At 42.5% G+C, this 119,701-nt stretch overlaps 1 protein-coding gene across 8 annotated transcripts; it reads right to left on the reverse strand.

Annotated features, from left to right (window-relative positions):
- Positions 1 to 4,044: 4,044 nt before the first annotated feature.
- COBLL1 (cordon-bleu WH2 repeat protein like 1) lies at positions 4,045 to 90,059 on the reverse strand. Of its 8 annotated transcripts, none has more exons than XM_081197826.1 (15): positions 89,488 to 90,059; positions 32,357 to 32,542; positions 28,496 to 28,697; positions 27,559 to 27,787; positions 23,846 to 23,884; positions 22,096 to 22,193; positions 21,075 to 21,314; positions 16,021 to 16,171; positions 15,578 to 15,652; positions 14,080 to 14,238; positions 12,631 to 12,868; positions 11,490 to 11,575; positions 9,373 to 10,940; positions 9,001 to 9,180; positions 4,045 to 5,992 (listed from the first exon to the last, which is right to left on the reverse strand). In XM_081197826.1, exons 1-15 carry the CDS (start codon positions 89,532 to 89,534, stop codon positions 5,903 to 5,905), a joined length of 3,588 nt encoding a protein of 1,195 aa, XP_081053952.1. In that variant the 5' UTR covers positions 89,535 to 90,059; the 3' UTR covers positions 4,045 to 5,902. The 8 variants fall into 8 exon arrangements, with proteins under 8 accessions (XP_081053952.1, XP_081053954.1, XP_081053951.1 ...); XM_081197828.1 differs by lacking the exon at positions 89,488 to 90,059 and adding an exon at positions 80,609 to 80,646; XM_081197825.1 differs by lacking the exon at positions 89,488 to 90,059 and adding an exon at positions 80,011 to 80,222.
- Positions 90,060 to 119,701: the final 29,642 nt, after the last annotated feature.

The following is a 119,701-nucleotide window of genomic DNA, read 5'->3' on the forward strand; positions in this document are numbered from 1 at the left end:
AAACTTCTACTACAGTGGTCCCCAAACATTTTCCCCATGGACCATTTGAAAATTGTTGAAGCAATTGTTCAACATTGTTCAACAATTGTTGAAATTGTTGTTGAAACATTGTTGAAAATTGTTGTTAAAACAATCCCCCCCGCGCGCGCATTTTGCAGCCATTGTGCTGTGTTAGATGCGGGGCGATTTTTAATTGTGTTTTAACTGCTTTTAGTTCCTGTGTTTTATTGTATTACAATTTAGAACTGCATAGAAATCAAATTATAATACAATAACGCAATGTAAGAGAGACACAATAAAACAGAATTAAAAATCCATATGTTTAATGTAATGGACATGCCATCCCCTCTGTCTTCAACCACAAATCCAGACATGCTATGGACCACTTGAATGCGCTTACCAACCACTGGTGGTCCACAGACCACAACTTTGAAACCTTGCTGCAATATATCATAACAGTAAATATAAACAGAACTGAAAATTTGACATTAAAAAAAAAAACCAGAGAGAAAATTATAGTCACTGCTATTAAAAGATGAAGGGGGAGTAGGCTCCTATGCTTTCCTCAAGGTTGGGATAATTCAAAAATAGCCAAAGACATTTGGGGCTTTTTCAGGTAAGTTGTGAACTCCTTTTGGCATCCTCCTCAGCTTTTTTTATTCTTCTTCAATTAATAATGTAGCCATGAAATATGCATAAGTTGTATGCAGTCCTTAATGTTTTATTGTGTTTTTAATATCCTGTTGGAAGCTGTCCAGAGTGGCTGGGGATGCCCCGCCACATAGGCGGGGTATAAGTAATAAATAAAATAAAACAACAACAACAACTTTTGAGAACCCTGTCAGTGGTGGCTGAGGCTACTGGACCTGATAGACTTTGCAGATCACAGGGTCATGGTAAAAAAAAAATCATAGGATTTGGCCAAGTTGCTTTGGTTTCCTCCCTTTCTTCCTCTCTTGTAAAGATACTGTGCATTGCTTTGGTTCAGAAGCGGTTCCTGCTGTCACCAGATACTCAAAGTTGTATTAATACATCTAAGTATCTTACCTTGGTTGAGAAGGGGTCCCTGTTTTCAGAATTTCTAATGTGGCTTCATGCCACCATAGCTGTGTGTGCACTGTTTTTCTTAGGCTCAGAAAGCTCTCTCTGTGTTGTAGTTAATGCTGAGAGAGGAATGATCTTGTGCTCTGCACGAGGGAGATCCATAGCTGGGATGGCTTTGAATGCAGGAAGTCCCACTTTCACTTCCAGACAACTCCAGCTAAAACGATCAGGTGACAGGAAAGACCTCTATTTACCAGAGACCCTGAAGAGCCACTCCCAGTCAGAACTGACAGTGCTGGGCTAGATGCAGTCTCAGCTGATGCAAGCCAGTTTCTTGTTCCTGAGCACCCTTGCATGATGAGTCTCTGGGTCTCAAAATGGATGTGGGTGCAGGTCAGGTTTGAAAAGGACACAAAGCTCTGGTAGTCCTTTAAAGAATTAGGGCAGACAACCTGCTTATTGAAACATTCACCCAATTTTTTTGCAGCGAGACTGCTGGCTGCTTAGCAAGCATTCATTCTGGTCTGTGGGGAGGATAGCATTGTGTCAAAGCAAGTGTTGTCCCCCAGTTTCCACTACATTTTCCCATTTCCCTTACTGCAAAAAGTCTGTTGTTTGAGGGGAGCAGGTTTGTAGTGCATGACTTCCCAATCAAATACAATTGTGCAACCTGAATTTGGCCGTATGTGATTCAACTCCACCCCGAAAGAGCGACAGTCTGGAAGCACCCTAATTTGTTAGAACAGGGTTTTTTTTAAAAAAAAAAACACACACCAAAAAAACCACATTTCCCTTGGTGACCACTTCCATTATTATAACCAGATAACCATCAGACTCACTGGCAGGTATTTATTTCCAGCTGATATTATAGAATATTGTTAGTGTTTATTTATAGCTGCTACAGTTATTCCGCACAATTACCCCCTACCGTATTTAATAGCAATTAGTCAGGTTGCCTGTGATTAGAAACTGTAAACTATTTGGACGAACTTCACACTTCAAAGTGATTCTCCATCCCTTGAATCTTTTAGCATTTCATTCAACGCGAGATTGTTCTACGAAAAGAAAATCCAAATTTAGGTTCTAGGAAACACAGGAGTTCTTCTGCCTGCTGTGCCTCTTTCCCTAATTGTGTCAAATTATAGAAGCAGAACCCTGTACTATTTTTGCATTTTAGCTGAGACAACTGAGAGAATTTTTAATGTGCTGTTCTCAGCATGTTACACATCTGCGCCTTAGCAGCAAAATTGTGTATTCAATATTTGTAAAATTCTTCTCATATTAATTGCCTCTAAGGTCTGGGAAGCAAGCATTCTCAGGGAATCCCACCTTTTCTCATATGAACCTGCCGTGGGCTAAAGGCAGACAACATGGTTTCTACCAGGAGCAAGACCCTTAAAAAAAAAAAATAATGTTCCTCTTTGGTCACTTTTCAGAGACATATAAAAATAATTTATATGTAAAGCAAGAAGATTTTGTGCACACAGGCATGAATTGATGGAATCAGCAGCTATGTTGCTAGTCAATCAGTAGGCATGCACCTGTTTAGTGTGGACCTTGGCAATTTCGCCTCCCAACATTGCCTGGGAAGAGCCATTGCTCAGTGACAGAACAAATTTGAATGCAGAAAGTCTCATTTTCAATTCCTTGCATGCATTTACAAGCCAGTTATAGAACCTAAGATAGCAAAGGATGGGAAAGGCGTTAAGGATAATGATTTAATTTCCTGAAATGGGAATGTTTACTTATGTTAAATTGCTGCGTACCTTTAACACGGGTGTTCCCCCCCCCCACCTCGGACAGTAGCTCTCATGCGATTGGCTGACTGTGAATCCCATGACAGAGGCATCCCATTTCTGTTGTGACTGTTATTCCAGTAAATGTTTTTTAACCACTTTCTGTTTCGTGTGGTGAATGAAAGAGAGAGGGGAGAATGGCTGCTGAGAGAGGCTTCTCAGGCTACTACTGAGGACAGTGTTGTGTCAGACTTGTTCCGGCACTGACGGAAAGCCCAATGGAAAATTTCACCAGTGAAGGGACTGATAAGTGCTCTTAGGTCCTCTTGCCCTGATTCTATAACCCCCTCTTCAGTGTTGGGGGATCCTTTGAAACCAGCTTCAAAAAGTCTTCTGTCAATGCGAGAGGCACCGGTATATTTAATTTCATTCTCTTTATCTTTCATCATTACCAACCTTTCCCAACAGTGATGTTTTATGTCAACATAGTATGCAGCTACAACTACACTCTTCTTTTTACTACACAAATGAGGCGTAGTCCTTTTCCACCTCTCCTCTATTCTATCTGTGATTGTTCTTGCTGCTTCATTGAACTTGTTTCGCTTTATCTTTCTCTGCTTGCAAGTGACCAAAATGGGATACTGATCTGGAAATAATGCCTTGAATAACAGTTTTTTATACTTCCATCTCTACTGGAAATGCCACACAAGACATCCAAAATGTTCATCTAATTTATAGCTCCATTGCATTAGTGACTCAGGCAGCAAACCTATGTTTGGTGCTGCTTACCAGGAGGTACAAGGGGAAATGGTGAGGTCAGAGGGTGCAACCATACAGGTTAAACCAATACAGCAGGCATAGGCAAACTCTGCCCTCCAGATGTTTTGGGACTACAACTCCCATCATCCCTAGCTAACAGGACCAGTGGTCATGGATGATGGGAATTGTAGTCCCAAAACATCTGGAGGGCAGAGTTTGTCTGGCTGCGATACAGCATTGCTGCTGGTGCATTTGCATCAAATCAACCTCGTTGCCACCTCACCTACTGCCAGTAATGAGCAGTGATGCGGCCAACCAAAAGTCAGGTATGTAACAAAGCCATTCCTTTAGTTACCAACTGTGTATTGCATGCCTTCCTTCATTCTGGAAGTCCAGGGTGGGGGGTGGGGAAGCGTAGGAGCTTACTTAATTTTTTTGGGGAGGGGGGATAACAAGAATGTTCTAAAACGATAAGTCATTCAATGTAATCATTTAAGAATGAAACTAAATACAATTACTTTTATTTAACAAAACCGTAATTATTTAGAAAATATCCCAGTATTTGCAGCATATATCTACAAATTCAGTTGCTTGATCAGAACTAGGATCACAAATAGATCTTGTCACACAAACGCAACATTAATTGGACAGGAAAAGATGAACAGAAAAAGAAGCGCTGCTGAGCATTTTGCTGTCTTGCATATAGCTGCTCAACCTAACATGTCTATTTCAGTAGCAATTTTTAAATTTCACAACTGTAGAATTTATTAGACTCGTAAAACTACTTCGTTGACATCGTGTTGTTTAAAGTGTCATTAAAGAAGCTTTTATAATGCAGAAATCACCACCACCTCTTCTCCTACTTACAAAAAGAGGAGTTTGGGCTTTATTTTGTTTTGCATCCCCTAGCTTTAATTTTTTGAACTTAAAAGAAATATTTTAAAAGTTACCCAAACGTGAAATAAGATACTGCTTTTTTCTGAGAACAAGAATAAATTAAACTTGGTAGCTCTGGGCCAATGGCCTTGAGAATGCCTCAAGCTGTACCTAAGCCACAGTCCTCTTTTCCTTACCCATAATAAATTTGTATCAACTGCCAAATAAGGTTCTGGAGCCCTCACTGCAGTTCAGAGCTGTATTACCTCTCGAGATTGCTCTGCATGTCAGCTAACAAAATTTCCCATATGCTTCATCTGCAGATCCCAAACTGTGTGTCCCTGCCCATGCCAGCACACCCCCCTCCCTATTTTTGCTCAGCCGTCACACTTGCAGCACGCTGAGAGCATGGGGTGTGCTAAAGGTAAGCACAGGACAGTAAGAAAATAAACACCGATTCCTATTCATACCTACTACCTGTTACATTTTAGATTGCACAAATCTGCCCTCAACGATTCAGCTCACAGAGCAGGGCCAGAGAACCTGTGGCCTTCCAGATGCAACGCCCACCATCCCTGACCATCAGTGATGATGGTTGGGGCTGAAGGGAGCTGGAATCGAACCACATCTGGCCTCAGTTTCCCTGCCCTGTCCTAGAGGTTGCTAAAAAGTACTCTTGACATGCTGTTCAGATTCTTCTATAGAGGCCTGGGATGCTGACCAAGTTACTGCCTTTGGAAAACAACTGTGATTTCATCAGCATTGTTACAGCAGTTAAGGCACTTTCTAGTGTGCATGAAGACACCGTATAACAGTGCTAGTATTTATAAGAAAACTCACCTAATTTATTTCTTCACTTTGGTACTGGAAAATATACAAAGACCAATAATGCTAATCCTAAAAAGACATGATCCAGCCAGAGTTAAGCACTATTAAACCCTACTGATTTGAACACAGAACTTAAGCAATCGGTGGGATTCTGAAGCAGCATGACTTTGGATGGATCTTGTCCTGCATTTTCAGCAGAAGGAAAGGAAACTTGCCCAACTGCATTTCTAGAGAGAACAGCAATAAATTTCCAAGGCAACAGGTGTCAGAACTATGCATGTAAATTCATGCATTTGTGAACATTATTATTAGGCAGTTAAGAGCTTCATACATTAGCATCATACAACATATTGCTAAACATCATTAATTAAGGTTAAAGTGGAAATCAACGTTACCAGATCACAGCAGCAAAAGAACGAAACTTTTATGCCATGTTATGCGTTCTGAAGCAGCAGTTTCAGCTTTAAAAGGGCGAAAAAAATATTGCTATAAATTATATCTATTCTAATAACTCTTTCAGGACTTCCATGAAGTTTCTGTGCTTCACTTGACAATATATACCATCGCAACCTTGCATTTACACACAGTCCTCAGCAATATGCAATTAACCGTAGTTTTATGCAGTAGTGGATAAAGTGCAAAATATTTGGTACGAAGTCCTAGTGATTGTTGTATCTTGCTTCTACGGACACTGAGGAATTGAGACTGGATCTTCCGTTAATGGCAACTGTATTTGACGGAGGCGCAACCTGAGAGAGAAAATAAGGTAGTCAGGTAGATGGAAGACCTGATGCAAAATGGAAGTCACCCACCAGTTAATTTATAATTGCAACTGTTTTGAATGCTGTCGCTGAGAGTAGAGCTGCTGAAATAAACTGGGCCTATGCATCAGTCAATTAGAGTTCCTTAGAAAGGGCGGGATAAAATGCAGCTACATGAACAGATCTACTTACACCCTCCTCTCCAGAAAGGTCTGATGCATCTTATACTAATTTAAGTGTCAAAATGCTGGGAAACTCAATTCAGCACCTGGGTACATCAATAGATGTTACTCTGCCTTAGGTCCAATTGCCATATTACTAGGGATCTTTGGGGCACATCAGAAATTTAAGAGAGGTGCATGGTTGTTCCACAAAAATGCATGGCTTGCCTTTGTTGACCTAGAGTCATAGCCACTGAAGAGCTACACCCCTGTGGCTCAGTTTCACAAAGCCTATATAATATTGGTTATGTTTGTGTGGCAAGAATTCATATGGTAACCAGCCTAGGAAAGAGACTCAGGCACTGAGCTTTCATATATACTGTACTTTTCTGTGTATAAGACTAGGTTTTCTTACTCTAAAATAATGTTTAAAATCTGGGGTCGTCTTATACATGGACGTAAGTCCCCCCATTTTCTTAAATCTAAGACTCCCAAAATAGGCGTCTTATACATGGAAAAATACAGTATATATGCCTGTCAGTTTTTTTAGCCAATGAGTAAAGCCAGAGCTATGATTGTTAAGTGAGTTGTTTGGACACCAAGCAATAGGAATTTATTACTTGTTTCTCTTTTAATTCTTGCTCCAATTTGTGGTTTCATGTTCCCCACAAAGCTGATTGCTTTAATGATGTCACCACACACTTGCCTCGCTCCTGTCTGCTAAAGCTCAACTGATTTTCAACATCACTAAGTAAAAGCTAGCTAGTTGAAACAGTCTGATCAAACATAGGGTTCAATATGCACTCAGCCGCATGAAAAATATATAAAACCCATGTTTCCAAACCACACGAGCGATTATTCATCTGGAGAACATTTATTTCTTGCCACATCACTAATTTTACTGTGCACTGTAGACTAGGGCTGGGTGGAAGGTTAATTTGGACCCGCTGACAGATCATTGGATGACTTGCAGTAGATTTGGCTCTGGCTAGTTAGAATTTACTCAGATGTCAATTTTTGTCATTGTATGTGACAGCCATCCCAGGGCATGTTTCGTGGGGTGGGGTGGGGCACAGGTAACTGGTCTCTGCCCATTGAGCCACCATTTTGCATCCGGCTTTGTTCTTCAGCAAGCCACTGTTTTCCAATTGGCTCAAATTGGTTCTGGAATCTCCAGGTTCTAGTTTTTTAAAAACATAGTTCCAAGCAAGCCTGAAGTTTGCAGATGCCTGCTGAAGACAATACAATGGGCCTATGCATTCATTTGATTATTAAACTGAAAGTAATGCCTTAAGATGTGTGAGCCCAAGGGAAACTAACAGGGAGAGTTCAGTCATATGATGGAAATATTCTGGAGAGAGAGAAATAGTTTCAAACCCCAACCTCATTTGACCCATTTGGTTAGCAATTACTGCAAGCTTTATTCAGCAGGAATAAAACTGCAGCACAAAAGACCACAGAGTTTGGCTCTGTACCCTAACGAGTTATTAAAGCAAGTGGGGGGGGGGCAAATGCTTGGCTGAATGCAGTGGCAATTTTTGCCTTGTTTCTTGAATGCTTGGCGGATGCTGAGAGCACCTGACAGACCTTTTACCCAATTTAATAGCACAAAGCATTAGCCGAACTTTGCCATTTAAATAGGAGTTAAATGTCCTTTCACTTGTTCTTCACACACAAGTGAATGCAGTAACTTTGGGTCTGCTGACTTAAGTGTTTAATTCTTTCCCCGTGCAATACGCCTTGTTTTAAAAGTTGAAGCAACGTTTTACAGACACTGTCTGACTTCATCTTCACAAGAGGCTTAAAAATAAATTTGATACCACACTTTTCTCACCCCAGCTTCACTTCTTCATACTGTAAGATAGTGAGTTAGCACAGTCATTATCATGCTACTTTGAAAGAAAGAAAAATGTTCTCTTAAACAGGATATAACTGAAAGAAACTTGAAACTCCTGAAAAAAAATGACTTATACTTGATTATGTCAATACTGTCTGCATTCTTTGGTACTTGCTCTCCTTATGATGCTTCCTGGGAAGCGATTCATAAATTCATTAATTAAACAAATGTGGGATGGCATAGGAGGTGACAAGTGAGAGAGACAAAGTGGGATTAAATTTTGCATAGCACAGGAATAACAAAAGCAGAGAAGGAAGGAGATATTTAACTATATATGCAGTTTGGGCTGCAGAGCTTTAAAAAGGCATCTCTCATGACCATATTCTAGTCATGGACAACTCATAATAGGATAATATCATTGACGGGGCACTGTCAGAATAAAAAAAAATGTTCATCTTCTTGCCACAAACCAAACAAAGCCCTCTTTTTAAAAAAAAAAAAAAAAAGACCCCAGGATATTCAATTTCCAGCTCTATATGAATGCCTTCTTTCCCCTAACTGATGAAATACCTTTCTGAAATCTGAGACAGGAAAGCAGAGCATTAGCAAGGAATTTTCAAATTCTGAAGACAGGTAGGAGAGGCAAGGTCCTTTTGACCTTGATCTTTATAGCTTCTTCCTAACAGCTGTTTCAATGGAGGATTTGGAAGAGGGAATCAGCCCATACACTTTATGCCAAATGTATGTTTAAGGGGAAAAGCTGTATACACTCTTTCCTTTACTCAAAGCCAGCAAGAACATTTTGCAACTAGTCCTTACATCTCCCCTATTGGCACTATTCAGAAATCACACTCGTGAGATTCCTTCAACAAGATTAATGCCAGCACCGATTGCTATGGTGATTTTGAAAGTAAGCACTGTAAATCCATTGTTATTTACTTTAATGATGAGAAGAAAAAGGAAAGGGGAGAGGAGGGGAAAAAACCCAACCACCTCACCCTTCTCAATTTGGCAGCAGCTTCTCCAGAGCGGATTGCAGCCAGCAAGCTCTGGTGGATCTGTTCCGGGTCAGGGCGCTGGAGAGCCGCAGCAATCCCTCTCTGACAGACGGCAGTTGTTGGGTGGCCAGATAAAGAGGGCACCTGCCTATTTTGCTCATTGGTTGCACAATTATTTTTCTGTTGGGAGAAGAAGAAAGAAAACCATTGCCCGAGTGAGCTCATGCTACCTTAGACAGCAACACGCAATGCAATGCACACTTTTAGTGAATGACAGAACAGTTCTATGTTATTTTGCAAAATGCCAAGATATATTGAATGTAAGAAAGCATTGCGTGGAAGTTGAGGACAAATGTTATTGTTGGGTTTTACCTTGTCTGCAAAATTCTGTTGCAGCTGTCCAGTTGGGCTCTGTAGAGGAGAATGGTTCTTTATCTCCGTGTTGGACACTGATGAGGAAAGGTCAAGGGACAATTGCTCTTTCAGTGGCCTGGGCGCACTGGGTGCACATGTTTTGCTGAATGACTGCGACCTCCTAACTGCCGAAGATACAGCAAGAGCAAAAGGTGACGGCCTGGAGCTGGAATATGGTTGCGGCAAAACGAAAGTCCTCAGGGTTTTCAGATTTAATGGAGGAGGCTGGGAGCAGGGGGAATTCAGAGGTTTGGGCATTGTTACAGGAGGAGTGGTGACTTTTGTCTTTTCCTCGCTGTGTCCATTTTCAGTCTTTTCCTCTGCTAATTGAGAAGGAACAGTAACTGTCCTAGGAAATGGAAAAGAAGTATGATCTGGCGAGGCCAACTTTTTTTCTGGCTCCATACTCTTAGCTTCGTTTTGCGTAGGGCTACTAATGGAATTGCTTCTTGCAATCGCAGATGTTACATAATGAGAAGAAGCCCTCTTTTGCATCTGTAAATAGAAGTTGCTTGGCTTTGCTGTAGGACTTAAGATCCTTGGTTTTTCTTGCACCGGTGGGGGCGGACTTTTCTTCTCCGTGCTTAGCACAAATGGAGGTGCAACATGTTGCGGACCAGGTCTGTAATGCTCCCCTTCCATTTTCCTGCCTTCGGCATTAGGGAGAGGAACTGTGGCATTATCAGCACTGTATGTTTTATGCAGCGAATCGTTCCCTAGCAACGTAACTTCATGTCTAAAAACAGGTCCTGTTGGGCTCAGGCTTTTGGAGTTATTAAGCATTTCTGTTTGCGTACCAAATTCCTGGGAATTCTCCTTGGGAGACATGTGCAAGTGGGCCGCTTCCCGATCCTCCGCAGTGTCGGACTCCCAATTCTTCACTATCTCCAGAGATTTTGGAGGCACTATTTTATAGGTAGTCATTCCAACTTTGGGTATGTAGTCTCTTGTAATCTCATTGGAAGGTTTAGGTTTAGGTTTAGAGTCTTGCCAGTGAGGTGGGAAACCTTTTGGAGGAGAACTAGCAGGGCTTTTGACGACTTTCTGTGGTAAAATGGGGCTATCCTTTTCAATTGTGTTATATTGGTTGTCGTTAGAATTTGCTCTGTCATGTGCCGATTGTTCCCTCTGTTGGTTGAACTCTGTCATAGTTCCTACGGTCTCATGTACCCTGCTGAGGAACCCTGAGGGTTGGTTCTCCTGAGCTGATTTGTGCAGGTGAGTTGAATCTTTGCGTGTGACCAGTTGGCAGCCTTGAGGACCCGTACTCTCCCTTACTTCAGTCTGACCCAAATTACCGTCGGGTGGGGTTGCCTGAATTGCAACATCCTGAGTCTTTACTGTCTCCACAATAGGCTGATCCCATTTTTTATCTTGTACCCCTGGACATGCTTGAGGGCTGCATTCCTGATTTATGGCTATGTCATTTTGATATGCTTGGCAGTTCAATGATTCAAGCTTGTTACGTTCTCTCACATCAATATTACTTTCTTCTGTTGGAGGAAGAAATTTTGCGTCACTGTGACCTTTATAAAAAAAAAAAAGCAAACAAAAATTTGAAATTAGCATTAGGATCAAGTTGTTTGAATCATGAATCACTCTTTTTCATTCAAATTTGTATTAAAATGGAGCTAAACTTTCCCTGAGTACAGCTTTTTGGTACATAGCTTTTGAAGTCTTAAGTATATGTCATAGTATATGTCATATGACAGACACGAGATGTTTTTAAAATATTAAAAATATACATATGCTTTATATTCAAGTTTCTCTGAGCAATTGCAAGGACCCATCAATACCACTTAGGAAAAAATTGTGGAAGACTCCTTCACATGAGCCATTCACACAATGGGCTACATCCAATGTAACACTACATGCATGTTCCTTCAGTGCAAGGATTTCTGCCTCCCCTGGCGTACCTCCGGGGGGAATTCCCATTGTGCAAGCAGAAATCTTTTGTGCTGATGGGACACTGTAGTCGGATACCACCCAGTATTGAACAGACACCAACAACATTGCCAGGATTCCGCTGAAACCTAAAATACATCCTGCACAAATTACAATATAAATTTACTCACCATTGCTTGCATTTGGCTGCAATGCTCCAAGTGGCTTAGCACTGCCAAGTGTAATATTTGCAATGAATACTTGACTATGTTGAGCTCTGCAAAACATCACACCATAACAATAGACAGACTGGCATCAGTAACGTATTGAGAAAAACACTCAAATTCTATTCAGGCATTCTTCTCCTCATGTGATTACATCCTGGCCCCATCCCATGCATTACTGCCACTGCTTCTGTACCCCCACCAGGTGTTAAGGACTCCGGACAAACCATGAGCCGAAACCAAGGTATCCCATGGTTTACGGACTGTGGGTTGGTAGGGAAAGCTAAAACCATGAGCCAGGGTTTGGATGACACAATAAGCTAAACCATGGCTTAGCTCAACAAAACAAACCATGAAGGAGCAAATTGGGTGCAATCTCTTTCCCTGGAGCCTACACATTTGCTTGCTTGGGCTAAGCCATGGTTTGCCATAGCATTAAATGTAAACAAGGGCACTGAGTTTCCAAGTCTCAGTATAAACGTTCATGGGCTTTCAGATGCATGATGTGTTATCCTAAGTTGGCAGGTACTGATGATACACATAAGTAGCAAAGAAAAAGTAGTGAGCTCAGAGGGAAATGAAATACACACACACATATTGTTATAATTTGAATTATGTAAAATAATTTTAGTGACCATTCACAAAGTACTACTGATGATAAACACAAACATTATGGCACTGGCAAAGTTAATTATCACATGTAGCAAGTTAAAAACCCCACTATTTTGATTAAGGCCATAAGTGTGATGGAAATGAACAAGTTCAAGTCTATCAGTTCAAGTTGTGCAGTGGTGTCACACTGGAGTCTTCTTTTGGAGTTATTTTGTTTGGCACTAGAACAACTTATTTAATCATAAGTAACTCAAAGAGGAAATAATGCTACGGAACTCTGCATAAACACTGGGTGCATTGCTTTGTACTTCAGAGCACCAATGCACCACTTTTCTCAACCCCTTCTCATAGATAAAAGTATTGATGTACAAAGATACCATTACAGTGGACAGGGTACCCTTTCAATCACAAACATAGGCTCAGTCATCAATTGCTCTCCTTCTAGGATATAAAGGGGGCTCACCACCATTTACAGAAAGAAGCCTGATGCACTCACTTCTCACGTGCAGTCTTATTTTCTACTTCTTCATTTGAGTCCTGCAGAGTATCGTCACGCCCAGTGCTAGGATCTGAAGTCAATGAAGCAGGCTCGTTTTTCTGAACGCCCTGTGGAATTTCAGGAGTACTGAAGGAGATGGGGGCCTCTGGCGTAGTGAGAGGAGCCCCTGCACTTTCTTCATGCATTTCTTCCTTCTCATCTATCTCCTCTAGACTATATTCAGAGCCTATGTCGGCTACACTCCCAAGGAAAGCATAAAGAGCAATAATAAGCCAAGATAAATATATCACATTACATTGTTAAAAATTAAAAAAAAAACCATCCCAAATGGAAAATCAGAGTATGCTTACTAAGGAGTTTGGGGGGGGTGAGGGGGGTGCTTGTCCCTGTGGCTCAAATAGTTTAAAATTCTGATAAACATGAGTATAGATCAGCAGGGCAGGGTGGTAGGTTTTGCTCTTATGGAGTAAAAGCTCGTATGAGCGGAGAAAGATTGGCAACCACTTGAAAACATTCCTACCTTAATGTCTCCTCATTCAGAAGATAATGAACTCATAGGAAGGCGACTTATGCACCAGGAGTCAGTTCGTTGGCTTATCTGGCCCATTGATTTTCTACACTGACTGGCCGCAACTCTTCAGGGTTCAGGCAGAACTCTTTCCCAGCCCTACCTGGCGATGCTAACGATGGTCCCTTCCGCGGGCCAAACATTACCTCTGCCACTAAACTACGGTGCCTCTCAACACGTTAACAGTCCTCTTTGTATTATTTTTTCATTTAATATTTCAGATTTATTTAGATTCCGGGGGGTGGGGGCTGCTTGCATGAATCTCTTACAGCAAAGCAACAACAAATCACGTGGCACTTTAAAGTCTAACAAAACTTATTATGGCGTAGGCTTCATAGCCTATGAAAACAGCCTGATCATAATTTTGGGGAGAAATCAGCTTCCTCTGAACCCCCTTAATAAACCAACAAGCTGAGCATAAAGGTGACCTGCTGCGTTTTAAACATGGTAGCTGGAAAGCAGGGCAATTAACATAAATCTCTGAAATCGTCAGTGAGAGAAGAGCTAAATGGAATTGTACCATGGGGGCCCATTGTTGTGGCCACCTACCCATGACACTTGAAATGAAACTGAATGGAAAACCCTGGTGGAGCTGCAGTCTCTGAGAGCGCCACCCACAGGTTCCTCATCTGCTGCTCTAGAACCGGCTCCTCCAACCAGTTGTCCTTCAGATGTTGTCATATTACAACTCCCGCCATCCCTGACCGCTGAGGTTGCTGGGGGAATTGGAATCCAAAAACATCTGGAATGCTCCAGGTTTCCTGAAGGCTGCCCCAGAAAAGATACCCAATTGCTTTCCCGACTGCATTATCACGATAACTTTTGCGCAAGTAATCTAAATAAACCACTCCTAAAGGCAAAACATGACAACCACCTACATTTAAGAGACACTTCAGATTCATCGGGATTATCAGCATTAGCCAGATTAGTTTCATCTGGGACTTGCAGTGCATTGTTTTGGTCATGATTGGTTGGCTCCAAACTGCACGAGGCATTTGTTGTTGACACTGTGGTCCCAGTTAGATCAATTACATTGCCTAAGAAGCAGGTTAGGAGACAATACAATGAATTAGCTCGCATTAATCTGATCACTAAACACAAGAAAATATGAGGAAGGGAAAGTAAATGCAGCAGAGGTGCAGCCCTAGCAAGTTAGTAACATTAAAGGAGCTTGTTACAGATAGGTAGCCATGTTGGTCTGCCATAGTCAAAATAAAAAAATTTCTTCCAGTAGCACCTTAAAGACCAACTAAGTTAGTTCTTGGTATGAGCTTTCGTGTGCATGTGTTTCGTGTTTCATGTGTATCTGAAGAAGTGTGCATGCACACAAAAGCTCATACCAAGAACTAACTTAGTTGGTCTTTAAGGTGCTACTGGAAGGAATTTTTTTATTTTGATTAAAGGAGCTTGCGTTACACCATGTTAATAGGGCTGAAGCATTTAGTCGATTAATCAAATTGAAACAAGTTGATTGATTACAGATGTAATCAAGGTGTTTTTTTAAAATAATAATAAAAACCCCACACAATTCGCTTTTAATACAAAAGAAACTAGAGGAAGTCAGCATCTTGAAAGAGGCAAAACCTTCATCCCTTTCACATGGACAGCAATGCCTTTTCCAAAATCGTGCCTGCTGCAAGAGGTGAATGAATCATCTAAACACAAAGAATACCCTTTTACTTCATTTTTTTTTTAAAAAATTCATAGATTCACATTTAATTTATTAATCAACTGTTTATTTAATTGCATGACAGCCCTACAGATATTAGAATGTATGCATGTTTGAACTTGAGTTGTGACTATATTTTGATCTTACTACTCAGAATTACCACCAGCATGGTGACTGGGAATGAGCCTTCTTCTCTACTGCAGAGTGAAATGACAGTATTAAATAGTTGTTTTTTTAAAAAACCCACTCAAACTGGATGCACTGCAGACAATAGGGACTCAGTTAAGACTGGTGAAGAAAAAGCGATGTGTATGCGTTGTATGTGCCCCATACAATATTGTGCCACCAGATGACGACGTGACGTCCCGTTTTTCTCTACCTGTTTAAATTAACATCGCTTCAAACTCAAGTTCAAACATGCATACAGTGTGTCTAGATCCAGCCCAAATGTGGCTGTAGGGGGAGCTACAAGCAAAGCTGTTCTAAGTTACTTCTGTTAATGTTTGCAAAGAAATGATCCTTCAACAGGCTGCTGAAGCAAAAACCATTATTAGCTGTTTTTCTTAACCCCCTTGGGATCTTTTAAAAACTGTATGTGTGGCAAGTGACTCTCAGCAGCAGCAATGGTGATAGGAATGGAATTTTGTGGCCATGCTAGTGGCTAGACCTATGCCTGTCTTTCACTAAATGACACATGGAAAAATTACCTGTTGGAGATGGTGCTTCTGAGTAACTTCCTTTGATGCTGCCTTCTGCATGAATTGATTCTGCAGACTCTGATCCTGAAATGTTAGTGCAGTTTAGAATACTAGAGGAAACATTTCCTATTCTAACATACTTTAAATACAAACCTATATACATAGACATGGTCTAAAATTTATAGAGTGGGGGAAATAACCTGAATAAATTTTGTCAAAGATGAACAGGCATGAAAAATTGTCAGTTTTCTATTTCTCTTGTGGGACATTCCTACTTTTCTTTCCTGAACACGTTATATGATGAGTCTCCTCTGACTCTCTCTCTCTCGTGTGTTTGTGTGTGTGTGTTTAACCTAGACGCCATTACTCCCCAACAGAGCAAAACTGCCTCAAGATTAAGCTGTGAATTCAGAAATAATATAACTTAACCTAATTTGTGTTGTAAAGATTACCTGTCTCAATGCTGTTGTCACTTTGGCCTTGCAATTTTCTGGGAGGTGGCGTTGGGGCTTTGCGCTTTGCTCGCCTCAGAGAAGAATTGACGGAAGATGAGCCACTGAGCTGAAGAGAGCCTGTCCTCACTATTCCTATTCCCGAAAGTCCCTGGGGAATTGGGGGAGGGTAGGAAAAACAAACAAACAAACAAACATCAACGATGCAGCAAAAAGATTAGTAATTTGCAGAAGCAAAAATGTGAATGTAATGAACAATTCAGCAGCCCCATAACAGACACTTAACATTTCTCATAAGTGAATCAGAAATCCAGTTCAGACATAATGCTAAAAATTGGTGGCTGAACGATGGTTTAGCACAGCCTTCCCTAGCCAGTGGTCAGGGATTATGGGAAAAGCAGTCTAATATACCACGTGGCACTCTATTGGGAAAAGCAGCCTTATCATTATGAGAGTGAGATGTGGTGAGCCTTCAGGCAAATTTTTAATGTCTGATGTTTTATTGTGTTCTTAATATCCTGTTGGAAGCCGCCCAGAGTGGCTGGGGAGGCCCGGCCAGTTGGGCAGGGTATAAGTAATAAATTATTATTATTATTATTATTATATTATTATTAAATTGCTCCTTTAAAAAAATATGTTCTTTTCATGACTTTTAACTGGAGAGCTAACTTAGGAAGCAGAAAAAGAAAATGCCACAAAACCAGTAATCTCCTGTTGCAATACCAATGAGAGTTAGCAATTTCCAGTGTGATGCAGCAAGTGTCCTTATGAACCAAACATTCAGTTATCAGAGACTTAACTTCTCGCAAACAACTTCTGCATGGACAGAATTCTCCATCACCGCCCACCATCCAAAAAATAATAAAAAAGTCCCTGCATATAGAAACTCATGTCAGTGAGAAGTGTAGTTTTTTCTTTCTCTCTGAATTCCCTCTATGTGAGATAGGTGGATGGATGAATAGATGAGCATTTAAACATGTAAACTCTCCCCCCCTTTTTTTTCCAATGTGAAGAAGAACAGTTCAGGCACGGTTCCCCCCTCATTTGCTCTTTGTGAGAGTTGTGCCCATTTGTTACTTGGAAACAAGCACCAAGGCTTGCACTAAGATTCTTTGTGGCTCCGAAATTTAGAACAAACACTCAAAATGTCAGCAAACCTGAATGTTACAAAGCAACTTTTATTTATTTTTATTTTCTGCTACTGCCCAGTCTAGTAAGTTGGAGAAACTAAGAAGGTAACCAAAGTCTTACATTTTCCATTTAAAAATAGTTAAGACTGCAATAAATGACACAGTAGAGTCAGTGTTTGTTTTTGGCTGGTTTTTTCCCCCTTGCTGTTGTCTGATATTACCGTTCTGGCATGGATAAACAGCCGCACTTTTATCAGAATTGAGCAAATTGTTCAGTTTGGACAAGGACGCTTCAGTAATCTACTATAAAGGCAATGCAGCAAGAGACGTTTTGTTCGCTTTCTCCTATCTAACAACAGATTGTTAGTGCGCTGTCAAAACTTTGTGAAAAGGCTTCATTCCAAACAAGAGGGATGTAGGCAGGGCTATGGCCAGACTTCAGGAAGCCCTCAGCAAAATCCAGTCAATGGGCTCCCCAAAAACCAATTCCCCCACCAGCCACTGGATTCCCTTGGATCCCTATAGTGCTACCATCCTCCTCTTTCCTCTTGATCACCCTTGTCCCAAAAAAGAGCCAAGGAAGAGACAGCCACTCCGGTCTAAGTTGGTAAGGAAAATGCCTCTGCCACCACAATGGTTTGTTGCAACAACTAGAAATACTTCTTTATACTAGCTTTTTTTTCTTTTTTTTAAACTACATTCAAAAGGCCTTTCTAGCTGTCACAGCAGCATGGACATTTTCCAAATCACGATTCCTAGAGTGCCTTCCTCAAAACCCACCTGAGGCAGCAGGTAGAGGAAGAAGAGGTAGCCAACTAAGGATGTGCACAACAAACCAAGAAATTACTATGGGATCCTTTCTTTCTCAGGGCAAGCCTGCTTCCCCCATCCTCTGACAGATACACTCAGAAACGATTGTGCTGTCGATTTTGCCCCCCACCCATACTTCATCATCTGTTCTTACATGTTCCAAGACGGGCAGAACACCTCAGGCCCACTGGACAAACGTGGCCTCCCCAACCTCTCTATCTGACCCTCAGGCCTCACCCCTTTCCCAGGTTACAGCCTTTCCAATCCTGCTCCTGAATTCCTCCTGTCTGCCTGGAATTTGTGTTACAACTCTTTCTTGCCTGGAGGTGTGGGTTGGCGTTTAAAAGTACCACTGTACTTCACCAACTTTGCCTCTGGCTCTGACCATTACAGGCATTTGCTGCCGCCCCCCCCCCCCCCGCCAGAAGGTGGTCCACAAAGGATTGTGGCTCATAGTCCAAAAAAAAAAAGGCTCCCCATCTGTGCCCTAAAATAACATTATTGATAGCAGATTAGAAAAAAGAAAAGAAAGGCTAGCAACAAGTTTAAAAACCACAGCACAAGAAACACAAAACAGTAATTTACTGCTGCAATGAGATTTATGGGGAAACCTTTTAAGAAGAAGCAGGAGGTTATTGGCCTGGGTCCTAACTTGCACTCATGGAGTGAGACTTTCCATGCTTCTGTTGTCTAATACAGTTGTATCTAGGAAGTCAAACGTCTTGCGAGTCGAACGTTTTGGCTCCCGAACGCTGCAAACCCGGAAGTGAGTGTTCTGGTTTGTGAACGTTCTTTGGAACTCGAATGTCCGTCACAGCTTCCAACTGGCTGCAGGAGCTTCCTGCAACTAATCGGAAGCCGTGCCTTGTTTCCGGGATGTTCTGGAAGTCAAACAGACTTCTGGAATGGATTCCATTCGACTTCTGAGGTACGACTGTAATTGTTTCAGGTATGCTATCTTCCAAGATGATGCCTCCCCAAAAACTAAAACCAAAATCGCATGTAACACTGAAGAGAAACAAACCATGCATGTTGGTTTATGTGCAACGCTAAGCCAGCCATTCTAAGGTTTGTTTCCCTGGTCTACAAAGTAGGGAGAAAAATGGAAACTGCTTTAGCATGACTAATCTCAATAGGCTTCTATGCCCTGAATTTTTACTTTTGTTGCTGCTGTGTGTTTGTGGTTTTTTTTTAACTTGGGCCCAAATTTGCCAAACTTCAGACATTTACACACTGAAAAGAAGAGGGAGAAAAGACCCCATCTTCTTATTTTATCTTTGGAGCACATTATATTTGGACCAGTAACTTTTCTCAGAATGAGGATCTTCTCACCAAGACGCAAAATTCCCAAACCTCTGTTGAACAGCACACTCTGGTGGCTACTACTTAACAGAAAATAAATTTCTGTGTTATTCTTGATTTGAGTAAAAACAATATTAACTGAAGGGCCTTGCATCCAATTCATCTCTTGGGCCTGTTCTGTTCTTCATCTTCCTAGCATGCTCATAGGCTAACGTATTAGAAACGATGGCTTTCATTCTCAATTCAAAGTCATGTCTGAAACACAAATATGCAGTGCTCCAATTTACACTGCCACATTTAGCTTTGAACTTTAATTGGAATTCACAACTGACAATCTGTGCTTTACCAAGATATTACCCACTGCATTAATTTCCCCCAAAACTGTGCTAGAATAAGTTCAGCACATATTGGGATTTATAGATAGATTTGACCTGGCAGCCTGCTTCATAACTTCATTAAAATGCATTATTACACAAGCAGGCAATTTTATTAAGATAAAAACATGAGTTTTGAACATCCATGTTCTTTCAGTAAGGAAAATTTAAATTTCCTTAAGGCTCTAACTTGTTCATCATAACACAAAGATTTGAACTGTTAAGGAAACCTTTTCTCAGTAACAGATTTAACTGCATTTTTAAAATAAAGGGCTAAGAAAGGCAATTTGGTAGTGACATAAAATGTCAAATCCTTCTCCAGTTACTGAATATGTTAATGCGAATCATAATTTCCCCATATTTAATGCAAGTTTAAAGACTATCGGTTCAGTAGAGAACGGAGGGTTCCAATTCCAATTTGTTATTAACATGTTTTAAAAGAAGCTTTTTTCCCCCAAAAAAGTTTTTTTTTTAAATAGAACTAGTGGCTGCACTTAAAAGCACTGATGCTTAAACTTGCTTCAAATTATCTCAATAGCAGGATTTAGTATTACTGAACAATGTCGGACTTCCACCAAAAGATTAATTTTAATTTCCAAACTCAACTTTTAAAAGGACCCCTTTGAAAACAACTGACTAGCCTTTTCACTTAATGTAACATGCCCCTCCCTAAGCATAGTGTAGACATACATCCCACCTATTTCAATTCAACCTATTTCAAAGCATGGCTGAGTTAGATTTAATTTACACTTTCCCAGTGCAGCAACTGCTTTCCCAAGTGATCTCTTGTCATACTGGCAAAGTGCTCAGCTGGTGGGTAAAGGTAAAAGGTAAAGGACCCCTGGACTGTTAAGTCCAATCAAAGGCAACTATGGGGTCCGACGCTTATTTAGTTTTCAGGCTGAGGGAGCTGGTGTTTGTCCACAGACAACTTTCCAGTTCATGTGGCCAGCATGACTAAACTGCTTCTGGCGCAATGGAACACCATGACGGAAGCCAGAGTGCACGGAAATGCCATCTACCCTCTCGCTACAGCAGTACCTATTTATCTACTTGCACTGGTGTGCTTTTGAACTGCTAGGTTGGCAGGAGCTGGGACAAAACAACGGGAGCTCACTCTGTCACAGGTATTCAAACCACCGACCTTCTGATCGGCAAGCCCAAGAGGCTGTGGTTTAGACCACAGCGCCACCTACATCCCCCTTTTTACATGTGATGTGGGAGGGAATGTGACCACAAAGGAAACTGGTTTCAAGGCCACGGCGATTCCAGAGACGGCCTATAAATTAGGCTCAAAATTGTGGTCTGTTACAATTTATTCAGAATGTATAAAGCAATAAATGTTCTTGCTTATCTGTTCCGTAGCTAAACAGAAGTTGCTCTGATATTATTCTCACAGCGGAAATTTAAAGGAAGGACGAGACTTTTGACAACCAACCTTATCAGTTTCATCCACACTGCTGGATTTCACCACGCATGTCATGGGTCTGCCCTGGGTTTGTGCAAGATCCTGGGGCACACTCTGGGAAGCAGGCATTGGAGGCAAGGGCGCTCGTCGCTTCTTCGGCATTTCAGAGGGAAGGGTATTTGAGTCATACTGCTTGGAGATTGTATTAGCTCTCATGCCAAAGGTTGGTCTTGGCTTATTCATTAATGGAGTTGCAGGAGCGCTGGCGGTCTTTTGAGAAGGGGAAAAGAGGTCAACAATTAAAAAATAATCTGAATAGATTTTAGCCAATGTACTTCTCTAAACCAGGGGTTCTCAACCTTCATTATAGGACTTAATTCAAATTTACCATTACCAGAACAGAAGTTATTTCTCCGAGGGAAGATCCTAGGGTTACTACAGTAATTGGAGTACAGGTACCATTTGAATGAGGGTGGGTGGCTGTGGGTGGGTGTGGGTTGTTGCCACTCAGTCATCAGCCAGCCTTGAGAGTACAGTTTTCTTTATTCAGGGAGAACTTTAAGCCTCCACAACTGTAACCTACAAGTATCTAAGGATGAAGCAGATCGAAGTGAGAATAGGGCCTTTAGGCCATGCAGGACGACATTATCTTTAGGCTGCAATCCTAAAAATACTTACTCAGTAGTAAATGCCATTTAAAACAATGGCACTTATTTCTGAGTAGGCATGTGTATGGTTGCAGTGTTCAATCATCTAAGGAAATACTTCCTGGAACAAAAAAACCCTCATGAAATATATTGAGTGAAATACGATCAATCCGCAAAAAAGAGGGCACACAGTTTCATGGCAGAAACTGAAAAAAAATGTCATGGGGCAGCTTGCTAGTTTAACAACACATTTTTATTGCCAGTCCAGATAACTTCAAGAAGGCAGAAAAGATGTTGGAGTCTGCTTTCTCCTAGCAACTGTCTGGATCAAGAGTGAACCGTAGAGGATCCAGTTGTAGGGGATTTCTACCATACATTAATATTTGTAACTTATGTTGTCTTACCTGTTCTCGTTTCTTCTTGCTTCTCTGAAAAAAGCTGAAGAATCCTTTATTTTCTTTTTCCTTCAAAATATCTGAATTTTGCGAGTTTTGGCAAGAGTCTAAAAATAAAATACATTACTTGACGCCATCATTTACAGACTGTACTGTTTCTTTCCTTTCCTGCATCTCTGTTTCTATTACAAAATATTTCTTTCAAAAAGAACATAATTTATAGAATACCATGTTCTCTCCTTTACATGCATCCCTTTCAGTGATCATAACTGTTGGAAAACATTTCATTATGCAAGGTAAAAAACATAAAAACTGCAAAGCACATTTAGTCTGATTTTAGTAGTATTTTTTTCTTTTTTAAAAGAAAAGTCATTTTATCTATACCAAAAGTAAGATGTAATCTACATATCTTTCCCAAGCAATTAAAAAGACAAAAGTAATAATGCATAACCCCACGACCCTGATTGAAAATAAATTCTTAAATTTGTTTTTTGTTTGCAATATTGTTTAGTTTGGAGTTTGCTTTTTTAAAAAAAGTTGCAAGTCACTTCAGGTGCCTGTGAGCAGCAAAGCAACCCATAAATATTTTAATAAACACGGTAATAAACAAGTAATCTAGTTGAGGAAAATTCCTTTTCCATCCAAATACAGTGGTACCTCGGGTTACATACGCTTCAGGTTACATACGCTTCAGGTTATAGACTCCGCTAACCCAGAAATAGTACCTCGGATTAAGAACTTTGCTTCAGGATGAGTACAGAAATTGGGCGGGGACGGCGCGGCAGCAGCAGGAGGCCCCATTAGCTAAAGTGGTGCTTCAGGTTAAGAACAGTTTCAGGTTAAGAATGGACCTCCGGAACAAATTAAGTACGTATCCAGAGGTACCACTGTAACTGAATAACTTCTACCTTTGAACAATATTCCAGCTACACACAAGCCAGAAGCTTTTAAACGCCAACCCACACCTCCAGGCAAGAAAGAGTTGTAACACAAATTCCAGGCAGACAGGAGGAATTGGCAGCAGCGGGAGGCCCCATTAGCTAAAGTGCTGCTTTAGGTTAAGAACAGTTTCAGGTTAAGAACAGACCTCCGAAACGAATTAAGTACGTAACCAGAGGTACCACTGTATGGTAGTGGATAAGCTTTTAAGTGTTTCCAAAAGTTTGTCACATGCATCTTTAGAGGTTTTGCAGATAAGCCCAAGTGAATGTAATATAGATAAATTCCACCTATTTGAAACAAATGGTTCAAGAAATACTATATAATGTTAACCTGCATAAGACAAGCCATGCTGTAATTCAAAGATGGCAAACCCACAGGCCAAATCCAGCCCATCTCAATCGAACTAGAATCCTTTCCTGGCCTCCAGAAAAATTTGGGTGCCTCTTCTTCCTCTGTAGCCTTTGCTAAGTGGTCTTACTGGTCAGAAAATAGGAAAGAGTGCTATTTTCTGTTTCTTGAGAATGAAGACCTTTGCAATGCTGCCATTCATGACAAAAGAAATAACCCATTTTAATTCCCGTTATTTTTTTAAAAAAATTAAACTCCTCTGGTGCTGTTCAGTGAGTATTCATGGGCTATTCTAAGTTAGGAGAACTTGCATGCCATACCAAAATCTGTGTTGTTTACTCTTCTAACAATAATTCAGACAAATCTCATTCACATTAGAAGATACTTGTTTGTCCTAATACTTGTTTAACTGGGAATGTCTGTGTTTAAGAATACTACATCATTCACTCTGAGGTAGGTACAAACTCACCCTGTAAAGATGAAAAGCTGAATTCAGCAGTCGGTGTGACTAGAGAGATGGAGAGGGGAGGAAGATGAAAACTTAATTATAGTGACAATGCTTCCCAAATAACTCCTTCATCACAGTCTCAAGCAAAGGAACCAAAGGCAAATTCTCAAAATGCAGAAGTGTGTGAAGTGATTCCTTCTATCAAATTTCACCCGGAAAGAAAGAAAACATTGTAATTTAAGCAAGGATGGCCAACTGGGCAGAGAAGGCACCTGGCTCTGCCCCCAGAGGCACCTCTACATTTGGAAGTCTCTAATTTGGAAGTATTAAAAACAAATGAAACTCACCAGATCTATCCATCTAAAAATAGCGGTATCCGTTGGCATACAACCAGACCAAATTGTCAGACCCAAATGCTTCATAGGAAATAAATTAGACGTAAACTTTTTAAGAATAAAAGCTGGAATTCTAAGTACAAAAGCAAGGAACATGCAGGTGATATTAACCACCACTTCAGATGCTGGAGTACTGTATTTGTAAATTTAATATTTGCTTTTTACTGTATAAAATGCCCCTCCTAAAAGTTTCTACCATGCACAAATCTCTTGCAGGATATAACAAAACCATGCTTTTGAGAGCTGTTTTTTGCTGTTTCCTCCTCAGCTGTAAAAGTAATTAACAATTGTTATTAGTAAAACAAACGTTCATAGTTTTAAAAAATACAGTACCATTCTGTTCTAAGTATGTCAGTATTTGGAAAATGGAATTCAGAGGCATTTTTGTCATTTGTTGTTTTTTTTATTTCAAACATGGGACTCAAAACTGAGACTTGAAAATTATTTTTAAAAACTACACTGGTATTATGAAGATAGCTACACAATATTAATATATAATGGGTTTCTAACATTTGGTTTATTAACTTGCTTTTTTAAAAAATCTATTGCATTTTAAAAATTTTGAACAGCAGTATGTGACAATGGAATGAAGAGGGCAATCTATATAACTAAGATTATAACAAACACTTTGTTTTGGAAATGGATACATCATCTCTAACTGCTAACTGCCTGAAGGTAAATTAATGTAAGCTCTTATTTCGGTGTGTATTTGGCTCCATCTAGAATTATCCAATAAACCAGTCTAGAACTCACACCATGATCAAAAGAACTTTAAAAGGACAAACTTAACAAGATAAATTAAACGTCTCCCTTGTCCAAGGGCAGTAAACAAAATGAAAATGGGTGCTTACCCCTCAAATTAATAGCTTCCATGATGAAAGGCTTCAGTAACTTCTGTTTGAATTTTATTGAATGTTCAATAAGGGACCCAAAAATCCCTGATCTAAGCAGCCCAGAATACTTAACCGAAACAAAAACACAAAAAGTGACACACCCATATATTGAGGAGGTATGTAAGACAAGAGCAGACCTACCCAGTTTCTGTACATGTGGCCTGTCCAGAATGGAGGCAGGAAACCTGTTTATCTGTCAACCTATTTATCTGAACAACCCATTTATCTTAAAGTATTTGAACAAACATAGGAACATAGGTAAAGGTAAAGGGACCCCTGACCATTAGGTCCAGTCATGGCCGACTCTGGGATTGCGGCACTCATCTCGCTTTATTGGCCGAGGGAGCCGGTGTTTGTCTGCAGACAGCTTATGGGTCATGTGGCCAGCATGACTAAGCCGCTTCTGGCGAACCAGAGCAGCGCACAGAAATGCCGTTACCTTCCCGCCGGAGTGGTACCTATTTATCTACTTGCACTTTGACGTGCTTTCGAACTGCTAGGTTGGCAGGAGCAGGGACCGAGCAACGGGAGCTCACCCTGTCACAGGGATTCGAACCGCCGACCTTCTGATCGGCAAGTCCTAGGCTTTGTGGTTTAACCCACAGCGCCACCCGCATCCCCAACATAGGATGGTGCTTTTTACAGTCAGACCATGGGCCCATCTAGCTCAGTACTGTCTAGTAGCATTGCTCAATATGGTGCCCTCCAAATATTTTGGACAATAACTTCCATAATCTCTAACCGCTGGCCAAGATGACTGATGCTGATGACAGCTGTAGTCCAAAAACAGTTGGATCCCACCAAGTTGGCAAAGGCGGACTAGTGCTTAGCTCTCCAAGGTTTCAGACAGAGAAGAAGACGAAGAAGAAGAAGAAGAAGAAGAAGAAGAAGAAGAAGAAGAAGAAGAAGAAGAAGAAGAGGAGGAGGAGGAGGAGGAGGAAGAGGAGGAGGAGGAGGAGGAGGAGGAGTTTGGATTTGATATCCTGCTTTATCACTACCCGAAGGAGTCTCAAAGCGGCTAACATTCTCCCTTCGCTTCTTCCCCCACAACAAACACTCTGTGAGGTGAGTGGGGCTGAGAGACTTCAGAGAAGTGTGACTAGCCCAAGGTCACCCAGCAGCTGCATGTGTTGGAGCGGAGACGCGAACCTGGTTCCCCAGATTACGAATCTACCGCTCTTAACCACTACACCACACTGGCTTTTTCCCAACCCTACTTGGGAGATACTAGGGGTTTAACCTGGGATCTTCTGCATGCAAAATGCATGCTCTACAGTCCTCCCCTAACACCAATCCTATATGCACTCTGATACCTGAACATTCCTTTATTTATGAAAGCTGCTATGTCAGCTTCTCGCTATAAAGGGAACAATGATAATAAAGCAACCTTTAACAATTACTATCCTGAAAATTCAGTTTTATGCATGCAAGTTCAGGAACCCATAGAGAGGGTAGGAAATACAAATGTAGGATTTAGTAGGTCAACCTTTGTGCCATTTTTTTCCCTGCACGAAGACAGATGGTGCTGGGAGGGAATGGAAAGAAGAACCTGGTGCAGTGGCTAAGAAGCATCAAACTGGGAATTCGCCAGTGCGAATACTATGGCAGCTCTGAACTGAAAGGGGTTCGTGGCCACTTTTTCTATGCCTCAGACTTACATCAGCAATTCAGAAATAATAATACTGGCTCACATTACAGTGTCTTTGTAATGGTTACAGAAGGAATTTATGTAAGATAATTTGCACACCCCAAAATATTATATCAATGGTTGTCATCAAGACCCTGTGAGTGCTGAAACTGTTGGAGAGAGAACAGAAAATTTGCTATTAGTCTTGATGAGGTATGGGGAGACAGGAACAATATTGGTGCACTCTGCTCCCCACTGCAGGTCAAGTAGCAGTGGAGGCTTGTCCATTGGGATGAATGGGGCATTGTCCCAATTACTTCAACCCACCCATAGCCAGCCACTACATCCCTGCCTTTTTACAACCAATTTAGGATGTAACATTGGCTGTCAGTTTCCTTCTCCTTAGTTTCAGCACAGCCCCTGTAGAAGTCAGTGAGTCTGGGGACAAAAGTAGAATTAGTTGGCTCTGCCTGTCGCTGGCTCCGGTTCTGCTTAATGTCTCCCCGGCCTTCACACTATGAGCAGCAGTAGCAACTTTGGGTGGGCAATTCTGAGTGAGAAAACAGTGCAAGGAGAAAAAAGAGAGTTGACAATCTCTTCCTCGGCCAGGTTGTTCCGACTGAGCCAATTCATCCTTGAGGCTGACATATTTTTAAATGAATAAAACAAGATACCAAGTCATCGGTTTCTCACATCGATGCAGACTGAACGAATGCAGAACAAGTTAGTGAGTGCATGTAGGTTGTACTGCTTCTGAAGATATTTGCAGCATTAACTTTCAGGAATAGCTTTGGTAAAAGACCAGTTTATAAATCTTACCTCTGCTGACATCCATAGCATATAATTCTCTGAGCCCAAGCTCATTTAGGGATTTGGTCAAGTCAAGAGTTTCCTGAGATTGGTAAGTCTTCAGTAACAGAGTGTGTAAAGGGTCAAAGTCACATTTGCTGCAGATGATTTGCATGATATCTTGCAGTGGTGCATGAGGATTAACTCTGACAATAGTCTTCTGTGTCTTCTTGTAGTTTACAACAACTCTCACAGTTTGCTGAAACAAGGGGAATTTTAAAAACCGATTATAGTCTTTTGCTTTCTGAAAGACACTCAATCCATCAAGTGCATTGAGTTCATTGCTATTAATAACTTTAGCAAAACATTTCAGTCGGCGGAGGGGATGCTATAGAATTCTAATTTATACCCCATATTCTTTCAGCTCTTCTCAGTGTGAAATGAAGATTTGGCTTAGGCCACCCCCATTAAGATTCAAGACTTGGAAGAGGAGATGAACAAGGCCTCCCCAAATTCAAATATCCCAAGGATTTGAACTCATGAACTGAATGTGACTCATGTGGTAGTGATGTCTTGCCCCTGGTTGTCAACACTTTCTCTGCTCTTCATAGAACTCACAGGGAATGAGAGACAGAGAACTGAGAATAAGAGAAAGGACTTTTCGCACTTGCTTAAAGCAAAACCCATGCACACCCCTCCTTAAAGCAGATTACAGCAGGTAGGAGCCCATAGAATGAAAACCTATCTCCCTCCTTAGGCAACCAAGAACTAACCACTCAGCAATTCATCTCTGAACCCAGAGCAGTCACAAGGCATGCACTACCAAAGACAAATATAGATTAATTTTCAATGACTTTCATATACAATTTTAGAAACAAATTCTGAATGATGCTACTGCCTCCAAAAACTTTGGAATTTAAATGAAAAGTATTTAGGAGGTGGAAAAAGTTTCTGTAAAATATCTCACCTCTGGGATGACAGGAGTAGGCTTCTTTTTATCCATCTGTTTTGGCTTTAAAATCACTTTGTCGACTTCAAGCATCCCAATGGGTGTATTTGGTTTGAATTTGATCTGCTTTTTCTCGACTGTCATCAGGTCTATGGTATGGCTGGCAGGATTCAAACGGTATTGTGCACAAAGGTATACCAGTAAGTCCATCATTGGTTTGCTGGAATAAAATGTTAATATGACTATAAATGGTTATTATATAATTTCCCCAAAGGTCATTAAGAAAGACTTGGTTGTGGTGGAGGTCTGGCTCTTGAAGACGCTCTTGCCTTGCTTGAACCAAAGACAATTATGTACAGGCATGGGGGATGCGATCCAGGTCATTGCGGGTGTCAGCCCGCCCCCTTGCAGGCCAAAAGCAGTGCACGTGTCAGTGGTTGCACATGCCTATGTTGTTTGCAAAATTATCATTCCCTGTACAGGACATTTCAGAAGATGTAGGCACTCTCAAGACTACCGTATTTTTTGCTCCATAAGACGCATCTATCCATGAGATGCACCTAGTTTTTAGAGGGAGAAAGCAAGAAAAAAAATATTCTGTGCAGAGCATGTAAGTGACTCTCGTTTTTCTTGCTTCAAAGCAAGCAAAGTGAGAGCCGCTTACATGGCTTCTCTCCCGCTTTGCGCAGCTCTCACTTTGCTTGCCCATCCCTCCTCCCACCTCGCTGTAAAGAGTGGCGACACTGGAGCAAGAAGAAGAGGAGGAGACACCGGGACAGGTGCTTTGCTTGCTTTACAGCAAGGAAGGAGGAGGGATAGGCAAGCAAAGTGAGAGCTGTGCAAAAAGGGACAGAAGCCATGTAAGCAGCTCTCGCTTTGCTTGCTCTCAGCAGTCCCTCCTCCCAATTCGCTGTGAAGCCAGCAGAGTCAGAGGCGCTGTGCATCTCTCGCTGAAGCCAGCAGAGCAAGAGCAATAGCTGCGCAGCGGCTCTGGCTCTGCTGGCTTCACAGCGAAGCGGGAGGAGGGATGGAAGAGAGCCCTTACATGGAGCCCCTTCCGTCCCTCATCCCGCTTTCCTGTGAAGGCAGCAGAGCCAGAGGCACTGTGCAGCTCTCGCTGAAGCCAGCGGAGAAAGAGTGATAGCCGCGCAGTGGCTCTTGCTCTGCTGGCTTCACAGTGAGCAGCGGACAGGAGCCATGGCTCTGGCTGCAGAGGCATCTCTCAGCTCGCGACTGCAGCAGTAGCTGAGGGATCCCTCTGCCACCCAGTGCATTCACTCCATTTCCCCTTACTTTTTAGGTGGAAAAAAGAGCGTCTTATGGAGCGAAAAATACGGTAGTTTATTTCATTGGGATTCAGCAGCGTCTGTAAGGCAAAAGCCACTTTCAACACTGTCAAGAAATACTGTGGCACAGAGATATCGAACACTTTCATAAGATTAAAACCCTGCAGAATGTCTCAGCGACTGTAAAAAACAAGCAACATTCCTACTCAAGTTTAATCTACTGCACAGTAACATTCAGCATAGAAGCTTTAAAGTTGCTCTTGGGTCAACCCTGATAATGAATAACAGAGATTATGATGAAATAATTTTTCCACCTCCTAATTGGAACAGCTTACACAACGCCTCCCTGAATTATAAAAAAGGGCCTTGTTGAACGCAAGGCTCAACAAAACATTTCACCAAAAGACTACCAAACAGCCTAAGAGCCAAGAGTAACTTTAAAAAAGAAGAAAAAATATGCCTTCCACACGGCTTCCTCCCCTGTGACTGGTTGCTGTAGTGGGAATAGCAGGTCTCTTGACTACATTTCTGAAGGTTTATGGAGTTTGTGGCCCACCTGGCCTTGCACAGCAAGGCAGTTCCACACTAACCAATTGCAATAAACAGAACCGGTCTTCCTGAAATATTTTACCCAATCGCTTACCGTAAACCTTATTTTTGTACAAGAGTATACAAAAGAGCAAATCGTATTATAAAATGAAACAAATCCTTCCTAAAACAGCTTCAGGAAGGGTAGGGGATGCAGAGACACAGCCCATTAAATAGTTAAGCACTGACTGGTAGTTACTTATTTAAAATCCTAGGACACATACCTAATTCCTGCTGGCTCATGAACAAGGACCACCCAGATATAACTAAAGACTAGCAAATACACACACAGCTTTTCTTTGCTGTTTTACAGTCTAGTGAAAACAAACTAGTACTTTTACTACCGCAAACCCTGTATCAATTCTTGTAAGTCTTACCATGCTGAACTTAAATGACCTGTACAAAAGCTCCACTTAGAAGGGCTCCCAAATCACAATTCTTTTAAAAAGCTAAATTTGCCAAAATACCCAAACAAAATATTTTTTTCCCCGCCCAAAAAGCTATGATTCAGATTATATTTTTATTTCAACTGCCTGAGCGGAATTTCATTGCAAGTAAACATTCAATTCAATTAAGTAATTGTTTCATCAGTCTAAAATTCAAGCGTGAAAACATCAGTCACCAAATCCTGTATTTTGCACCAAACCTTTTTTTTCTATTTCAGCATCTATTCTGCAGTAAATACAAATTTTAAACTGTTAACTGAAAGCAATGTTCCACCTGAACTGTAGCAACCTGCCAATCATGTTTGCACATATTTTCAAGGGGGTTCCAGTATTTCAAATTAGGCCACGTTTTGGAAAATTACTTACTGGGTCCTATTCCTAAGTAAAATTCTGAGGAGGAAACACAGATCGCCAAACCTAACTACAGCAGTGACATCTGCAAATCCACTGGCCAGGGATATGTGATAAATAGAATACCTGGCACCACACAGATAATTACTGGAAGATCTAATTTCCACTAAAGTTTTGGAGCGGGTAAGAAACAGCAAGGATGACTCGCACAATGCCTTCCTTTCTCCACACACTACACAAATGAGAGAATACCCAGCCCACCTTCCCAAAACTTTATTCAAGATGCTTTTCTTACGTAGCAGATGGCTTAAATAGCCATCATGTTATACACCAATCTTCACAGGTTTTGCTGCAGATTTTAGCATCTAAAGAGTAATTTAGAGGTCCTTGAAGGGCCACGCTCTAAAAAGGAAATTATCTGGGCAGATTTATAGGCAAGAAAATGTTTCTTTCACTTTTTTCGCTCATTGTTAATTATTACTGAGAACTGCCTCCACTTTTTTTCTGTTCTTTCAATTTTATCATTTTGGCCAATTTCCACAAACTAGAAAGAAGTGTGCATAAGCCCCCAAATGCCTTTTTTTTTTTTAAGGCTCCAGGGACCTGTGCAAACTTTGCCCTAGCTCACAGGAACACACAGCTCATGGAAGCTCTTGACCAAGACTTGGGAGCAACAGAGCTGTGTATCAATCTGAGCTAAAGCTTAGGGCAAAGTTGCCTTACTCTCTGTAAGCCTTCTCTTTGGGCCATGTGACTGTGCCTCAACCCCACTCTCAGTCTTTCCTAGTCACGTGGAAGGAAGGTATTACATTTTCACTCAATCCAGCCAGAGAGAGTTTCCTAGAGTTTTGCCAGACAAGATTAGCTCCCGTTTGCCTTGGCATTTCCCTGAGCTGTGCCCCACTGGATAGCTGAAGGGCTTCACTATTCCCCGAAGTCTTAAAAATCTGTCTTTGGGGACCTCTGGTTGAACTGCAATTAAGTTATCTAGGACAAAAAACGAGAGGAACAAGGTTCATTTAAACTAAAAAACAAAACAAATGTACATTGGTGCAAGATAACAAATTCATGTGGGCACAAATAGCTTGCTGGGTTTTTGGATCACAACATAGACATTATTGGATTTCCAGGTTCAACACCCAGGTTGAAATTAGTACGTGCTAAAGCACTTCTGCTGCAGAACAGCATGAATTCTTTCTTAAACGTACCTGCCATTAACAGTAGTAGACTTGATCACATCACCTGGGAGAACCACAGACAGCTCAATGTCTCTGTCGATTATGTTTTCTTTTTGCTCCATGGTGAAGTTAGTTAGTTCTGAATCATCAAAAGAAGAACAGTCAGTGATCCTTGTCTCAGATGGAGGACGAGGAGCTTTTGGCTTGGCTTTCCGTCTGAAATAGAACATAAATTTAACGCAATTAGGAAAAAGCGTATCAGCAGAACACTACAAGGAAGTGGGTAAAGGCTTCAGTGCTGGAGTCCTGGATGCAAGTGAGCTGTGCAGTTCCTGAGTTGTCTGCTAAATCCGAGGGAAACTCCCTGAATTACCAGTACAGTGATCAAGCAATTCAAGGATTGTTTTGCAAGGCACCCCAAGGTTTCCTGAACAACTAAGCTGGAATTGTCTCTCTCTCTTTCTCCCCCCCCCCCCGCCATTAAGCTCTTTCCCCCTCCTGGTTCACACAATTGCCTTTTCTTTGCAAAGCTGCACTTTAAGAAGTCAAGTTTATCTAAGAGTCCAGATCCTGACTTATTGTATTTGGGAATTCTCATTTGAATGCACAGGACTGTGATAAGATGGAACAGATATTGGTTCTTCAGGGTTTTGCCAATCTGATTTTGGACATCCCTTTGCAAACTTCCCACTTTTTGGAAGCAAGGACAACTGTGATTGTGATGGTTGAGATATATATGAGACAGCTATATTTAACCTTCTCCAAAGTGCATAATCAAACAATGCAGTATTTTTAAATTTCTCTCTACCCCTTTAATATTTGCTTTTCACAACATGTTACATGAAGATGGTAAGCTGAACATTACAGAAATATACTACAATCATATTAAAATCAGCTCTGCGTCACATATTTTAAAATGTACAGCACTGGACACAGACATTATAACATTTACTTAACACACTGCCAAGTATCTTTAAAGTATGTTGCACTATAAAATCTGGTAAAGGAACACGAGCAATACACAACTTAGTTTTGCTCAGGCTATAACCCTTCCATCTTGCAGTAAGCCGTGGGGGTGGGAACAGCTCTGCAACGGCAATGATTTTGGGGGCAGGAGCGGGGGGAGGGACATGATGGTGGTAAGACACAACTTAGGGATAGTTAACACATATATGTGCTCCATTCAGTATGCAGTACAGTAATTTGATAACTTTCAGCTGAACATGTGTATTACCAGCCCCAAAACACACATACACACACAGTATTAAACACTGGATCTGAGGCAATGCAAGAATATATTTGTGTCTGATCTGTGAAGTCTGCTTCATTTTCATGCAACTTCACTTAGCAGAATGTTAGAGCAAACAAAAGTTAAGTAAACACCTGTGGGGGAGGGAGGGGGAAATTGTTCTCAGAAAACACAACTATTAAGCAATTTAGCCTTGAAATTGAACAGCATGATGCACGTAGCAGGAATGACCAGGTAAATACATGAATACAGCAGGAAATCATGTGTCATCTGTTTTGAAAAGTAAGACTGGGTTAAGGCTGCATTTCTGAGGCAGCTTGGAGTGGGGGGTTCAGAAGATAAATTATCTCATCCAGTGCCCCTGCAGACTCATGTTGAGGGTAGAGAGCACTCCTGTCTTCATCTATTCCTTTTTTAAAAAAATTACCCTTCCCCTCTCATTATTCCCAACCCCATATTGTAACCCAAAATAACTCAATCGGAGAAATGATGATTGTTTCAGCCCACATCTACATAGTATGTAAAAGGTAAAGGTAAAGGACCCCTAGATGGTTAAGTCCAGTCAAAAGTGACTATGGGTTTGCAGCGCTTATCTCGCTTTTTAGGCCGAGGGAGCCAATGTTTGTCCACAGACAGCTTTCTGGGTCATGTGGCCAGCATGGCTAAACCGCTACTGGTGCATGGAGAACCGTGACGAGTTCCACAGTGCACAGAAATGCCATTTACCTTCCTGCTGCAGCAATACCTATTTGTCTACTTGCACTGGTGCTCTTTTGAACTGCTAGGTTGGCAGAAGCTGGGACAGAGCAACGAGAGCTCACCCCGTCATGCAGACCCGAATTGCCAACCTTCCGATCAGCAAGCCTGAGAGGCTCGGTGGTTTAGACCACAGCACCACCCGCTTAGTATGGACCCCTGTGTGCACAGAGCATTCTGGTACCCTTATGGCAGCCTTACTACTTAATGCACTGGCCTCCGCAGTGACAGATTCACCAAAATTGGAGTGAAAGGATGTCCTACTGGACGTCGTCCCCATCAGTAAGTACTTCCAGTAACGTGGCACAGCAAAGAACTAAACTAGGTTCCAGAAGAGACTAAGGTGATTTGTATATATAAAGCCCAGGCTTCCACTCTCACTCCTCCCTCCCTCAAACCGACTACTAGAATTTTCAAATTCATAGAAAAACGGTGACGGAACCAGCAAGAAAACAAGTATGCTGCTGCACATATTTTATAACAGAGGTGGGGATCCAGTGGACCCCCCCCCCAGATGTTGATGGGATTTCAAGGACAGTATCCAACTGACACATCTTAACGCAAGGATTTCTAATTGAGCAACAGAATGTCCCTCTTTGCCCCCATCACCTCAAATCTGTTCCCGAAAGTTGGTGGAACCCCTAGAACAGATTTAGGGGACACATGGGAGGGAGTGCAGGGGGAGAAGTTCCACTGAACAAATGACACAAGTTACTCCAAGCTACTTCAGATACAATCCCAAGAACCTTCAGTCCCAGCCAGCATGGCCAATGCTCAAGGATCACCGACAGAATCTAGCAGCTATCCAGAGAGCCACGGGTTAGCCTACTCTGCTTTACAGAATGAAGATGTCAATAATATTTATCTCCCTTCTGGAACTGGGTGCGAAAAAGAGTGTGAGTGGACAACTGAAAGGAAACAAGTGAGAACAAGACTGCATGGATGTGTGGTGTTTCTTCAGTCTGTGTTGTCCACCGCCAACCTAGAGGCTAATCTGACAGTCAAGAGTTGTGCCTCGCACAGACTGCATAATTGACATGCAACACAAAGCTCATCTTGATTCAGAAAGCTCTGAAAAGAAAACTTTCAAACCACAAACAGAATACAGTACTGAGTTATGTGAAACTTCAGTGTTTATATTTAGAAACGTAATTCTAAAAGGAGTGTGGGAAAACAAATGAATGGTGCATGGGAGAAAAAGAAAAAAACCAACCAACTGGGCAATTCATAGCATTCTGAAGACGGTTTTTCCAAATTCAGTCCTTAGTTTATTTCTTAAATTTAAAAAATGCCAATTTATGAAAATAATGAATCATTATCACACAACTGTCAACATGGTATGTGCTCTGATCATCATCCACCTACATCTTGGCTGTGAGTCCAGGAAGACCTACTCCTTGACTTGCATGCTTTTTCCTACCTGGCCTGGGAGGGCAGGCCCTGACTGACTCCAGATACAAAAGCTGAGGCTGCTGAACAGACTCTTGGGTTGGGGTATTGCTAGGGGTTTTGGTTGGGAGCGTGGTTGTTCCTGTTTTTGATATTGATTTTTTTGTATCTTTATTTTAGATCTTATTATGATTTATATGGAAACTGTTTAATTTGGTTGTGTACTTTTTAATGCTTTATAATTTTTTGTTTATGGCTACTTTTGCTGTGTTTGTAATCGCAAGCCACCTTGAGCGTGGTTTTAACTACGGAAAGGCGGCGTACAAAAGTAAAATTATGTACGTATGCTGTCACAAAAGACAATGAGTTTTTTGTGATCTTAACACTATACCATGAGCTCCATTAGGAAAAGGCGCAGAAGAGGCCCACTGGATCAGACCAAAGGTTCATCTAGTTCATTATCTTCTTTCTCACAATGGTTAGTCATTGACTATTTTGAAAGCATTTACTGAATATTTGGAAGGAGGGATGCCATTTCTTTGTTCTTTCTCCAGAGACTATTTTTAGAAAGGCAAAAATTATAAATATTTATGTAAAGCTCCCAGAGCCTTGAGGACAGAGAAGGGCATAAAGCTAAAAAAAATATAATGCATAATATTAAAGATGCACAACCACAGCCTGGAGTGCCTCATGGGAATTTCTCTCTTTAGAACTTCAATGTAAACAAAGTAAACAGGAGAACTATAGACTTATATGTGTATGTATGTATGAACGGAGAATTTAGGAAGAATTGGGGGAGTTCTAATCCCTGAGATTAGACCTTTGCTTTAAAAGAAGAGGAGGGGTTTTTTTGCCTTAAAAGTAAGTTGCAACTTCCCCCAACCTTGTAGAATGGGTGGATTGGGGTAAAGCCACAACACACTGGATGAGGGACTGGGAAGTCAGCTATTTCCCACCTCTACTGTTTCTCCCTGTTATGTACTGAAGTTCTCACCCTGGACCAGCAGGGGGATACTGTAGATAGTTCAGGTCCACATATGCAAATAAGGGATCGAATGTGACATTCAGTGATTGGATAGTTACAGAAAGTTGTTATAGTTACGTTGTACTGGAGCTCTATATAAGCAGGCTGGCTGAACCCTTCAGTTCAGTTCTGTTCTGGCCTGTGAATAAACAAGAGCTGTTTGAAGAATCGCTGTGTCGTCTGATATGTTCACCCACAACCTAACACTCCCCCTCCTCTCACATTCAGCCAAGCACTGCCCTCCCCTCTCTGATACAGTATGAGGTGTTTCTGGTCACCCAATGAATTTCTGTGTGGGCAGGATCTGGCAAATGCTGCACGACAAATGGATACCTGTGGTCTTGGGATAGGAAAGCAATCTCCTGCCCTTACTGATTACCGACATACAAACCCTGCAATTTCCTTCCCCCCTGCTTGCTTTCTGCTAATTCCGACCTATTCCATGCGATAAATTAAAACCTAAACTGAATAATTAAGGATTTCTAAAATAAATTTTAAAAACAGGTGTGCAGGCGCAAACGCGCACACATATCACTTTCTATGAAATTCGAATCTTTTGTATCGGAAGCACATTTCATAGTTCAACCATGCATTGTGTAAAGAAGTACTTCGTTTTTTCCGTCCCAAATCTTCCAATGTTCAGCTTCATTGGAGTGCTCCAGGTTCTAGTATTATGAGTAAGCAATAAAGTAAACCACAGTAAAGGACTGTGTTATTCCTCTCTTGTAAATGACTAACAAGTTCCATTGATTATGGGGTAGTGTGCGCCCTTTTTAATTTTTTACTTCCAGCCAAAGAAAACATTTTCCTCTGATCCTGGACTCTCCAGGAAGGTCTGTAAAAGATTCCTCGTCTGAAACACTGGGAAGCCCCTGCAAATCAGTGCAGACAACAGAGAGCTATATGGACCACTGGTCTAACACTGTATAAAGGAGTTTCCTATGCAGCTATGCATCAAGTATTTCCCTTAAATAGCTTTTATACATTTGAAGGGAAGAGTGATTGGCCCCGTAAAGCACGATAATTAAGCTAATAATTTAACAGAATGCTGGAAAACCCTTTTTTGTACCACACTGAAACCAGAAGCCAGCTCCGCCAGTTGCTCTCTGCTTCTTTCTAAGCAATTGGCACTGACCTCTCCGCAGATCTGATAATATGACCTTTGGACAGCAGCAGTCCTGGAAACAGAAACGCTTTTCAGCTGGCTCCAAGTCCAAATGACATTTTCTTACTTCAAAAGGCCAAAAAAGCATACTTTGAGCAGCAGGTTAAAGCCAAATCTGTCACAGATATTCATGCTTTCAGCCAGGGTCGTTATGGCACCTAAGGAAAGTGTGTCAGACCCTGCAATAACTTGAAAAAAAATCCACTGTGTAAGCCTTTGTTGCCCGATTCCATAGCTGAAGTGAGCCACTAACAGTGAGGCTCCGACTGTTAGCATCTCGGCCATTTAATTAAAAGGCTCCTGCAGTTTTTAAAACACACTTGAACTTCTGCAGTGTTGCATGACTGCAGATCAATCAACATTCATACTAACAGCAAACGCGTTCTCCAACTAGCTATCATTACGCAGCTAAAACAGCACCATCCACGCACAAGAGGGAGGTTATCAGCAGGTTTCTTGGAACCAAAGCATTTGCAGAAATAGAAAAACTTTAGCGGGGTGGGGGTGGGAGCTTAAGGGGGAGGACCCCTGAAAGATAACCCAATGGGGATCCAGCAGACTTAAAAGGGAGGAATAATAGAATCACTATAGCTAATTGTTGAGCTGGAAAGGACCTTGAGGGTCATCTAGTCCAACTCCCTGCAATGCAGGAATCTCAACTAAAGCATCCATGGATGGAATGGAATATCCTCAGAAAGGTCATAGCTAGCTAGCTAGCTGGCAGGCAGGCACTCTGAACAGGAGCATTTTCATGCTGCAACATTTTCTTGCATGCCCCACGTGTAGCCCAGCAAAGAAAAAAAGCTGCAGTCAATCCCAGGAGAGAACTAAGAAAACACTGGGTTAAATAAATCCTGCCTGTGGCAGTCCCAATCTGGACTGACACCACAGCCCAGCAGTAACCAGGGGTGTTATATAGCTATGAGAATGGGGGTCCCAATCATAGCATTCAAAATTAGATCTACTGGCATCAATTCTAGTTTGACCCTAAATGTACCTTTCACTAAGGAAAACAAGGAATGAAATTAGACTGCCACCAGAAAAGCAAGGAAAGGAAAAGAAACAAGCTAACAGGCAGTAGGAATTTCTTTTCTATACAAAATACTTTTAATCTTTTAAATCAGTTTGTTAGATCTTGCTTTGTTGAATCAGCAGCATTATCCAAATAAATTAGTACAGGCGGATTTATTTGGTATAAACAGGAGTTCAGAATTACAAGCTTCTTTTTCTTGCACTTTCAAGATAAAGCAGAAATAAACATGGCAACAATAAAAAAGTCATGGTTCCATGCATAGATTTCTGTTTTATTAATATTACGGGATAATAGTGAAAAATAATGAGTGTCGTTTGAAGGGAATTGCATGCCAGCAATATGGGAAGCTTTGCAATTTAAACGACTGCCTGGCCCCTTTGCACTCAGCTGATTAAGCTGGAAAGATTAGGGAACCAGCTGAGGTGTAAGGCTGAAGACACAAGTTGGGGGGGGGGGATCAGAGACAGACGAATGTACACCCTCACAAGCAATGCATCCAGGTAGCGATACATTTGGGAATGTCTGTACTATTTTAGCTCTTCTGCTTCCTGCACGGCAGACATGCTGGCTGCTTCAGGAAACACCCCTTCGAGGCAAACAGGAAGTGAGTGGCACCAGCACCAGTGTGAGAAGAACAAGTCATCTGCCTGTCATCTGCAATATTTTACTTACTCTGAGTGAGACAGCACTTAGCAGAGAATGCAGGAAACTTGCCTTACAAAAGTTTATAAACGAAGACAACTGGCATGCACACACAATTTCAGCTGCAGGAGGGTTCGAGAGAAGAAAACCAGCAATGTTTATATTTGATGGCGTTTAAAGATTTGATACCCGGTTTATTTAGCAAGATCCCTTGAAATACACCAGCAGTGTTCTACTGAAATTTACCGTATTTTTCGCCCCATAAGACGCACCGGCCCATAAGACGCACCTAGATTTTAGGGGGGGAAATGAAGGAAAAATTTTTTATTTCCCCCCCAGGTGCGCTGCGCTACACCAGGAGCTTGGGGCGTGCGGAGCTCAGCGCGCCCCAAGCTTCTGCGTGCCGGCAAGGTCTCCGCTAGCGTGGGAGAGCCGGCGCCTCTCCCAGGGCTAGCGGACCCCTGCGCTAATCCAGAAGCTTGGGGCGTGCTGAGGTCAGCGCGCCCCAAGCTTCTGCATGCCGGCAAGCAGTCCGCTGCCGCCCCAAGCCTTGCGCACCCGGCGGGACCTCCTGCCGGGTGCGGGAGGCTTGGGGCGGCAGCGGACTGCTTGCCGGCATGCAGAAGCTTGGGGCGCGCTGACCTCAGCACGCCCCAAGCTTCTAGGTGCGCGCAAGCAGTCCGCTGCCGCCCCAAGCCTTGCGCACCCTGCCTTCAGGGCGCCCGACGCTCCGAGAAGCAGGCTGCTATCCGCAGCCTAGGCAACCCTGTGGGACCTCCCACAGGGCTGCCTGGGCGGCGGAATTGTTCCCGAAGCGTCGGGCGCTCTGCCTTCAGGGCGCCCGACGCTCCGAGAAGCAGGCTGCTATCCGCAGCCTAGGCAACCCTGTGGGACCTCCCACAGGGCTGCCTGGGCGGCGGAATTGTTCCCAAAGCGTCGGGCGCTCTGCCTTCAGGGCGCTCGACGCTGCGAGAAGCAGGCTGCTATCCGCAGCCTAGGCAGCCCTGTGGGACCTCCCACAGGGCTGCCTGGGCGGCGGAATGGTTCCCGAAGCGTCGGGCGCTCTGCCTTCAGGGCGCTCGACGCTCCGAGAAGCAGGCTGCTATCCGCAGCCTAGGCAACCCTGTGGGACCTCCCACAGGGCTGCCTGGGCGGCGGAATTGTTCCCGAAGCGTCGGGCGCTCTGCCTTCAGGGCGCCCGACGCTCCGAGAAGCAGGCTGCTATCCGCAGCCTAGGCAACCCTGTGGGACCTCCCACAGGGCTGCCTGGGCGGCGGATATCTTCCTGAAGCCTGGAGAGCGAGAGGGGTCGGTGCGCACCGACCCCTCTCGCTCTTCAAGCTTCAGCGAAAGCCTGCATTCGCCCCATAAGACGCACCCAGATTTTCCCTTCATTTTTGGAGGGGAAAAAGTGCGTCTTATGGGGCGAAAAATACGGTAATGTGTGGTGCACAGTAGTTCTGTGCTTGCACAGAAGCTTGCAGTAGATTTAAGCTGTGCTGTGGCCTTAAAGAGACAAAAGGAACATATTCTGGGGAGGTGGGGAGATGATAAATTATTTATACAATCTGAAATGCCAGGGGCACGGATTTAGGAAAAGTTATGCACTTTTAAACCCCATTTATTTCAGCACATGTGTGGGTTTTTCCTGTTAAAATCAATAGTAATCCAAGGTACTCAACTTTTACTAGATTGTGCCCAAGACTTGAAATTTTTAGTGCATACATTTTATTTCAAGGATTTACATCCTACACTTCAATAAATTCCCAGTACAATGTAAAATACAATGAAAATGAGAATATTAAAATTACACAGTTTAGAGGAGCAGCACAACAGCGGGTCAAATATATATTTAAAAGCCCAGATCAGATTAAAATGTCTGGAATTTGTTTTAAAAGGTTCTTGCCTGACAATGAAATATTAAAATAGGCACCAGGTCAAATTTCCTAAAGCGAGTATTCTACAGTCTAGTACCACGAGAAAGAAGTTCCTTCCCCAAGTAGTCAGACACCAAACCAACAGCTGCTAGGGTACCAATAGAAAAGGCTTCCGCTGTAAATCTTAAACTTCTGAAGGCAAGTAGAACTACCACTTCCTCCCCAATGCTGATAAGTCTAACTATGGGCATCATAATCTATGGCACGGTATCCCCTGTCATTCATTTAAACCAAAACTTCCGAATACAAAACAATTTTGCAGATACCTTCAGATAACATTGCTTTAAAAGACACTATCTCACTAAGCACTGCTGCAGGAAATAGTCGATTTTACACATGTCTAAAAGAAGTTACTTTATCAAAGATTTCAATCTATTTTAGAAACCAAGCAACCGACCACTCAATTTGTACAATATAGAATGATGGTACAGCTGCTAACGTCAATTTCTAACTCAAGTCATGGAGGTGGGGTCCATTTTACAAACTACAGTGGTACCTCGGGTTAAGTACTTAATTTGTTCCGGAGGTCCGTTCTTAACCTGAAACTGTTCTTAACCTGAAGCACCACTTTAGCTAATGGGGCCTCCCGCTGCGGCCGCACCGCCAAAGCACGATTTCTGTTCTCATCCTGAAGCAAAGTTCTTAACCCGAGGTAATATTTCTGGGTTAGCGGAGTCTAACCTGAAGCGCATGTAACCCGAGGTACCACTGTGTGTGCCACAAAATCTGACCAACCATTAAATGAACCGGAAGAGAACCCTTTGCATGCCTATGTGGGGGGTAAAACTTTATTCTGATTGTACATGTATAGGATCGGGCTGTGTGTTTCTACGTCCTTGGAAATTAAAAGGATAAGGCACAGAGACAGACAGGAAGGTAGCAAATATACTGGGTAGCAGGTGAAGAAAGAAATGCTATCCATGTAGGGTTGCCAGCCATTCCTAGAAAAACGTGATTGTCCTCCCCCCCCCTTTTTTTGGGGGGGGGAGAACAGTGTCCCCCTGTCCTGTATGAACTTCAAATGGGATGCCTTTTTCACGTATTCAAGCTCCTCTACTTCAAAACTGCACACGAGCCAGTGGGTTCAGTGGGAGGAGAGCCGAGAGTGAGAGCAAGAGTTATCGTGGGACATGGGCAGAGGTTGGGGTGGGGCCAACTGCAGTTGCAAAGTGTCAAGAGAAAGGTTTTTTTGTTTTTACAAGTTCTATGCCAATCATGTTGAAAAAGCCTCCTCTAGGTGGCTTTTGTAATTTTGCCGAGTAGCAAAAATTGCACAAGTATAAACTATGCACCTGTTTTCATCACAAACCAAGGAGTGCGCATAATACAAATCAAACGGAGCACTTGTCTCTGCAGATGTGGGAAATGAGTTCCCTTTCCTCAAGCTCCCTAAGCAGTAAAAGTTATTACATCCCACAAGCTGCCACTGTGTTAACTACTACCTAGCAACTCAAGCACTCTTTGATCTTATCCAACACATCCCTGACAAACAGCAAACAATGCTCTGATCTTGTAACAAATTACTAGAGCAGCATTACCTACCTTAGCAATAAAATAAAATAATCCATACTATACGTGCAATGTTACAATCTTTAAAAGTCTGATTCTTGAGGTGAAGATTTCAAACTGTGTTCCAAAGAAACTTACCAGGGGTTCCCAAGTTACTAATACCTGTTTATTAGGTAAAGATAAAGGGACCCCTGACCATTAGGTCCAGTCGTGGCCGACTCTGGGGTTGTGGCGCTCATCTCGCTTTATTGGCCGAGGGAGCCGGCGTCAGCTTCCGGGTCATGTGGCCAGCATGACTAAGTCGCTTCTGGCGAACCAGAGCAGTGCACAGAAACACCGTTTACCTTCCCGCCGGAGTGGTACCTATTTATCTACTTGCACTTTGACGTGCTTTCGAACTGCTAGGTTGGCAAGAGCAGGGACCGAGGAACGGGAGCTCACCGCGTTGTGGGGATTTGAACCACCGACCTTCTGATCGGCAAGTCCTAGGCTCTGTGGTTTAACCCACAGCACCACCCGCGTCCCTACCCATTTATTAGATGACTAATAATGGCCAAAAAATGCCCTTCAAAGGAGAACTCACTCACCAATGCTAGTTTTTGTAAGCAACGGACTGTAGGGTACAGTATAATTTAGCCGAGGCTGATGGTAAGACCCTCATAGGCTTTGATGCATTTACAGCAAATAATAATAATAATAATAATAATAATAATAATAATAATAATAATAATAATAATAATTTATTATTTATACCCCGCCCATCTGGCTGGGTTTCCCCAGCCACAAGTGGTTCATACATACTAGAATTTAAATAAATAAGCCTCCTGGATTTCAAACCTGTGCTTCTCTTTATGTAGCAATTGCACTGTTCTCTTTGTTTTTGTGGCAAGGTTAGTGTGTGTTTGGGGTTATTATTGTTGTATTAATTACATCATATCTACACCTAGCCGGACAGACATGCCTCTTATATGATGATGATAAATGATGCGTTTTGTTATGATCAGAAAAAGCAGGAGAGCAGTAACGGTCTCAGTGGCAAAATCAGAAGAGTAACCAAATGTTGAGAAGACATCTCTGCTAGTAATGAATAAGGGATTGCGTGCACACATTGTTGTATTTTGTTGTTGTTTTTTGGCAGTCCAAGCCAAAATCATGTGACTAATCACTGATTAACATATTGCCCAGCCGAAGGAATGTATAGCACAGCCAATGAAAGTACTGTGGCGTGATTTTTACAGACACAGGCTTTCTCTTGGATTTACATCCATGTCTTTTCAGCTATGTGGCCATTTAGAGATGTGATTCATTGTGTTCCTTCTCACCTGAGGAAGATAACAAAGGTGAACTAGGAATCTGTGTTGCAATTTGATGGCCACAGATTTCAACCAGAACTTGAATACCTTCTTCATCTCTACCTCTCCTACCTGTTCTAACACAATAAATGGAAATCCAAGCAAGGGAAATGGGGCAGTGTGTTGGACAGAGGTAGCAGAAAAATTGGTTTCAGGATTACCACTGGTTCCACATGTAAACGTAAAAGAACCCTGGACAGTTAAGTCCACTATGGGGTGCGGCACTCATCTCGCTTTTCAGGCTGAGGGAGCCGGCGTTTGTCCACAGACAGCTTTTCAGGTCCTGTGGTCAGCATGACTAAATCGCTACTGGCACACGGAAGACCGTGACAAGTTCCAGAGTGCATGGAAGCGCCATTTACCTTCCCACCGCAGAGGTACCTATTAATCTACTTGCACTGGTATGCTTTCAAACTGCTAGGTTGGCAGAAGCTGGGACAGAGCAATGCGAGCTCATCCCGTTACATGGATTCGAACTGCCAACCTTCCGATTGGCAAGCCCAAGAGGCTCAGTGGTTTAGACCAGGCTTCCTCAAACTCTGCCCTCCAGATGTTTTGAGACTACAATTCCCATCATCCCTCACCAGTGGTCCTGCTAGCTAGGGATCATGGGAGTTGTAGGCCAAAAACATCTGGAGGGCCAAGTTTCAGAAAGCCTGGTTTAGACCACAGCGCCACCTGCAACCCATTTGGTTCTGCATGTACCCATAAATGCCAATGCATCTGTGGTGGCTTTGCTGCTCAGTTTATACATTACAGCAATGACAGAGTAAACACTTTTTGTGGCTTTATCCCATGGTACTGATGTAATGTTTAAGGGCCAAGGAAACAGAATCATCTGGAGGGAAAATAATAGTACAGGAAGCCCCATAATGATTTGCCTGGCCTGCATAGGGCTGTGCCTTTAAAACTTTCCGGCAGGACAGTAAAGCCACGGAAAACCAGTTTCCAGACCACTGCTGTAACATATAACCGTCACATTTACAAAACTGACAGAAGACTGGCAGAGAGAACTACTTTGCTTACAGCAGTTGGTTCTCTCTCTATATATATATTTGTGTGCCTGAAGTTGCTCCCCAATGTTTGCAAACATGCCGTTTGGATTTATGTGCATGAGCAGAACCTGAAATTACGCACACCACAGCAAATACCTTTTAATGTGTTCTGAGTGACTGTGTGCAAAATGAGACTTTTAAATTTTTGGCTTTTAAATTTTTCTGGTGGAGGGTGGGGAGATGAACAAAACGTGTCCATTTACGAAGATACATCGCTTTGGTGAAAAGAAGCAGAACGCAATTCCTAAAATACAAGAACCAAGCCCCGTTTTGCAGCCATTTTATACCTCCTATATCTTCACAAAAGTCTTGTGAGATAGGTTCTGCTGATACCTGATGACTGGTCCAAGTTGAGAAGTGAAAAACCATAAATTACGTAAGTGAGTTTAAAATGTGAGGCTGTACATGTTGAGGAGATGCTGAACTTAGTGCAGACACCTGATCAGCAGAGCTCTCAGCAGCCCTGAACTCCTGAGCTCAAGCGATCTGCCAGCCTCAGCTTCTAAGAGGAGCTGGATTACAGGCATAAACCATGGAGATATCCAAACCAAGACTCACAGCCGCAGCTTTCTTTCTTTTTTAACTTCTCCACCCATTGCCCCTTGTCATTTGGCTAAGAGGGACAGCGTTTTGGACTTTTGTTCCAGTAACCGGGAGGGAGTGGGGAGAGAAAGAGACAGAGAGAGAACTCTATATGATGGCGAACTAGTGCTTGCGATAAACAAACAAAAAAAGGAGTTAAATGTAGGAATCAAGGCATGGCGTGTTGGGAGGGGTGTTTGCTTTCCTGGCTTTGTGTGTGTGTTTAATTTCACATGTCTCGCATCCACCTGCTGCTGCAATTCATCATAATTATTATATTGCTTTAAGAGTTATTCGGGATTATCTTTGGTTTGCAGATACCACTAGGAATGCAACGCAATACAGTGCCCATCTCTGTGTTGAAATTATTGCTCAACATGTTAGAAAGAATGCTAGCAACACTGCCTTTGCTCCAACAGCCCTGTCACTAGCAGGCCAGCAACTTGCAAGAAAGAGCTGGTTTGCCCAAGATGCGCACAACTTACTACGTGGCTACAAACCAGACAATGGAGAAAGGGGAATGCTGAGCTTCTCCACCTGAAGTGATCAACTCTCCTAAACAAGACATCTACCAGTCTCCTGGCATCTTTGCCAGCCTGACACGCAGAAGACAGGTTCCTTGCAGGATGGTGATTCTCTGACAGGCAACACATTCCAAAGTACAAGGCTGTCTCATGTGACTCTTGGTGACTAAAGGAGGCCAGCATCCCAGGCAACTTTGGCAAATATGTGTGTTCAGGGGTGTATGTGTGTAATGCCTCCACTAAGAATGGAGGAAAGGACACCCCTTTTGGAGAAAATCTGATACGCTCTCTTACTTTCTGCTTCTAGAAAGCAGAATCATAGAATTGGAAGGAGTCATGAAGGTTGTCTAGTCCAACCCCCAGTAGTGCAGGAATCTTTTGCCCAACATGGGGCTGGAACCCACAACCCTGAAATTAAAGAGCCCCGTGCTCTACCAACCAAGCTATCTTGCTCTCACTGAAGTGGTAACGCTGTATCTGGACAGCACCATTTTAGTCATGGTCTCACATGAGTAAATGCTCCTTCATATGAAAAGAAAAAGAAAGCCCTTATTGCCTATAACTCTCAACAAGGCTATTAATGCAAAAATAAGTAAATATGTTGTAAAGTGCAAGTATCCTCATCCAGTACAGCCCCACCAACAGTTCTGCTACATCTTTTCCAGAAATACTTTGTGAATTGCTGGCTTATAAATGAAATATTATTGGGTGCCAAGAGGTCTAACAATCAGAGTCGGGGGTCAAATCGTGCCTTGGGAAGCCAGCTATTAACAAGGTGCCTCTGAGAACATGCTCAGTAGGAATATTCAGCACTCATACATACTAAGGTCCTTTCGTTTCATTCTCACCCATCCCAGAAAAAAAAGCCTTTAGTCTTCTCAGCAACCTCGATTATTTTGTATGTAACAATAAGGGAAGGGGAACATTTTGTTGTTGCTAAAACAGCTGAGAGTCAAAAATCCCTACCCAAACTACTAAATTCCACTAGAAGATTCCAATCAACCTTCAGCTTGCCCTCATAATAATGCATGTTGCCTAATATTCATTTTTGAAATGTAGCAGAAAGTTATTTTTACTCCACATTTGTTCTATGGACTCTTTAATACTATAATGTTACTAATAAGGAAGGCAGAGAGAGAAAGAGAGAGAGAGAGAGAGAGAGAGAGAGAGAGAGAGAGAGAGAGAGAGAGAGTGTTACACACACCGTTTTCTTGGCCATACCTTATTGATACTATAAATTGGGTCAGATAATAGTTCTTAGCCAATATTAGCTATTAATTGTTCTGTATTGATTTCAACAGGCTCAATAATAAAGGAAGAACCACTGTAATATCTCTGAAAATAAGCAAATATTAAAATCCTAAGACTGACTTAAGAAATTCCAGTATGCTCCCTGAAAGCTTTTGCTAATGGATTTTTATTCATACATAAACAAACAAACAAACAAACAAACAAACAAACAAACATATGTTAATCTAGCAAAGGTCACAAGCAAAATCGGTATTCAGGTTGAAGAAGCTCAAAAGAATGCACTTACAGCCTATTCCTATGCATTTTTCATTCAAAATCTAAGTCTCACTATACTCCGTGGGAGTTACTTCTAGGGACGTATGTGCAGGGCTGCAATCTTAATGCCACAAAACTATGCAAAATTTGTGCAGTATTTTTCTGCTCTGTTACAGGTCTCAAAGGCAGAAAGCGCCAATCTATCTTCCAAACCCTTACATATTTACTCTTCTACTTGTAAGAATTTTAAAGTTTGGAAATATAGAAACTGCATTAAGCAGTCAATGGTAAAAAGCACCCCCCCCCATACACACTCCCGCCCTCAGACCCCTCTATACTCTTAATGTCTCTAGCTGCATGCCGCAGGTAAGCAACATAACTAGACTTACCTCAGGTATTTTTCCAGCAGTAGGTGCCTCACTAGAAGCTGTTCTGGTGTATGGCTCTAAAGTCAGCTCCAAGCATGGAATACAAAGAGCACTTTTACTCTCCTCTTAGTACATGGAAGGGGCGGGAGGGAAAACACGGTTCAAAGTCCTATTTAAACAGAACATTACAAGCCGCTTCCTAAGTTGCCGGTAGCTCTTATCCCAGTTCTTCTCCCCATGTTTACAGCTACGCCTGTGGAACAACCCATGGAAATGCCTCCAAAAGGGACACAATCTCCTCCCAAATTCTGTTTTCTTTTCCTTTCTGGAGAAGAGAAAGAATGCTTCCCCAATAACAGAAAGTGTGCGTGGAAGTTGCCAGTATTTATTCCCTGCCTCTAAGGAGGCACGAATAAACCACGCCCACTTGCTTCTAAAATTCCTGTAGAAAAAGAGGAAGGCAAAAAGAGGGGGAAAGTTCCTTCAATTCGACAAGCCAGCACCTCTGAAGCAGCTGAAAGCTATGCAAGGTGTTGGAAAGCCTATCCCCATCAGAGCAGAGACTCACCTGTTTCTAAACTTAGTCTCCAGGCAAGGAAGGTGATAGATTAAATAGTGTGTGCTGCATCTGAAGACATTTAATGGCAAGCTGCTATCAAAAGGGTTGGTTTATTATCCTGCGTCTCGTTCATTTTCAATCAAAAGGGAAATATCTTAGGTGATTGTGGAATTGTGCCCTATTCTGTTTGGGGTTTTCTTTTTAGTTCTGGAGGTAGTGTTGCATTTCAGTGTGTTAATTTGTCGGTTTAAAGTTGTGTATATTGTTCTGTGAATAGTTTATTCACACTTTAGTACACCGATATGAGAACTTTTGAAGTTAAGCATAAATAAAACAAACAACGTTTTAATAAGCCATCTAAAACACAAGGGGGGGGGGAGAACATATCCTCCAACGATGCAGAACATTTCACAGAAGAGGAATATGAAGTGAAGCGATTGTTTATTCCTATCAATTACTAATTGCTAAGTCAACTAGCATTCAAGGTGATATGCAGAAGATACACCAAAAATATAACATTATCAGTTAAAACCCACAATAAAATACATACAAAATGTAAGTCTAAGACAGATTTGATGTTCAAAATTACAATGATAGGAAGTGGGAATCCCCAATATTACCGGATCCCAACCCCAAACCAAAATATTTCTGCTCAGGACTCTGTCTACCAGGAAATTAAAGTTTTAAAATGCTATTTAGGGCTTGTGGAATAAGGGAAGTTTCAGCAGAGAAAAGGGACACCATCTCCTTTTCTGGTCCCCTAAAATGTTCCTGCATTGTACTATACTTGGGTTAAGAACTTCATTTGTTCTGGAGGTCCGTTCTTAACCTGAAACTGTACTTAACCTGAGGTACCACTTTAGCTAATGGGGGCCCCCACTGCCACCACCAGAGCATGGTTTCTGTTCTCATCCTGAAGCAAAGTTCTTAACCTGAGGTACTATTTCTGGGTTAGCAGAGTCTGTAACCTGAAGTGTCTGTAACTCGAGGTACCACTGTACTATAGATCATGACTAAACAACCTGTTCCCCTCTAAATGTTGGGCTGCAACTCTCATCATCTCTGACCACTGGCCATGCTGGCTGGGGCTGATGCTTGTTGAGAGTCCAGCACCTTAAGAAGAGCATGTTGGACACCCGAGTAACAGATCCAGCCATGGGCATGAGTTGAAAGGAGATTCCGTATTGCACCTCCCATGATATCACATACACAAAACATCTCTGATGATGTAGAGCAGGATGCACAGATCATAGCGCACCCTGCGTTTCAGGCATAGACCGTTAACCCTGAGATTGAGTCACAAAGTCCCCCGTCTCCTATCACCGATCATCTGCACATCAAGGATAAGGAGAGTTCCAAAAACACTATTGGACTTTCAGCTCTCTAACTTGGTGCAACTCAATAGACAGAAAAGGCAGGCACAAAACTGCACAAGCCCTCCGATGACTAATGCTTCAGTCAAACATCAAGGAGTGTCGTGTGTCTCGAGGCATCACCGGGTTTAGGTGTGGAATGACAGGTGGAGTTGGATGGGGAGGGGGAATGGAGGGTGGGGCTGTATCCAAGGAACAAGGAACAGAGGCAGGAGGAGACAGGTACTTCCTTCTCCCAGGATATGGTTGCTCTGGACGGGGAAGCAGAACTCCCATCTCCACTCTTCTCTCCCAGGGAGAGAGGTGAATCAATGGAATCCAGGGAGAGCATCAACCAACTGCTGGGGGCAAAGGGATGGAGTCAGAGCTGGCCACCCAGCATTTGGTGCTGCTGTCATTGGGGAAAGATCTACCCTCTGCGTGACACGGTCTGCATCTGCATGCTCAACTTTCTCACAAAGCACAGGAGTCTAGTGAGTAAGCTTGTCTTGCCTATCAAAGCTTGGTATGCCAACCCATTGGGACAACTCCAATTCTTTTACTGCCTTGCCCCAGACTCAAACTTAGGCCACTGCTTCTAGCCTGGCTACTTAGCCTGGCTGGTCTTTCCTTTCCTGTCAACCAGCCCAAGTCTGCTGTGACTCACGCCAGCTGCTGAGACGGCACCTTTACTGCACCTCAATCATCCTTGTTCTTAAGTAACAAACTCAGTTCATCATCGTGGTATGAGCAACAGCCAATATAAGCAGTAAAGGAAGAAGCAACCGGCTTGTCATCTTTTTAACATGTCTTCTTGAAACAAACACAAATAATTCAACAGAAAGTTATATTCAAAGTTTCAGCAATGTAATATGTAAATTAATTGAGGAAAAAAGGAATATTGAAGTTTGGGGATGTAGTACAAAATTAGCAGCTTCAATTTCTCATATTTTGTCTCCCCGCTCCCACCCCTTTTCATCAAAAGAAGGGAGAGGCTTGAAACATACAGACTTAGTAAGACCTACCCATGGGGAATGTATTGACTCTGAAACAAAGACACATGCCTGATACAAAAGTAGTCTAATTGTACAGAACTCTACACCCAAGTTATTTTAAGAATCGGTCTTTGTTAAAAAATTGTTGCAACTTGGGTGTTTCTCTGGCAAAGTCATTTTCAGATATGTTGAGATTCTTGATAAATTATGACATCAGTGTGCTTTAAAAATTATAGCATTTGAAGACTGAACATCTATATTTAGACAGGGGGGGAAACACTCAGTAAAGTTTAGCCCAGCATTCATTTATATTATTTGCTTAAATTTTTTTTTAGAATACAGTGATACCTTGGTTTTTGAACGTCTCCACTGACGAACATTTCGGTTTCCAAATGCCGTAAACCCGGAAGTAAATGCTTTGGTTTCTGAATGCGCCTCAGAAGTCAAACATGAAACGCAGATTCCATATTGAATTTTGAGACTTCCGTATTGAGTTTTCCATTTTTGAGCGTTTTGGAACTTGAACGGTCTTCCAGAACGGATTACTTTTGAAAAGTGAGGTACCACTGTATAATGAATTAATTAAAATTAAAGTAATTTAACCACCAGCCGCATTCACTATTTATTCATTATGACTTGAATGAATATAGAACTAAAACTCCTGGACTGAAGTTGCTTCTAAATGGGGGGCTCCTAGTGCTACCCAAAACACGTTCATCCTCTGCAAGCAGAATCACAACTGACTTTTCACGCAATCAGGATTACTGTGCTTTTTATTACAGGAATATGATAGCATAATAAGAAAAAAATGTATTATACTGCTATCGTGTTAGCTGCATTTTTAAATGAAAACAAGGTATACCATACCATAATGCTAACTGCATGATCATACAATATTGTTAATTTTTGAAAATGAATTTAGAAACTTTATGGTCACTGCTCAAACGGGAGCAACCAGAATTGATTTTTTAAATATTTTAATAATAATAATAATATCATAGCATTATGGTGGCATAGCACTGCAGTTCTTTCATTAAAATAGCCAGCAAAGTGATCTAGTAACCCAAAAACGGGGTCATAAAACAACTCACCTGCAAAAGGTTATAATGAATGTGTGCAAAGTCATTGTATGTTCACTTTTCTAATGTGTCACTGACCATGTCAAAACCCCATCCTTTTAAAATGCCAAAAGATTAGCACTAAAGGCACCTAAACCTGTAGAGATGCACTATTCTCCTGTTCTGGAAAGTGATGTGGGTTTCTGTAGCCTAAGAAAAGACAAAATAACCACAGGGAAAATTCAAGACAACAATGAAGCTGGTGTTGTCTAGGTACTCCATGAAGAGAGAGTGAACAAAGAATCGCAGTTCTGAACACCTAATGTGGAAGCACTTTAAATAAGTCTGCAATCCTACACACAGACAGATGCCTAAGAGCAAGTACCACTGATTTAAAAGTAACTTATTTTTAAGTAAGCACACATGCAGTTATGCTGCCAGTTTTCTTATGCTGTTCTTAATGTTCCTTTCAAAGTGTAAAAGATACATAAAGCTCAATATTTGTATAATTGAAAAACTAAGAAACATCACACAGAAGCAGCCAGTAGCATTTTTAAAAGCAATCTCAGCAAGTTAAATTAATCCAAATATAAAACGAGCAAATCAGACTTCAGCATTGGGGAATATTAGAATAAATTTATTTGTAGTTCACAGCTATAATCCAGGCAGGCAGTTATGAACCTCTAAATCCCACGGATGAATCATGGACTGCAGCCCATGGCTGAGATGTCTGCAATATGATATTTAAAATATCCACAACCAATAAAGAATGACTAAGATTTTGTGTTTTTAAAGCAGAGCTTTAAAGGTTGCAAAATAAATAATACAAAAACCAGCCAACACTTTGAATATCAAGTTTCTTTTGTCATGTAAACATAAACTCACCTCAAGTATGGTTACAAGATAGCATTAAGCCATTACAAAGAATAGATTAAACAGAGACACTGGCAACTATCGATACTGACTATATAAACTTTATAACCTGTGATACCAGACCTCTCCAGCTACTAGGATATACAGTATACCAGTATACTCACATAAATCAGTCTGCATTATCAACACTAGCTTTAAAACACTGGAATTTTAGTGTACCCAATCTTCTTAATGCAGAGTGCCTCTTTTTTCCTTTGTTTTTTTACAAGTTAAATATATTTATCACAATGCACTGAATGTTCAGCTTACCCCAAACTCGACACATGTTGATTCTTCAACACCACTTCAATATAAACCCCTAAAGCATACATATAGAAGAACTGACCATCTCGCCTCATCCATTGCTCTTCAGCTAATTACATCATTAAGCCTTCCTATTTATAATCTCACTGCTGGACCAAAACAACCTAGATAACACATTTACAGATTTGGATCGTCAGTAATCCTGACATGTCTGCTTCAGCTAATTCCAGAAACTGCATTAAGCAGCCTAAATATTTTCTGGTAGCTCATACAGAATAAAACAAATCAGAGCAACCTGATGGGTTGCAATTGAAAGTTTAAAACATTGGGAACTGCTAGTAATGGAAAGATCTACTTCCTGCTACAGAAACCTCTACTTGGATGAGATTAAGGCATCTAAATACCTTGACAATAGCATCGAAGTAGCCCATGTATCCCTGTGCTGAAGGAATCTGAGTGTTCAATCAACTGCTTCTACTATTGGAGATTTTTCTTGGAACCAACAGGCGGTGGGTACAAAAAGAAGCACCGTGAACAAAGGTGTATTGAGCAGGCAGGAGGCACAAAATACCAAAGAGATAGCAACCCAGGAAAGGCTTTGGGAAACAAATGCATTCAATCATCCCTTTACTCAGGCGAGTAAACTGGGACAGAACTTATGCATGTGGATGCAGATGTTCCCAATTTCAATTCTGGGTACCGCTATTAAAAGAACAAACAGGAGGGGGTAGGCATTAGAAAGGTGAAAGGGAATAAAGGCCTGGAATCATAAAGCAATTTCAAATATTTGCAGCATTGTTAAAAGACACCACCTTCTGTTTCAAACTTAACTCGGAACCATCTCAGATATTTCTACCTCGGGGAGCTGTTTATTAAAAAGTTCTCCCATGAAAAAAATCTCACTCGTTAGGAGGGGGAAAATTTGCCACCCCGGAAGAGGGGTATGATTTGCAAACAGGAATACCGCCCCTAAAAGCGTTCAGCATCTCAACCAGGGTTAACGCTTGAACCAGTCCTCTACATAGCTGGAAGCCTGTGCAGTGAGTTGGCTTGATGGACATGGAGATGGATGCTGTTCCAAGCTCACAGAACAAAATACTGGAAATCAAGAGTGAGAGTAGAGGACCAAGGCGACTGCAAGCATATGAGCCTGTGCAGAGAGCACACGGCAGGAAATGGGGGGAAGAAAAAGTCAAGGGTGGATGAAAGCCCTTAAATGTTGGCTTTAAAGTAGACATAAAGCAGCAAACAGGCAAGGATAGCGAGAGACATGCTTAGCAGGAGGAAGACACCTTTACAGCAAAAATATATTCTTGGCACAGGAATTTTTATTTGAGTAGGGAAAGAAGGTAGAAAGCCAGTCCAACCAGAGTAATTAAGATGGCGGAGCACAACAGACTTAGCATAGAAAGGAGAGAGCAGAGCATGCTCAGCAAGGTCAACCAAAAGGCCACCAACAGGCAACAAATCTGGAGAAAGATCACCTGCCATCTGGTGCCCCATTGGAACCGGTGGGGCAGAAGGCAGGGAAGCTAACAGCAGATGGTGCCAGAGTCACTGACAAAGCAGAACTGACTACCGGTAGTTCTTGTTCTGTCCCCATCCTTCTCTACTAAGGGCAACAGTGAGACTAAGAAGGAGGAAGCTCACAGCCAGTACCCGCCCTGGGACTGGATGTAAACAAGAAGGCAGACATGTAAGGGCTGGCTGGCTGACTGACGGCAAACCAAGGTTGAGGTGGCAGTGCCCTATTTGTCCTAATCAACCAGCCTCCATTGCCTGCTGCCTTACTCTCAAAGAGAACAGAAGATCAAAACCAGAATAATGGGCAACATTCATTTTGAAACACGCACCCGCACCAAGGTGTAGAATGCATTCACAAAGGAAGGGGGTGAGCCAATGCCAGTGGCTGCAGTTAGTGAACGACTGCTATAAAAAGTTTTCATAATAAGACACTTGTTATCCACAAATTCTGTTATCCAAACAAAGAATTATGACCAAACCTCACTACACAGCTGAATCCGATATCCTAACAGCCAGAGATTGCCTACTTCCTTTGTTTTGTGGTTTGCTGGTCAACAGCAGTCACTTTCAGGAAGAAACCATTGGAGAGAGATTAGACAAATCAGTTTGTTTGTTTTTCAATTTCTCTTTTGCTGGTTGGCTGCAGCCATTTTAGGATGAAACCATGGTGTGACCGGAGATCAGAAATATTCCTGTAGGAAATAATGGAAATCTGCAGATTGTTATATGAATGCTCGCCTAACAAACAATTTCCTGGTAAAAGCAGGACCTGTGTGTATACTAATCCACGTTTGTTACTTCTCTAAAATTCAGCAGGAAGCTTGGAGTTTATTGAATTGGGTGTCACTTGGACAATTTGGAATTGAAGGAAATCTTTAATTTATTTGAGCTCTGATTGTGTAAGGAAATTTCACTCATGCAAGTTTCCAGATCTCAGCTCAGTATACATTGTAAGGAAGGACACAGAAGATATCATCACTAACTCTTGGTAACCAAAAGACACCTTACCAGGAATACTCCAGGAGAGTTACTCAGCTCCCACTAGTGTACAGTACAGTACAGTACACATGACTGTATTAGTGACACAAAACAGAGCCAACAGCACATGCTCAAAAGGCACTCAGCCAGAGGTGCTAGAATTTTTATGGAGGGGAAAAATAACATCCTTAACTATCACATGGTACACTGTGCATTTCCTATGTGGGAGAGGGGTTCTCTGTGTGATCTGACATAGTCCTTTGAAAAGGTACCAGAGAGTAGCAGAAAGAGTTGGCTCCAAGAAGGATATTGTGAAATGCAGAAGGGCAAGTGTAAAATAAACTTTTCAAAGGAAAAAAAAATGGGAATGCACTGCAAAAGATTTGTTTCTGGACCCCCAGCATCACAGCACAGATGACCAGAAGGAAATGAAAGAGTTTAAACACAGAAAGGACATGTGGCAAGTTGGTATACAGACTCCCAAAAATCTTCCTAATTCTTCTCTTGACTTGGCAGCTTGCCTGCCCAGCATCCATCTCCTTCAGCTGAAAAACAAAGCACCCCACAGATAGGTGCCTGGGATAGAAGGCAAGCAACCTCAGGCATCCAGCTGTGGTGTTTTGTTTCCCAGCTGGAGAAGAGCAGCAGCAGTAGCTGTGCAAGTAGGAAGGGACGAGAATTGACAGGTCGGTGTTTGATTGGCTGATATTGCTAGAGCCCCACATTAACTGACAGCCTGAATTCGTTGGAGTGCTCATACAGTATTTTTCAAAATACTAACATTACAAGTGAGGCCATACCAACTTAAAAACCCCAGAACTCAGCAAAACCTCAGCAAAATTGTTTAACAATTGCCGCCCATTACAGGAAGAGTTAGTATAGTTGACAGCTTGGTAATCTTAGACATCGCCTAATGTTTTTCATTACACAAATGCCTGGTTTTTGGAAGTTCGGAGCAATCCACAGAGATTATGATATTCAGCTACCAAAGGGTATTTTGGACAAACACCTTTTCTTTGCCTCATTAAACTGCCTCAGGTATGGGTAAGGCACCGCCTTGCTTCTTTCATCTCATTTGGCCTCCTAGTGGCATGGCAAGGAGACAAATTAAACATTGAAGGGCGAGCTCTGGTGAATGCTACTTCCTTGCTCCGGGGTGTCTCATGGCCCAGATTCTTGCAGTCACTGCTATGGACCAAAGATCTTCAGATGCCTCAAGAATTTTCACCACAAGCTCAAAGATACACAGTTATGACTTTGTATTTGGTTGCGAGCATATTCACACACATCAGCAAACAAGGTTTTTGTCAATTCTGTCTCTGCACCGCATAAGAAGAGCTCTGCTGAATCAAACCAAAGGTCTGTCTAGTCAAAGCATCCTGTTTTCACAGCTCATTCTGTAGGCATGAGCATAACAGCACTCTCCTGCTGTTGTCCCCCAGAGGACAGGCATTCAGAAGTTGCTCAGTTGCTGTTCCTAATCCATATATTTCTGATGGGTAGAAAGTCTATCAATTAGTATTTCTAGTATACATTTCTATCCTACTTTTCCCTCACCTTGCAAGCTGCATGCATGGTTCCTACTTCCAACCTCATTTGTTCCTCACAACGATCCAGTGAGGTAGGTTATGTGGAGAAGGGGTGACTTAGCTTCATGACTAAATGAGGTGTTGGACCTTCGGTCTCCTCAGTTTTGGTGTATATGGTGACCGCAAGCTAGACATCATCATCAGATATTATTATTATTATTATTATTATTATTATTATTATTATTATTATTATTACTACTACTACTACTACTACTACTATTAAAATTTTAACAGAACAACAACAAAGCAAGCCTCATCCAGAGTCACAGACTACACGTTACACATCAGTAAATTAACTCTGTGCTTTATACCTAATTGGGCATATTTATTTCTTGAGATTCTGGTACAAAATCTCGTTTAACATGAGAGCTCACAATTAAACCAAAGAATCCCTCCAGAAGGACCCCTGAAAAAAGAGGATGAGCTAGACTCTTATATAGTGGGCTTATATGAGATCACAAATAACTGACGGAAACTCCTCAGTTTATCAGACTTTCAAAGAAATGTATCAACAACTGGTTTAAATTTGATTTTAGACCAATTTTAGGGATTCCACCCCCCCTCAATGTTAGTTAATATTTTAATTGGCTAAAATAACCCCAAAGGGGGCTCAGAACACCTAGAACCACAAAATTAAACCTGCATACAAGACATCTTGCTGGCCAAATAAAACTATACAGAAACTTAATATAGATTTGTTTAAAAAGGAAACAAATATATTCAAACCAGCATCTAGCTATGCTGCCACCTAGTGGGCTGCATTTGATTTGCTCCAGAAACTTTTCAAAGGCAGCCTCACAGTTTCGCTCACGTGGAAAGTGATTCATAAGCAAATAATAATGCCTAGGCCAGAGTTAACCAGAGTTGTCATGTCTGACCTCTGTTGGTTCAAGGAGGATAACTCCCACCAGGAGTTGTTTTCGCCTTCTCTGACACATTGCAGTTGGAAAAGTCGCAGCTGGAGAAATAGTCTTTACCTTTGCAACTCCAGGCACTTTCGCAGGAGCTAATCCTAAGAGGGCTCTGGCCTACCTCAGGCCTTAAGTTTCTTTCTTCTTTCTAAGCTGCAGGTTTATCACACTTACATCAGACCTTCCAACTGCCCCTATCTTTCAGAGCCAGTCCCAGATTTATAGAAGCCGCCCCAGTTTATGATTTGATCCCTGCATTTCCTTAGGACGTCTCTATTTTCATCGGAGAAATGTTGGAAGGTAAGGAGTTAACTGACCGAGCCAAGGAGATAAGTAATTATACAACCTTTAGAAGACATCTGAAGGCAGCCCTGTATAGGGAATGTGTGTGTGTGTGTAGCTGCCTAGTGACTGAGGCAACCCAGTCAGATGGCTGGTGTATCAAAATTATTATTATTATTATTATTATTATTATTATTATTATTATTATTATTATTGATGTCCCTATTTTCATTGGAGAGTTCAAGGTAGTGCACATGTTCCCCTGTCCCTATTTTATTCCCAGAACTGCTCTGTGAGGTAGGTTAAGGTAAAAGTAATTGACTTGTTCAAGATCACCCAGCAAGCTTTGTGGCTAAGCACACATTTGAACCTGGGTCTTCTCAGTGCTAGCCAGACACCACTACACCAAACTTGCTTTCAAATGGGCCACAATATGGATAACACCATAAATATTACAGCAATAGTTCCTTTGCACCGGCTTCACAAAAAGATGAAATCGCCACACTCACTTGAAAAGGAGTAATTTTTTTAAAGGCAAAAAAGAAGTAGTAGTAGTAAAATAAACCTCATGGAGTTATTCCAACCCCCTCCACGTTATTATATATTCATAACTCTTTTAAAGAGTCACCTGAAAATGTAACAGCATTCTTTTAACTTAGGTCTGGAGGTTTTTTGTTTTGTTTTTTAGTACTCTTTGCACTTTGCCTTGCCAAAATATTTCCAAATTATAGAGGAATGCAACTGCTCCCAACACACACACACACAAACCAGAGCACACTTGCTTTAGCATATTACTTAAACTGTTAAATCTTCATAAAAATGAGGTAATTGAGGTAAAATGTGTCAGGGCATCAACCAAGCTGCAAACTATTTCAAGTTTTTCCTACCCCAGGGGGGCAGTCGTTCTGAGAAGCAGAATCTACTTTGTCAAACAAAAAATTCCAAAGCTCAGTGTTAACTGTATTGCCTTGCCAACTCACAACTAAACTTCAGTCTCTCCAGTAAAAAGGTTGTTGAAATAAAAAGCTTGCGCAAAAAAACCAAACCCAAACACACACACACACACACACACCAACCCTATAAGATTACATTATGACTAAACTGCACAGCCAGCTACTAATTGAGGTCTTTTGGAAAGAACATCTTAAGGAGGCAATGATCAGCTGGTAAATTAATAACAGGAGCTCCTGATCACTGGTGCCAGGATTTTAAAGGCCTGATTCAAATCTAAGTGAAGTCAAGGGGAAAACCAGCTAACTTCAGGGATGCTATATCAGATCTAATTCCATTTATAAATATGCTAAAGAAAATATTATTTCCCAGGGTAACTCAATGAAATGGGGCTGAACAATCTTACAAAATGTATTTTTAAATACTGCAAGCATAGCACAGGAAAACAAAAGAAAAACATACAAGGACTGACCTTACAAAGAAAAAGAACTAAACTGAAATTCCAGGTGTATTCATGTGCCCATGTCCTCTTGCTGTGCCCTCAAGTTTTCCTGAAAATTCCTTCAACTATTATGGTGTTCTGTATTCCTATCACCACCCTAGGATAAAATTAATATGGATATGCATTCTGAGTGAGCTGAAATTAACCAGGTTTCTCAAAAGGGTTTTAGGGGTGTCCTACCAAACTCAGGTAGAGAACATAGAAGGAAATTCAAAAGGTAGGGCCATGAGGCAAACAATGTCATTTTATTTATGTATGGAATTTCTGTCAGGGTGTTCCTCCCAAGGAGTGGCAGACAGCTGCTCATAGACACTTCCAAACTGGGCAAAGATTCTGCACCGGCCCTAATATTTATTTGACAGCATTGGAATATGGAGAGAGAGAGAGAGAGAGAGAGAGAGAGAGAGAGAATATTCCTTCGCCTGTTGAAGAAGCTAACAGATTACTGTACAGTGGTACCTCGGGTTAAGAACTTAATTCGTTCTGGAGGTCTGTTCTTAACCTGAAACTGTTCTTAACCTGAAGCACCACTTTAGCTAATGGGGCCTCCTGCTGCCGCTGCGCTGCCGCTACACAATTTCTGTTCTCATCCTGAAGCAAAGTTCTTAACCCAAGGTAATATTTCTGGGTTAGAGGAGTCTGTAACCTGAAGCGTATGTAACCTGAAGCATATGTACCCCGAGGTACCACTGTATTTGACAACTTCCCTAAAGATGATCAGTTGCGCCACAGAAACTAACTTACATATGGCACCTTTACATGACTTATTGTTTTTTATTTTTCAAGCGTGGCCACAACACCTGTAGCAATGCTGGTTCCCCAACTTTTCCATATCCTCTTTCTCTAAAGACTACTGACCAAGAATTCTTCACACATGAAATGGGGGTGAGGTACAAAAGTCAGCTTTCACCTTCAGTGAACAGTTCAGAAGTGGAACTGCTGACCAGGGCTGTCCAATGTTTCTCTTTATTGCTGCTTCTTAGAGCGTACAAAGTCTTCTACATAATAGCTTCTATATTTTGCTAGGATATTAGGAAGTAAGAATACACACATCACAGAATCTCTTCGCATTATAGTATTCTCTGCAAAGCCACATTTTGTTTTGTGTTTAACTTAGCATCTTGTTCATGCCTACAATTATCAAATATAACATCTAGGATATTACGAAGCTGTTTTAATGAACAATGTGGTTATGTGTCCATCCGTCCCCAAAGATTAAAAAAGCTTTCCTATTATAACAGAAGACAGAACCTGAAAGACTTGTTCTCACATCTCCTGGAGACCATAAAACTAAATATCCACTGCATAGTTTTACTTGCGTCATGCCCAACTGAAATACTGGACAGTACACAAATTTTGATCTCCATCACATGCAGGCACACAAACAATCATGGGAACTTGGGAGCTTAGCTGTACATCTGCTCTCTGTTTATTGTTTCTAGAACAGAAACATCTTCCTTTTAAAATAAAATACTTTTTATTTGCACAAGATCAGATAAATACAAAAAGGACAAAAAGAAATATTTGGAATGCTATTAATGAATGACTACTTGATACCTCTGAAATACACATCTACATATCTCCTAAAGAAGAAAATTAGTCTCCAGAGATATCTCTGAGTATACACAGAGCCTGAAAACAATAGAATGTATTATATATTGCCAGACTGTAAGGAATATTCTCAAAACCAACCAACCAACCAGAAAAGAGGCAAACACTGAAGGACTGAAGGAATAATATTTTATGTGAATGGTTTTCAAACCAGAAGAGGAGCATTCTCCCCAGCTTCAACTACTACATGGGATTTATAAACAATTCAGTAAGGTACTTGAATTTGTAATCAACAGCTGTATGGGGAGCTGGCTTCAGGCACCAGGCCCGTTGGCAGACCAACTCTGTGTTACCAAGATGGCTGCAAGCTTGACATGAAGGCTGGCAACATCAACTCTGCCATGTAGGCATCCCTTGCAGATGACCGCTGTACCAGGAGACAAGCAGTCAAGTTGTGTATCCATAGCAGTGACCAGAGGAGGGATGGCCGCTGGGATAAGAAATGCCATTGGACATCTGCATCAGCACAACTGGATGACTTCATCTGCCCCAGCTGCAACAAAATATGTCTCTCCTGCATCGGTCTCTACAGGCACAGCAAGCACTGCAACCTTCCAACAGCTTGCCCTCTCCCCCAAGGGTGCACTCAAGAGACAGATAGATGCCAACAAGCAACAGCAATTGCAGACCTAGCAACCAACCTGTGCTCATTTGCATTGTTAATAGGATTCGATAAATCAGTACAGTGAAAATCTTCAGAAGTAGTGTTACAAGACTAACTGTATCACACCATTACTGGCAAAACTCCTTTATCATGCTCCCATTCTTTCCACTGTAAAAACAAACATGCAGACAATGCAGACAAAGGCCGTAGGTTCACATGATATTTTGACACACCGGGCAAAGTTGTCAGTGACCTGTTGCCATTTGCCACTTTTAGAGTACCATTTGTTTCAATCAAGACCATCCCAGATGCTGGGCAATCTTGAGACATTATTTCTATTTTTGGCAGAATCACACAGCACTGACTCTTACTAAAAATAGAGCTTCCTGCATGACAATTGCATCAGATTCCTGCATGACAACTATAAGTATACCAAGCCTTTCTCTTGTTGCCCACCTATTCATGATTTTGTTCAATAACTTCCATACGTCGTTAAATGCTTCCTTAAAGGAATATTTCTCCGGGTTCTGTGTTACCCTCCTTTCCAACTGTAGGTTTGACTACTTTCCTATGAAAAAAAGCTCAAAAACTAAAACATGCAATAGAAAGGAAGTTTTAACAGTTAAGTGTGCGTCATATTCCCTTGGCAATAATGTAGAATTTCCAGTAGGCATTAATACTCTGTGTGGGTGCATCACATATAATTTTTTCCTGCCTGGTTTTGAAGGGGATTCCCTTGAGAAGGGGAACCCAGGGCATCTTAAAGACTAAATAATGGTTGCTTCCAAAGTTATCACCACTGAACTGCTTCTGGGCATTGTGACATGGCAAACAAAACCGCAAAAAGCAACACAGATGAAAGCTCCCTCATGGCAGTTTGTCAGATGATAAATTCTCATATTTGTTTTATTTCATTTATTTATTAAATTTGAATGCCCGTAGGTTACAACGAAATGCTGCAACATAAATAGCACAAATTGCATAACAAAAAATAATTAAAACAGTTTAACAACACAAATGAACACAAACTAATAAAAAATACAATCTCCGGCAAGTCCCTAAACAATACCGCAGCCCACAAATACAAACTACAAAGTAACGTATAATATTCAAAAACAATTTTAAACAACCCCACAGTTTCACTACAGCAAGTTTCAAACAAGCCAGCTTCTAAATCTAGGTACTAATGCTGTCTTAAAGATTCAACACAACCCCTTGTACAGACAACACAGCAAGCTGTGATGAAGCAGAAACTGAAGCTTCCAAACTTCTTTTATTTATTTATTGAATTTGTATATACTGCCCTATACACGGGGGTCTCAGGGCAGTTCACAGAACAAAACTTATCCTCTTGACTGCACTAGAAATGGACAAAGGACAGTGGCTCGTTCCTGCTTGTGTACATCGTGGTGAACAAATGAAAATCTCTTCTACACTGCACTATTAGGGGAATATTGTTATGTGGCGATAAGGGATGGAGCTTTCTCCATGGTGGTGCCCCACTTGAAGAATGCCCTCTCCTTACAAGCACAATAAGTGCCAACATTGTTATCATTTCAGCACCAAGTTAAAATTTGTTGGTTGTGTTAATTAAGTTACACGGGGTAGACGTACTGAAACCAGTGACTTGACTAACGAAAGTCAGTGGGCCCAACTCAGAGAATGGCTTAGTCAGATACAACCAAACTTGTTTGCCCGTGAATTTTACGTGTTCGTAAGCTTGACGTTGTTTTTAGCTGCCTGTTTTTGATTAGCTGGTTCTAAAGTTGTCTATCTATATTTTGTTTTATGCTGGGCCCCACCCTGGATGGTATCTGTGCTGATGGACAGCAAGTAAATCCTTCAAATAAACAACCGAAACCTATGGCTTAACATAATATGTAAATACAGCCATTGTTTGGGATCTTGTGCCATTCCTTTTGTTTCTCACTGATTAAGTTCTCTTTCCACTTTAACCCTGAGGAATTAAAGAAATTATACACAACAGATAATGTTTCACTAAATATTTGCCCAGAGTTCTGCTGATATCCTGGGGAACATCTATAATCCGAAACCAAACTCATTCAAACCCCACCCACTGTATGTAGCTACAAATACTTTTGGATATTCCCAGAACTTCTTAAACATCAAAGAATCAAGAAGTAAACAGAAAGCTTATAACTACTTGTTTTGAGATAGACCATTAGTATTGTCTATTCCAAGATGGGAAACCTGTGACCCTCCAGATGTTATTACACTACAACCACCATTATCCTTGTCCATTGGCTATACTGGCTGAGGCTGATGGGAACTGGAGTTCAGTAACTTTTGGACAGCCACAGGACGCCCATCCCAGTTCTATTCAGGTTGGCCCAAGCTCTCCAGGGTCTCTTTCAGCCACGTTACCTGATCCTATTTAACAGGCATTTATCAGGAAATTACACCTGCAATCCTACGCACGAAGGGCTATCCCTACTGAGCTCTATGGTCATCCCAGCCATTATACCAAATTAAGAATATAGTGGCCCCTCTCATTTCCCTGGTGGCATAGCCCACGGAGAGGGCTGGCAAATATTGCAGCAAATAACAAATGGATGAGAAGGAACAGAAATAATAGACTAAACCCAGTTGTTGTAAACTCTTGTGTTCTTTTGAGGAACACACAACACTTATTCTGTAACCAGAACTAAGATAAATTTTATGCAGAACTAATGATTGGTAAGCTGTTCAAGAGCAAGATTTGAGCCAGGAGGTGGCATTTTGTATGCAGAAAATCACGAGCATTAATTTTCTGTCACAGAAATAAAAAAAATGTAAAATCTTATTTTGAATGGCACTTTAAATGGACATATGGTTTTCTTTTATTTTTAAACACCATGGTGAAAGGCTATTCAGGCCACATTATCCAGAAGCTAAATATGTGATATGCTGCTGTTCTGCTCAGTTTGTATTCTAAAGCAGATGCTGTTTTTGAAGATGAACAGCAGATAAATGCAAACCAAATGTCTGACAAGGAGCAGCTTCAAATTATGCAAATATAGCGTGATCATAAAAGGAATAAGAATTCTTCCTAATGCCTATTTAAAGCTGACTCACACAGATGTTTCAAGTGGAAAACTCTGTCCACTGAATGTCCATGCCAAAAGGGTGTTTCCCACAGCTTATTTGCCTGTAGCACATACAGTTTTAGATTTTGAAAATTAATATAGAAATAAATTAAATTGCCAACCACGGTTTCCAACGCCAAGGCTCTTTACCCTGATCTTTGACAACAGAGATGCATATTTTCAGGACCAAGCCTATTTTTTAATCATTGAATTTTTTTTGTAATTGTTAAGTTTTGAAAACTGTTTTCAATGCTGAATTTTAAATTGTTGTAACCCACCCACAGCCCACAGAGTGATGGGCAGATATTAAGTTAAAATCATTATCGTTTTGCAATCACAAGATTGGCCTTGTTAACAACGTGGTTCAGTTGCACGTGGGTTTTTTTGTTGTTGTTAAAGTTATTGCATGGCTGGAGAGAACTACCCTTAAAATAAACATTTACAATAGCTTGCTTATTTGCTTAAAAGCATTTCTAAATCACTTAGTATTTTTGAAATCTGTAAGCGATGTAAACTATGTGATCCTGCCTGCAATTTTTATGTCTGCCTCAAAAAAATGTTGTTGTTTTTTTAAAAAAAGTTACAGAAGTTTCCTTAAAATAATAATTGATGATGATGATGATGATGATGTGTCCAGCACAAATGCCCCAGATATCTATAATCTGGCAGGTTTTATCCACAAGGACTATTGTACTTTGAAGATTTCATCTACTTTCATCTCCAAAGAAAATTATAACCATTTTTTAAAATTTCCAGCAGCAAAAGCGAGTGAGGAGGGCAGGTGGATGAAGCAGACTCAAATGAGCCATGGGCCAAACTGGTCAGGCTACAAAGGACCTGAGACCAAGACAGCGTGTTTTTCGTAGCACGGCCCAGATCCAATCTTGTGGCTGGTGTACGGCCCCGGGCAGAGGTGACATGAGCAACTTTAGCAAAGGGAAGTGGTGGCCAAGGACCACCCTAGGACTTCCTCCCCTGACAGGAAGGAAATATGAACACAACTGCGTTCTCCTAGAGTAGCTACAGTTCCTGATCAGCATCCTTTGCATCCTGATTTCCTGATCCAGCAGGATGAAGACCCATCTCAGGCCAGAAAATATGGCAATGCCCCCATCATCATCACCACTGGAAAGTCTGCACATGTGCAGCTATCAAACAGGGATTCTCGAGAACCAAAACAATGGTGCTTTTTGGCAGAATGCTATGGGATATTTCCATGTACGTATATGCACACAGAAAGTGTTTGGTCCACCTAGTCCTGTATTATCCATTCTAACTGCTAGGAGCACTTCAAGTTCTTAGGCAGAGACTCTTCTCATCACTCATCCACCTGATCCTTGCCATTGACGATGCCAAAGGTTAAATAACAAGAGCAAACTGTGCTGTTCATAGTTGCATACTGTGTTGGGAACATAGGAAGCTGCTTTTGTACCAGGTCAGACTGTTTGTTCATCTAGCTTAGCATTGTCTTCTCTAGGGTTTCCCAGACTTGAGTTGTTTTTGGACTACAGTTCCCATCATCCCTGACCACTAGCCCTGCTAGCTAGGGATGATGGGAGTTGTAGTCCGACAACAGCTAGAGACCCAATTTGGGAAACCCTGGTCTACTCTAACCGGCAGAGATTCTTCCACATCACTTGCAAACCGAGCCCTTTGGTTTGCTGGATTAAACTGCATGCAAATCACGCAAGCTACCACAGCTCCCCACAGTGCTACATCAACCACTTTGCCTAGCACAGATTGGCAAGGAAGGAAAAGCTACGGAGGAAGCCCACAGCCTTGACAGGAAAGATCACAGTTCAATGACAGACCATGTGTCTTGCATGCAGAAAGGACCAGGTAAAATCCTAGGCAACTCCAGGCAGGGCTGGGAATGTTCCCTTTCTGGAACCCTGGTGAGCTGCTGGTGGTCAGTGCAGACTCTGCTCAGCTAGATGGACCAATGGCTCAGTATAAGGCAGCTTCCTATGTCCCAGACAGATGTATCCTGCAGTCTTCTCATGGAGGAGCGTGTGGGGAAAAAATAAGGAGCAGAGATTGGAGCAAATTAAAATGGAAATCATGCAGCTGCCTTCCACTCAAAACACACACACAGCACTCAAAGAATTATGGAAAGAAGCCCAAAATTCTGCCTTATTATGCAGTAAAAATGTTGGCAACTAGCCTAGAGGCTAACAAAACCTGCTGGACAGGGATTTTTCCCCCCTCTCCTGGTTGGTTAGCAACCCTAATACAAAATGGACACCCCTACTTCAAACTGGAGGAGGAAGAACCTCATGTTGTGATATTCCCCCCTTTTATTTAATTTAAAAAAACCTTGCAAGCAAAAAACTGGTACAGAAAATAAACAGGTAGTAGTACAAATTCCACCATCACCACACTTGACTGTGCTCTTTTCCACCTGCAAGGCGTTTTTTTTAAAGGAACAATGAATATGTGCATACTTGTCCATCTTTTGCTGCATGTATAGATCTAGTAGAAGGACCGGACTAAACAATATGACAAAGTTCTCTTTAAAAAAAGAAAAGAATTGTAGCTGGTAGGGGAGATGATTAAATAACTAGCACTTTCTTTTATTTTTCTGAAAGTAATGGGAGTCTGTTCCCTCTGCATAAATATTCTACAGGTTGTCCTCAATATAGCAATTTCAGATTCCCTCAATTTCTCATTATTCCAATCTTAAGCTCAGTTCTCCACATTTGCACATCAGTCTGAGGTGCGTTGGTTTTTTTAAAAAAAAGTTCTGATGTGCAAAAATCTTCAACCCTTTACTGCATATGTCTCCCAATACATTATTATATGCAATTTCACCCAGTACACTCATTTTTTCCTCCCCCCCCCCCCGCACACTCGTGAACACCTAATTTGGTTGCAGAATTTCATTGCAAAATCTGGAGGAGTGTGAATTGAATGTCAAACAATGGCTGTGTTTGCATATCATTTTGGGAAGGGAGAATTGGGGGGGGGGAGAGTTTACTTTTAAATGCAAACTGAACCTAATTTCTCCCTAATCCTTAATCCTCAATATCACAGGGGTGTGTGGTTTTTTTGCTTTTTACCATTGTGATATTAATAATTGTAAAAAAAAATTTGTATGTTTTCTAATAGAAAGCCTGCTGAAAACATTTTAAAAGATAATACAGCAAAGTTTTAAAATCACTCTCGGTGGGATTTAGAGTCTTAAGACGATGTATATAGCAAACTCCTATACATACATTCTTAGACAAATCTTTTCATTTATAATTTTAAGGAATTACAGGAGCATGTCATCTTTAAAAGGTTGGGAAAGTAAGACACTTTGGAAAAGCTCAGCAGACCACATTTTTTTAAAAAAACCCCAAGGAGGAACATGTCCTCAATAAATATGGTGACTTACTATTACTCAATGCAATACAGTTGACTAAAAGGTCTAACACTTCCTTCTATAAATAGAAACACATCCTTTCATTTATACTGTAAGGGTTTTTTTTAAAAAAAAGAAACAGAACCAGCATCCTGTTTTCCTCCTGTAAATGCAGCTATGTAATTAGTATGCATGCTTTGTGCATCACTGTTTCCACAAATCCTTTCCAGTCTTCACCCTCCAACATGGCAAGTATTTTATTTTGGGGAGTGTTAGTTGCTGAGCTGCTAATTCCAGTTTTACCTACGTGGAATGTACTCCCCCCCCCTCCTAAACACCACATTTTTTCCCCCTTTTAATGTAATGGTATGTCCATATCTTCTAAAAATCACAAGATCTGTGGAGGTAGGGAGGCCCACACCACACCATGTAATCTGCTCCCCTTCTCCTCTGTTCTGCCATTAAATAAAACAAAACCCTCTGATTAGTTTGGACAGACTTATTGTACCCTCTCCTCTTCGCAACCATTTGCCACTTCCTCTATTATTAGGCCTGGGTGGTGAATGAGAAATCAAAGTGCACTTCCATCCACAACATATATCTCAGTAATTCATTATCCTAATTTCTTTGGGGAGGAAAGAAGACCTTGTACAAATTTTATCGCTTCATAACCTCATCTTTCAACATCAAAAAAACTAAGATCATGGCCACTGGTCCCGCCACCTCCTGGCAAATAGAAGGGGAAGATACGGAGGCAGTGAGAGATTTTACTTTCTTGGGCTCCACGATCACTGCAGATGGTGACAGCAGTCACGAAATTAAAAGACGCCTGCTTCTTGGGAGAATAGCAGTGACAAACCTAGAAAGCAGCTTAAAAAGCAGAGACATCACCTTGCCGACAAAGGTCCGTACAGGTTACAGATGCTTCAGGTTACAGACTCTGCTAACCCAGAAATAGTACCTCAGGTTAAGAACTTTGCTTCAGGATGAGAACAGAAATCGTGTGGTTGCGGCACGGCGGCAGTGGAAGGCCCCATTAGCTAAAGTGGTACCTCAGGTTAAGAACAGTTTCAGGTTAAGAACAGACCTTCAGAACGAATTAAGTGCTTAACCCAAGGTACCACTGTATAGTTAAAGCTATGGTTTTCCCAGTAGTGATGTATGGAAGTGAGAGCTGGACCATAAAGAAGGCTGATCACCAAAGAATTGATGCTTTTGAATTATGGTGCTGGAGGAGACTCAATATCAAACCTATCCATTCTGAAGCAAATCAGCCCTGAGTGCTCACTGGAAGGACAGATCCTGAAGCTGAGGATCCAATACTTTGGCCATCTCATGAGAAGAGAAGATTCCCTAGAAAAGACCCTGATGTTGAGAAAGATAGAAGGCACAAGGAGAAGGGGACAACAGAGGACGAAATGGTTGGACAGTGTTCTCGAAGCTACTAACATGAGTTTGACCAAGCTGCAGGAGGCAGTGGAAGACAGGAGTGCCTGGCGTGCTCTGGTCCATGGGGTCACGAAGAGTCGGACACGACTAAACGACTAAACAACAACAACCTCATCTTACCACCGAACCATCCATCCTTCAAGGCAAAGAAAGAAAGAAAGAAGCCAAATCTAAAGTCTTGCAAGAAAGCAACTCATGTGCATAGAAGGTATCAGTACTAAGGTAACAAAGGATAAGCGGAAATGAAACGAACAGGTAAAAACATTAATGGAACGAAGAAGGGGGCAGTGTGCACAATGGAAAGGAGACACGACACACATGCGTCCCAACGTCACCCTCTCTCTTGGCTCAGTCCACCAATAATTCCACTTTTAAAAAACCGTTCTCTGCTATTTCTGCATCTCGGCTACTCCCCCGCTGCAAAACGCAAAGCCAAAGAGTAGGTCATATTATACACATGGAACCGAACTATTACGTGTGTCACTGTACAGCGATTTATGGACGCATACCATTCTTATGCTGTCCTGTTTTAAGAAACAGAAATATCCACAAAGTATTCATCTATCCATCCACTCCAGATATGGAACAACTGCTGACAGTCCACACCAACTCAGTTTCCAAATGGCATTATGCCAGAGTTAAAAACAAACTATTGTTTTGTGTGAACAAGCAATGTGCTGGTGCATGGTCGACATGGTTTATTTAGAGAGATGTCACATGGTTTATTTAGAGAGACAGTATGCACCAACAGGCTGTGCATTCAACATTTAACCATGGTTTGTTGTTAACTATTATTTAACGAGACATGCAAAACAGGCCATAGTTTGCTCTCAGACCACAGACTGAAACTGGGTCATGATTTTAATCTCTGTTCTGAGAGCCAGCTACGATAAGCAGTAACTGTAGCGATGCCAATGATTTGGCAATCAGGCCAGCAGAGCATGTTAGATTACCCAACAAAAACCACTCCTAAACTCTTAGTAACATGAATTTGCTGAACCAATTCTTAAAAGGGATACAAAAAAGGGAGGCGTGAGGAAGTCAGGAAAATAAGTTAACTAAAGATGAGAAATTAAAAAAGAGGGAGTTTTCTTTTCTTTTCTATGTGTTTCTTTTTTCTTCTTTTTTTTCGTGTGTAACGTTTATATTTTTGTATTTTGTAATTTTGTATTCTTTTGTTTTTGCATTTTTCTGAACTTTTCTACTGATAAAACTTAATAAAATATTTTTTAAAAAACAAAACACTTAGTAACATTCCACAGTTGTCACCGATATACAGGTTCAATGAAACACAATCTTTACCTAACTGTGACAAGGGTTTTTTCTCTAAACCAGGTTCTAGTTTAACCACATCATCCTTGCTGTTGACAGCAGCAAAGAACAGTATGATGATTGATTACTGATACAGGATTGATTCATGTGAACAAATACGTTTTGTTGAAGCAAGTAATCCATGCCACTTTTTCCAAATACAATCCCATAAGTCAAGTCAATTTGCTTTTTTAAAAAAAAAATCAGCTTCAGCAAAGAGGTCCATTTCTAAACATGTTTTGTGGATGACCCTTCAATAATAAGACATTTGCATTTGTATCCACGGAAATAATTTGATAAGTCACCCAAATGAGTGGCCTGTTAATGCAAATATTTTACCTAGTGTTTTGGCTTCTTCCAAATCTCTGGGTCACGCCAGTCTGCTGCACTGTTTCCAATACACCAAACCCTAAAAGATAGGCTGCTCTAAAATACGAGTGAAAGAAACATCCATTGGCATTATCTGAGAAGCATCTGGATTTTATCTTCAATCTTTTGCAAAAAGAAAAAAGAAAAAAAGGAAAGAAAGAAATCAGGACATAGCTAAACAATCTAAGTGGATGCAATGTGACAACAAAATGTTGAAATAAAGCCATCTGTTTCGCATCAGAAGTTCAGATGTCTGGTTTTAAAAATGTAAAAGGGCTTTATCCAAATTAAATATTTAAAAACTCATATACATGAGTGTCAATTTTTCCAGAATGCCAACTTTTGACATACCAGAAACAAGGTTACAACAAATGGAGTTAGCTGTGTAACTATGTAACACCAAAAGCACAATTAGGAAACCAGTATCTGACGTGGTGACAGTATATTGACCCCTAAGGCTGTTTACAGAATACCAGTCAGCTACTAATTTTACCAATGCATTTTAAATTTTTGTTTAACTACCGTACTTTCATTTTCATGGGCTGAAGAAGCTCACTGTTAAATCAGTATGCAGAGAAAGTCAAGTTAGTTGGTAGAGCACAATACTCTTAATTTGAGAGTTGTGGGTTCGAGCCCCACATTGGGGAAAAGATTCCTGCACTGTGGGTTGTTGGGACTAGGAGACTCTTGTGGCACCTTCCAATTCTACCATTCTATGATTCGAGGAAATAATTTCAGGACTACATTAACCTTTGCTTACCCAACAGCCTGAGTGCTCACTGGAATGACAGATCGTGAAGCTGAGGTTCCAATACTTTGGCCACCTCATGAGAAGAGAAGACTCCCTGGAAAAGACCCTGATGTTGGGAAAGATGGAGGGCACAAGGAGAAGGGGACGACAGAGGACGAGATGGTTGGACAGTGTTCTCGAAGCTACCAGCATGAGTTTGACCAAACTGCGGGAGGCAGTGGAAGACAGGAGTGCCTGGCGTGCTCTGGTCCATGGGGTCACAAAGAGTCGGACACAACTAAATGACTCAACAACAGCAACACCCAACAGCAAGTATTTCATAAGTTTCCACATCAGTTTTCAATCACCAATTCAGAGGCAAGCAATATCTTAAACAAAAGGCCATAATAATAATAATAATAATAATAATAATAATAATAATAATAATAAATTTTATTTATATCCCGCCCTCCCCAGCCGAAGCCGGGCTCAGGGCGGCTAACAACAATCAAATAATCAGTCAAATAATCACACAATCTAAAAATATTTCATTATAAAAATTAATTAAATCAAATTGATGGCAACCAATTAAGCAAAATTCTGAGCAGGTTGCCAGAGGAGGGAGTCAGGCTGCGCCCTGACCAAAAGCCTGGCGGAACAACTCTGTCTTGCAGGCCCTGCGGAAAGATGTCAGGTCCCGCAGGGCCCTAGTCTCTTGTGACAGAGCATTCCACCAGTTTGGAGCCGCAGCCGAGAAGGCCCTGGCTCTAGTTGAGGCCAGCCTAACCTCTCTGAGGCCTGGGACCTTGAGGATGTTATTATTTGCAGACCGTAGGTTTCTCTGTGGGGCATACCAGGAGAGGCGGTCCCGTAGGTACGAGGGTCCTAGGCCGTATAGGGCTTTAAAGGTTAAAACCAGCACCTTAAACCTGATCCTGTACTCCACCGGGAGCCAGTGCAGCTGGTATAATACCGGATGAATGTGCTTTCGCAGCGAAGACCCCATAAGGAGTCTCGCCGCGGCATTCTGCACCCGCTGGAGTTTCTGGGTCAGTCTCAAGGGCAGCCCCACGTAGAGCGAGTTACAATAATCCAGTCTGGAGGTGACCGTCGCATGGATCACAGAACTGAAGCAGCCAATCAGGTACAGTATAAAATATTTAAATACAGTGCATACCCAAATGTACATTACTGTATTCAATTTGTGCCCAGTGAAGTAATATCTCCGTTTCCTAAAAGCAAGACAAAAAATGCAAACTCTCATGATGCTTTGGGGATGATCAATATATGGCATCAATTTACACATTTTAAAGATCTGGTAATCAAACTGATGGCTCACGAAGCTATTACTCTTTAGGTTCCCGATTCATCAATTAATATAAAACATTTGAAAAGTTCTTTTTGATAAATGCTTTTCAATATAGTATTTTAATATATATTGAGATTCATTTTAAATATATGCTTATCCAGATTCCCACACCCCAAGTTCATTTATCAATTAGATTTGAATACTTAAATGTCTAAGTATGGACAACCTATTGATTCATCTTTGTGAATTTCAAAATTATGATGGCGACATGAACATTGAATGAATGGTTTTTTCTGATCTGAGACTTTATAAACCTGTACTAGAGAAAGAGAAGAAACCTCAATATTCCGGAGGGGAAATGCCGTGGCGAATTCAGTGCATATTTGCCACTTCTTGCTCACCAGGACTAGTACTGCAGTATTCTGTCATCAAAATCTCTCCTTTAATTCCATAGTTAAAATCTGATGAGAGTAAAAATGGGGGCAAGGGATGCCAGCATGTTACAGAGAACTTAACTCTGTTTGAAATTCAAGGTCTGAGTTAGATATGTTCATTATTATAGTTATTTTGCAAGTAACTTTCCTTTTTTTTTCCTATCTGAAACTTGTTGATAAAAGCTAAGTAAGAAAAAGCAATTATACACCAAACTGCAACTCAAAGTGGCATCTTTGATGAATATGCAACAGAACTTCATCAGGGGACAGGACATAAATTAAAAGTGTTATTGTTCTTGTAGTCATCACTCTGAAAGGATTGACTACACCAACAAAATCCCAGCTACTTACCTTCTGAAAGCAAGCAGAGTTTCTATGACTGCATCAGAGTAATGACTACTTGTATAATGAGAAGGAGGGAGGAGGGAAGCCTCCGAGCTGTCACAACAAAAGTCAACTTTCTTCTGGGAACCCAACCTGTTGGTGTTGAGTAAACTATTCAAGCCCTGCCTGTACGCTACACAAAGCCTATCCTTTACCAGCCGGCAATATTGCAAAGGGTGATTCTTTCAGCTGTTCCACGAACGTGATTCCCAAAGGTTTACACAACTATGCCATAAACAAATTTGCTCTGGGCTGAGTTTTGGCAAGCTGGAAATCCTTCCACAACCACAACCACCTCCCTCTCCTGTGCTAGTTTTGGCTGCTTTTCAGCGTAAGGAACTGTAGAATGAAGAGCTGGCTGTTTGGAGGATGGAAAAGAATTAAAACCAAGGACTACACCACTATAAATAGAGAGAGAGAGACCAGAGTGGGTTTTTATGCCAGGTAATTTTTGGGTGTGTTCCTTTTCATCCCAAGAAAAAGAAGAGTATTTCTCAAGCTTGCAATGTTCCTGTGATTTGTAATATTTATTCACAGGCACAGTAAGGCATCCTCACTATTAAGGACTGGAAGAGCAATATCAGGAGAATGATTTTTTAATACTTGCACAACCATAAGGGAAGAGAATGTTAAGGCTTCTTAATATTCCAATAAGTACCTCGGCTTCACAGTGTTTGGCCATTCTGATAAACAGAGAGCAGAATTTAGAAACGCAAGTAAACTTAGAAAGCACAGTCTTTATGTTTCTAATTCATTCTAAGAGAATTTAGGATCCTGCTTTTGTATTTACTTGCAGTCAAGGATAGTTATCAGCACCATATTTGGGGTACTGTCCAGGTCTAGGAAATAAAAACAGTATACAGTTAGGACTTTGGTTGTCCAATTTCTGTATTCTAGATATATTATCAGGGTGGGAACTCCTGCTTCTGCAAGTACTGTAAGGATTACATGGTGCTCTGTGGCTCTAGGGTAGGGCCTGGGCAGGCATTACACAGCAGAGCTAGCCAGCTGCTATGTGTTTATCTGCTACTCACCTCCTTACAGATTAGCCCACGGATGCCATTTAGGTGGCTCAGGCTTGAGCCCTGGCTGTTTGTGGCTGCACAGTCATACCAGTTCCCCTGGCAAGTGCAGGTAGTTTAATTACTCCCGTCTTTGCTCATCCTACTGTTTATTTCTAATTTCGGTTATTTTAATAAAGCTGCAGCATTTAATCTCCAAATCTCATGTCCACCTCTTTTTACAATTTTGCACATCAATCCATTTGAACTAAAGCTGGACAGACAAAAGACACCTCAGGCTTTACCTTGGTGGCAACTATTTCCATTCCAATACCACTTGGAAATGAGAGAAACAAAAGAACCACAAGTCTGGTCCTCTGTAACACACATTTTGACTCGTCTTTTATAACGCTCACCAATTCTCATGAGTAAATCAATATGTATTATGGTGAGCTGATGCGGCCTAGATGTGTGACAGCAATGTCTACAATTGTCAGTGAATTCACAGCCATGATTTCAGCTGATAGGCCATGCATCTTTGGTAGAGTATATGCTTTAAAAGCAAGAGGTCCAAGGTAGAATCCTGCCATCTCCAAATAGCACTCTTGTCTCAAACCCTGGAGAGCAACTCCCAGTCACTGTAGTCAGTACAGTGGTACCTCAGGTTACAAACGCTTCAGGTTACAGACTCCGCTAACCCGGAAGTAGTACCTCGGGTTAAGAACTGTGCTTCAGGATGAGAACAGAAATCATGCGGCGCAGCAGCAGCGGGAGGCCCCATTAGCTAAAGTGGTACCTCAGGTTAAGAACAGTTTCAGGTTAAGAACAGACCTCCAGAACGAATGAAGTTCTTAACCCAATGTACCACTGTACTCAGTTAAACAGTCAATGGTCTAACTCAGTGGTCTCATTCACACATAAAGCTGAAATTTGAACCATAGTTTAGTGTTATGAGGACAAGTCACAGCAAGAATGAGGCTCATGCACCCTACCTGGCTCGTTCTTCTCCAAGAGGAGGTGGTTTAGAAGCTTTGGCTTCCATTTTAGAGTAGGCATGGTTTGTTCTTCATAACCACACCCAGACAAACTGAGGTTAATCACAACTGTGGTTTGTCAAAACAAACCAATTTCAAACTGTAGTATATGAAGTTGGCTAGGTTAAAAAAAGCCCATCCAGTTAAGATTAACTACAGTTTGCATTTCAGACAACACACTAAACTGCAGCCAATCTGAAGTGGAAGCAGAAGATTCTCGATCTCTCAGCCACACAGGGGTTGGAGCAAGGAAAGCACGTTAAGTCTGCAGTTTGCTGCACCTGACATGCAGCAAACCAAGAGAGCAAAGGAGCAAGGGAACAACAACACAAGGGAGATTTTAAAATCACTTTCCTGAATTGGCCGAGATACTACACACTTAACTTTTATATGTTCCCTAGGCCACAAATGTTAACTCACCTAATACTTGAAAAATAAAAAGCACCCACATACCTCCTATTACACAACATAGCTAAGCAAAGACACAATCTGCATCATTCTGCAATATCAGATCTGTTCTGCCTGTCTATCTAAACATTAAACATATTAAGTGGCTTTTGCAAAAGCTGGTAAACTTGCAAAACTTTGCTAAACAATAGGGAGGTACTCAGCTATTCCTCTCCCTTCTTTAATTGTCTGATTTAACTCTGATTGAAAAACAGCTGCAAACAATTTAAATTGGAAGCATGTGAAAGTCTGTGCAATGACAACAAAGAAAACAATATTCATTGTTATCTTTTCAACAGGAAGAGCCTGTTGCAAGCTTCCCACCACATTTCTGGTAAGATTAGTGGCTGAACCTGAACCTATTATGGCAAACGATTCCCAAAGCTTGCTTAATTTTTTGCCTACTTACTCAATGGGCACACAAACAGGAAGTATATTTCTAATAGGTTTTGTGAGGAGCATATGATTATTTTCCAAAAGGGATGCAATTTTTATGTTGGAAAGTTAGGGAAAGTATTCTGATTTTTAAAACAACCAAGTCAGAAAGGGACAGATGACATATACACACACAAGACTATTTGCAGGGAATATTTGAAACTAAGCAATACAGCCATTTAGACTGAAACCACGGAAAGTCTTGTGATCCACTTCTACATTCATCTTCTGATTTGTTTTTGGTCTATGCGCTAATTCAGATGTGCATGTACACGGTTTATCCTACACCACTCAGGGACTCATGTGCATGCTGAACATGTGAACTGTCTCTATTGGGAGTAGGGGAATGTACTGGAGATGATGTGAAACTTGGACAGTTAGGGTGATCTGCACTGGTTTCTTTGGTCATTTAGAAAAGGAAAAGTCACAAACTCTTCCTCAGAAGCACACAAACAAAACGGCACTGCATCTTAAAGCAACACTGTTTAGGTTTCTAATTTAATCGAGGCAGAATTTGGGTAAGTCATCAGGCCACATCAGAAATTCTTTCGGCCACTGGTATTTTAAGGAATGTCAGAGCACGGCTTCTGTTAGTCTAACACAGACAAGCATTGTTCACACTGCTCTGTGGGCTGTTCAAAGACGCCTTTTAAATAAGACTGAGCCACGTTTCCCATACTAACAAAGTAGATTACTTAACATCCAGCACATCTTGGGCTTCCAAAGATTCGCCACCACCTCCCTGGCAAATGGCAGGTCTTGTCTTACAGGCTGTTATTCGTGCAGTTTTTAAGCTTATGAATAATACTAATGGTTCTTGGATTTTATTGCAATATGAATTAATTGGGTGTTTCTTGTACAGCCTGTTGGAAGAGACTGTTTTATTTTAGGCTTCTGGGTTGTTTTGAACTGCCCTTGTTACTGAGCAATTACGAATTGACATTTGGTGATTTGTTTTACACTCTTCTGTTGTTGGATTGTTTCATGTATTGTTTTTATCCATTACTTTGATATTTACTCACTGCCTTAATGTGATTTATATTCTACATAATGAGATACTATAGAGACCATTTCTGATTTCTCTATACAGTGGTACCTCGGGTTAAGAACTTAATTCGTTCTGGAGGTCTGTTCTTAACCCTAAATTGTTCTTAACCTGAAGCACCACTTTAGCTAATGGGGCCTCCCGCTGCCGCCGCCGCCGCACAATTTCTGTTCCCATCCTGAAGCGAAGTTCTTAACCTGAGGTAATATTTCTGGGTTAGCAACCTGAAGGTCTGTAACCTGAAGTGTATGTAACCTGAGGTACCACTGTACTACCCCCACTGTCAAAGGTACTATGCCTCTGAATACCAGTTGCTAGAAACTACAGGAGGGGAGAGTTCTGTTGAGCTCAGGTCTTGCTTTTGGGTTTCCCAAAAGGCATCTTTATTGCCACTGTGAGAACACAAATGTTGGGACTGGGTTGACCACAGGCCTGATCCACCAGGCTCTTCTATATCTGGTATGCCTGCACACTGTCTCACCATAATGGTACATGCTCTCGTTATCTCCTGCTTGGACTACTGCGATGCAGTCTACATGGGGCTACCCGTTGATGGTGTCTTGGAAACTACAATGGCCTCGGTCCTGTATACCTGAAAGAGCGTCTCCACCCCCATCATCCAGCCCGGACACTGAGGTCCAGCGCCGAGGGCCTTCTGGCGGTTCCCTCGCTGCGAGAAGTGAGTTTACAGGGAACCAGGCAGAGGACCTCCTTGGTAGTGGCGCCTGCCTTGTGGAACACCCTCCCAGCAGATATCAAGGCAATAAGCAACTATTTTACTTTTAAAAGACAACTGAAGGCGGCCCTGTTTAGGGAAGTTTTTAATGTCTGACACTGTATTGTTTTTATATTCGGTTGGAAGCCGCCCAGATTGGCTGGGGAAACCCAGCCAGATGGACAGGGTATAAATAAATTATTATTATTATTATTATTATTATTATTATTATTATTATTATTATTATTATTATTATTACTAATCCAGAATACGGCTGCCAGACTGATGACTGGGAGCGGCCACTGGGACCATATAGAACACCGGTCCTAAAGGATCTACATTGGCTCCCAGTACATTTCCAAGCACAATTTAAAGTGCTGAAGCCCTAAACAGCTTCAGCCCTGTATACCTCCATCGCTCATTCTGGAAACAGATCCAGCTCTGAGGACCTCCTAGCAGTTCCCTCACTGCAAGAAGTGAGGTTACAGGGACCAGAGCTGGATTTAAACTGCTGTGGGATGCAAAAGTCCCTGTCAAAGGCCTCGCCTTCTGCCAGGTTTCAACCTCCCTCGCAATGCCACAAATCTTTCCACAAATGCCAAACATGCCCCAGTGTTATTCACAAACTCTTGTCCACTGTATTTTAATTGTGTTTATGAATAAGAAAGAATAATACAGATATTACTCAGCAATCTTTTACAAGTCTTAAGAATTTGCTGAAGAAGCGTTCTCTCTCACATAGTTCTCAGTATAATTTTTGTTAAGAGTTCATGAGAGTCCTGCTGCACTCAGCCAAATCAACAAAAGAAAACAATTTTTCATCATATTCAGCAGCTGACAAACATTCAGGCTCCCTAGGGCAACACCTCCCAGATAGATGAAGATTGTTCCCTTAATCGCCGCAGAACCTTCAGATCATTCTTAAAGAAAAAACACAATATAACAGTGTTTATATATAAACAACTGGCATATAGCCACTGTTATCTATATGACATAAAACTACTTACGCGCTAAATACTTTAACCCGCATCGCCTACCAGGCATGCTTACTCATGCATTAGTATAGCGGTTGTTCCTTTTCTTTTAAAAGCTGGCATCTTTTTTGCCATCCAAAACACAGGCCTTCAGGATGCAGATTTATGCTACAAGTACAGGCAGTGACCATTTTAGACATGTCCAACTGACATGAACAGGTCCTTTTGGATCTGGAAGAAGGTAGAACAGGGGCAGAGCAGAACGAGGCAGGGGGGCCACGTTTATACACGCTGCACCAACGCATGTGGTGGCCGGGAACAGAACCCCCACGCAAAATGGTCACCGTCTTTATCCAAAATGTTGTTTAGGCCTCAACAGGATGCACAAAGAAAACCAACCCCTTAGTTTTCACTGGAAAGATTGTTTTGAGATGGACTGTCTCCTAGCAGTAAAGCTGCTAGCAGGGTCCAGTATGGTTTCAAACTTAGAATAAGAAGAACCTTGCTGTATCAAAGCAAAAGTCTGTGACTGTTTTAAGCCAGCGACTGGATGCAGTGGTAGGCTGGGTAAGGGTGAAAATATTGAGACCGAAGGTGTCTAAGAGCACAGTGCTGTTCAGGGGCATTGTTTTGCCTATGGGTGCCATACTAGCACACCAGATTTACATATTGCTAACTGCTTTTATTGTATATTTATGCATTTAATATGCCTTCTGTAATAGTATGGTGTTCTTGCTCTTTACCGATTCCATTTCCTAACTGTTTTCACACCTAAAACAAAATCACAACACTGAATTGTCAAAACAGTTTTTCCAAGTATAAAAATGCTTAGCAGTAAGAGCTGTTTTCAAACTTAAGAATAAAAGCACCATACTATTACAGAAAGCACCCAAATGCATTTATATTTTCCTGCAGAACACACATTTACACAATAACATATTCAGTAATATTCTCAAGTTCTGGACCTCTTTTCTCTCTTAAAATATACCTTCAACACATAGTCACCCATAAGCCCTATCATTTGTTTATAGACTTCTGACAGGACACCATTCATCTTGAGCTAAATTCTACTTGCACACCCTTGTTTCTGCTCCACATGTGCACATTATCTTCCCACACATCTTTTTTTTCCACCCTGGTAGCTACATTCCCCAACCCCCAAAAGCTCCCTTGATCTGCTTCCCACAGCAACACTCTCCAGTGGTGAAAGGCTACAACATCAGCACTGAAGATATTTCAAACACGCAATGAGGATTTCTGGCAAGCTATACTAGGAACCACACCAATTCCTGGACACAGCAGGATTAAAAACACTACAGGCCTGCGTCATAGGCCTACTTGGCGCCAGCTTAGTTTCAGAACGGAGAAGAGGTACTACAACTACCAAAATCACTTTCCACCCTCCTTACCACAAGGTCATCTTAGCACCTTCCATGATAAAGCAATAAAAGAAAATTAAACACTGGGTTTTGAAACTGCCCGCTTGGAATTTAAGTCTACTGATATTTTCAAAGGAAACGTTCACACACTGCAGTTTACCGCCATCTTCTAAATTTCAACTGGCTGCAGTGCATAACCATTTTGCAGGAGAAAGGGAAGTGCTTAAACCCGATTCTGAGCAGCCAACTTAAAATGTATAATCGTATGCTTTCAGGTCGGACTGGTGGGTTTTTTTTTTATTTTGCACTGTGATGTTCGCTAGCCTCTCTTCAGGCAAATAAATAGTGAAATTTAGGGGGTCTGAAGCACAGAAAAAGCTAGTGCATTCTTTTCGGGGATGAGCAATAAGTGGCTTAAAGGCAAAAGTATTTATTATATTTTATGTATACAGTGGTGCCTCGGGTTAAGTACTTAATTCGTTCCGGAGGTCCATTCTTAACCTGAAACTGTTCTTAACCTGAAGCACCACTTTAGCTAATGGGGCCTCCTGCTGCCACTGTGCCGCTGCTGCACGATTTCTGTTCTCATCCTGAAGCAAAGTTCTTAACCCGAGGTACTATTTCTGGGTTAGCGGAGTCTGTAACCTGAAGCGTACGTAACCTGAAGCGTATGTAACCCAAGGTACCACTGTATATTTTTTATGTATATTATTTAGCTGCAGAAGAAAGGACCGGTTTACAGAATTTCACTAGATCACTCTTCCTCTTCATTCTCAGTATTTGTTACACAAACTTCTCCAGTCTTTGTTATGGTTATCACTACTACATTTTTATCTTGTCCCTTCTTCAATAAATTCCAAAGTAATATAAAAAGTTCTTGCCCTCCTTTTTTACTCACACTGCAACCCTGTATGGTAGGCTGAGAGTGAGAGAGTAAATCACCAAAGGGCTTCCAATGGAGTTAATGACTTACAGAATTTTTGAACCTGGGGGTCTGGGTCCAAGTCTGACACTCTAACCCAGGGTTTCCCCAAACTTGGGTCTCCAGTTGTTTCTGGACTACAATTGCCATCATCCCTGACCACTGGTCCTGCTAGCTAGGGATGATGGGAATTGTAGTCCTCCCAACAAGTTTGGGAAACCCTGCCTCACCACTATGCTACAAGGGCAGCCGACATACACTCCAATATCTTCTGTTTGTATATGTTTTTCAGAGAAGAGTTTCCCTAAAGAAAGATGACTAGTGTCTGCCTCACAGCTGTTCACCTCCCGTCCTCATGGGGACAGGCCAAAGCTTAAGCCATTTTAACACATTTTCCTTTGGACTAGGTTTTTGTAGCTAGGGTTAAGCCAATAGTGTTCCTGCTTAATTATCATTTATAGCCTGTTCCATCTGAAAGGCTCAGGGTGGGTAACAGGAACAAAAGAACAAAACCGGAACCTTAACGAAAGCAGAACGGAATGCCAATATGGTAAAATCCGTAAGCAAGAACCATGCGCTCCTCTGTCCTACCTCCCACTTCTCTTGAGAAATGCCAATCTTCCCAAGCAATTATACCGATCTTATCCCGCCTTCTCTTGCAAAACAGATCACATATTTACCTAAGTGTGCTTTTCTGTGCATTTTATTCAGCTTTGAATCAATTTCTAATTATCTATACAATATTGTTTTCATCATAAGGATATGGCTTTTTGCAAAGAACCCAAACTTCAGGGGAACAAATGCACACAGATAATATCATATACCAAAAAAAGAAAAAAAGAATCTGAGGAGCATGTCACTACTGAAAACATTAAGACCAACAACAACTCTTCAAATGCTAGAAGCAGCAAACGAACTAGGGAGGTAACTGTACCTTCAGATGGCAAGGGAGTCAAGGATGAGCTAAAGGAGGAAAAGGTGGTTAGAACACTGACCTTAACACACTGCCTTTAAAACTGTTTTATTTTTCACTACTTAGAGAAACTAGGATGATTTAAGTGCAACACATATTTGTTCCCTATGTTCTCTCCAACTCCAGGAGAGTTGCTGCTTCGGTTAAAAAAGGCTTGTGGTAGGATGAACAAGCTGCTAGGAAACATGAAGATACTTGGGCTATGTGGGGAGTGTACTTTTGCAACTTAATAGTAAAAAAATCAAATGCAACAGAAGTCATGTGTCTGCCTCTAAAGCAGCTTCCCCGTACCTCTTTCCTCCCCTTCTCTCCCCAGTAATATCCAAGAAACTAAACCGTGTGATAGGACTTCATCACACCATGAATTTTTCCCACCCCCAGAAACAGAAGCTAATAAAGTGGAATGGAGAAATGAGCAATGCAATGGCATCGCATCATACATTTCAGTTGCTGCTCCTGTCAGCAGTCATATGATCCCTACTGTGTCTCATTCCAGCCTCCAGATGATGTTTACAGCCGGAGCATCTGCATTTTGATGTTACAATAAAGGAATGCACATGCATATTTCATTCAAAAATCAATTGCTTTCAGTTAGCGTGGGGTTTAACTGCCACATCCATTCTAAGAACATATGAACATCAGTTCATGGAAGAGACTGCCTTCATTGTGTTGTTCATTCATTCATTCATTCATTCATTCATTCATAGGAAATTACTATTACAAACACTGTCCCCTTTGGGGGATTACACAATCTTTCCAGTAACCTCGTTCAGATACGGAGGCGTGGGAACTGCTGTGCTGCAATAAAATGTTTCAGTGGATCGTGTTTACCAGTTAAATTCCAACAGTTAAAAAATAATAATTATGGGAAATAAAGATTAGTGGATACCAAGCTACTACAAACCAGGGCTGAACCTTACACCAGAAATACACAACATGTTACTCATTTATGACTTAGCAAGGGAACTTAGCTGAGTCACTTGATCTTGTATACGGATGGGTCTCTCTCTCCCCCCCCCCCCCATATCTACAGTATTTCCTATGGTCGCTATGGCAGCCCCAAACAAATGAAAACACAACAGTGAGTTGAGGACAACGTGGATATGAAAGTTAGCAAATATTTCCTTTTCAACACCACATTTTAGAGAATGGAAGGGGGGGGGAAGCAGAAATCTTAAAAACACATATCGTCACTGAAAGGCTATAGGTGATGGTTTTCTCATCTTGTTCAAAGCATACCTCCCTAACAGCACATCTCAGAAAACACTAATTTAGGGGACTGAATGTACTTCACCTAAAGGACATTCCTAACTCAAGGGTGCTTCAGCTCACATCATTTCCTACCTAGTCCCCACAGCTGACATCCACTGGCAAGGGACAAGAGAGAGTTGCACAGTCCAGAGATGCTAGTATTCTTGTGCACCATTTCCTCCGAGTTCAATAGCTGTTTGTATACATCTGAACATATAAAAAGACTACCTTATTCCAAGTCCACCTTATACATGGGTCCATCTAGCTCATTAACCTGACAGGAGTTTTCCAGGGTTTCAGCCAGCAATCCTTCTCAGCCCCAACCTGGGACCTTCTTCACGCAGAACGTATGTTCTACGTTGTGTGACAGCCCTTCCCTAAAGCAAAGCTACCTCGGTTTTGCTTCTGTGCACGTGGCCTTTATAAGCAAACTTCTCTACAACGTCTCTACAACTCTCCCACGTACAGGGAAGAGAGACAATGATGTTTTCTTTGGGATTTTCTTTGGTATTGTTCCTGAAAGGGCTTTGACAATATAATCCTATTCACACTTACCTAGAAGGAAGCTTAACTGAGCAAAGTGGGACTTGCTTCTGAGGAAACCTGTATACTAGGATTGCACTCTGGCTGGCAACAGCTCTCCCAAAGTTTTAGACAGGCATCTCACGCAGCCCTACCCAGAGAAGCTGGTAAATGAATTTGAGATCTTCAGCATGCTAAACAAAACCTGGAAGAGTGCTACACTGTCATATCCTAAACGGAATAACAATCTGTTTGCACTTCCCCCAAAAATGACATGTCTAAGACATTTTATGAGTAAGTGGAGTAGAAATGCACGTATGTTTTAAGTGAAATATATGAACTGGGGCATAACAAAGGTCACTTGGCTTATAGCTGACTTTTCTGCGTATTTATTCTATTAAATTTCTATCCTGCCCTTCCTCCCAAGGCAGCAAACATAAAAAATAAAACAATAAAAATACAAACATATTAAAAATATTTCAAAACAATTTAGACTGTAGGCAGTCTAAACCATAACCCCAGAGGTATACAGTGGTACCTCAGGTTAAGAACTTAATTCGTTTTGGAGGTCCGTTCTTAACCTGAAACTGTTCTTAACCTGAGGTACCACTTTAGCTAATGGGGCCTCCTGCTGTGGCCGCACCGCCGGAGCACGATTTCTGTTCTCATCCTGAAGCAAAGTTCTTAACCCGAGGTACTATTTCTGGGTCAGCGGAGTCTGTAACCTGAAGCGTCTGTAACCTGAAGTGTGTGTAACCCGAGGTACCACTGTAAATTTAAGAGTCCTATGAAAAGCCAAAGGATATCCCACCATTCTGAATCAAAGTAAGGGGCACACATAAAGCAGAGGGACTTCAACCTAAATGAAGTTTTCTAGGAGGCACCAGGTGCCTTGAAACAAAAAAAAACCCCCATCAGCCACTTATCTGTACTATTTATACCCTAGTCTTCACTCCATGGCGCTCAGAGCAGCCTTCCATATGGTTCGCAGGTGGTCTACCAACCAGGAACCGTTCAGGGCAGATGCCTTTTCACTTTGTTGAGCCACTTCATGTCCCTTCGGAGTGTTCATTACATCCTTTGGCCCTGATCCCAAAACCACAGCACATGCGTTTTGCATTATTGTCTTTTTTTTATTTAACAGCCTTTGTTCGCATTATTAAAGCAAGCAGCACTTGAGTTCTGATTTGTTCTTCTTCCGTTACAGCTTCCCTACTTGCTGTGCTTCAGCATGGACAACAGACAAGAAGCAGACCCATTCTTCTCTTTCCAACTTCTCTTTCTGGCTCGCAGACACGGCGAGTACTCTCTGCAATACCGTCAGCTAATCCAGACGACTAAGAAATATTTCTTCCACATAATTAAGCTTTTAAAATAGGCTTGGTGTCCCAACAGATTTCCTGCCTATAACCAAGACATATTAACGTACAATGATATGAAAGAACAGGTTCTGGCCTGTTGCTAAAGTAAATTCCTATCATAATCTACAGGGAAAAATGAAATCTGCACTTTTGTGCTTCCACTATACTTGCACACAAACCCGACACAAAAGACAGATTAGATTATTTTCAGAGCGGCGTACTCTGTTTCACACACCCTCATTTATACCTGCACAAAACGAACAATGAAATGCCTTGGGGAAGAGACTAGAGTGTTACTTAGCCTGGCTACATTGCTCCTGGTTTCTTTGGACAAGGCCAGCACCTGAACTTCTCCAACAATATTTTCAGATTGTCAAGCTGCCATGTGCTGAACTACCTGTTCTTTTATTTTGTGTACACAAACGCTAAGTACAGTCAGCACACTTGTTAACTCTTCAGATGCAGCCCCTGAGGAGGAAGTGAAAAGAACTGGAGACACAGGAACAACATTCACCCTTAATTCCCCTTGGAAGCATGATTGAACCTAACCATTCCAATGGACTGGAGGCAAGTTTCAACTTTTCAGTTTAGTGGCTTTTTTCTTTTCAGTAACCAAAGGATGATAAGGAGAAGACAAAGCACACTTATGAGGTTATTCTTGCGGTGCCTTCCTTGCACTACTAGATTATGCATTTTTTATTTTGTTTTAAGGTTTTCTTTATTAGGAGCACAGCTGTTCCCTCCACTAACACCCCACGTATGCTTTCCCTGTTCAGAGAGATTTCCCTTCAACTCTACATCACAGTCACACATAGGCGCCGACTCCATGGGGCTTGAGGGGGCTCGAGCCCCCCCAAAAAAATTTTTGGGGGGGCTCAGCCCCCCCAATAATCTCGGGCGGGCGCCCTTCCAGCAGAGCGCCGCCGCCGTCCCCCGCCTCCTCCCCACCTGCTCCTTCGCCAGCCAGCCAGCCGCGCGCCCTAATCGGAGAGCCCCGGCCGTCCCCCGCGAGATTAGGGAATCCCTGGGGGCGGGGGCTCCTGCCTCGCTGCTTCGCAGCACCACCGCCACTGCCAAGGCACTGCCGGAAATCCCGCGAGAACAGGGGAATCCCGACTGGCCACACCTCCCAGCCAGCCAATCGGCTGGCTGGGGGGGCGTGGCTTGCCCTATTTAGGGCCGGAGCCACTTTATTTGCATATTCATGAGCTTATTTATTATTCATGAGCTTTCCCGGGGCCCCCCAATATTTTTTCTAAGTCCACGTCCCTGCAGTCACATACATGCTAAAGATGGTTTGCTACGTAGCAAGGAGATTTTCAAACTGTGCAGATTCCTAAGCATTCCCAGGTATTGCCTTTCAAACGCTCGAGCCCAACAATTGCCTTTTATGAAGCTAAGTTGACCTGACCTCCATGGGTGTATTTACTGAATCTGAACAGGGTGCATTGTAAGGTGCATTATTTTTTCACCAGAACACTCTGTCCACATCCCCTCCCTTCTCCCTCTCTCCAAGTGTTTCCACATTGAATTTTACTTCTAAGGATGGGTTTCTCCCACACACAAACTTTTTATAACAGGAAAAATATCAGCATTTTACACCAGATTGGCTCTCCATTATATCATAGAACGCTTTTCACACGCAAAAAAAAAACCCCACAAAAAAAACAACCTCACAAAACCAGGCTGCGATCCTGTGCACACTGATGTGGAAATGTGCACCATGGAACATTAAATGGGTATTTGGGTTTTATGCCTTTTCATTGAGTCCTGATCTGCTTATTCCAAAGTAAATGCCCCACAGCCTGCTCCCCGTCCCAAGCAAGTGTGTATACTATACACTGCTTAAGAGATACACACACATAGATAGATAGATGGATAGATAACGTGAGTATGAAATACGTGCTTCTTACAGTGCGAGTCTAAGCAAGCATGCTTACTCAGAAGTACTCTGGCGAGTCTTAACTGCAATCCCCAAACAGAACACCCAAAACTGTCAGGAAGAATCAGAAACTAAATCCAAAGAGGAAATGCTCTGTTCGACTAAGCCAAACGGGTTTCCCTTGGGACATGGCGGTCTCTCCTTCCTTGGAGATCGGGTGACCACCTGTCGAGGATTCTTCGGCTGAGGTTCTTGCATTGCAGGGGGCTGGACTAGATGACCATAGGGGGTCCCTTCCAACTCTACATTTCATTGATTCTATGATCACAGCAACTCTACAGACCACGTTCTTCACGTGTTGAGGTCTCTGTCGAGTCAAAACCACCACCACCCCAAACACAAACGCCCCCACCCACCCCGCTCCACCTCTAGTGAAACTCTCGACCTCTTGGCCAGGGCAGAAGAAAAGGAGGCGGAGCGCGCCCGAAAGGCAACTTGTTGCAACTTAGCCAAGCTGCTCGATCAATCCGCAGAGGCTTGCAAGGGGTGGGGGTCGGGAGGGTGTTTTGCGTTGCTTCCGCGAGCCTTGAAGCAGACGGCAAAGGCTGCGGGTGCTGCTTACCCGGAAGGAGGGAGGCGAGCCGGTGCCGCGCTCGTCTGGCCGTCCATTCCTCTCCAAGGCGGCTGAGGCTGCAGGCTCCAGGTGGAGGAGCTTGGAAGTCCTTTCCGGCGGCGCGCGAAGGAAAGCGCCCCCGCCGAGGCGCGCAGGCAAAGGCAGCCGCCCGCCCGTCTCACCTGCGGCGGCGGAGGGGCAGAGCGCGCTCAAAGGAGGCGGCAAGGGCTGTCGCCCCCCCGCCGACGGAGCGCGCCGTCCCGCCGCCCTGGGAGGCAGCAGCCCTGCATTCTTCGCCTCCTTCCCCGGCTGCGGCTGCTGCCCTCGCACGCCCAGACGGTCCGCTCTGAACCTCGCTCCCTCTCTCTCCTTCCTTCCTTCCCTCCTCCCTCCTCCCTCCTCCTCCTGCTTCCCCTGGGGCTCAGCGGGAGCCCGGCACGGAGCGCCAGAGGGATGGGAGGCTGCCCTTTGAAACCACACCTTGGAAAACTTCGCCAGGGAGTGGGGAACTGGCAGCGAGGAGCCTTCCCGGACGCAAACGCCAGAGGGAAACAGAGCTTCCCTGTTCCTCCGCGCTGCTGCTGGCGGTGGCCGCCGTCTCCTCCTCCTCCTCCTCCTCCCCCCGCTTCGGGAGCCCTCGCCGCGGCTTCCCGCCTTGGCGCACACTGGCCTCGCCACACGCGCGCGCACGCCGCCGTCCCTCAGCGCGTTTTCCCGGGCTCAGCCTCGGCGCTGGAATTCCCCCCTCTTTTCACCCAGCTAACTGCCGGAGCAGCAGCAGCTGTTCCCGTTAACGGGCTGCTCCAAGCTGCCGTCCCCCATTCCGGCCGCTAGGGCGGGAAAGCCAAGCGGACCGAGAGCCGCTTGCAGGTGGGGGAGTGGGAGGGACTGATCCTGCAGCGTCTCGCCCTGCGCTCCTCGTTTCGACCTCTCCTGCTCTTTTCCCGCCTCTTCTGCTGGAGGAGAACGCTTCGTGCAGCCTGATGAACCAGCGGTTCTCAAACTTTTTCTCTGCGCCACACTTTGGGGATAAGAAATTGCTCGCGCCACTGCCCAATATGTTATTGATAAGAAATACCCTGAGAAACGAAAAGAAAGAACTCTTGGCAGTGCTTGATTTTGAACGCAGAGCACAACTACTTTATAATGTGATCGTGGGACGTGCAGAAAGTATAAAACAATGCAGCTACAATGCATGAATCATTCCCAAAATATAATATAATGATAAATGAGCCACTTACATATGTACCTTAAAGTCGTGACCGACTCTAGGGTTGTGCGCTCATCTCGCTTAAGAGGCCGGGAGCCAGCGCTGTCCGTTCCGGGTCACATGGCCAGCGTGACGAAGCTGCTCTGGCGAGCCAGCACCAGCGCAGCACACGGAAACGCCGTTTACCTTCCCGCTATAAAGCAGTACCTATTTATCTACTTGCACTTAGGGGTGCTTTCAAACTGCTAGGTGGGCAGGAGCTGGGACTGAACGACGAGAGCTCACCCTGCCGCGGGGATTCGAACCGCTGACCATGCAATCGGCAAGTCCTAGGCACTGAGGTTTTACCCACAGCGCCACCTGCGTCCCCTACATATGTACCTTAAGAATGTCTAAATTATTACTATTATTATAATTATTATTACCCTTATTTATTATTATTATTTATTTGGCTTCCAACCAAATATTAAAAACTCGATGAGAGGTGTGAGCTTGCTATTGCCAGGAAATCTCATTTATTTAGGTCCAGTTTGAGACAGACAAATTCTCATCTCATCAACACAAAGAAGCTTTTCTCTTTTCTGATCTTTCATATTTGTTGAGAAATGAAAATCCCCATTCACAACAATATGAAGTGGAGAACAGTAGAATAGCCAATGCTCCTGAATATCCATATTCTGCAAATAAATAACAATCATTTGATACTATACTACACTGAAATGTTTAAATGGTTCTTTGATGGTCCTTGAATCTTCACACTTGCCATCTTTTCCTTACACACTTTTGAGAACTACTGCTCTAGCCCATAAAAGCCCAGGTGACATTTAGTTATTATTATATTTGTACGGCATGAGTCTTTTAAAAGAGGTCCCGTGGAACATGTGTACTCTGTACCCACGGGGCCTCTTTTAAAGGACTCACTCTGTATTATGTTCCACCTTTCCTTAAAATGGATACACTGCTTTTTCCTCCCCTTGTCCTTACGATCCTCACAACAACCCAGCGAGGAAGCTTAGGCTGAGAACTAGCCCAGGGTCATTCAGTGAGCTTTCTGACTGAGCAGGGATTTGAAGATGTATTGGAGTTGTGGGGAACACAGATGGGGAGACTGCTGCTGTGCTCATGTCACAAGGACTACCTGATTCCTTATGTTCCACCTTGATCACTGAGATCCTTTGATGGGGCACTTCTGTTGGTTCCCCAAGCCCCTGGGGCCATCACCAGAGACAGCTTTTTTTCCATGTGGCAGGCCAAGCCCTGTGGAACTCCCTACTGCAGCGATTCAGTAGGAACCATTCCTTCATTCAGATGCCTCTTGAAGACTTTCTTGTTTGACAGGCCTTTGTGACGTGAATTCTCTTTTTAATCCAGTCAGTATCTAGCAGTGTTTTTAATTACGCTTTTATGGATCTTTGTTGCTTTTGTTTTTATATGTTGCATTCTGCCTTTTTATATTGTGGGCATGCTTTTTAATGAAAGTGTGGGTTACATATTTGCACCTGGCACTGACTCCGAGGGGCCAAGACAGTTTCAGATGCCCCAAATGTATTTTTTAGGAGGCCGGGCTCCCTAAATTTTCAGAGGGAGTTTGGCTCTGCCCCCTGGCTCCTTGTGAAATCAGGACATCGTGTGACATCAGGGGCCCCCAATCCTCTGGAGAAGCCAGACCCTCTGTACATTTGCAAATAAACTTCCTTCTTGAGGGCTTCTGATAGACATCTGGTTGGCCACTGTGAGAACAGGATACTGGGGTAGATGGGCATTTTGTGAAATCCAGCAGGGCTTTTCTTATGTTCAGTTGGCATCATATGATTGCTGTTTATCTGACAAATGCAGATAACCAGCTTTGTGCTGGATTTGTTTTTGGTCTCCTTAAAGCTGGCAAGAAGATCATAAATGTGACTGGTTGTCTACGTATTACATAACTGTCCTTTCAAGAGATCTTAACAGTACCTAATCTCACATCAAAAGCACAGCACATTACATATATGGATAAGTAAGCCTTTGTTCTCGTTACGTTTACAGTGCGTACCACATAATGCAAGTTGCATAATAAAAGGAAATGGGCAAACAATGGTTTTTATATCTTTTGTTGATTTTTCAGCCTGCTCCTTTGGTAAAACACACAAACGCACCGGAATCTGCCGCTGTGCAGAATAGCTTAAAGTAACGATGGCATAAGAAAAATTGACGGGTCGTGCTTCCCCCTTATGAAATGAATGTGTTTTCTCTGGAATTTTCAGATTATTCAAAGACTGAATGATTTTTTATTTTTTTGGCATGGATGCTCCATTTTGCTCCTTGCTTGCTTACCAGGTATCTACATCCTGATCACATGTTGTTTCTGAAAACACCCTGCTAAGCTGTCCTAGTTCCCAGCCCAAGACAAAAACTGCTAGAGAATCGGCTGGATTTCCATTGGTGCTCTGTCGTCTGAGCTCCTAAAAAGAAAACAGTCTCTGTTAAGTCCCTGTAAGGTGAACAGTCCTGGACCTGATCGGTGGCTATATTGATGAACACTGGCTTTATTGAAATCAAAAGGAGTGGAATTATACTACCTGTGCCTGTTTGGGCTCCTCTTTCTCAGGGCAAAATAAAGACAGAGGAGGGACCAGTGGGAATTTTCCATTACTGTGAGTGAACTTGCGCTGCTCTCTAAGCTACAGTTCCCTGAAGCATGGGACACATTGGCATTATTCCTTTATCACATGTTAATGGAGCAGTGCCCATATTCCCAGCTGTGAGGAAATGCAAAACACACATCAGCCACAGCTGCAACCAGGAGAGTACAACTGTGTCAGCTATAAGCAAGTGAAAAGTCTTTTGTGTGCTTGTTTTCCCAAGCCCCATACACTTGCACTTTCGGACTGCAGGCACAGATCATTTCTATTAAATCAACTTTTATTCCACTAATATTCTATTAAATCAACTTCTGTAAAATGGTTTTGTGCTTTTTCATGTTGTTTGTGGGGGTGCATATGACCAATTCTTTAATACAGGGTAGCAAGAAAAAAAATAGTGAATCCTAAACTGAGTGCCCATTCAAGTCATTTAAAATTTTATGTTCAATAGGCATAGGGCATCTGGTTTTTTGGGGTTTTTTTAATACCTTGAGCATCACCGGGGAAAATGTTTATAGGCTGCTGACAATGAACAGTTGAATTGTCACACCCTTTGTGCTGCTATGGCAGATTTCAAGTGCATAGTGAAAGTAATTTCCCATGAAATTACTCCTGAAATCCTTTGCATTTGTCTTTCTGTGTGTGCAGTGTGCATGTGTACACATACTTGTGCCTGTTAGAAAACGTTCAGTTATTTTCAGCTCTAAATAGGTCCTCTTTAGCCTCTCACTTGATTCTACGAAATTGCTTCTTCTGATAATACATCACTTTCTTCTATGCCTGTATTGCCTCCTCAGTGTTTGTTTTGATCTCAGGATTACATTGCCCACCCAAAAAACCAGTGAATTTCAGAGCATTTGTTGCAATCAGTTCATTTTTATGCCCCATAATAATCTGATATGTAATCCATGCTCCTGAGGAATAATCATATGTGGCCTGAAATACAGAGGCAAGATTTCAGCTATCCCCTGAAGGCATCTCCACATACAGTGGTGCCTCGCAAGACGAAATTAATTCGTTCCGCGAGTGTTTTCGTCTTGCGAAGCACGGTGTCGGAAAAGTTTTGGAAAAGCTTCAAAAATTGCCAAAAACCTCAAAAAAGGCTACCACACCGCGTTCTATGAGTTGCTCCTCGAAGTCAAGTCGCAACTGTATTAAGGGTGTTAAGAAGAAGAAGAAGAAGAGTTTGGATTTGATATCCCGCCTTTCACTCCCTTTAAGGAGTCTCAAAGCGGCTAACATTCTCCTTTCCCTTCCTCCCCCACAACAAACACTCTGTGAGGTGAGTGGGGCTGAGAGACTTCACAGAAGTGTGACTGGCCCAAGGTCACCCAGCAGCTGCAGGTGGAGGAGCAGAGACGCGAACCCGGTTCCCCAGATTACGAGACTACTGCTCTTAACCACTACACCACAAAGGAAACAAACTTGCAAAAAACGCAAGACGTTTTCGTCTTGCAAAGCAAGCCCATAGGGAAATTCGTCTTGCGAAGCAGCTCAAAAACCACAAAACCCTTTCGTCTAGTGAGTTTTTCATCTTGCGAGGCATTCGTCTTGTGGGGCACCACTGTACAACATTATTTGGTCATTCAGTTGCCACTTCTTGAGTAGAAGCCAAATGTGTTGCATAGTTCTTTTCGGATGAAAAGAGGTACATATTTTAAAAATACATTTTGCAGTTTAGAGTATGGTGGCAAGTGTTTTATTCCAAATTCATATTAATTTAAAGCAAATGCTTGAAGGGAATTTCTAACATCTCTGGTGTTATAAAAGTTCATCCCATGATCTTTCCAATGGCAAAAAGTCACAGGATTTGTAGAGAACAGAGGCCCCCTCTCTTGTTCATATTTCCAAAGGGATGGCTTGCTTCCCATAGCACTACGCTAGGGTTCTGCTACAGGCTATTTCAGGGTTGAATATGCCACCATCGACTTCCGGGTTAGCGCCATTGGCAATAGCGGAGTTCCTCTGACCGAGAGGAACCCGCTCCGCGAAAATCGGGTCTTGCCGCCGTGGCGAAGGCGGAGACCCCTCAAAAATCCCAGACGGAGGAAGCCTGGGAACGTGGGATTCAGCTGACACCAAGAGCGCCTCCCCTACTCGCAGGGAAACCCTTTTTCGGGGATCCGAAGTGAAGTGGGGTGAGTGGCGCGGTGTTTTGAATCGACTGCTACTTTTACGGAGTGAAGCCGCACAGCCGTTGCCGGAGAGCGCTGACTTTTTCCTGTGGACAATTGGACTCTAAACAAGTACCCATGAGTAGAACGGAAAATTGGACTATGAAACATTTTAATTTGGCACCGAAGCAGGAAGGTTCTAAACAGGAAGTCCGCCTTCCGCTTTTGTAAATAGATTGAAGCAAAAATTTTGCAAGCTAAAGTCTGGAAAGTCGTATATAAAGGACTAAATTTCCTTCAGTTAAAACCACCAAAACCCCTCTTGGAAGCAGGAGAAGGGGGGGGGGATCTTAGATTGTTTAAGCCTGCAGGAGAGAGAGTAAAGAAAGATAAATTTCCACCGTCTCAAACCTGGGAACGATGCACTTTGCTCCCCATGGCAGCAGCTAACCTGTGTGGTGAGAAACTACTCCATACATTTAGCAGAGATGGGGTGGGATGTCCTGTATTTCCAGAGTTGTTATTACAAACAGACAGGACACTTCAGCTGTGTTCATCCCAGAAATGTGTGCACAATAAATCTACACAAGTCATTTGATAAAGAGCTCCCCTGTCCACAAACTTGTGTTGTCATATTACTTTTTAAGGACTGCAGCTCTGGAGTTGTTCATGCCACTTATCCCAAAGTACTGTGAATTTTTGGGAAATGATCTATAATGAGTTAAAAAAGGTATTTAAGTATACCTTCCCTAAGAAACCAGAGGCCTTCCTTTTAGGCATTGTTGGCCAGAAGGTGTTAAAGAAGGATCGAACCTTTTTTATGTACGCAACAACAGCAGCAAGAATACTCATCGCAAAACATTGGAAGACCCAAGATTTGCCCACACTGGAAGAATGGCAGACGCAACTGATAGACTATATGGAGTTGGCTGAAATGACTGGCAGAATTCGAGACCTGGGAGAAGAGACAGTGGAAGAGGACTGGAAAAAGTTTAAAGACTACTTACAAAAACATTATAAGCTGTATGAATGTTGAGAAAATGCACGATAGAAAACAACATGGCATCAGCAATTTAGTTGAATGATATATGAGAATAAGTGATGTTTAAGAAAATGATGAAATTTGAAGTAATATTATGTCTAAACTAAGCAGTTCAGTATCTTGATAAAAATATCTAAAGTTTGGGACATAATATTTGAGAATTAGAAAATAAGAACTGAAATAAGATAATAAATTGCTGCTTATAATTTTATTATTGAGAACGCAGGAAAGGGAGATGTGAGGAAGTCCAAAGATTATGGAAATATGATTTATGGAATGCTGTTTTCGTTGCATTTTCTTTTCTTTTCTACTATATGTCTATTTTCTTGTTTTTCTTTGCTTTCTTTTGTTTGTTATATTGTGGTGATGGTGTTTTATATGTTTGGTGATTTTGTGTTTAAAATTTGCAATAAATATCTTTAAAAAAAATAAATGAATTTTTCATTTCCTTCCAGTCAAAAAGCCACCATTCCTAAATGATAACTGCATCCCAGATGTTGCGGAGGGGGCTTAATTTTTGGAACTGGATGTTGGGGCAGTTAAGGTGCTGCGTTGTTTAGGAACAGCAGGTGGATATTCAGTTTCACTGAAAAAATGTTAGAGGACCAGTGTGTTGAGAGAAGAGGGATAAAGTGGCAAGTTTCCTCTCAAATTTTAAAAAAATGATCTGGAAGTTGTTTTTGACAAAAGAAGTCAGGCTTCAGCATAACACCAGGCATAACCTGTGCTATCTTCTGCAGCACTCTCAACGGTGATGTGGTCAATCATTTACCCAAAGTACCTACCCACAGCTTGTATCTTGGCCCACTTGATTGAGTTAATGTGCTCATTGCCACCTTCAAATTTCACTGTGGTGAGTGGTGCAGAACGCTTAAGGTTTATCAAATTCTATCCTATGTTAGCATAACTTGCAGGTACCAGGGACAGCTTGTTACAATTTATACTAATCATGTATTAATCAAACCCCAGAAGAGTTGCCATGTTTGTCTTTTCTAGCAAACCCAGCCGTAAGTCCCACAGTCTCTTAAAGATGAACAGTGTGTGTGTGTGTGTCTGTCTGTCTGTCTGTCTGTCTGTCTGTCTGTCTGTCTGCATGTGTTTGCACGCATCATTCGCAACGTTGTCTTTAAAACACATTCTATGCTTTAAAATTTAGTACAATGGACTTTGGAATAGTATTGTGCAAGCTGGGTGTGGATTATAAAAGAGAAGGGTGTTTTCCTTGTTAGATTCATATTATGACTCACTCAGCTAATTAGGTGGAAAATAGAGGTGCCTTCTTCTATTAATAAAGTACAGATAGACAGCATTACAATTTTGCTGTTGCAGCGCAATGATGAAACACAGGACAATGGATCGAGATCTTCTAGGATCTTCCTCTCCCAAATAGCTTTGCATTATTGTTATTATTATTTTCAGATAGTTTTTGTAGCATTCTGTTCAATCAGTGTGTTCCATCATGTTAGCCTCCAAGTATCTCTCTCAGGGAACAAGTAAGGGCAGGTACACGCCACATGAAGTATTGCTATGAGCCAATAGTTGTTTCTTCATTTTAATCATTCACCCATTTGCAATCTGCCCATTTAATTAAGCCTCAAAAGTACTTTGTGGTGGTGGGACGCTCCTCCTTATTACTTCATGTACTCTTACTCAAGATGCACTTTGCAAAGGAAAGAGCGATGAAAGAGAATAAGCAGGAACAAGGACTCCCAAATTGCTCCCCATGGCAGCAGCTAACTTGTGTGGTGAGCTCTTCCTTTTGCTCACCTCACCTTGGAGTTATATATCTATATATTCCATTTCAGTAGTGAGGCTTCTCCATGCGACAAACCACTGCAAAACAGCTCAAAGCATAGAGAGAACTACTTCTACAGGAAGACAGGGATAAAACCCTGTAGCACCCCACTTCCCATATTTTTCTAGGATGAGAAAGAACCCCTGGTGAGCAGTCTGGGTTCGGTCCGTCAACCAGCCACAAATCCACGTAAACCGTAGCATAGGACTCAGCTATACAGCTGCAAATAAAACATTCCAGATGTGTTGTAAAGTGCAATATACAAATGTGACACTAGATGGCGAGACTGAGCTATGCAAAATTCAATGTATTTCTCAAAATGTTTTTTAATATGCATGTAGATTCCACCATAGTCTACCCTGCATTTTACAAGTTTCTCCACAAGAATGTCATTGAAAGCCTTCCTGAAACCAAGATATGCTACATCCATGACATTTCCTTGGTCCACTAAGCTTGTAACTCCATAAAAAGTACGAAGTAAGATTAGTATGTCATGACTTGTTTTTGAGAAACCCATGCAAACTCTTAGTAAACAAAGCATCCTTTTCTAATTGCTCACAGGCACTTAGGTCCTATTCTAGGACCTTTCCTGGTATCAAAGACATGTTGACCAGTCGGTAGTTACCTGGATCCTCCCCCGCCCCCCACTCTGAAGAAATGGCAACTTTTGGCTGCCACCATTCCACAGGGACCTCACCTGTTCCCCAAGATTTCTGAAAAAAATATAGACGGAGCTTCTGAGATTACATCTGCAAGTTCCTTTAGTACCCTTGGATGCAGTTTACCCAGCCCTGGAGATCTGGATTCATTTAAAGTAGCTATGCGTTCCCTTACCACCTCTTTTCCTATCTTGAGCTGCAGCTCCCTCTTTGTATTATTTATTCTATTATCAACAGGTTGGGCACTGTTTTCCTTTTGGGAGAAGACAGAGGCAAACTAGGTGTTGAACAGTTCTGACTTCTCTCTGTCACCCGATAGCATTGCTCTGTCTTCTTCACAAAGATGACCTACAAATTCCTTGTTCTTCCTCATCTTTGAACATAGCCTCCCGGAAACCCCATTTTTATTATTATTTTAAACTTCTCTTGCAAACCTGTATTCATTCTGAACATTAGCCCACCTGACCTTCTCTCTCCCTAGCTACCCCTTTATATTGTTCCTTCATGATTTCCTTCTTTTTCTATTTCTTAAACATGTCCCTTTTAAATCTCAGCTCATCTGAAAGCTCCTTATGCAGCCGCGCCAGTTTCTTTAGATGCCTTCAAATGCGCACTCCTCCATTGTCTCCTGAGATGGACGGATGCCAACAAATTTTCTTTCTTGTTGGAACTGTTTGTGATTGTGACCTTTAAGAAACTCCCGTCCATCATGAACTCCCTCCTCTTTGAGTATTTCTGACCATGAGATCTCACCTAGTAGTTCCTTATACTTTTTGAAATCAGCTTTTGTAAAGTCCAGAGTCTGACTGCACTCAGTTTTCCCAGCATCTCTGTGCTGAGTTACACACACACACACACGTAAAAATTAATCAACCTTATCGTGCTGATCAACTTTATCACACTCTGAGTCACTCTGGTGCTGTCTTCAATCCCTAAGAGTATAAAACTAGTGGCTTGACTACTTACATCATGATGAAGGCACTCTAAAATGTAAAGATTTGTAAAGGTTTCAGCAGTGGGGGGGTGGGTTTGAAGTTCCCACGATAATAAAATTTTCGGCAGCTTCCTAGTGGCAGGGTAGCATGTGCAGTTGCTTTAAGTAAACATGCTTAGTAATATCTTTCTTTTTGTTATTCCTTCTTCCTAAGAAGTCAACAGTGAACAAATCGACTCAGAAACATTGGAGATGTTTATATGTTTTGCCTGTTATCTTGTTGAGACATGGTCAGGATCAGTGCAATGAATTCCATGATGATTAATGGGGCTTTTGTTAACCATTAAATTATAATTGCTACCATTGCAGATTACCTGTAGGCTTAAGTGTAAGTTGAAAAAACAGTTGTGGAGATATTAGAGAAAGGACTTTGCTGAGGAACACGAAAAAGCTTGGGTGAGTTGTAAAAAAAGTGGCGAGTGATTTGCAAATCAGGAAAGGCTATGCCCTGAAGTAACCAACTACGACGATAATTGTTCCTGTAAACGTTTTGTATGTGCTTCAGAAGTGAAATAAGGATAGCAGTTTGTAGCAACCACTTATATGTCAAAGGCAGCCACGTCCTATATGACAGATGCAGTGGTACCTCGAGTTACAAACGCCACAGGTTACAAACTCGGCTAACCTGGAAGAGTTACCTCAAGTTGAGAACTTTGCCCCAGGATGAGAACAGAAATCATGTGCTGGCAGCGCAGCAGCAGCAAGAGGCCCCATTACCAAAAGCACACCTCAGGTTAAGAACAATTTCAGGTTAAGAACAGACCTACGGAATGAATTAAGTTCGTAGCTAGAGGGACTACTGTAATCCTTTGTGACCTCAGTTCTGTAAACAGAGCGATACTGAATTCACCATTGTGGGTAACTGCCATGAACCCAAACACAAATACCCACATAAACTCTCCTCCGTTATTTTCAAATTTGGACATAAATTGCTGATTTCAAATCAAAACGTTTGAGAAAAAACAACCAGTGGGTTCCCACTGGACTATACAATGCCCATGTCTATTAGGCAATGATTGTTATTACACATAAGCTTTGCTCCCTTTCCCCCACTGTCATTATTCCTACTCAGATGTCACACCCTATCCCGGGAACAGCTTCTGCCGCATGTAAATTGCTCCACAAAACTCACTTGTTCTGCTGAGCTATACCAAGACTAGTAATTATTATCCTTCCCTAAAGCTGCTCAGGGCAGTGTACACTGTCCCTGCCTTATGCCCTTCATAACAATTATGCAAGGTAAATTAGGCTGAGAAATAGTAACCAGTCCCAATTAAGCTTTGTGGTGGCGTGAGGATTTGAACTCGGGTCTCCCCACTCTAACCACTGAACCACACTAGTTGGTATGGTGGAGATTAACTCCTCTGTTCTCAGATACACTATTTCAATTAATATTTCATATTCCAGCTAATTGTGCAAAAACAATGCCTCGCACCACTAAATGACTCTGAAAGGGAAAACACGGTTGCTTCCACACCAGAACAGCTAGAGTAGAATAAAATTATCCAGCATTGTCCTCCACGTGGCTGAGAGGCCCCATTCCTCAAAAGTCTCTTCCCGTGTTATCAAAAAGTGAATTATCAAAGTGAATTGTCTAAACATGTCTACTCAGAAATAAGTCTTATCCAGTTTCAAAAAGATGTCATCTGGATTCTCTAAAATAAGATAATGTATAGAAGACGCCGATTCCACAGGAAAAGTACTAGGGTGCTTCCAGATTATTACTGTTTTTGGAGGTTACAAACTCAGGTTGCAGAATTAAAATTTATTTGGTGCTCTTATACAACAAACCTGCTTCTCCCTCAAAAGTCAGACTTTCGGTGTTAAGGAAAGTGATGGGAGAATGCACTGCAAAATGCGCATGACATTCTCTTGATGCAACATTGTCTTACCCAGTGCTTTTTTTCTGGCGGTACTCACTGGTACGCAATACTGGCACCTTCCTCCCCCTGCCCCACGTGAAGACGCTCAGCCTCATGGGGAGCCATGGCATGAGGAAAGGCCCTCCGGGGTTGGCTGCTGCTGTCACCACACCCCGGGGCTGGCTGGAGCACATGAGTCCCTCTCCACAAGGAGCGCAAGCGTACCAACACCCTTTTTTTCTAGAAAAAAGGCACTGGTCTAACCCCTCTGCAAATAAATCAGAACAAATGCTCAGTGAATAGCCAATGTTGTCTAACCTCTATGCAAACTTTGTGCCATTGAATCAGGATAAATGTTCAATAAGCGTGCTGTCTGGAAGTAACCCTAGTGTGCCTGAAGAAAATCCACTACAGTGGTACCTCGGGTTAGGTACTTAATTCGTTCCGGAGGTCCATACTTAACCTGAAACTGCTCTTAACCTGAAGCACCACTTTAGCTAATGAGGCCTCCTGCTGCTGCCTTGCTGCCAGAGCACAATTTCTGTTCTCATCCTGAAGCAAAGTTCTTAACCTGAAGCAATATTTCTGGGTTAGCGGAGTCTGTAACCTGAAGCATATGTAACCTGAGGTACCACTGTATATGCTGTTGAATGTCATAGAATTGTAGACTTGGAAGGGACCCAAAAGTCATCTTGTCCAGCCGCCTACAATGCAGCAACATTTTGCCCAAGGTGGGGCTCAAAACCATGACCCCAAGATTAAGAATCTCATACTGTACTGCCTGAGGTATCAATTAAAATTTCTATAAATCACGCACAACTTTTTTAAAAAAATAATTTAAACAAATATTACTTTTTTAAAAAAATGTTTAATTTCCAACCTTCCTTCCCCCCGAAGGCACCATTTCCATAACAAATTGCTGGATTAGGGTGCTTCAGTCCCGTCTAGCTTGTTCGTATTTGCGAGCCTAATTCAAATGCCTATATTGTTGACAAAGTTTGCAAAAGTGAAAGAGCATTACTTATAGATCTTCTGATTTCCATTTATTCAGCAACAGGTTGTGCCAGTAAACCGCAGCCCCAGGCACCCATCTTGACATCCAAATTGTCACTTGTTAGTAGCTATCCAAATTATGACATTAACAGCATAATAAAATATCCTCCTATTATGTAAAAGTGTTAAGAAGCAAGTGATTTTATCCATGTCATAAATTATTGGGGGGGGGGGGAGGGACATGATAAATAAATCCTACTTTTTGCTCTGTTTATTATGGAGTAAAAAAAAAAAGTATTCATATGCTAATCGTACGGTTTGCTCTCTCTAGAAACAAAGTCTACATTGTTCTTGCTGCTAGTGAATTCAGTTATTTATCCTCGATTAGAAAATGTGCACTAATTCAATTTGTATTAAATTGAGATGCTTAAATATATATATATATATATATATATACATACACATCAACAAAATAAAAAAATGGACTCATGCATCAGGTGCTTAACCTTAGCTGTTATACAAAGATATTCAGAATTTACACTGCATCTTTTTCCTGAATTCATCACACTAAAGTTGAGAGTCAGATTCATTTGGGATTCATTGCTGCTTTGGCAACTGGTTTTGCATTCTGACCAAGGCCTGCATGACTTGTCATTTGACAGGTGAAAAGCAGTCCATCAGCCATCTATGGCAGCCCACTAAAGACTGAAAAGGAGCCTCTTAGTTTTAGTGCCTGGGGATTGTTGGCTGGTGGACTGTGTTCAACACAGGTAAAGGTAAAGGGACCCCTGACCATTAGGTCCAATCGCGGATGACTCTGGGGTTGCGGCACTCATCTCGCTTTATTGGCCTAGGAAGCCGGTGTACAGCTTCCGGGTCATGTGGCCAGCATGACTAAGCCGCTTCTGGAGAACCAGAGCAGCACACGGAAACACAGTTTACCTTCCCGCTGAAGCGGTACCTGTTTATCTACTTGCACTTTGACGTACTTTTGAACTTCTACGTGAGCAGGAGCTGGGACCAAACAACAGGAGCTCACCCCATCGTGGGGATTCCAATTGCTGACCAGTAAGCCCTAGGCTCTGTGGTTTAACCCACAGCGCCACCTGCATCTCTGTGTTCAACATAGTAGGTCATAAATTAGGCCTGTTGTAATTATTAATTCAGTACCACTTTAGCCAATGGGGCCTCCCGAGGCCGCCACTCGATTTCTGTTCTCATCCTGAAGCAAAGTTCTTAACCCGAGGTAATATTTCTGGGTTAGCGGAGTCTGTAACCTGAAGTGTTTGTAACTCGAGGTACCACTGTAAAGCATTAAACATTTTAAAACTTCCCTATACAGGGCTGCCTTCAGATGGCTCGGGGGTTGGATAACTCTAACATTTCTCATATAAAAACAGGGACATCCTAAGGAAAAGCAGGATCAAATCAGAAATCAGGAAGGCTTCTGTTAATCCGGGACTGTCCCTGGAAAAGAGGGACACCTGGAAGGTCTGCGGTTTATTCCACACCCAGTGCCTTGCCTTCCTTCCTTCCTTCCTTCCTTCCTTCCTTCCTTCCTTCCTTTCTGTTTTTCTTTCTTCTTTCTTTCTTTCTTTCTTTCTTTCTTTCTTTCTTTCTTTCTTTCTTTCTGCACCCCCAATTGCTTTCGTTTAATGCTGTGTATGTGGATTTATAAACAGCTCTACGCCTGCACCGATCCTTCTATGTTTCAGGTGCCTGGGGCAGAAAAAGCTAACTCTACCCAGGCATGGCATCAGAATACCAGACATCTCCCATAAGGCAGTAATAGATGCTATGATCATCTGTCTGAGAGGCACTTCTTAGAAAGCCTGACTCACAGCCAGCGTCAAACATGGGAGAAACAGAAGATATGATGAATCAGACCAGCTACTGCTTCTTCCTAGACTTGAAGCCCCAAGCAGGAGCCAGATGCTTAAAACAGCCATATCCTAAATCACACCAAGCAGCTATAACTCATTTCAAATGAAGTTACAGAAAACAACCCAGAGCTATTTCCATCCATCTCCCCAACTCCCTTTCTCCGAATTAACTGTTTGAAACCACTTCCATTAAGCGACGACATTAGAGATAACACAGCCACTTATCTGTGGAGATATATGAATACCAGAGCATCATTAAAACGGCAGTTCTACAGGATGTGGTAAAACTCCTATCTTTTCACGTGGTGTTGGTGGGGAAGTTGCATTCCAAAGATAGAAAGAAAAACCCCTCAGTTATAACATGCTAAGTGAAAGGTGTTTTGTGTCCAAGGAGCTAGACCAGAGGTCAGCAAACTTACTGCGCCTTGGGCTGGTGTCTCCAGCGCCGATTGCTCAGCGGGCCGGGGGGGGGGGGAGCATGTGCCCATACGCATGTGTACACACTATTTCCGGCGCACTTCCGGGTTGGAGGAGCACCGGAAATAGCTTGTGCTAGGGGCCTCCTCTAACCCAGATGTGCACCGGAAATAATGCTTGCGCATGTGCAAATAACGTATGCACATGCACACAAGCTGTTTCTGGTGCTCCTCTGACCTGGAAGTGGGCAGCTGCGCAGCGCAGTGCTGGTAAGAGTGGGCAGCGGGGGTCGCCGCGGGCCAGATAAACAAGTCCCTTGGGCCTTATCTGGCCCGCAGGCCTTAGTTTGGGGACCCCTGAGCTAGATTTTCATAAACACATGCTCCAGTTAGAATGAGTGGTGACTGTATGCGATTTAGGTTCCCCCCATACACATATATTGCATACACTTCAAGTGCCCCAATTTTCCAGGGACAGTCCCAGAATTACAAAAGTCATCCCATCTTCTGTTTTGAAAATGGAATGTCCCATTTCCCCTGCCAGTGACGCCACTGCCAAGCTCAGGGTGGAGGATGAACCGGCGCCTGTCCTGAGCGATGGTGGATGCAGCTACAGTTGCTGCAAAGGAACATCCTATGACCTCTCCATGGCTGCCACCGCTGGCCTCCTCCCTTAGGCAGCTTGTAGTGGCTGCTGGAGGGTGGGTGAGGAGGAGGAGACTGTGGCTGCTGAGCCCCAGCCCTGTTAGTATATACAATGGTACCTCTGGTTACGTACTTAATTCATTCCGGAGGTCCGTTCTTAACCTGAAACTGTTCTTAACCTGAAGCACCACTTTAGCTAATGGGGCCTCCCGCTGCTGCCGCGCCACCACCGCGCAATTTCTGTTCTCATCCTGAAGCAAAGTTCTTAACTTGAGGTACTATTTCTGGGTTAGCGGAGTCTGTAACCTGAAGCGTATGTAACCTGAAGCGTATGTAACTCGAGGTACCACTGTATGCATAATATGTGCAATTTTGTACCCATTACTTGGCTGAAGAATTGCAAAATTTGGATAAATGCAAATTTCAACAGAGGGCTGTGTTTCATTTTGCATCTTGTTTTGGGGGGAGCAAATCAGGTAAGCTCCCTTAAAAATACGAATGGGGTGAAATTTCTCCTCCCCCACCCCCACCCTGGACACCCTTTCCAGGGTCTCGCTGCCTAACAGCAGCATTAAAAATGCTCTTTCTTTTTGGGAAGGGTGAATAATTAGCAGGTCCCCTGAATGATATCAAAGAGAATGATCTTCAGGAATTGCCTCCAAACATTTACGACGTTCAGTTTCCCAACCCAGAAGCCATCAATAACTTTTTGTGAGGCAACCGAAGGGAAGACTGTTGTTCAAGCAGTTTAGCGACAGCTCTGAAAGGATAGATTCCAGAAATGTATGTGCAGTGGGGAAGCTGTGAGGCATTCTCTAGGCGGAATGCAGAAATGTGCCACTCCCATGATATGCCTGATTATTATATGCACAAGAATGTAACAGATGATTGACTCTTACGTTTTGCCTCTTCCCCTCCCTTCCCTCTGACATGCTCAAATCCGATGTACTGGAGAACTTTGGTGAACTTTTTCAAAAGGCAGCTGGCAAGATTTACTGGCTTATTTCTACGTCATTCAGAATTATATTCTGCCTTTCCACAGTGGTGGCGAAGAACAATACTAAAACACAAACATGCCATACACAATGACGATAGAATTTAAAAGCAATATCAGAACTTGTAAAATCAGAGGGTGAGATTTTTACATGCTGAAGGTAGATGACTTTTTGACAGAAGACAATAATGTGCCTCCCCAGAAATTCCCACTCCTACGGCTATCAGACAAACTGAAAGGGCAGGCCCTACCATTAGACAGAGTAAAGCAGTTGCCTTAGGTAGTTGATTTAAAGGTAAAGGGAACCCTGACCATTAGGTCCAGTCGTGACCGACTCTGGGGTTGCGTGCTCATCTCGCTCTATAGGCCGAGGGAGCCGGCGTTTGTCCGCAGACAGCTTCTGGGTCATGTGGCCAGCATGACTAAGCCGCTTCTGGCAAACCAGAGCAGCACACGGAAACGCCGTTTACCTTCCTGCCGGAGTGGTCCCTATTTATCTACTTGCACATGACGTGCTTTCGAACTGCTGGGTTGCCAGAAGCAGGGACCGAGCAACAGGAGCTCACCCCGTCACAGGGATTCGAACCACCGACCTTCTGATCGGCAAGTCCTAGGCTCTGCGGTTTAACCCACAGCGCCACCTGTGTCCCTTAGGTACTTGATTTAGGATGTCCTAAATGGCAGAAAATTGCTGCTTAGTTGTTTTTTATTTATTAATTTATTATTATTATTATTATTATTATTATTATTATTATTATTATTATTAATTTTGACTGCCACAGAAGGAAAGAGGAATTTGCGAGATATACTGCCTCAGGTGGCAAAATAACTTGGCCAGCCGTGGGTACAATGTGCCTTGATCTGGGAAGGGAGGGCAGCAAAATTGGGCTAGCCCTATTCCCCCTTGGTTCACAGCTCAGGCTGCATGTCCTGTCAACCAGTGCTATTTTTTTAGAAAAAGAGGTGTCAGAACTCACCATGAACACCTCAGGCACCCACCGGAGAAGTTCCAGAACCGAGTTCTGGTGAGTTCCAGCTGAAAAAAGAAGCAGCAGCCCTACTGTCAACCAACATAAAAGCAACAGTTTCCCCCATGGAAACACTATTTGTGAAGTTTGTGGACTGTTGCCTGAGGTGGAGAAAAACTCCCAGAAAGACACTTCTGTCAGAAAAGGTAAAGGATGTCAGAACAAGTCTCTCTCAGCCTGCTTTAGCTTACATTCCTGTATCTATTCCATTTGATGAATCTTGTGGAAGCCACCATGGCTAATTTTTATTTGAAAGGGAGGAGTAAAAATAAAAATAAAATAATCCTGACAATCAGGCCACTTTGTATGTGTGTGTGTGGCCTACCCATTGGCGACTGACATTCTTCTATTGTGCTGGTCATTCTGCACTGCGCTACATCAAGCTCTCTGATAGCAGTGTTGTAAGCACAAGGGTGAGATAAGGACAAGTTGTTTTTAAAGTCTAATGCTGTAATACTTTTATTTTGAGCAACTGTCCTGTTTTTGAAGGGGAAAGGACTCTTGGTAGCTGCTCACAATGTGCAGAGGTCAACAGATCTCACCCATACTTGCAAAGAAAATTAGGAAACAACTGTTTTTTTCCAGACATTTAAAAAAAAAACATGCTTATTGCAAAAACAAAATAGCTGCTTGGATGGAAGGGAGCTTGAAGTGTTCATTTACTAAGGGGAACACAATGTCCAGTATCAATTTACGTTCTAGATCAGGCTTCTTCAAACTTGGCCCTCCAGATGTTTTTGGCCTACAACTCCCATGATCCCTAGCTAGCAGGACCAGTGGTCAGGGATGATGGGAATTGTAGTCTCAAAACATCTAGAGGGCCGAGGTTGAGGAAGCCTGTTCTAGATTAAGGGGACAGGACTGCCTTGGGAGGTTGTGGTCTCTCCTTCATTGGAAAGGTTTTTAAGTAGAGATTGGATGACCATCTGTCATGGGTGCTTTAGCTGAGACTCGGACTGGGTGACCTTCGGGTGATCTCTTCCAACTCTACAATTCTATGATTCCATGAGATGACCGCTTAATGGTCACACAGTTTGTGCCCATTTTTCCTTTCCCAAAAAGGGGCGTGTGACTATTATGCGGTAAATTACGGGGCAGAGGTGGAGGAAGGGGTTGCAGACGGGTGGCCAAGGTGGTTCACCTGCTGCTTCCCCTTCTTGGCTGGGTACCAGAGCGAGAGCCCAAGGTGAGCAGCAGCAGCAGCAATAGGAGCAACATTAGCAGCCTCACCTTGCCTCCTCCAGCTACCTCTGCTTCTTGACTGGATCCAAGTGAAAGCCAATGGCGCCTGTTTAAAGCAGGAGCCCAGAGCCCATACCACCTCCTTGCCTCTCGACTGTGTGCAGCCCAAGGCGGCGGTAACGTGCCTGGCTTTGCCTTGCCTCCTCCAGCTACTGTACGTCCTCTCAGTCTGGCAAGCCAATGAGCCCTCACTGCCTCAGGAGCCGCCAGGAGCCCCCATGCCAATCCCCAGCTCACCTCAGAATTACCTGTGTGATTATTATGTGGGGAATGCTCTGGGACCAATTTTAGGGCCCAAAAAAGGGGTGTGTGACTATTACATGGTGGCAACCGGTATGCAGTGAAATACGGTACAGTGGTACCTCAGGTTAAGAACTTAATTTGTTCTGGAGGTCTGTTCTTAACCTGAAACTGTTCTTAACCTGAAGCACCACTTAAGCTAATGGGGCCTCCCACTGCCGCGCTGCCGCCGCACAATTTCTGTTCTCATCCTGAAGCAAAGTTCTTAACCCAAGGTAATATTTCTGGGTTAGTGGAGTGTGTAACCTGAAGCGTATGTAACCTGAAGCGTATGTAACCTGAAGTACCACTGTATTTGTATCTCACTTCCACAGCAAACTGGTCCCCAAAGCAGATTGCATCTGTTTATTAGAAACAACAGAAGAGTATTGAAACAAATTTTTGGAACATTACAACGAAACTAATGCAGAAACAGGAGCAAGAAGCTCTTGACTGATAATAAATTCAAATCCTAAGAATTAGATGTGGGCGAAAGCTTGGGCGAACATCACATTTTCAGTTGTCTCGTTACTACCTGGAACTTTTGTGCCAGGTGCCAGATCTCTCTGCCCCGCTGCCATTGCAAACTTACTTTTTGTTTTCAGGAAACTTTGTTGATATTTGGGCACCACAAAGCACAGTATGGGTTGCACTCATTCACCCGCCATCTTAATTTGCCCAGAGGCACATGCTGGACAACACACCACTCTGCAGCACCCCTCCCACAAAATAAAGCTAAAAAAAATGTTTAAAAAACCTGACCCAGGACATTCAACACTTAACAGAAGCTAAACTGCTGCCACCAAGCCTGTCTAAGGCACTCTGGCTCTGGAATACATTAAACCAGGAAAAAGAAATCATCTTGGTCATTTCAACAGAACTGAGCACACAGATGCAACCCAAGGGCATAAACACAGGCTGCTGCCAGAACCACAAGAATAAGAAGTGCAGCTAATTCCTCCCCCATCGTTCTGCCCGGACACTGAGGTCCAGCTCCGAGGGCCTTCTGGTGGTTCCCTCACTGCGAGAGGCCAAGTTACAGGGAACCAGGCAGAGGGCCTTCTCGGTAGTGGCACCCACCCTGTGGAATGCCCTCCCATCAGATGTCAAAGCGATAAACAACTACCTGACATTCAGAAGACATCTGAAGGCAGCCCTGTTCAGGGAAGTTTTTAATATGTGACATTTTAGTGTATTTTTCATCTTTGTTGGAAGCCGCCCAGAGTGGCTGGGGAAACCCAGCCAGATGGGCGGGGTATAAATACTGTATTTTTTGCTGTATAAGACTCACTTTTTCCCTCATAAAAAGTAAGGGGAAATGTGTGTGCGTCTTATGGAGCAAATGTAGGCTGCGCAGCTATCCCAGAAGCCAGAACAGCAAGAGGGATTGCTGCTTTCACTGCACAGTGATCCCTCTTGCTGTTCTGGCTTCTGAGATTCAGAATATTTTTTTCCTTGTTTTCCTCCTCCAAAAACTAGGTGCGTCTTGTGGTCTGGTGTGTCTTATAGAGCGAAAAATACGGTAATAAATTATTATTATTATTATTATTATTATTATTATTATTATTATTATTATTATTATTATTATCTCTGCCTTGGGACCAGAGGCGAGACATGCACCCCAACCCTGCACATGTCTATACACAGCCCAAGTCAGGCTGTAACCTTACGCACTTCTACCTGGAAACAAATTTCTTTGCTTATTTGGTGGTGTTTTATATACAATATTGGGTGAATTTTAAGCAGATACACACACACACACACACACACACACACACACACACACACTCATTCATTACATGAATATTGGATTTGTTTGACGACAGTTGTGATATCTATGTGGCAATGGCCCAATGTGGTAGATGGCAGCCTTGCAAACCGAAAAGTCTGTTTTTAAGCATGGATACCAAATTGTTGGTAGCAACCCATTTGCTCTGTGTTTAAGTACAGAGTGCCACCTGGTGGTTAGTTTCTGTCCCAATAGCCAGAGCTGCTGCTAATTTCACAAGGTGATTCAAAGTTAAAAGTGTCACCACTTGGACGCTTCTACCCGTCCATCCAAGACAGTCAACATTTGCCGCATTTACAGATTTAGCTTGATGTTTCATCATTTCAATACCAAGCTATTACAGAAATTAAATATGCAGCCCCTCAAAGCCTAATTATAACATACCAAAACCACTAACACGCTGCATCTCTGAAACATATTCCCCACTAATGTATTGCTTTCAAGTGAAATCTCAAGTAAGCATATTTTATCCAATATAATTCCTTAACAATTAGTAAGTTACTACCACAGTCAAAACCTGGTTTTCACGTCTCTCTTGTAACTGCTTCAAAAGTTGTTTTACAGATTCTTTAGGTCAGTGGTTCTCAACTGGGGTGTCTTGAACAATAATCAGAGGAGCTGCAGGTGGGGGAAGCCATGGGCAGCACCCATCTCCCTCCCTCCCTCTTCTGATGATTATCAATGCCCCTTCCACATGCATAGCCGCGGCTGCAGCTGCCTGCTTTGGTCAAGGGAGCTGCGGTGTCAGGGCTGGAGTCAGGCACAGGTCAGCAACAATAAATCAACCAAAGTTAGGGAAATCCAACTCTTTATTCAAGGAAACCAACCACAGTTCCTGGGCTAGTGGTCTCAACAACTCTTTCATGCCCCGATGAAGCTGTTGAGAGGACTGAAGGCCCCCACCTTCCCAGTGCCCACTAGGAATCCTCCTCTCTGGGGTCTTTCTTGTGCAGTCTCAGGCTGTGTCTGTGCCCAATCCCCACCTGCTCTGCCTTTTTCATTTATCTGCAAGTTCTAGGAGACCAGGGGACAGGGAGATCTGATCGCAGCAGGAGGGGGGCGGGTTCCCTGGATTCTTCAGGAAGCCTATCTTCGCTCTGCCTCTTGGCCACCCTCCCCTTCAGACTCCAGAGTCTGAACTGCTCTCTGCCACAGCCTCTTCGTGCTCACGAAACCCTGTCACCACTTCTGCTGACACCTCCGCTTCCCAGTCTGCTCCACCTTCTTGTTGCTCTCTAGATGTTACCAGACTACAACTCCCATCATCCTTGACAGTTGGTCATAATGGATGGGACTGATGGGATCTAAACTTCCAGAGGGCACTATGTTAGCTATGCCTGCCTTAATCCCTAGGTGGGCCAGAGAGGGTTAATGAGATCAAATGAAAACAGGCTACCGCACTACTTCATTCTTCTCCTTTTCCCCCCACAATGCGATTTTCACACACCCTCTCTCACCTCTGCCTCGTCTTTTAAAAGCTGCCCAGTGTCAAAGTTTATTTGAATTCATAAGCTCCGGAATCCGCTTATCCCAGAGCTTATCCCTAGCCTCTTTGAGAAATGGGCCTACAATACAGTTTGCTGATGAAACAACATATGGCCGGTTATGACTTGATACAATGAACGCTTCCTTGGCTGACTGGAAACTGATGTCTCCTTAATCCTGTCTTGTCTAAATTAGAGTCGCATGCATGTGTGTGGGGGGTGGGAGAGAGATAAAAGCTAAAACTTCAACAGCTTGTAGCACCTGAATCCAAATGATCAGATCCACATTGGCAGCTGGGTGAATTGTGGTTCCTCAGGACAGATGAGATCACAAGTGACGGGAAACCACCGTTAAATAATATTGTCAAGTGTCCCATGGCATTGACCACTATGTTTTTAGTTACAATGGCCCTGGCAGAAATCTCCAATTAACTTGGAAAAGTTTGCTCCAGTATGTATTTACAGGGCCATTACATCACCCTGCCAAGGCACAATTATTATTATTTGACATCACTCTGATTGTGGTGAGTAAATTAGACAAACGCTCCGAACCTGGGAGTCTATCCAGCAGAGGCATTTTGATGATTTAACCCAGAGTTACTAAGAATGTTTGTTAAATAAAATGGTTTCAATGGGTGATAATTGAGAAAGCTGCAGACAGTGTCTTCCAGGGTGAAGACCACTGCTCGCTGCAGAAAGTTACAAAGACCTGGCAACATGTTTTGCACATGTCCTTACACGCTGCAGAACCACTCGTATACTAACGAATGCAAGCTTATTTAGGAGAATTTAACAGTAATGATAACAATAGTGCAAGTGTGATTATTACAACTGTTCTATATGACCTGTTTTTAGGATTAAAGCACTCCACATTGGGTCTCCTTATTTCAAAAAGTTGCTCCAATGTGACACATGATGGGATTTTTTCTAGTTGTTCAGAATTGACCTTGTTCGCATCTCATGAAAACCAAAGTATGGTTTGTGAATATGTTGGCTCCTGGAGAGGAGTTTGTGGCTGTTTTGCTTCTTAGTGCATAACAAGTAAGCCAAGGTTTGCCTTGGCATATCATCTGAATTCAGAATCCTGATTAGGGTATTTCCCTAACTATGAGCTGTAACCATATGGAAAGCTTTGACTACAGATCATGCTGAAGGAAGAGAGAGACCTTAACCATGAACCCAGGTTTGGATGACACTCTAAACTAGTGTTTCCTAAACTTGGGTCTCCAGTTGTTGTTGGACTACAACTCCCATCATCCCTAGCTAGCAGGGCCAGTGGTCAGGGATGATGGGAATTGTAGTCCAAAAACAGCTGGAGGGCCAAGTTTGGGTTATACTGCTCTAAACCAAGGCTTGGCTTAGCTGCTGTGCCCCCCTGAGCTAAAGAGCTTGAGGAGGAGTAAAGTGTATATTTAAAGCACCTAGCTTTCCCCAAAGCATCCTAGTAACTGTAGTTTATTAAGGGTGCTGGGAATTATAGCTTTGCGAGGGGTAAGCTACAGTTCCCAAAAGCCAAAGGCTGTCTCCAAATCTCTCATACTTTTATGCAAGGGAAGCAAGCCCCTACCTCTCCTTGTCCTATTCTCCAGTTTATGCTCCAAGGTCACTCAATTTCTCATAGGAACATACACAGAACCATTGGTCTGTCTAGCTCGTTTTTGTATACACTGTTTAGCAGTGGTTCTCCAGGGTTCCAGGCAAGGAACATTCCCAGTCCTACCTAGAGATGTTGCAGGATGAACATGGGAATTTCCATACATACACACAAGAACTCTCTCCCACTGAGCTACAGTCTTCCCCCAGTAACAGACGCAGTGCTTACACTACCCCCAAGTGCAGGTCTTAAGAAGACAACCTTGCTGGATCAGTCCGAGAGTAAAACACACCATCCTGTTCCAAAACAATGGACAGACAGATGTTTCTGGGAAGGCCCTGGCAGGAAGTCCAGATAACCTTGGGAGGAGGAAGTGTATCTGTACAGGAAGTCATTAAAAGGACCACTCCAAGATACAGAAAGGCAGCGCTGGACAAAGAAGAATATGAAGAACGATGTCTACAGGTAGTGATGCAGACAGATCAGGAGCCTCTTAAAGCAGGTCAGGATTGCACACCATTTACCAGGGTGTAGTCTGAAAGCACCATTTTGCTGACACTAAGCAGATCTGGGGCTGGTGGGCAGTGCCTTGGTCAATGACCACATGGGAACCGCATGTATGCTGCCTTGGGTTTCATGGCAGAGGAGAAGAGGAACATAAATTTAAGCATCCATATCTTTATGAAGAGCCCTCTAGATGCTCAGCCTTTCAGCTCTGATTAAACCTCAGCACCCATGAACTTAAGAAGGGGAAATCTGGCACCCAGGGATCTGGGGTGATCCCTGTTCCCCCACTAACCCATAGTGATATAATGCACAACAATGAAAATGTTTCTAATCTGTCATTTGCTGACTATTTCAGGTGCCCTACACGCTTGCTGAAGCCATTTCTACATTTTCCTAACTCTCATCCAGCCTGTAAGCTTCAGCTCATTATGACTGAAGCCATTTGCCAGTTTGTCAGGGGAAATTATAGTTTTGAGTGAAATGGTGTGTGATGAGCAAAATGAAAAAGGGAACAAAGGCCAGAAACTAGACAGTCTGCTTTTCATCCAGCACCATATAATCTGCAAACATGCCCCTTTAAATTAACTAATTAGGTCTCCCTGAAGCTGATTACAGTCAATGCAGCGTTTGAACACACCCGATACATCAGCAGCAGCAGCAGCAACAGCATCACGGCTACTCTAAGACCACAAAAGGAAATGGTTTTAGTGGCAAAGTTTGTTTCAACTTGTCCCCTCAGAGGCTGAAGGCATATGTTACCTGCAAGTCCTTTTGATGAAGTCCTATCTCCACAGACAATCCTTATACCCAGTACCAGAATTCCCAATCCCAGGAGATAATATGCAAAAGGCACTCCCGCACCTTTAATCAAGCAACACCTGCTGAAAATCCCTCTTTTACTGGACTATTAAAGGTGCAGGAGCCCTGTTCTCTTTTGCCACCCTAATTCTGGCTCTTTCCCCCCTCCATTCTCCTAAACGGTATTCCCAGTTTCAGCCACCCGCTCCTGTACATTCATGTGGTTTGAAATGCAACAGGAAAGCTGGCGGCCCCCATTTTCCTTAAGATGATACCCCAGCAGACAAAGAAAATCATTGCAAGATGTTGGTAATAAACAAGCAAAATGGAAAGCCTAGGACCATCATGCCTTTGCTAGGAGCATCCTTTCCATGCTACCTGGCTAACTGATGCAGGAGATTCGTCTCTGGATTGGATGTGGCTTTGTTCTAGGTCACATCCACACATGCATTTATGGGGGGGGAGTTGAGGGGGGTCAGTTGAGGGGCGGAGTGAGAAATGTCCTTATTTTCACCTGAGGAATGTTGGGAGGGTATGTGATACTGGCTCTGGCTTATCCCTCACAACTCCTAGGACCCATAACAAATTACAGTTCCCATGATTATTTGGATGAGGCCATGTTCTTTAAATGTAAGGAGTGGATGAGACCCTAATCTAGCAAGGCAGTTCTTACCTTCTTAGGCTCTGAATTGGTCTTTCTGTGTACTTTCCTTGGCCTCAAATCATTCTGCAGCATTAAAATAATATTACAAATATGAAATTATGTTTTTTCTCTCTCTTCCTCTCTGTAAAAGTATTTAGTTATTATGCCTAGTTAATCCATATTAATTACATTTTTTTTGGACATTTCTCACAGACTAAGTAGGTTAGTTTCAAACAGGGTTAATCCTCCAAATCTCTACTAAGAGCTAATTAAAAAAAAAAACCTTTTAGAAATGTAATATATTAATACAGCAAATGAGAGGGGGTGGGTTGGCAGGCAACACCAGATATGCAGTATTTTTGGGTTGTCTCTCCCAGGTTGGGTACACCTGTGTCTAAAATAGCAGCATGGGTGGAGATTGTAACATGGGAAGAAAAGGGGTTGCTTTCTTTTTTTCTTCTTCACAGCTGCCCACAAAAAAAAAAAGGGACTCTGGTATGCTGAGGCAGTTCCTGCTTTTCAGCATGCCTGTGGCTGTCTTATAAATACGTACAAATGTGTACAAATAGTTCCAGTCACATGGTTTTAAAGAAAGGAACGGCAAATTGTAGAGGCATGCCCGTGGGCTTAAATGCAAAGGCTGGTGCAAAGACCCTAGTCCTCATGTCAAGACTACTGAAAGCAAGCCTTTTTCATGAGGCCTCGGGCTTTTAACTATCTGTGGCCTTTTTGCATGGATGTGATGTTTTAATGTTGCTCTTTTTTTAAAAAATAATAATAAAATGCTGGTTTTAATGTAGGTATGATTGATTGTTTTGTGTTCAAATGTTTTTATGTTGCCCTAATGTTTTGTGAAAGGGTGTTTGTGTGTGTGTGTGTGTGTGTGTGTGTTTATGAACGTCTGTGTATCCCTTTCCTCCTGGCCTCTGAGTCCTTCCAGACACCTCCATTTGCTGGAGCTTGGAAGCAGCATTTAATGTTCTATATGAGGTTCTCTCTGATGCTGGTAGTCTGCCAGGGAAGTGGGAAAGAGAAGAGAAGAGGGAGCTCTGGCTGACTCTTTGATGTACATCATTCTAAGGAGCCTGGGGCCTGTGCCACAACCGGTCCAATGTCTATATGTGAGTTTGTAGCCATGGTTACCGCTGCTGGGCCCTTGCAGGACTCGTCTGCTGGCTTCATGTGTACGTGCTATTCTGTCCCCTGGGGCTGAAGATTAGGTAGAGGCTGGTGTTGAAGTTTGGGTGTGTGGTTTTGTTCAGTGTGTCAGTTTTGGGGGGAGGGGGGAAAATACTATTTTTTCACTTGTTCCAGTCAACAGTGGATAGATCCTATATCAGCACCCCCCCCCCAGAATCCACATTATTAATAGTAATGGGCTGCCAATTTAGAGGTGGAGGAAAATATACTTTAAATACATTTTGTCACTCACCTTGAGCATGCTTCAGTAAGGCCTGTGGCCACATTTCTCATATTAGGCTGCCTGAAGACCAAAGGCGCTGGGGCAGGCATGGCCAAACTTGGCCCTCCAGATGTTTTGGGACTACAACTCCCATCATCCCTAGCTAACAGGACCAGTGGTCAAGGATGATGGGAATTGTAGTCCCAAAACATCTGAAGGTCCAAAGTTGGCCATGCCTGCCTAGGGGGAATGTGGCTGGGGTCTGCATATTGGCAGTGGACTAGTCCAAACATTTACACGCCCTGCACACACAAATCAAACATGGCTATATTTCTATGGAACAGAGAAGCAGCACGTGAAATAGTGGGAAGGGTACGTATGGCTAGATTAAGAATCCAGGGTGCCGGGGGGGGGGAGGAGGTTGGGTTCCCCACATCTGCTCTGCACTAAAACATTTCAACCATGGTGGTTGTTTTAAAAATGTGCTCTAAGCGGTTATAGTCATTTTACAAGCTTTCATATAATGCTGTGGTGCATTTTAGTGAGCCGCAACTGTAAAAGGCTGGAAGGCAAGTGATGTCTACTTTACAGCCCTAAATATAACATTGTTAGGAGTGGGGCAGGGCTAGGCTGCATGTCTGAGCCCTTTCAAAGTCCTGGATCCAGTGTGGATTCCATTCCTGGAACAGCCAGGCTAGCTTCCTGCCTGGTGAGGTAATGGTCCTCTTAAGTATGGGCCATTAAGGTAACGAACGAAGTGCCTCTGCGCCAGCTAGCAATTGGGTGCACCCCCTCAGTCACTCAATTCACTGGTGGTGAGAAAGACAAAGGCCAGAGTTGGGAGTTGTGTGTTCAAGCTAGAAGTGGCCAAGAGACACATGCCATGCCCAATTTCTGTTGGGATCCAAGGCTGTGGCTATGGGAGAAGACCGTCTTGGGGTGTTAATGCTGTAAGCCCCTCCATCGTAGGCTTAGGTTGTATACAGGTGTAAAATAAACCATATATCATAAAGACACCAGCGTCTCCACTGTGCCTCATTCCGAAGGGAACCAAACCTTGGGTAAGCGCCTGGAATCTTGCCATGCTCGGAGACTGGGGTGGCGTGCAACATTATATTGGTCTGTACACTGGTCCAAAAAGCAGCAGGAGGCTTCTGATGTTTGTAGAAGCCATCTGGCCTACTAAATTAGAGCAAAGCTCAGCCTCAATATTTATGTTCTGCAATGGCCCTTGATGTGTTCTTGCTTGTTTTGAAGCTATATAATTCAGTCGTTACTGAGATGGCCTAATACAGGGTTTCCCAAACTTGGGTCTCCATCTGTTTTTGGACTACAATCCCCATCATCCCTGACCACTGGTCCTGCTAGTTAGGGATGGTGGGAGCTGTAGTCTCAAAAAACAGCTGGAGACCCAAGTTTGGGAAACTCTGGCCTAGTACGTGTGTGGAGAACCCTTTGGGCCTACAGCTGTTGCTGAACTACAACCCCCAAGCAAGGGGCATTATCACATTCCAGCCAGGTAACAGCACTTGAAGTGGATGCAGATTGGAACCAGTTAGGGATGTCACCTGGAGAGAGGAGGTCTGGAGCCTGGGGAGAATCCCGAGGCTGGGACTAGACCTGAGGCTAAGACCAAACTACAGTGGTACCTCAGGTTACATACGCTTCAGGTTACATACGCTTCAGGTTACAGACTCCGCTAACCCAGAAATAGTACCTCAGGTTAAGAACTTTGCTTCAGGATGAGAACAGAAATTGCGCGGCGGCGGCGGGAGGCCCCATTAGCTAAAGTGGTGTTTCAGGTAAAGAACAGTTTCACGTTAAGAACAGACCTCCGGAACAAATTAAGTACGTAACCAGAGGTACCACTGCACAGGGAAGCATGCCTTCTCTGTTAACATATTAAATTGGATGTGACTTTTCCAAAATGTGAATAAAGAGAAAGTATTTGTAATGGGAAGCGTAGTTGTTCGTAACTTGGCAAAATGCTTCTTCCTGAGGGGTTTGCAATTCGTATTCCATGGACCGCCAACAGTCTCCAGCTCATTTGCCGATGGTTCTCCAAGGACAGCTCTTGCCATTTCATCTTGGCTTCTCTACTGTGTTTTCACCAGTTAAATCCTATTAAAATGCAACAGAAATGTGTTCTAAATTCCCTCAACAGATCTTTGTGGTATAAGGAAGCTGCCTCGCAGGGTTTTTATTATTATTATTGAATTGCCTTGTCAG

This window comes from Podarcis bocagei (genome assembly GCF_964188305.1).
Source record: "Podarcis bocagei genome assembly, chromosome: 1".
Lineage (NCBI taxonomy): Eukaryota > Metazoa > Chordata > Lepidosauria > Squamata > Lacertidae > Podarcis > Podarcis bocagei.

Bases quoted from the DNA above. Each gene is read 5' to 3' on its own strand.
- COBLL1 (XM_081197825.1), bottom strand. From the start codon at position 80,207: ATGTTTGGCATTTGTGGAAAGATTTGTGGCATTGCGAGGGAGGTTGAA. The intron at 27,788-28,495 runs GTGAGATATTTT...CCCTTGTTTCAG, and splicing joins CTACTCCTGTCATCCCAGAG to CAAACTGTGAGAGTTGTTGT. The intron at 9,181-9,372 runs GTAAAACCCAAC...TTCTCCCAACAG, and splicing joins AACAGAATTTTGCAGACAAG to AAAAATAATTGTGCAACCAA.